Genomic DNA, 125,805 nt, shown 5'->3' with positions numbered 1-125,805 from the left:
TTTCTGTGGGAAGGGGTCGTGGGTATAAGGAGAAAGGGAGGGTTGTGGGGATACCAGAGATAGAAGAGGTTAAAGGAAAAAAGATGAGGGGCAAGAATTAAAAGGAGAAGGATCAGACACAGTAGCTCACACCTGTAATCCCAACACTTTGGGAGGCCGAGGCAGGTGAATCACTTGAGACCAGGAGTTCGAGATGAGCCTGGCAAACATGGTGAAACACCATCTCCACTAAGAATACAAAAATTAGCTAGGTGTGGTGGTGCACATCTGTAATTCCAGCTACATGGGAGGCTGAGGCATGAGAATTACTTGAAGCTGGGATATGGAGTTTGCAGTGAGCCGAGATTGCGCCACTTAACTTCAGCCTGGGCAACAGAGCAAGAGCAAGACTGTCTCAAAAAAAAAAAAAAAAAAAAAAAAAAAAAAGGAGAGGAATACCTCTTGGAAAGGTATGCACACACACACACACACCAGCTTGTGTGACTCAGGGGTAAGAAAACCTCGTCCCTTCCCCCTATTTCACCATTACTGTCATTATGTAAGGCTTTACAAAATCAGTAACTGAGTCTATAATTTTCACCTTCCCTGTAATGTCCTCTGCATCTGGAAGAGCACCTGGCACATGGATGCGCAGTCATATATGTTGAACAAATGCACAAATAATAATAGTAAGAGACCTCGTACATGATCAAAAAAAGGAATTAACTCACTGGCTGTATTCCAGGGGCTCCTCCCAGGTATTTGAATGGAGATAAAATGTCTGCTTACTTCCTATCTAAGTCATAGCCTAGAACTAGAGCTGAGAATATATTCCTCAAGCCAGCTACTAAATAGCTAGTAGAATGGTACCAAGGTGCCAACATGGACCTAGCCAGGATGTATATGAGTTTCTTCTAATGAGAGGGGGGTACTGGAGGCAGTTAAACATTGGCCTGGAGCTGCTTGCTGGGAAGCAGCGTGAAGTGTTGCTTCCAGTTGAGAATGTATATTCCATCACAGAATTCCAGTTAAAGTCAACAGATTGAATATACTCATTATGTATTTTCCTTCCTAACACTCAAACGATCATAAATGCATCAAAAGAATGTAGACTCACAAAGAGATTGGAAGAAGGGACCTTAGCAGAAAAAGATACCAAGAGATTTTGGAAAACAGTAAATGGCAGAGGAATTCATGATCTAGCAGGTGTAGGAAGATGTCACCTAAGTGTGAGCAGAGTGACAGCCTCTGAGTAGAGAGCCAGTTGCTCCAGCAGAACCTTGGAGATGCTTATGCCTTGGAGGCACCAAGCAGGCAGAGATGGGGATGAGGAACACAAAGGATTCTCCTGTCCAGGACTTTGAATCTTGAGCAAATCACACACAGACAAGTGAGAGATGAAGAGAGATTCACAGCGGTAGTGACACAATGACTGTGCCCAGTGGCATAGCTGCTGAATGGCAGCTGTGGTGGCTACATCCTGGCAAAACTAATCTGCCTCCTAACCTCTACATATCTAAGGAAAATAGAGGCAGGTTGGCCTTACTTGCTTACTGGATATTATGCCTGAGGGCATTGTACTTAATATATTTAGACCTCAGTTTCTTCACTTGTAGAAATAAGTATAAAGATATGGAAGTATATATATAAATACACATAGACCAGTGCCTGGCACCTAATACATGTTCAATAACTGTTGAACAAGAGCATCCTCAACTAGGCATTTCCCCTTTGCAAGAACCCAGCTGGACAATGGAGACTTCCATCTCTTCAGGGGATAGCTAGAAATCCATCCCATGGGGGTGGAAACAAACACGTAACATTAGTTTTTGGTCATTTCTAATCAACCAGTCCATTGTTTAACTTCCAATAACATAGCTATTTAAAAACCTCACTTTTAATTTGAAATTGGTGCCAAATAAATAAATAAATAAATAAGTTTTGCGATTCTGAAACTCTCTAGCCTCACTCTTAAGGAAACTATCATAACATTCTATCTTCAGAGATTGACTTTACATATTCTGTCATTTCCTTCATCCTGACTTTGGAAGTCTTCTTTAATGATCAAAGTCTTCACTCTTCAGGAGAGTTAAACATCATTTTCATAGGTACGATTTGTTACTAGCATATAAGAAGGGTTTTATTTTGTTCCCAACAGAGGTTACACCAGAGAAGAAATATCTAAGCTGAAACACCAGAGCAGGACATAAATTTGCTTAATGGTTTCAGGCAGTTGTTTGCAGTACAAACAACTGCAAACTCTCAGTGGCCTAAAATAATAAAAGTTTATTGCTCATTCAGGCTATATGCTCCTCACAGGCCACAGACAGGTTCTATCATCATAGTCACTCAGAGACCCTGACTAATGGCACAACGGTGATCTAAAAATGTCTCTATTAGCTGCCAGAGGGAAAGAGCGACTTAAGAAATATAAATAGTTGTAGAACTGGAAGAGACAGTTGCTTCTTAATCCCCAACAATACAAGATGAAATAGAGAGATGCTTTATACAATAAAAGCCAACTCAATCTCAGAGGCAAAATCAACTCGAGTGCTTGGTCATTACATACATTGTTAAAGCCTCTGCATGAACTAGTGTGGCATCCAGGATATTCTTTCATTTTAAAAAATGGCCAAGGGAAAAATAAATCTAGGAATACATCTCTCTGCCTTAAGCCTGATTGACTCAAGGTACCCACAATTAAGAAAAAGGAACATGTTTTTAAAAGGGCTGTGGTTATGACTGTTGGCATATATGGCTAATTAGAGTCAAAAACATAAAGGCCAGCAGAGATGTTAAGAGTTGTGATGGCAAAAAAACTATGGAGCTTAATTAGAAAACTCTGTAACTGTTCAAGTCTGAAAATGAACCTTAACTTTCTGTGAGCATAAAGCAGAGGATGTTGCTGAAGAAGAGATTATTTCCTAGTCTTCTCTGTAGATGCATCAACAAAGTATAATGGACAAAGAAGGACTTCCTAGAAGGTAATATTAAGGGCCATGGGGGAAGACAGGGAGATGGACTGGGGAAGCCCTCCCAGGAGGCCAGATCAGAATCTAATAAAAGCATTTTCCTTATTGGCTGGGTGCAGTGGCTCACACTTGTAATCCCAGCATTTTGGGAGGCTGAAGCAGTTGAAGGGATCACTTGAGGCCAGGAGTTCGAGACCAGCCAGGCCAACATGGCGAAACCCTGTCTCTACTAAAAATACAAAAAATTAGCTGGGTGTGGTGGTGTACACCTGTAGTCTCAACTACTCAGGAGGTTGAAGCATGAGAATCACTTGAATCCAGGAGGTGGAAGTTGTAGTGATCTGAGATTGCGCCACTGCACTCCAGCCTGGGTGACAGTGAGACTCGGTCTCAAACAAGCAAAAGAATTCTTTACATATAGTGTAAGAGTTCTGTAATGTCTGCCCATCAGGATTTCTGAAATGCTATGGCTCAGTGACTCATAAGTCTTCCAGGGGTCCCCTTTCTAGACAGGAGTATTTGCGGTAACTGGACTGTTCCTGTTCCACCATTGGAGTGTGTGTACCAGGGATAAGGAGGGAATGGGGCTGCAGAAAGTATGTATTTTCTGTTTATAAATTTTTGAGTCAATGGAAGCCACATCTGAACCATATGTGAAAACTTCTATGCATCTTGCCAAGTTCTTGGACTTTGACCTTGATGTCATGACTGGATGAAACTTTTATGTGGTCTCTTTGAAGAATTTTGCATATGGGAAATGGAGTTACCAAATACTAGGTGATCAGAGAAGTAGACTGTGGTATCATATTTGTGCTGTTCACCAAATGTTTCTGGATCTCTCTCTCTACTCTCCAGTCCCACAACATTCCCAATTCCCATTTTGAGAATGTGGTAGAATTGCACTTCATTATCCCTTGAAGCTAGGTGGGATTATGTGGCTAGATTTGACCAGGCTAGTGGGTTGTAAGCTGAGGCGACATTTAACTGCTCAGGTAAGGACTTTCCTAGAGCTCTTTTTCTCCACTGGCACATCAACAAAAGCCTGTTTAAAAATAGTAGTTGGTTGTCATCTAGGGTCCCTGAGTAACTACAGAGAGCAGAACCTTCTATTGACCTACAGTGGGACTGTGATGAGAGTCAATAATAAACTTATCTTATTGAGACCATTGAGATTTTGATATTGTTTGTCACTGCAGCACAACTGAGCCCATCCTGACTGATATCTGCAAGGATGGCAGATATAAGACAAATACTAGTCACTCCCTCTTCTTTCTTCCTTTGCTGTCATTTATGATCATTTTGAATTCTTTCCTAATCTGCCCAGATAGTGTCTAAGAAACTTCCTCACTCCCAGTTGATCAGAGTTGACACTCAAGATGACACTTCTTGGCCTATTGACTCAGCAAATTCTTTAGGGAAAAGAATTTGTCCTAACTGGCTGGGGCCAACCAGTATGGGTACATCTATGGGTTCCAGTTATTTTTTGATATCTCCTCTTTACCATACATGGATTTCATGATTCTGGGAGTCAGACAAGTAGATAATGCAGGACCCTATGGGATAACAAGCATGACCAATCTTCTTTGAATGCCCTAAAGCCCCATGCATAATTAGGACTCCAAAATTAGATATCAAGGGAAGTTGCACCCAGCACAGAGGTTCAACCAACATAAGAAACTGATAATGTGACAATATATACTCTCTGGGTCATTTGAGAAAACAGAGGGAGTATAGCAGGAAGCATTGAAACTAGAAAGACTTTCAGGTCAGCTTCTTCTTAGGTGTGCATGTTTCTTTCTCTGAATCTCAATTTCCTTATCTTCAAAATGGGGAGAGTAATAGCAACTACTTCACAGAGTTGTTTTGAAGACTAAAGAACCTACATAAGAGCCTGCCACGTAACAGGCATGTGGGGAATGGGATATTTAGGAGATGCTGTTGGTGCTCTGCCCAGACACCCTTCCTGTATTGGTGCACTCATAGCCTAACTGCTGTGTTGACAGCTAACAACTTGCAGCTGGCCCCTCTCCAGCAAACGGCTTTCTGCAGATGGGAGCTGCCTCACCCTGGAGGTTATGCCTCCTTCCCATAAGTAGCCCACAGCCAATGACTGACTGATAATGAGTGCTCAAAGATAAGCCTCGTTTCCTCAAGGGGACAACTCAAAGTTAGATTTTTCCTGAGACTGTCTTCCTGTTCAGCTCTTTCCCTTCCCTGTCCTGCTCTCCTTGTGCCCTTACAGGCCCTCCTGAGAAATACTCCCTCAAGAAAATCTTGTGAATTTGAATTTTGTCACGGGGATCCCCACCTAAGACAATTAATAATTGCATTATTATTATTATTAATTAATGATTTACTATTAATAGTAAATAGCAGTCTTAAGGTTATGGTGATGCCTTGAGCTGCTGAAAACTACAGAAGGCACCATTTTGAGATGATTCTAGCATAGCCACAGAGAAGCTCCCTCAACCTAAAAGCTCCCAGAAGTTCCTCCTGAGATCTGCCCTTGGAAGAGCAAGAACATTTGTGAAAGAACACAGGGCAAAGAATAAAGGGATGATGGGAAGGAGAGCTGCTGGGAATTGATCAGCTAAGGGCATTCTGGAGGGTCCTGCTGGGTGGGTACATTCCACAGAAATGGCCTTTCTCACGACATTTGTCTCAACGAGTCCATCCAAGGCTGTGAGCTGGGGACTCCCCGAGGGACTCCACCAGTGAGTAAAAGAATTGCTTCATTTCTGGATGTCCTGTTTCCCATTGGAAGGGCCAGCTCAGGCTCCCATCTCAGTGAGAGGCCACTTGGGCCAGGCTGAAACTCACTTCATTTCCTGAAGAAATGCAGTGCCTTCTCTCACTGCTAAGCCTCAAAAACTTGGCAAGTAACTGAAGACATTTGGACCATCAGATAATGCAAACTCGTAATGACCATGAAGCTCCTCTAGATGAAAGGTGAGGTTATCTCAGGCTAGGTCAGGAAAACTCATGGTCTACTAACAAAGCTCAGATTTGGGGGAGGGCAGCTGAACTATGGGTTACATGCTGGTGTCCATGTGATATGGTTGGGAAAAAGGCCAAATTGGGAGAGAGGAGGCATGACTTCTTCCAGCTTGATCACAAAGAGGTGGTGATTGGTAACGCTAAGGATGAAAACAGTGATGATGAGGATGATGATGAGGATGATGGTGGTAACTATCACCGACTGAGCCCTTATTATGTGCCAAGTACTGCACTAACTACTTTATGAATGTTCTCGTATGAAAATCTCTATCTCATAGGCATGATTAGCCCCATTCCACAGATGAAGCAATTGAGGCTGTTAACAATCCAATCACCCACAGCTAGGAAAGGGATGAAACTAGGACTTAACCGTGGTTTGTAACTGAGTTACCTCTAGTTCATTTAAACTAAGATATCTGCTTCCTCATCTGCAAAGAAAAGCACAGGCTAACAATCTGGCTTTACACTCTGGAATGATCTCTGCTCTCATCACCATGATGAAAGGAAAGTTTGGGATCAGGTGGAGAAGGAAGATGGTGTTCCGACGGAACTGTTCATTCAGAGGAAGGCAGTTGGGAAATTCTGCGGCTCCTCCCTTTGTGAGCAGTGTTATTCAGGCCTGGAAAACATCTGAGAAGTGACAGAAGCTGTTGGAGAATTCCAGGGGAGTCAGGTCACTCAACAAAAGGAGTGAGGAACAGATGACTGCAATTCTAAATTTGTCTTTTTTTCCTTAACTGGAAGCCACTAGATTTTTCCAGACAATATTTGGAAGGCTAAAATCTGATTACCCCAAATAACAGACATAAAAAGATGTTGAGATTTTACATATTCATTCAGTTGGTAAAAAGGAAAGGGAGAAATGTGAAATAATGTTTTATTTATCTGCTTCATGGAATTCTTCAGAGTTTAATGTCGTTGCCTTTAAATGTTTGAGAGTAAAAACAGGATTTGCATTGGATGGCTTTATTCTTTTTATATTCTTTTTGGATAAACTGTGTGGACCCAGTCTACCCTCTGGAATTTGAGCCTGACTCTGTGGCTCAGTTTTTCTTAGGACAACATGGGAATTAAATATGGTCTCTCACTGCCTCGGTAGAAGAATGAATTAATTGAACTTTGAAAACTACCAGGGCGAAGAATTATTGAGCTAAAAACATTTGTGTTGTTGCCAGGGACTCCACAGTCCTCTCTCCTTGCTCAACCCATGTCAAACGTGTGGGCATCTCCACCCACACCTTCCTGTCTGGGCTGAAAGGTGACAAGTGGGGAAATCTTCTCATGAAAGCTTTCCTGGAGGTGCCAGAACCCTCTGTCACCTGTGGTTCTTTGCTATACAGAACACTGGCATCCTGTTTACGTCACTGTGCCTGGAAGGAGATGCCCACACTGGGGCCAGTGCCTTAGCTGGCAGGCCTCATAGTTCACCCTCTTTACAGGTATTGCCCTTTGTGGTTCTATAGTCCTCCATCACAGGGCAGGGGGTTGCATTGGATTGAATGTTTGTTTTTACCCCAAAATTTATAAGTTGAAATCCAAACCCTCAAGGTGATAGTATTAAGAGGTGGAGCCTTTCGGAAGTGATTAGGTCATGAGGATAGATTCCTCATGAATGGGATTAGAGCCCTTATAAAAATGACCTCAGATAGTTCCTCTGCCCTCTTTCTGCCATGTGAGGATATAAGGAGAAACTCAGAAGAGGGCCCTCCCCAGAAAACACCATGCTACCACACTAAGCTCACGCTGCAAGCCTCCTCAACTGCAAGGCATCAATTTCTGTAGCTGATAAAGCACTCAGCGATAGGGTTCTCACCGCCAGAACTAAGCTGGGGATGTGGCTGAAGGAGCTCCTGCTGGTTCTTGCGATAGGTGGAGAGACTTTTTTGTGACTTCCTGTAACTTCCTCTGTTAACTGACAATTCACATCAAAGCAAATAGCCCATTGATGTCAGGAAGAGGCTGCTGGGCCTCATACATTATCGGTCAAATCAAAGATGAAGTGGGCCCTGTTTTGCTCCCATTAGATTTGTGCTCAAAGGCCTCACCATTTGAGCCTAAGGAAAGAAAGCTTTAGCCTTGCAACTTACACTCCCCTCCTAAAAATGGTCTGGTTTTGCTTGTCTCAGTATCCATGTTGGGAAGATGGACCCATAATACAGCCAGTAATGTATGGATCACTAGAAGATTACTAGCAATGCATGGATCACTAGGGGACTACTAGCGGTGCATGGATCACCAGGGGACTACTGGCAGTGCATGGATCACCAGGGGATTACTAGCAGTGCATGTATTACTAGGGGTTTATTGGCAATGCATGGATCACCAGGGGATTACTAGCAGTGCATGGATCAACAGGGGATTACTAGCAGTGCATGGATCACCAGGGGATTACTAGCAGTGCATGGATCAACAGGGGATTACTAGCAGTGCATGGATCACAAGGGAATTATTAGCAGTGTGTGGCTCACTTGGGGAATACTAGCAGTGCGCGAATTATTAGGAGTGTCAAATGGTTCACAAGTGGACTCACTGATGGGACTAAGGACAAATGAGCAGAATATTTGAACAGGAACTTTTCAGTCACATACACACACTTTTTAAAAATTAGGACCACATGCACTAAAGCCTCCTGGGTCATACACACAGGAGACATAGATGACAATGTTCATAGCAGCCCTGCTCGACATGGAAAAACACCTGGAAAAGAGCACACATCCACTGTCCAAAAAAAATGACTAAACAAAACATGACATATTTCTCATGCTATCATATTATCACACAACTGTGTAATGAACAAACCACAGTTACCTGAAACAACATGGATGGACTGAGAAACAATGTTAAATAGAAAAAGAGCAGTTCAAAAAGACTACATGTGGTATTGTGCTCTTTTTTTAAAAAAAAAGCTCAAAAATAAGCAAAGCTGGTTTGGGTATACCTATGTGGGGGGTAGAACTATTTTTTTTTAAAAAAAATCAACAGGGGAATGATAAAGACAAAATTGCAAGTAGCAGCTTCCTCCGGGGAGTAAAGCACAAGAACAAGGTAAGGGAGAAGCATGGGGTGAAAGAAGGCTCTATAGCTCTTGCACTGGGTAGTGGGCTTGTGGGCTAGTATCTCATGTGGCATAAGACCGAGACACAGGTTACAGAGGTTTGAGATGTTATGTTAAGACAGTAAGATTAGAAAATAAAAGTAAATATGTAGCCATGATGACTTACCTAGGTAAGATCATTCAAATTTCACAGTCCAAAAGCTTAGAAGCAGTCTACTTGAAACCCCTAATTTTATGTATGCCAAGACGACTTCCAAACTGCAAAGACATTTGGCCACATTCGTATGACCCTTCAGTGACTGAGTGGAGACCAGAATTCCTGGGTCATAACTCTCAGTCCACAATTACACTTTCCCTACTTACCCCTGTAAATTCTTTTTTATTTTGCCTTTTCACGCAGTGGTAATTAAAAGCAACACTTAGCGGGCCCTCACAAAAAGATGGATTAAACACCTCTGATCCAGAAGAGCAGGGAAATCACATTCCCTGAGCAAGCAAAGTCAAGTCTCTCTCTGGCTGTGTTGCCTTTGGCAGGAGTGGCTGATTTGGACCTAAGAGTATACATACTAAAGCATTAAGAAGTTTACCTTAACTCTGATTTGTGGCTATTTGCTATCTTAAAATAAAATGGCAGCTCAGATATTTACTAATTAGCATATTTTCCATAATTAAGATCTTAAAAACATTTTGAATGTGGATGGGATGCAGACGTGGCTCCAAGAGAAGAATAAAACATGTCTTTTCAAATGAAGTGTCCATTTTCAACATTTTAAGAAATTACCAACAGTGGTGAAAAAAACTGTGGTGTATCACATCTATGTACTTTACTTACTTAAAATCAAATATTTGCCTTCTTTTCCCCCAAAATAGAATAAGAGAAAACAATTCAACTAATCCAAGCCGTCTAACAGTGGGTGTCCTAGAGTGTGACACAAGAGTCTGCCACTCTTTCTGTGGGTCTCTGTTCCTGGACATATACCTTTCAGTGCATCAGAATCTCACCCTGCTGAGTGTGACCCTACTGTTGAAGAGCATGCATTTTATTTCTACAGCATCACCACTTAAGGCTTGCCCCTTACTTCCATGGTCATTATTTTGCCATTACTGGAGGAAAAACTTGCTATGTTGAACTTGTTGAGAAATGATATGTTTGTATACTATCCTTTATGAATGATTTAAGGGATTTCCATGGCCTGATAGTCATTAGAGCTATACACCAACTAGTTCCAGTTTTCTTTCTGTGAATCTGGTGAGGTTACACTTCCTTCCTTTCTTGAAGTTAGATGGAGCTGTGTGAATTGCTTTGGCCCTTGAAATATGAGCAGAAGTGAGGTACATACATTCAGGGGAAGCTGTAAGAGCCCATGTAAGATTTGTTATGTTCCTCTTCCTGCACTGGCAGCTGCAAAAGCATGGAGATGGAGCCTCCCACATACATCCTGAGTAAGGACAGCACAGAGCAGAGTCTCCCAGCCAACTGGTAACAGACATGTCACATGAATAAGAAATACACTTTGGTTGTTTTAAGGCCCTGAGATTTGGGGGCTACCCCATATTGACTGATTCATTGACTATATACCATTTTGTTCAACTTACTAACTTTAGATTGCAAGATGTAACTCCAATATATATTTAGGCTTCCTAGAAAATATTCATTTTAACATTGTAGCCATCAATTCATAAGTTTCTGCAAAAGGAACACTACTATGTAACCAACAATTAGTCTAAAATGGGAATTAAAGAAGAGGCAACAACCAAAATAAATTGAAATCCACATTTATTGATGAGAGATATATACACGAAAGTTAAAACACTTAGTGAAATATTGGATTCACAGGTTATTTCCAGTATATAAAGAATATCCAGTTATTTTACACATGAAATGTTAATCAGTCCACATTGTAAGAAAGCTTAGAAAGCTAAAGGCGAAAACAAAAGACCTCAACTACCCAAAATGTGCTTCATCAACAAGGCATTTTTCTAGTACCATATATGAGAAACAATTCAACAATTAGCTGAAGAATTTATCTTTTTGCATTCATTAGTCTTTAAACACTATGTGCTATAGATGCTCTGTGCTACATGACTTCAGACCAATGGGGATTGTGAATGTGAGGAATACAATTATTTTTATCTTTCATTCTGGACACACAAGAATTTTTAAAGAGAATCCTGCATAAAGCCCAGTTTTATTTCAGGAAGTATTCCATCCTAAGTTCGAAAGGAGTTCAAAAAGTCACATTTTCAAGGAAAAATTAGCCTGTCCACCATATCTCCTCATATGAAGAAGCCACTGCAAATTAATGTGCTTCATGCCCCCTGATGCTATTGTAGGCTTTGCCCTTCTTGGGAAAAGAGTAGGGCACTCAGGGTTCCCTATAGCAATGACTAGTTCTTCTCTGTCCTTGGGGAGGAGAAAGGGGTTACAGAAATTATAGACCTCACAGCATTGTATTTAGTGACAATTATACAGAATGTATGTTTTAGGAGGCAAGTGTATATTTGCATTAGTGAATACTATCTTCAATCATTCAAAACATGCACACAGAACATATTAGGTAGAGGAGGTCATACTCCTTCATATATGTGGGACCTGTGCTTCATCAGTTGCCCCTCTACAACCCCCTAAGCTGTACACTGACTATTCCTGTGCTTCTAGTGTTCTACGTCGTTTCACAGAGAACTGTGAAGTTTATAGCCAGAACTGTGCTTTTGTGGGGTTTCACCTGCATGTTTGTTTGCAGTTAGTTAGTCAGCAATGTTTTTCCTGTACCCTGACTCAAAAATTCAAGGGAGACAAGGCTCTTCAGAACCGTTAAGTCATGAGCATCATGAGGAGTATTTGGCAACCAGAGAGACTGACCTTTCTCTAAAGACATGATGCTAATATGCACAGGGGCAGACTAACTTTTTGTCTCTCTGAGCCCAATCCACCAAGCAAAGGAGGACTGTAGACGGATGTTCTCATTCTAAACCTACCTAAGTCTAGGTAACCAAAAGTTCCACAGTTGCATTCACCATGTATTATACAGACATGAGATGACCTTTCACTAAGAACCAGGACACACACCCAGCCCATCCCTGCTCTGAATTGTGTATTTACAAAGGTGCTGGACACACAGACTTTCAAACAATCATCAGTACAAAGGATTCACAGATAAATTCTTCACTCATATATATTCCCAAACCACATTGAGAAAGAGGAGAAATGATTCACGACTAGTTATCTAAGAAGGAAAAGAAGGGTTTGCAAAACACCGATCAACATGTCTACTGCATTTAGATGAATAGCCAAAAATAACATATACATTAAATTACAATACATCTATACACCATTTCACTGAAATTACACCTAGATCCCTACATTATAGCTACACAAAGTGCATAGGCACTGTTCTTCATGCGTGAACCAAGTGTCAGTGTGTATACACAAGAGCTTCATGCTTTGACAGCTAGCTGTACTTGAAAATAGATACAATTATTGCCAGTTGAGGGTACATCTAATCTGTTTGTTTAATGAAGAGCAGGTTCAAATATATACCAATATACTTCCTATGTAACTGACTACTTTTTAAACCATGGTAAAAATACTAGCCCTACCACCATCTTAGAAAGTGTATTTGGTGGAAGTAAAACACCTCGTCTTTGCAGTGGCTATTGTTTTACCTTTCAGGAAAGTTACATAGTCCGTTATTCACCTGAGGACAGAAACTACCTGGGCTTCTTCTTCAGTACGATTCTAAGCCCCTACTTCCAGCCCCCAGTGATACAGTATAGCCTCATAGCTGGTTCTAAAATTTTTTAAAACTTTCTTTAAAAATATGTACTCAATTCACATAACAATGTGACATTTACCACCAATTTGCTTGGCAAGAATTAACTGCAACAAATCTGTCCTGATTTCATCTCTAGCACTCATCCTCAGTCTCTGCTACTCCAAGTTTTCCTAAGCCAATTTTCACATAAACCTTCAGGAAGGTATGAAACATTCTGATCTAGAAATAATCCTACTATTAATACCTTGTCTTTGATAAAGAGAAAAGCAAAATTAGAATGCTCAGCTGGAAAAACAAGGCCTGGTGTCAAAAATTTTAAAAACCAGCACCATTTCTTGAGTTAAAAAGATGAATTATTTAGATGCATATCCTCACCAGCTAAGGGATTTGAGCAATTCCTTGTTCTTAATGGTTCATTTTGTTTATTGCATCACTAAGGACTGGGTTCTTAAATTTGTCAAATGTAACTATATAGTCAAGAAACAATTGATCGCTCTAAATTGCTGAAGAAACTTCTTGTGCTCTAATTAGTTATAATTCTACGTGTGTGGTTACATAGAAAATACTGTAAGAAAATATGTCTGCAAAATCACAGATACTAAATAGATTAATTCAGTCTACACTGAGTTCTTTATAATTTCTGAAGAATAGTTACAAACCTATAACATTATTAAAGGCTAAATTAATATTAAACATATAATATCCAGGTCTATAAATACATTTTCTAATGCTCTTTATAAATAATAGCAAACAAGCTACGGGATTTGTTTAAAAAAAATCTAAGACTGGGCTGGAGGAATTTGTGGATTTAGGGTGCAATACTGATCAGAGGGCAATATATTGTCCCTGGTAACACAGACTCTTACCAGGAAGCCAAAATATATCTGCTGGCAACAAGATCAAGTTAGATTCACAGTTTGCCAGCTCTTTCCTCAAGCTGTAGAAAACAAATAGAAAAACAATATACAAAAATCCTCAAAAAAGTAGTTTTTTTATATACAAATCTCTATAGTGACCAGATAATCTGATCTGTGTTGTGCAACATGGAGATGCAATGTTGAGGTTTTTCCAGGAGAAGGAGAAAGGGAGGGAGTTAAGGTGATTTGTAGAAAAATCTAGATGCCAAAGGATGAGTTTCTAAATGGAAGTAACTTATGGAGTATCAAACCACCAGACAGCCAACTTTCTGATGATATATCTCAGGGAATTCGCTCCATGGGTCCATGGGGGAGAAACCTCAGAGATGTGCTGGACCAACTTCCTTGGCTAGTGTGTGTATTTGCCCCCCACCAAAGGCAACAGGCTGTTTCCAGGCAAGGAAAATGGTTGCCATGAGAAGAAACAGTGCCCCAGAAGGAGTGAGTTTCCAAATGCAACATCTCCATCTCCAGGGGAGATGATGACAAGGCTAACAGTCAGTTGTCAGGTTCCAACACCCACCCAAGGATTGGGGGTGTCTCCAGAGAAACTGAGGACCTGTTGCTACCCATTCTTTAGGTCAACTGCTGACTCTACAAAGCAGTGAGATCTGTTTCAATAGCAGGTTTTATTCTCAGCACAAAAGGGCCTTGTGTAAAAACCAGAAGGACTTTGTAAAATATCAGAATGAATATTTGGCCTGGAGGTTGGGAAGTGAAGAAAGGCTGGACATAGGGAAAAACTGATCAGTAGTTACTCAGAATATTATTTAGGATAAACGAAATAGGAACTTAGGGGCATCTCTCACTTTTCTACAGGTTCTTATCTGGGCCAATGAAGAAATTGTGTTTATCTTGCTGCCCTTGCATCAGGTTTTGTGCACTAATGGAATAAAGCCAGCCAACAAACAAAACCCTATCCTTTCAGTCCTAGCTTTACATTTTGCCTCTGCAAACCTAAAGAGCTGAAGTCTTCTCTGGCAATAAAGGAGTTCACAACACAGTAAATACCAACACCATTCTATTTAGCAGAAGTTTGGACAAAGAGCAGAGGTGCCAGCCATGGGCCATTGCAGCAGTGCTGGAAAGTATAAGAGGGTGTTTAAAGATCATGGCTGGTGACATGCACCTTGTAGACCATGCATTGTATCCCATCTACCCTAGAAACTCATCAAGCCTTGAAGAGGGCAAAGATAGTCAGAAAATTCCATTCTTGTAAGTTAGAGCATCTCTTCCTGCAATGTGATGCCCATGATAAAAACAAACCAAGAGGAAAATGTGAAAATGAATTTGCGGGCTTACTTGTGAATGGATGTGCATGTCTACATGCTGGCGGAGAAGAGAAGATATTTACAAACAGTTGCCGTGATTGTGTAAGTGTTGCACCAAATTTCATAAGAGTGTTCAAGGTTATTCACCAAAGGCTCTCAAATTCCCACACTGGGTTGGCAATTAGAATTGTTGGAGAAAATTGTGTTTTTTGGGTATTCAGAGTGGGCTCTGTTGCTATACCAGGAATGATGCAAGAGCTTGAGTGAGGCTGTAGGTTCATCCAGTCCTCTCATGGTGACTCTGGAAACATTTTTTCCTGAGCCAAATCACTACTTCTATTAGGAAGGTGAGTTTAGGTAGAGAGAACTTTTATTAAAAAACATGTATTGGTGTCTCAAAACATCCAACTGTGAATGAACATGGCCACCTTCCAAGCTTGTTGTAAAACATAAAATGAATAGAGGCTTGAATTTAATTTCTCCCAAAGGGGATGAGAAAAATCTAAATTGATAATTCATTATTGTGGGCTCCTTCAACTTAAAATGTAAATAGGTCACATTTTATAGTAGGAAGCCTCTTAAGAAGGAAACAAAGCAGAGATCATAATACGTTGGGCTCACAGGGCTGGAAGGGGATTTTAATCATTTAATCCAATCCCTTCACTTTTCATATGGGAGAAAATGGGGCTTGGACACAAAATGACTTACGTAAGTCATACAGCTAAAGATGGGCAGAGTCGAAATCAAATGTTCCCTCTACCAAACCATGTTGTTTCTTATCATCTCTTTATCATTGCCTGAATTAGCTGTGTTATGCTACAAAGTTGGATATTATTTAATCAAGATTCTCTGTTATGTATTTTAAAACCAAGCCTCACACTAATTTGTGTGATGGCTTACTAAGCTGCCTGTTTGCAAAGCAGCAACAATAAGTGGAATGATAGGAAAGAAGGAAGAGGAGTAGAAAATTTGATTTTCTTTTAGGAAAAATCATAAGCACATGTTTCATGAGCAGCTGGAAACTCACTCTACACTAGGAGAACAATCTGCCTCTAGTGCCACCTGCCTGGGTTGGCACTCAGTGATCCTTCTAGGCTTAACCAGAAATTACTACAGATACTGAGACCATTTATCTTCTTTGACAACTAGACTTACAAAATTCTCACTCCAGAATTCCTTCAGGCTGTTTGCTTTAACTTAGTCTTCTATTACCTCCAGACTCTAGCATTCTTATTCAAGGAACAAGTATGATAATAACTGAAAATTTCATTTGGTCCTTTTTCTTGGCTTGGAATGAGTTCAGTTGGAGAATAAGGAAAACAAACCAGCAGCTCAGACAATTAGATAGCTCTAAGAGTTAGAGAGCAGTGAGGTCAGAAAAATCACTTCCACTAGGGTGTAACTGCTGTGCACTTTTAGTCATCAAACCAGGTGAGAGCTGATGAGACTTGTTTCTCAGGAGTCAGAACTATGGATAATTCTCTCTGAGCATTGATATACCTACTTGGATTTATTGCTGCATTCCATGGGAAAATATTGCACTGGTGGCCGAAGCCTTGATTCTGACAAAAGTAAAACACTATAAGATAACTTTTGCTATTGAGAGCAAAGGGACATGTAGTATTTGCAAAAACATGGCAGAATTGGGTTTCCTTTGGGGGACCCAATAAATGAGTTTCCCAACCACTTTATTCCAAAAGGGCTTCTTGACTAGATACATTTGCAAATGACAAATGACATATTTCTCCATGCACAAGTGGAAATGACCAGAGACTCTCTAATCAACAGGTCATTGGGATTCCTGGCATCACCTAGCAGGAATCTCCCCATGACTTGAATTTTTCCTAAGCCTTTCTCACATTCCATAAGTCTAAATCCAGCAGCTAGGCATTTTGGCACCCCTTCTTTCAGCTTCATGAATATCCAGGCTGACTAGTGGTTCGAGAGGAGAAAGAAATATTTGTCTTTTACAGGGTATGGTAACTTCCGCAGGCAGCAAAACCATAGGCTGTGTTTCTACACACTCAATAGGTAGTAAAAACTGAATCTGATAGCTCTGTGGTTCAGATGTCATAAGCTAGAGTCCTATGTTGAAGATCTGTGAGATCTAGATGATTGTCCTGATTTTCTGATGCTCTTTGTATGGGAAGCATGACCTCAAAGATCTAAGGTAAAGCATTACCTTGAAAGATAAGCCATTCTTCTCGCCCATTGGATTTGATTGATCGAATTTGAGTAAGTAATTAACTGATGATTCCACTTGGGTTTCTCAAAGGACAAGAATGAGAAAGAGAAGAATTAAAGTCTACTTAGTTGGTTTTCTCCTGAAATGATTCTGATTCCTAAAAAAAGTGAATGAGTCTATAACAAAATGGCATTGCCAAAGCCCTGATTTACAGACCTTACAGGATGCAGTGTATGTATGTTTCCGGCCTGCTGTAACTGTATATAAATATAACATTTATGCATTATCAAACAGTAACAGACTATTACAAGCATTCATATACATGTTGAACCAATTAGGTAAATCTACACATACAATTGGCAGGTTAAATGTATTCTATTCAGATAAAGTTTATTAGAGGTATACCTTGGATCCATTTGTTCTGTTTATGGCACATATGCTGGGCAAAGAAAATCCCAAATGGGCATGGCATGGGAGAAATAAATGAGGCTTAAAAAAAACCAAAAAACCAAAAAAAAAAAACAGAGGACATAGACATATGTCAACATGTCAACTCTACATACATTTTGGATTTTCAGGCTAGTCCTGAGTTCAAGAAATTGTTTATTTTTAATATGACTTATTGAATTTCCAGATAAGTATGATTTTCTAAGTATATTCTCATGAGACTTCCTGCAAACAGTAAGTCTCGAACCAGAAAAACTTGCTTTGTGAAGTTGTACACCTTGTTTCTTCCAAACACATTGTCTGCTAATATATTTACAGGCTAATAGGATAGCTAGGAAAAAGTTGAAGACAAAACACACCAGAAAGGTTTCAGGCAGAGTTTTGAGAAGACAATCCTGTGACCACTCCTTTGAGAAACATGCCCATATATACAAATCCCAAAATTGGCCTTCCATAGCAAAAAACAACAAGCTCCTAGACACTTCACCTAGAGCCTCCAACTTACCATAGAAAAGCTCTTGGGAACACCACTTAAAGAAAATCCTAAACAGTTTCACAGCTAAACCCAAGAACTGTCTCCTTAACCTACAACATTTGCCGTAAAGAATGCATTTTCTGGCCAGGCATGGTGGCTCACGCCTGTAATCCCAGCACTTTGGGAGGCCGTGGTGGGTGGATCACGAAGTCAGGAGATTGAGACCATCCTGGCTAACATGATGAAACCCATCTCTACTAAAAACACAAAAAATTAGCCCGGTGTGGTGGCATGCACCTGTAGTCCCAGCTACTTGGGAAGCTGACACAGGAGAATCGCTTGAACTAGAGAGGCAGAGGGTGCAGTGCAGTGAGCCAAGATCGTGCCACTGCACTCCAGCCTGGGCAACAGAGCAAGACTCCATCTAAAAAAAAAACAAAAATGAAAAGTTGCCTAATACTGTTCAGTAGTGATCCATATCCAAAAATAACTAAGGTTTAGGAGACAAAAACAACTGGAATCTTATGTCTCTTGTATGTTTCAAAGGTATCTGATTTAGAAGAGAGAAGTCACAAGGAGTAGATAAGAAAGGCTATTTGAGGTCCATAAGCATCCTCATCTCAGAGAATTTGGGTTCTATAAACCATGACTATCTCAGCATCCCTCTGCTGGTTTCATATAATACAGCCTACTCTCACCTATAAACAAGGTTCTACATACTTCTTAGAGTCAAATGTGCTTTATTTCTCAATGATTAAAGTCCCAAGCTTACTCCCAAACCCAGCAACGTTAGGAAAATACTGTGCATTATTCAATAAAAAAAGGATAGTAGAGACATTAAAAATTTTAGCTTGCATAACCAATCACTAAGAACTTGTTGGCTGCCTACTGCATGCAAGGCACTGTGCTACACCAATTATATTATTTATTCCTTAACACTTCACAGCCTTAAACAAGATTCCATCCATGAAGTTGTACAGAGCCATCCTTGGTTGCCACGTCATGGTTCAAGGCTGCCTGGACTCTGCCATAGGAATGTCACTTTTATAGGGTTTTGCACAGATGTTTGTTTTCTGTTCCTCTCTACTGAGAAGATGGAGGAGGAAGACTGGCTCTGCTTCCAACTGTGTCCTATAACTGGTTTTATGTGCTTTGATAGAAGATAACAAAATGCTTTCTACATATTAGATAAATAACAGTATTTTTGTTTCATCAAGAGATGACACTAAAAGAGGCACAGCCAACACAAGTGTCTTCCATGTGTGAGGACAGTAAAATGACGAGGCTTTCTAGGATGAAGACATGATGACTGAAATAATTGACAGATTAAAAATGTCTTTGTCTTTAGGAACTCAAATAATAACATTTTGGGTTAAACAAAGCAAAACATATACCAAATAATCTCACTTGATTTTACTATACCAGGTGAAGGCAAACCAAACATAAATAAATTTGAATATTTAACTCTGGTTAAACTTTATGTTGACTGTGCTCTCTTACTTTTGTCAATATGTACAGTGGTTATATATAAAATACTTTCTAATCAATTATCAAATTTAGAAAGAATTATGAAGCATAGTTTGAAATTTCAACCATTGTTCTCATAGATTACACAGGGTAAGGCAGAGACGTAATAGGTTCTTTAATCAACTGCCTTTAAGAGCATGGCTCCCTCTAAAACTCTCTTTGAAACATTTTACTTAAAGAACATATGGAAAATAAATTGTCAGAATTCCCTAAGACAGGTATTTGCTTTTAATCAGCCCATGTGCAAACTCTACTAGATATTTTAAGGGGAGTTACTTCTAGAGGCTTTTAATAGAATCTCTTGTGCATAACAAGGCAAGACATGGAGAACACTTTAAGGAATAACACACTGTGTGTTTGCTCATTATCCCAAGTCCCTGGAGTGTACCACACTGCTTTACTCATGTCCCCTGGGAAAAGAGCATCCAGGGAGAAAAGTGAAGCTGGCAAGAACATATCTTCAATTCAAACTGATTCCTCCAGCAGCATCCATTCAAATAATAATACAAGTGAGAAAATTAGACGGTTATAAAGCATTATTTGGCAAAGACACAGCACCGTGCCTGTCATCACTGACTCACAAGAGCTCCTCTAAGCCTCGGCTAACAGATTAAGTAAACATAGAAATATATGCATTTTTTTCATTTTTTTCCTTTTTAAAGAAAGCTTGTTTAAATCATCATTTACCATAGGATACGCTGGGGAGTTTATTCAAGAATTTGCTGAAACTCATATCCTTATTTCTCACGTTTCCAAGGTTCTTCCTCAACACTGCAGTCGGCTGACTTTCCATTGGCTGCCAGAGTTACCTGAAAATAATTATCATCAACATCCAGCTTACAGGCCATGAACCAGAAAAAAGCCCTGTGGGTTATGTGGAGAAGCACCAAATCCAAGATTATACGACATGACTGAAATATTAGTTTTAAATGGAGTTCTTTCCAAACTGAATTTGAGCCTGTCTTGGGTTTCAACAGTGATCTGCGAATTTTAAAAATCCATATCTGCCTTGGGAGTATCAGTGTATTAAAGCTGCTTTGCAATTTGGGGAATAACTTCTACTATGTTTTTAGTGTTGCAGGGTGTCTAACTACCCAAAGATCCATCACACAATAACACAGTCCTTAAAATATAGTGCCCACGTGCTACTCCATACAACCACAGAGGAAGAAATCCAGAACTAGGTATCTAGTTCTACTCATGCATGTGAAAGATTCAGTTGCAATGACACCAGGTAGATGGCATACATGTCTAATTTTTATATCAGAAATCATGACATTTCAGCTGTACCAAATAAGCTATCCCAGCTTTAAAGATTAAAAAGAAAAGTAGGGAGAATTAAAAATCTGAGATTGGTGACAATGTTTATCTAAATTACTTAAATGCAGACATTTAATAATCAGATATAATTACCAGACCATCTATATTATGCTTCCCTGGCTCAAAGTGAACTGAACCTTTTTGCAGAATAGGAGGTTTTCCCCTCCACTTCTAAGTAGTTTTCCTAGCTTACCTTCTGTCTGTCCTCAACGTCATGTGCAAACTTAAACCCACGACTGATATTCCACATAATGGAGAGACTGGATTTATGAAAGCATTAGAATATGAAGACACGACAAACACAGCAATGTTTGAAAGAAATCTGACTTTCTTCTTACCCAAGTGGAAGTGAAATGCATGCATCATGACCACATACAACATGCTAGGAACAGAAAACCAAGTGCCCTTCAACGAATCAAGCAAAGGAAAATAAAAACCATTCATCCAATCCCCGTTAGCCCCTCAATTTTTTTTTTTTTTTTTTTAGAAAAACAGACCATGCAGTTAGCAATGACAGCTCCACATGCAGTTATTCTGATTAATTTGAAAACTATTGTGTAACTTCAAACTACTATTACCAGGCAAGAGTTTGAATACACAGACCAACGAGACATAACAATGCTTGAAATGGTTAAAGTTTTGACCAGAGCTGCAGCAAATTTGTTTCCCTTTCAGTGAACTGTCAAGAAAGACTGCCAGGGACAGACTGTCTGCCTGGAGAAAGTTGCCTGTTCACTATGATCTTGAATGTGACTATTTGGCTCTCGGTGATGAACCACATCAATAGTGGTACAAAATTACCAATCACAGTGTGGTGCCTTTGGAAGACCAGACAGCACTTGGGGGGAAGTGTTTTTGTTTTGTTTTTTTGTTTGTAAATACTGGGGCCTATGTTTCAAAGTATCTGGGACAGCAGCTTTTTTTGGCATTTCCTTTCTTGGCCGGGCTAAAGAAAGCTAGGACTCCATTCCCCAATCCTCTCTGCTCCAACCACTTGGGTAATAGAAAAGAAAAAGAGGGTGGCATTGGCAGCAAGTGCTGACATCTCCCGTCTCAGTTTTTAAAAAGTGGGAAATAGCGAGACAGAATTAACCATAAGGAAGTTCAAAGGAATAAATAAATGTGACCCAGATATCCTCAGAAGGTGTAAATGTATCTCCATGGCTCTGGCTGCTTCCTTCCCACATCAGCGTCAACACAGTTAACTGATTTAGAGTGAGAAAAATCAACTTGCTTTACCTAGCAAAGGCTGAAGATAAAATAGCCTTCACTGAGCTGAACCCAACCATTTCATTAAAAATGTAAACAGCTGAAACAGTTGATAAACCAATAGAGCTATTTTCATCATCTTCAAGACCTGCTCAGCTTGACCACTGGTCACCTAAAGGTTAATTAACCTATGAGTTTGCAGATGGTTGGCTGACTGGCCATTTATATAGAGATTGATCCACTATCTCTATGGAATGTCCAGCAAAAACGTTATCTGAAATACAGCAAGGACTAAAGATGCTAAAAGGATGCATTCAACAAATATTTATTGAGACCCCTAAAACATGCCAGACACTATTTTAGGTGCTGGGTCACAGTAGTATAACTGGGGACAAAGCCTTACTGCTAATTAGCTTACTTCCTACTGATATGGATAATTCACATTTCCTTATAGGGCTTGAAATAGTTTGCTTTTAAAAATGAAGCAAATTGGCCAGGCACAGTGGCTCACGCCTGTAATCTCAGCAGCTTGGGAGGCCAAGGTGGGTGGATCACCCAAGATAAGGAGTTACTGACCAGAGAAACCCTGTCTCTACTGAAAATACAAAAAAAAAAAAAATCCCAGCTACTCAAGAGGCGGAGGCAGAAGAATCGCTTGAACCTGCGAGGCGGGGGTTGCCTTGAGCAGAGAGCACGCCGTTGCACTCCAGCCTGGGCAACAAGAGCGAAACTCCGTCTCAAAAACAAACAAACAAAAAGAAGCAAATTTATCCTCATGTGCTTGATGTCCTTCAAAAGCAAACGCAGGAAGTCTGAAATCTAAAGATATCTCCACGTGCACACACCTTCTTTTTCAAAAAGTGTCCTACAAAATATTAAGAAGCCTCTTGAGAAACTCCAAAAGGGCCATATGCAATTAACCACTAGGATTCTTCTCAAATATAATTATGAAATTTTTAAAAAATTGTGATGTTTTCCTCATATGGCAATAATTTGAGTTCAAGTCTTATCAACATTGTACATTCTTCTTGCTGTCCTCCAGTGCCTAATTTATGGCTTTATAGATGATAGGCATTTAATAAATACTTGATGAATAATCAAAATATAGGATCTCACAGGAATGAGACAGGGACACTCAACTAAACCTTACAAGGCACACAACAAGTACTTAAATATAATAGAACATAAAGCCATTCACAAGATTATTGACCCTTGTTGATTCAAACTAACATTTTGATGGGGAATAATCCAGCACATTCACTCAGATGTGGGAAACACCAGCTTTCCATGAGAATGCATCATATCCTTTAGGTATATCTGAATTTCTAATAGTTTGAATCATTTTCACTGAGTCAATTAATAAACTTGTGCAATTGCCTCTTGATGGATGGTTTCCCTCCCTAATTTGTTTCAGAGTCCTTGTTCACCCATGTATGTATCTTATATAGAGAGGACAAGCAAAAGTCTGTGCTAGTCTATGAGAATTCTGGACCTATGTTACAATCCAGTAAAGAGAATTGTTTCTGTGACATCCTTAGTTGCCCAGCAAGAGCCATAGTGTGTATTTGTAATGACCCAGAAGTAATAAAGGAAGAAATTAGTGATTACATGTGACCTTGTCAACAGAAGTCAAAAAGGTACCAGAGATCTCTGGCTGGGTTCAGCTTGTCCTCAGCTGCTATGTGGAATCATTTTAGAAACCAACCCCCAGAGTTGATTCTGCTCACCTGCCAGGGTTTCTCCAAGTTTGCTTTACTCTGGTCATGACACTCTGACTTTGACAATGTCAAATTAGTTACAATGAAGGCTAGACAGAACCCATCAAGCTTGAAGAATTAGCACCCAACAGCTTGGAGGAGAGCCCAGAACATCCATGCTGCAGAAAGATGGCGCAGCCAGGCAATGTCTGAGATGTAGTGTTTTTAAAAAGACATTTCTGGGTAATTGTCCTGAAGGATACCTGTTCTTTACTTGAAATTGTTTACCCACTTTTGGAGCAAGGTACTCTCAGGTCAAAATTCACCTTTCCCACAAAAATAATTAAGAAAAAGAGAGTTGTGTAAAGTTATGTGGGCACATTTTTGACCAATATGTGATATATAGCAAGGACAATACTTGTGCTAGGTACATCAGCTGGGGATTTCTCTTGATGTTTCAATTGAGGAATCAAATATTTGAAAGTCAGAAAAGCTCCAGTAACCACAAATTCTTGGGCAAAATATTCAAGATAACTGGTCAAATTAGTCAAGTGGGGTAGATGGGGGAATCCAATGGTTGTTTCACATCACATGGACAAAATAAGCAACTGATTGACTCTTTCTCTGTCAGACTTGTTGATTTCCTGCCATGTTAGACACAGAATTAGATGATCTGGGACTCACAGAAGCTTGGGTTACATGATTCTTTAGGAAAATAAATGTGACAATAATACATGCAGGGCTTTATGGTTTGTTTGTTTTTTTTTTTCTTAAGAAATCGAGCATGCACTACTATATACAGGTCTCGATATCCATGAATGGGAAATGTACCTTGCACTCATCTACTATGACAGAGTTGTGTGCAGCATAGACACATTGATTAGAGTTGCTTTCCCTATGGTTCTTCATGTCATCATAAATGGATTGAGTCTTGGTCATTTCAATATCTTCATGCACTCGATGCTGGGAGTCAATGGTATCCAGCTCAGATTTGGAGAGGTGATAGACTATCCCAGCCCCAAAAGAGTCACCCACAACATTGACTGAAGTTCTCATCCTGTCCCTGAGAACAAAGAACAGAAAAGGTTCAGTGAGGAAGCAGTATTATGTGGTAGTTGAAAGGTCAAGGTCTAGAGTCAGAGAGACATAGGGTTGAGTTCTGGCTCTACCTTTTCCCTCTGCTTGATTTGGGGCAAGTTACTTAACCTTCATGAGCCTTGACTTCCTTGTTTGTCAGTTGGAGATGATGCTTATACTTCTCTCATAGACTGTGTGAAAATTCAGTGAGATATTACATGTAAAGTGCTTGGTAAAATGTCTGGCAAATGGTAAACACCAATAACCAGTAGCAAAGGAAAAGGAGGAGGAGGAGGAGGAAAGAAAGGATTAAAGAAAAATAATGTGTCTAAATCAGAATTGGTACACAGGCTCCAGACACACCTAGCTGAGTGCAGCAACCACTCCTGATTTAAACTGTTCTGTTTCTGAAGACTCTACACTATCTCTGCTTATGTTACTTATTAGTTTTACTGGAAAAACTAACCATCTGTGAACTTTCTCATAGTAGAAAAGTCATTGTTTTTGTAAGAATGGGAACTAAGCCTTCCTTTCTCCCTGCACCCACTTCCCTCACACACAGACACAGCTGTTAGATAAGAAATCCAGCCATAATTTTCTCATTGACCAATATGTGTTATGACTGACTACTCGTCCTGAAAAAAACAAAATACTTTATCTTGCTCTATTAACCTAAAAAAAAAAATTAAGTCTTCCAGAGTGTTTCTGGAATCAGGAAATATTAAGAAAATCCTTCTCCAACTCTTGTGTTGCAAGTTTTAACTTGAAAAAAAGGATGGTTGATAACTCTCTCTCTTAGAAATTCAGTGCCAGGAAAGCTAATTAAATTCTTAAGACTAAGTTTTCTCCTCTCATCCATAAGTTCAAGTCAAATCAGTGTGAAGAATCCTTTTGGCCATGTTTACCAGATATTCAAAGTCTTAAAAGGATGCTGAAAAACTACAAAAAATGTTTAACAAAATTAAAATGAAGGAGTTTACATAAAGATGCTGCTGAGACAGTCTCAGTCCAGGACATTCTAGCTTTCAATTCAAATAATATTAGTTCTAGGCAAAGCAGAAACTTTAACTTGTTCTTGGAACAAACTCTAAATAAATTCTAGTTGCTATTATTAAATCTATTTCTTATTAGAGAATAATAAGGAAGCTGCACTAGGAAGAGTCAGGCCTGGCTCCCTTGCAAGGCCAGTTGTTTGCAAAGTATAAGCTGGTCGTCTTTCTGATTTCAACTAAGAAGAAAATGTGGGAAAAAATGTGATCAGAGCTGGAGTTTAAACTCTTGTGGGCATCTCTCCATCTGAGAATGCTCTTGCGCCTCTTCTGCTTTGGAGAATCTGCCTCAGGGTGATCGGGTCTACATCTGAATGAAGACTGGGTCTTGAGGTCTTCCACAAAATTGGGCACTTGGAATAGATGGCTAAGAAGTCCCAGTATGTGGGTTTTAGGAAGGAATACATGACAGTAGTTAAGAAAAAGCACGGACTTTAGAGGCAGCCTGATTTGGATTTGAATGCCAATTTGTCCCTTGCCTGTGTGACAACCCTGATCATACTTGATATTTGAGAGCCTTAGTTGCCTCATTCATAAAATGAATATAATAAAAATCTCCAATACAGAAGGTTGTTGTGAACATTAAATAAGGTAACAAAGTGCTTACATGCTTCTGGACATTTAATAAGAACTCAAAAAAATATTTAATCTATGATGTATGATTTTAATATTATTATAAATTGTATCAAGTCAATTCAAATATATTTGTGGCAACTTCTAGGTAGCTCCATCCAAATATGGCTAGTTAAGTTACTATCACCCCCTGAAAACATTAACCCTATTTATAGCACAATTCCTATGGCAACACTCCCAACTAACTAGCTGACCTATTTGTCCATTATATGGTTGTGGTCTACTTTGGAGCTACTCCACTATACTTTCAGTCCCTTTTGGAATGTATCCTGAGTCATATATCTGTGAAAGGAAAGTAAAAACTCCAGCCCCCAATTTACTATGTCAAATGGAAAAAAAAAAAAAGAAAAAGCCAAAAGTTAAATCATGCAAGAAACTGCCTTTCCTTCTGGTCCTAAGCAGATAGCTAATAGTTAAATATGTCCACAGGTAGCTACTCTACGTTCACCTTATCTTACGTAAAGTGCCGATTTACTGAGCACAAGACAAATACCTAATTGTCTATTCCCCTACCAGCTTCTTTTCCCTGGCAACATGTGGAATCAGTAAAATGACCAAACTCTCCCTATTTTCCCTCCAGACTGCATTGTCCTTTTAAATATGGAAGCCCTCAAAATCATCTTTGGAGAAAAGTACCGGCTACAGACTGTTTCTGTGATTCCATGTTTTTTTCTTCTGGGCATGTCTCTAACCTTGGAAAAATAAGCTTCTAAATTGATTGAGACCTGACTCAGATACTTTTTAGTTTACATATCCCATACCTTTGACCAACTGCAAAATTTCAAAGAATGCTAAGGTCTTCCAGAGCAATACTCTGAGTACCCATTGATCTCATAGCTCAGAATAATTTGCATTATTGGCAAAGAAAGAGACCAAAGATAATGGTGGTGGTGGTGGTGATAACGATGATGACAATTAAATTTATATCACACTTACTATGTGTAAGAATATTCTTTATAGGCTGGGCATGGCGGCTCATGCCTGTAATCACAGCACTTTGGGAGGCCGAGGCGGGTAGATCACCTGAGATCAGGCATTTGAGACAAGCCTGGTTAACAATACAGTACGAAAAGTACGAAATTAGCCGGGCATGATGGTGTGTGCCTATAATCCCAGATACTCGGGAGGCTAAGACGGGAGAATTGCTTGAACCTGGGAGGCAGAGGTTGCAGTGAGCCGAGATGATGCCACTACACTCCAGCCTGTGCAAGAGTGAGACTCTGCCTTTAAAAAAAAAAATATATATATATATATATATACTTTATAGATACTACCTTATTTAACCCTCACTATAACTCTGAAGAGGGATTATTATTCATATTTACTAGATGACAGAACTAAGGCCTGGATAGATTAGTGGCTTCCCAAAGTCTCACATCCTAGTAAAGTCATAAAGCAAGTGTGAATACAAGCAGTATTATTCCGGAATCCAGCATCTGCCACATGTTGAGAAGCACCCTGGAACCACACAGCCCTGGTTTTGAATCTAGCTCAGCCACTTACTAACTGTGCAATCTGGATGACTTACTGCTGTGATCTGAATGTTTGCATCCCCCAACATTCATATGATGAAACCTAATCTCCAAGGTGATTGTATCTGGAGATGGGACCATTGGGAGGTGATGAGGTCACATGGGTGAAGCCTTCATGAATGGGATCGGTGGCCTCAGAAAAGAGGCCCAACAGAGACTCGTTGGCCTTTCTACCATGTGAGGCTAGAGTGAAAAGATAGCTATCTATGAGGAAGCAGACCCTCACCAGACACAGAATCTGCCAGTGCCTTGATCTTGAACTTCCAAGCCTCCACAGAACTGTAAGAAATAAATTTTTGTTGTTTATAAGCCACCTGGTCTATAGTATTTTGTTACGCAGTCTGAATGGACTAAGACACTTGCTCAACCATAATTTTTCTCATGTAGCCAGAATAACTATTAATACTTTATAGAATTTGGGGAAGACAAATTCAGTTCCTAGCCCATAGTTGACACTCATTATGTGCTGGGTCCTACCCTTTTGGGGGATAACTTCACTCACACACACCATGTTTTGAACAAAAGCACAAAATACTATGCTAAAGGGTTAACGACTTTTCCAGTTTAACAAATCCATTTCCACTCAAGTGGTTGACATAAGTTTACAAACGACTGCTTCTTCAACCCTTGACACCAAATCCTTGCTCTCCAGAAGCAGCCACTGAAGTAGCCAAGTTTTTGGAATAGGATTTCTGAGTAAGTTTTCCCCACATTTTTTCTTTTTACCGCCACATCTCTTCCATGCCATCAGATCTCCCTGCATCTGAAAAAGAACTCTGACCAATGAAATAGCCATTAGGACAGGAATGGATACAAGACAGAGTTGTACAGGATAAAAGCAGACTGGCTGGATGCAGTGGCTCATGCCTGTAATCCCAGCACTTTGGGAGGCTGAGGTGGGTGGATTACTTGAGGTCAGAAGTGCAAGACCAGCCCGGTCTCTACTAAACCCAGTCTGTACTAAAAATACAAAAATTAGCCAGGCGTGGTGGTGCATGCCTGTAATCCCAGCTACTTGGGAGGGTGAGGCAGGAGAATCGTTTTGGCCTGGGAGGCGGAGGCTGCAGTGAGTCAAGATCGTGCCACCTCACTCCAGCCTGGGCAACAGAGCAAGACTCTGTCTCAAAAATGAATGAATGAATGAATGAATTTTTTAAAAACAATAAAAGCAGATTGATGCTTTTATTCTTTTGATGGAAAATCAAGATGCAAAGGACCCTGGACCTTGGGTGAGAACACTAACCCAGGTCTTCTGATTCCCACTTGAGGAAATCACTTTTCACCTCAGCATGAAATAGGGAATGAGGCTAATACCAGCCTCACAGGAGGTTGTATTAAGTGGAATAAGAAAAATACTAGACATGCTTTAAGTACTCATTGTAGGTTATAGGCATACATGAGCATGAAAATGTTCCTTTTCTTACACATGTTAATAGCCAAGTAGAAAGAAGAAGAAAACATCAACTCTAATACTTTGAGTTCTTTGTTAGTGAATTTATTTATTCAACAGATGTTTAATAAGCTTCTTAGAGTGTGTAAGGGCACTATGCCAATTGCCTAGGCAGCAAAAATCCTTCCTAAACTCCCTTTTCCCCAAGAACCCACGTACTGTTTATTTGTCTATCTCCTCCACTAGAGTGAGATAAATGTTCAAAAAGAAATGAGTACAGAGTGCTACAGTGTCATGTAGGTAGAACGCTATCACACTCGGGTCATAATAAAAGCTTTAAGTAGAAATATCTTGAGTTGGCCCTAAGGATAAGTCCAAGAAAATGAGCTAGAGAGAGGAAAGAAATAATATGCAGGAAATCTAAGAGGTAGGAACACTTAGATGAATTCAGGATGGCTAACAAGTATAGTGAGAGACGCAGAAAATACGAATTAACCAAATCATGTATGGCCTTATCAGTCAAGTTCAGGGGTTAGTCTTTATCCCAAGTGTAATGAAGAACCACTGAAAGAAAAGATCATGTTTGTTCCATTGTGAAGAACAAACTAAAAAAAGATAAGCCTGAAAGAGTGAAATCCAGTTAGTGAGGATATGGTGGATTTGGAAAAAGATGGATTTGAGCAAGACTCAGGAGACAGAATTACAGGACTTGAAGACTGGTTACAGGGAATAAAAAAGAGTCAAAGATTCCTCTCAGGTTTCTGGTTTGGGCAACCAGTAGACAATGTAAGCATATGTAGGGAGTATGATGAGTTGGAGTGGAAAAGATTCTGGCTTTGGTTTGGACATGTTGAGGGTGAAGCATATGACTCAGTTATGAGCAGATGCCCCAGAGATGGCTGGTAATATGGACTGACAGTCAGGAGACACATCTGAGATGCAGGTGATAATAGGATTCATCACATAGGGATGGCTGAGGATGCCACAGAGGTGATTAGTTAATCCTTGGAGAGAATGCAGAGTGAAAAAAGCAGACAGTCTAGGCTGGAACACTAAGGTCAACCAACATTTAATGAATGGGAAAGATAAGAGCCTGCAAAAGTGAAAGGAAACTAGAAGAGTTTGGCATTTCATAAGTAAATGGAAGTACGCTTCCAAAATAAGGGTGTGGCAAACAATGCTAATTATTATCTAGGGATCAGGTGAGATGAGAGTAAGAAGGTTCTTTGGGAGGCTGAGGTGGGTGGATCACGAGGTCAGGTATTTGAGACCAGCCTGGCCAGCATGGCGAAACCCCGTCTCTACTAAAAATGCAAAAAATTAGCCAGGCATGGTGGCATGCACCTGTAATCCCAGCTGCTCTGGAGGCTGAGGCGGGAGAATCGCTTCCGCCCAGGAGATGAAGGTTACAGTGAGGGCCGATAGCGCTACTGCACTCCAGCCTGGGCAACAGAGCGAGACTCCATCAAAATAGTAATAATAATAATAAAGATAAAAAAGCTATTTTGGTTTTAACAACAAAGAGGTCACTATTGGCCTGGCAAGAGCAGTTTCAATACAGAGGTAGTGATAGAAGCCAGCTTACTACAGGTGAAAAATTGAATGTGAGGTGAAGAAATGGAGACATTATGTATAATCAGTTTATTCAAGATGATTGATAAGAAAGGAAGGAGAGGAAATGGCAGATGGAAATGGAAAGGAGATCAAATTTTTAATTTAAGAGGTAGAATATTTGAACATGTTTAAATCAAAAAGAGAAGATGCTGGTGGAGAAGTAACTGAAGATACATAGAAGGGGGAATAATTGATGAAGTTAGGTTCCTAGAGAGATCAGAGAGGACGGAAATCCAGAGTGCAGATAAAGGCCATTTCCTTTGGTGGAGGGACTGTATTCCGTCAATACAGAAGGGAAGGAGTAAAAGGCAAGGTTATGAAGATAGATTTCTAAGTGAGAAGGCAGGACATTAAAGGGGTTCTGTTAAACAGAAAGCTGTTAATTTGGATTAAACTAGAATACAGAACCCTCTCATGCCAGGTTTCTCTGCCACAAGGCATTCTGGGAAGATTCCCAGGACGCCCAGCCAGGAGGTTGGTCATGGCTGCTCTACATGGGTCTTCCTTTCTGAAAATGCTGCAAGGCAGAACACCCTTGAGGCTGCCAGGGGAATGTCTGACCAACTCTGGGGAAGTTTAACTCGGGCCCAAAGCAGGACATGGGAGTTTGCGGTTCATGTGTGGAAAGTTTCTCCACAGGCAAAGAGTTTCATTTTCTCTCACAGTCATCCCTGACCACTCAGGAACCCCTGTCTTTCGTGTTGACCTCAGGAGCTTTAAGGCTTGGTAAAAAACAACTTTTAGAGTGTGTGACGCCATCTTTGGGTCTAGAGGCTGTGTGTCAGGACTGAAAGAAGGGGATGAAGATGAAAGCTGATCTTGCATTTCATGGGTTTTCTTTTTTTTTTTTTTTGAGATGAAGTCTGACTCTGTATCGCAGGTTGGAGTGCAGTGGTGTGATCTTGGCTCACTGCCACCACACCTCCCGCATCCTGGTTCAAGCAATTCTCCTGCCTTAGCCTCTGGAGTAGCTGGGATTACAGGCATGCGCCACCATGCCCAGCTAATTTTTGTATTTTTGGTAGAGACAGGGTTTCACCATGTTGGCCAGGCTGGTCTTGAACTCCTGACCTTGTGATCCACCCACCTCAGTCTCTCAAAGTGCTGGGATTACAGACGTGAGCCACTGCGCCTGGCCCATTTCGTGGGTTTTCTACAGATGACACGGCTATGCTTTAGAAGTCACCAGGAACCAAAAATGAGAGAGGGGCTTGACTGAGTTATTTCACACTGAGTCACTGGGTCTGGTTCACTGGAAGAAAAACAAGTACCAAGGTACTCTGTCTCATCTTCATCTCTCAGTCTAAATCCTCTAGCAGGGAAATGTGAAATCGTCTGGAAATCCTGGTTCACAGAGAAGAACAGGGCTGAGGGAGCTGGGTCACCCACAATTCATCTGGTGTCTTGCATTGGATTGAACCATATGAAATTGCCATTTATTTCAATATAAAAAGGTCAAATATTGGCAATTTCATATGGTTCAACTTAATATTGATAGAAACAAAACATAGCGCCTGCCTCTCAGGATGCATGGTGCCAAGAGACTGTCTTTAGGGGCAGGGTGTGGCAGAGGGGTCACTGGAGGCCCCAAACCTGAGGAAGGCTGGCACAGCTCTGGGCATTAAAGGGCTAAAGTCACATGGGGTTAGGGAAGAAAAGGAGATCCACGTAAGTAAGCATTGGCTAAGAGCGTGAAGTCCGGATTCCAGCCTGGATAACAATCCCAGCTCCAACAGAAAAGATTTCTTAGCCTGTCCTGCTCAGCTTTCTCACTGATAACATATGGAGAGTGATACTCACCTGCAAGCATGTTGAGAAGATAATAACTGTTAACATGTATTGAGTGCTTGTCAACCAAGAGGTCCTCCACCAAGGCTCTTTTATATAAAAGGCTTATATGACCCAGAAGAAGCTTCTCCTTATATTACCATTGTTAGTCCAAGTGAAAACAGGATCAGAGCATTCTCTCTTTTATTCCTCCACTACATCTTATCCATTTCTTTTTGCACCTAGCATGCTCCATTGGGATTTCTTGACCACATTACTAGACTATAAGCTCTTGAGGACTGAGACTATGTTTCATTTACTTATGGCATGGGCTGGGCAGGGGAGAATGGGGAGGCTGGTATGTGGAAGGGGCAGGACCAGGATGGATTGTGAGTTTAAGACTTGACAGCAGATTAGCTCCAGAGACACAATTGGTTTTTGTTTAGTAAAACATCTGGTTGGATATTTTGGTGGTAAAAAGTCAGAGTGCAGGCCATGATCTAAAAGGATGAGGAGAGAGGCACAGAGAGCTCAGATTACTTTACAGATGAAAAGGAGAGGGGTGTCCAGAGAGCCAGGGAAAGATTCAAAGATGGAGAACAAGGAGGCCCAGGGGGAAATTCCCAGGAGTGGGGAATACTAAAAGATTTTTTTAAAAAGGAGATGCCTAACATTACATTTTTGTTTTATTTCTGTCCTACCTGAAATTATTAACAGTGAAATAACACTTGAGATTCAACAGTAGGCGAAGGGGAGATGACTTCTTTTTCATTTTATTACTCTTTTGAACTTTGTCCTTCCCTTTTCTATGAACACGCATTTATTTTGTGATATATTAAAAATGATTTTGCTGCACAGAACTACAGCCCTGCCCCATCCCGCCTTGATCTGCAATTACGCTGCCTCAAGTCAGAGACACTTTGGCGAGAGAGGAAAGGACTTAGTGGAAAAGGGGCCACATTCCTTGGTGACGTTGATGTAGACTGGAGATAAGGTGTAAAAAAGAGAATTCAGTGGAAGTGGGAAATCAAAGCAAAAGACTAAGACAGACATAAGCCCCTAAAATCTTCAAAGAAAAGATTAATGTGGGAATTGGTTTTGTCTTCCACCAGCCACGAGTGGAGGGTAAGTCAGTCAGTTAAGTGTGTGTGTGTGTGCGCGCGTGCATACGTGTGTGTCTTAAATTTTTAAAACAGCAGAACTCGGATGAGCTCGCCTGGAACACCCAAGGATATCTAGATCATCTGGGTTTGAACCCCAAGTCAGCCAGTTAATATCCACTAAATTGGGATAAGTTACTTCTCTCTGAACCTGTTTTCTCAACTGTAAGACAGTGATAATACTATTAGCTGCTTCATAATCTGCTGTGACTTTTAAACGAGCCCATGTAAAGTGCTTAGAACAATGTCTAACACTTAAGGGACACTCACTAAGTATTAGCTATTTGCATCCTGCATCCTTTCAATCTATTTTTTTGAATGGATGCATGAACTGTCAACCGTTACTCAAAAAAAAAGTAGAGGTGCTCATATCCCCACAATCAGAAACTCCTATTTTCCTTCCCTGTCTCTAGTTCATTGCTTCTGGAAGGGAGATTCCCTGGAGATTGCACCAACGGAATCACCTGGGAACTTGTTAGAAATGCCAGTTCTCCAGCCCCACCTCAGATAAATCTCTGGGAGATTGTGGTGCATGCTCAAGTTTGAGAACGAATGCTCTATTCTCTCCAGAGAGGAATGCCAATGCGAGGAGCCTCAGAGCACTCCTAGAGGGTGGAGGCTCTTTGAGGTCTTCCTTCTAAGTGCCATCTCAACTATATTCCCCAATTAGCACATGTGAGCCCAGAAAAGATCTCAACAGCAGAGTCTTACATGAGAATTGGGCCACAGGTCCACTTGGATTTCACTTTATTTTGATTTTCCTTTTCCTACCTGTAGCCAGACCCAGTTATTTATTACCTCTTCCTGGTATTGGCTCCCATTTATCACTCCATCCTGTCTCTGTCAGAGACACTGGGGTGTCAGCAAGGTCTCTTATAAATATCTGCCAAGGGGTCCTGACACAAAGGGCTTCTTGGACCCAGGGAAAGGTTCTAGTTTTAAACAGTCCCACCCATCCGGTGCTCTGGGACTCGGCATTTTTCAGAACTCCAGAATCTTGGTTTTCACCATGACATTTACAGAGCAGCTAAGCCTGCTTGTTGAAAACCATCCAGGGCTTAAAGGGCAGTAACGAGGCTGGCTGGTCTCCAGCAGTTGGCAAACACTGTGACACATTAAATGTCACTGTAGGCTTTGTTTGGTTTTAAATGGAAAAATTGCTAGTTATGAAAGCTTACAAACCTTGGTTAAAGAGAAAGAAAATTCCCTCTTTTGTTTTTGTCTGCTTTTCCTCCACAGGCTACTTATCTAGGGAATGGCCAGTTGCACCCCATCTCATCTTAGCCCCCACCACCACTTACACACTAATGAGCACCCAACAGTCACAGAGCCCATAACCAGGAGCTAGTTTCCAGAACTCCTCTTGCTGGTGAGAAAGAATGTGTCACCATTACTAATTCAAAGCAGATCCGACCTAGCTGCAAACAGCTACACACATTTTCCCAGGATCCTCTACCCTTCCTTTTTCTTTTCCTCTTAAAAGGAATGCTCATGTTTATTTGTATACAAACATTCATCCCCAGCAGAATTCTACTCTAGGTCTTAAAACTAGAAGAGCACTCACTCAAAGGCATTGAACCTAGACTCTTGCTTCCAGCCTGATAGGTTATTGCTCCATTTAACACATAATGTAGCTGAGGCTCAGAAAGTCACTTGTCCAAGGTCCTATGGATAGTAAGTGCAGAGCTCTCAGACCCAGGGCTCCTGCCTCTTAGACTCTCTTTCCCTTCATCACACTCCTCCCTCCATTTGAGATCAGAGCCCTAGAACTGGATAACAGCTCTTCATTTGCTCCTTTCTTCCCATCTCCAGCCAAGGATAGGGTTTTCTCTTACTTGATTTCATCAATATAGTTAATCCAAATGTATCATCCTTTTTCTTTTTTTTTTTTAATTCAGCCAACTCCCTCCTGCTGACACACTTCAGCCCCGAGTTAGGACGCTCTGCTTTCCTTTGCAAGTGTAAGCATGTGAGCACTTGCATGGGGTGATCTGGGAGGACCTGTCCCTCCTATTTCATTTGCTAACATTTAGGTCAGAAGTAGGCAGGGTTTTGAATGTTTCATGAAGTGACTCGCATCCAACAGGCTTGAGAACAAATGACTGCCAAGAAGGAACAGGGCCCACAATGGCAGACCCACTGGGGCTGGAGGACTTGAATTCTAAGAGTGGCTAAGACCTTGATTGTACCCCATTTGTCCTCATTGAGTCTATTTGTTATTTTCATGCTGAGAGAAGAAAAAAATAGGTCAAAAATATTTCTCTGGTTAGCATGCAGATTCAGGTGTGTCTTAGTCTGTGCTGCTATAACAAAATACTTGAGATTGGGTAATTTGTGAAGAACAGAAATTTATTTCCTCAGAGTTCTGGAGGTTGGGAAGTCCAAGATCAAGACACTGGCATCTGGCAAGGGCCTTCTTTCTGCATGATGACATAGCAGAAGGCAGAAAGGCAAAGAGAGGGCAAGAAGGGGCTGAAATTGCCCTTTTATAATGCACCATCCCCACTCATGAGGGTGAAGCCTTCATGACGTAATCACCTTTTAAAGGTCCTACCTCTTAATATTACTACAATGGCAATTAAATGTCAACATGAGTTTTGGACTGGACAAATATTCAAACCATAGCCCAATAGGAGGCCCTAATAAGTGTGTCTTCTCCAACTTTCCCAACTCTGGGCCTCTCTGTTCCTCCTCCCCACTGCTAGAACTGCTTAGTACAAATTAGGAGGCTGTGTGGAGTTGGGTGAAGTGCCCTGACCCGGCTATACAAGTTCTGCTGTGCATCAGGTAAAACACTCAACCCTTCTGATTCCCAGTTTTCTCATCTGGAAGTACATCATAGGGCACCTTAATGATTAAATGGAGACAGATGTAAAGATATTGCAGTACCCACCAAATATCAGCCCCTTTTCCTCATTCCTGATCATATTAGTGCATTTTTTCCACTCAAAGGCATTTGTATTATAAAGGGGGGCAGCCTCTGTAATAACATTTTTTAAAAAGATGAATCTCTAATGGTGGTTTAAAGCCTTGGAAATAAGCCCAAGAAAAAAGTGAGGTGATATTGTTGCAGCAGGCAAGGGACCCTCAATGACAACACGCATTGAAAAGACTTGACAGGCAAAGAGTCAAGAGTTTAAGTAAGCAACAAGTCACAGGGAAAGCCAGCAGAACTTAAATGGCTTCCTTCATCTTTCTTCTCATGTGGGAGGACCCTAATTATCACACAGCAACTATGTGGTTAAGAGTAGCACATATTTATTGAGCTTCTACTATGTGCTCTGTCTCTAGACCACTGCCAATGTCTTCATTTCCCCTTGGTCCCCCTTCCATCCAACAGCCTACCCCATTCCTTTGTATCCTTCATCCCCTTCTCTCACAATCCTTCCCACCCATACACCACCATTGACTCTCAGCTGCCTTGTCTGAACAGATGTCATGAGAAAGGCTGTCCCTTGGGGCCAACATAGGACACAGAGAACAACCAAGCTGGCAGGTAAGGACGCCACTACCACCACCTGAGAGACTGGCAGAGATAGAGATGAGGCTATTTTGTTTGCTCTTCACCTTCCGCTAAAGGTATTTCCTGAGTGTTTTCTGATGATGAAGGAGTCAGTCAAGAAGATCCATGGCCTTCCTTGCAGCCCTCCCAAGTTGAACTGATTCTGTTCAGGGAGCCACTTCTTACTTCTGTTTTATTTTGTTTTGTTTTGTTTTCAGATGGAATTTCACTCTTGTTGCCCAGGCTGGAGTGCAATGGCACGATCTCAGCTCACCGCAACCTCCGCCTCCCAGGTTCAAGCGATTCTCCTGCCTTAGCCTCCCGAGCAGGTGGGATTACAGGCATACGCCACCACACCCGGCTAATTATTTTGCATTTTTGGTAAAGACGGGGTTTCTCCATGTTGGTCAGGCTGGCCTCGAACTCCCGAACTCAGGTGATCCGCCTGCCTAGGCCTCCCAAAGTGCTGGGCACTTCTTACTTCTAACCTAAGTCCTGTTGTCTGCACCAACAGCAGGCACATCTTATGGAGAGGTCGGGCTTCTTTTTAGCCTTCCCAGATGTCCTTCCTGCCTTCAGCCACTTGCATTTTCCTCTCTTTGGAAGGGTGGGGGTAGGAAGGAGGAACAAACTCAAGTCCACAAAATGTGGTTTCTGAGGTTGGGCACAATGGCTCATGCCTGTAATCCCAGCACTGTGGGAGGCCAAGGTGGGCTGATCACCTGAGGTCAGGAGTTTGAGTCCAGCCTGGCCAACATAGTGAAACCCTGTCTCTACAAAATACAAAAATCAGCCGAGTGTGGTGGCACATGCCTGTGGTCCCAGCTACTTAGGAGGCTAAGGCAGGAGAATTGCTTGAACCCAGGAGGCAGAGGTTGCAGTGAGCCAAGATCGTACCACTGCACTCCATCCTGGGCAACAGAGCAAGACTCCATCTGGAAAAAAAAAAAAAATGTGGTTTCTGGCTCTTAAAATCAATGCCAATAAATGTCAGAAAATTTGCTACTGGCAGGTGAGGCAGTTTGAAAAATAAGTGTGGGCACTTTGGCCTTGGGCCTCTGGGCCAGCACTTGTCACTCTGTGCCTCTGACATTGAAGACTGGCATTGCCGGAGGCCCTATCATATAACTCTAATGCTGGACAGGAGGCATCAGTGTATATCTCATAGAACATCAAAGCCCAAGTGGGCACTTAGAGGGGATCCATTGCAAACCCCTATTGGAGGACCATCTGGTTAGACTTTCCCGCCTTTGTGAATGGGCAGTGAGTTTTGTAAATGAGGAAAATGTCCTTCACTGGGAAAGGTAGCTGAACTACCATACATGGTCAAGTTCAAGTTTCTCTGCATGGCCTTTGAGGATGTCCATCTTGCTCACCTTTCACCACCCGCTGCCTCCAAGAATACCAGACCACTCGTACATCCTCACAGAGCTATAACCTCAGTGCCTCTGTGCAGGCTGGCCTTGACAGGAATGTCCTGTTCCTCCTCTCCCTACATTCACCTGAGAAACTTTTACCTATTGGTTATGATTCAGCTCAGCTACCACCTGCCTTTAGAAGCTTGAATGTGACCATAAACAAGAATTTGTTAGGCTCCAGAGACAGGCTGGCCGAGGGTCGGATATCTGTCCATTCCCAAGTCCCTTTACCTCTATAAACCTCAGTGTCCTCATCTATAAAGTGGGAATAATAACATGGAACTTTCAAGGCTGTTAAAGAGGAAGATATAAAATTCTCAGTCTAGTTCACCTAGTGAACACTCAAATTCAGTAACCATTTTCATGTTTCTTGATATTCTCCACTCTGTCCTTCCATTCTTGACTGAGATGAAGGCTTCTCTCTATCACTGTGCTTTTATATGTGTGCTATGTTTTAATCACTTTATTGAAGTGTAACTTACACACAACAAAATGTACCCATTTTAAGTGCATGGTTTGAAGAGTTTTGACAAATGTAAACACCTGTGAATACCTGTGCATACGGAACATTTCTGTCACTCCCAAAGGTTTCCTTGTGTTCCTTCCCAGTTAATCTCTATTCCCCTATACCTGGCCCTAAGAAACCACTGATCTCTTTGTTCTTTCTTTTTTTGTTGAGGCAGAGTCTCACTCTCCCCTAGGCTAGAGGGCAGTGGCACAGTCTCAGCTCACTGCAACCTCCGCCTCCCAGGTTCAAGCCATTCTCCTGCCTCAGCCTCTCGAGTAGTTGGGATTATAGGCACATGCCACCATGCCCAGCTAATTTTTTTGTATTTTTAGTAGAGATGGGGTTTCACCATGTTGGCCAGGCTGGTCTTGAATTCCTGACGTCAGATGATCCACCTCCCTCGACCTCCAAAAGTGCTGGGATTACAGGCGTGAGTCACTGCACCCAGTCCCAACTGATCTATTTCTATTGATATGTGTTACATTGTCTTTTCTTAGAGCTTCATATAAATGGAATCATACAGTACATATTTCTTTGTGTCTGGCTCTGTTCATTCAATATAATGTTCTGAGATTCTTGAATGCATCAGTAGCTGGTTCCTTATTACTGTATTTTTAACCTTGTGTCATAATCTGTCTGATTCCTCCACTAGACTGTGAGGCCTTCAAATATTTAATATTTTTCTTCTTTCGTTCTCAAATAGGTACTCAGTAAATGTGAGCGGGAAGGAGGAAGGAAGAGTGAGGGAGTTGCCATGGGGATTAGCTAAGATCTTGGTTGTAGCCTTGCTACCTGTCCATCCCTGGGAGGCAGTACTCACAATCCCAGCAGAACCCCATCCACAGGCACTTACAACAGCCAGTCCACAGCCACCAGCAGGCTGATGTCCTCTGTTGGCAAGCCCACGGCCGTCAGAATGAGGAGCATGGTGACCAGTCCGGCACTGGGGATACTGGCTGCGCCGACACTTGCCAGGGTGGCTGTGAGGCTATAAGAACAGAGAAGTCTAGGTCACGGAAATGGAAAGAATCTTAGCAAAACCAACCCTGGCAATTTTAAGCTCTAATTTTCCTGCAGCCATAAAATCCCCACACCCCAACCCCCACCCCATACTCTCCACCAAGGAATAGAGAAATCTAAAGTACTAAGACCCAGGAATTAAGGATTAAGGCCTATTTGGGTTCTGCTCAACTATGATGTAAGCTTATAAATTCATGGATTGGAGCCTTATTCCCATCATGCTATCCAATTAGTCTAATATATCACAGGGCTCAAATAAGGTAAGCGTGGCTCTAAAAGCAGGCAAGGAAATATTAAAGATAAAAACAAATCGCCCTTAATCCTCCCATGGGAACACAACTGCATTCATTTTTGCTTACGCTTTTATGTCTCTGTGAGCACCAGAGGCTTTTGGACTACGTGGCAAAGGTCTGAGAAGGCCATTGCCAAGGTTAGCATGAGAACTCAGAATAGCAAATATCCAGACCCAACTGAGTTAGACATCAGAGGAACAAATCAATAGATTCCAAATGACACTAAGTGTCAGGCGCCTGGATGCCTCACCATGGGCTGGAAAATACATTATTCAGAAGGAGGATGCCAAGAAATGATAATGAAAGAAAGGGAGGCTTTCTTTCTGAAGCGTCTCATCAGTTCTTTCCAAACAATGCCAGGGCCACACCCAGCACCATTTTGAAATTTGTCTCTGGGAGAGGGTTAATCTGGAGTTCAAGTGCCCTGTCCTGACACCAGGGAGTCTCTGTGGTCTGGCAAAGGGCAGCGACTCTTTTTCCTCTTTTCTGGATGCCATTTGTACAAAGCTGTCATATCAAAATATCATATCAAGAGTACTTTGGAAATACGGATTCCCACGTTGTTTTTGTGGGTACCAAAAGGTAAGGGGGACTGCATTCTTTGTAGTTATAAAATCCTAGAAATTTTATGAGCTGAGAGGCAGCCTCTCAAATTGTTTCAACTAAATCCGGGCCATCAGTGCGACCAAGCACAGAATCCTGGGGTCTTATCATCGGGAGGGACCTGAATATACCTAATCTTACGTTTGGGAGATTAAGGCCCCTGGAGAGCCTGTGGTTTGAGCTGTTTTTCCCATATTGCCATCCTTTGCAGGTTTAGGCCCATCCTTGCATAGACACTTCCCCTGGGTGTGATCTACAGACCCCCCAACCACACCCTTCCCCTCCCACTCCATGGTGTCAAGGCTTGGCGCACTCCAACTTCCTTGAATCTATCTGGGTCACAAGAGGTACAGTGTGGAGTGCTCAGCCATGAAAGTTCAGCAGTTGAACAACCTGAATTCAAATTCCAGCTCTGCCACTTAATAACCACATGACTACAGGCAACTTAACCTCTCTGTGCCTTGATTTCCTCGTCTGTAAAAAGGAGACAGTAATGGTATCTCTTTCATGGGGTGGTCAGAAGCTTTCAGGAGCTAATAAATTAAAATGCACTTAGAAGGGCCGGGCACATTCTGGCCCATCCCCACCCTGCCCCATCCCGCCCAGTAAATGTGAATTGTTTTTCTTGTCAAGAAATCTGGACAGGACCAGACTGCTTTGCAATGAAAACTTCCCTAAAACCCCGAGAGCTGGAAGAAGGGAATTCTCAACCATTTCCCAAACAGACAGAACACCAGGGAAGGGGAACTCCCCAAGTTCCAACGGTCTTGACCTTGACTGTTTTATTTACAGCATCAGTTGCTCTGAGTCACTCTTGCACATCCCTTTGAACTGTGGTTAACACTAACATTATCTGGTTATCTTTTGGTTGTATGAGACAAAGTCTTATAAAGATAATTCTTCCTGGAAGTTGCTTTCCCCTCTTGTCCTCCACCCTAATAATATCCTCACCCTCCAGTGGGCACAGTGTCTGTCTGTGGAATTCTAAGCCCTGCAAGAGCTCCTTAGGCAGTGATTTTCCCTGCATCCCTCACTGCTTTCTGCTTTGCCTGGTCTTCCACTCCCCTGGCTCACTTCTCTAGGATTCCTGGAAGCTGTTAAGATACTAGACACACAATATCAGAGCAGAACCTCACAGTAACCCTGCAAGGGACATATATGGTTACACCTGCTTTCACCGTGAGGAAAACATATATAGGATGGGTGGAGAAACTTAGGTCACACAGCTTGAACATGGTCTGCTGGGATTTGAACAACGGTCTACTTGATTTCAATGCCACGCTGGTCCTTGATGGCCTTGATCCCTCCCTATATTGAAAATTCTATGAATTAATAAAATGCTGAGAATTTCTAATCACTATTTTCCTATATGCAGTGAAAGGAGAGGAATGAAGAATTTACTTGGATGTGCAGCATGAAGATAGATTTGGCTATTTTCCTCCAAATAAACTGCAGGCATGAAGTATATCCATCCGTGGTGGGTGCCCCAGAGGTAGCCCTTGTGGGGGCTACAATTCAGGAGGATTGGACTGAACTCACCCAGGGGCCAGAGATTTAAATGTGTATGGTCAAACTCATCTTTTGTCAACTGAAAATGCTCAGTAGTATCACTGTTAATATAAAACAAACCCTGTGCAGATAAATTTATAGAACTTAAGCATAAATTCAATCACTCACTGGTCCATTCTCCCATCTGTAAGTTCCCATCTAATAGTGGGAACTTAATGGAAAATATGGTTACCATCAAGACCCAGAGTTGAGAGAGCAGAAATGACTTTTGCTTGGCAAAAGACTTTCTTAAGAAGCCCTTTTTGTCTTTGAGTTTTAAAGCAAGGGAGGTTAGCAGTCTTGTGATAATTGTTAGGACATAATTTTGAAAGACTTGATCTTCTGACCTGAAATATGTTTTCCATTGTCAGTAACATCATGGTACTCATGATGTCACGGCCACATTTTTCTTTAATATTCTAGGAGTGTTGTGTGTTTTATTAGACATCAATAATAATAATAGAAGCTAACATTTATTGACTGGTGCCTGGTTCATACTCATAAGAGACTATGAGCCAGGCACCATGTTCTCAGCCACCCTAGAATTTGTTATTGTTCTCATTATGCAGATGAGGAAACTGAGGCTCCCTTGTAGTACATAATTCATAGGGTGGTTGTGAAGATTTTATTATATATATAAGTTATTATTTTGCAACCCAACAGTATAATATAGTGGAGGCAGTGTGTGTAATGGTTAAAAACACAAACCCCAGAGTAAGGTGGTCTGGGTTCAAATCCCATTTCTGCCTCTTATAAACAGTGTGATCCTGGCCCAGTTACCTCATCTTACTGTGCCTCATTTTCTCCATCTGTAAAATACGGAACCCAATATCTACTTTTTAGGGCTGTTTCTAGGATCACAAGTTAAATAAATGGAAGCATATGCCAGCATTTGGAAACTTAAATTGTAGTTGTTCCTCTAGATGGCTGTATGTCATCTATTGTCTGAGCCTCTGTTTCTTTATCTAAGGTGAGATAATTTAGCAAGAGAGTCATTGGAAGACATTTCAGATGATACATTCTAGTTGATTAAATAAATGTGATTGCTATTTCATGTTTTCATATTGTGTGTGTGTATTAAACATGGTGAATTTTTCTTTCCTCTATTTGCTGAGTTGCTCAAGTGAACTCAGATGTGTATGGGATATTCACTAAATCTTCTGGAATGGTTATAAGGAGAAAGGAGAAAGCTGTGTTTTAACAAAAATGTCCTTGAGCTGGTTGAATACCTCAGAGCTAGACAGATCAAGCACAGGCTCTGAAGTGGCCATTCCATGGCAATATCAGCCCCTAGAACACAGAGAGGACATGATTAGAGGAATTTTCCAGCACTGCTACGGACACTGGGTGGTCCCTCAGTTTGGACTTTTTAAAAATCTGAGCATGTAGAGAAATCAGACCCAAATGAACACTGCCTCTTAGGAGAGATCTCCTAAAATGGCCCTAGTCCACCAAAGGCCTACCAGAGAATGGACTGTTGGATAACATGAATCAACCAGACACCAGATTATTACCAAAGTTTCTAATATAGAGGTCAACAGCGCTGCCTGGGGGAGAAACTGAAGTGGGAGAATGAGGCTAGCGCCTTAGCCTGAACCCCAAAAATATTGCCCCTTCTAATGCCCAATGGAAAAAGTCAACAAAAACACTATTCTAATGTCTGTTTTTGAGTCATAGTCAGAAAGAAGAAATGACTTGTGGTTGGAAGAGGTAAACTGTGGAATAGAAATTTGACTTGTGCCTCTGCCACCCATAACCATGAGACCTAGGTTTGTCACATAATTTCTTTGAGCCTCACATGCCTCCTCTGTAAAATGGGAATAATGACTATCCCTTCTCTTCAGGACTGCTGGGCATGTTTAAAGCAATGTATGGAAAGAGTCTGCCACCTCAGAGGAACCAAAGAGTGGAGTGATTATCATCATGGAGGATGAAAGTGTATTCCAGTGTCTACCTCATTCATTTCCTAAAATGAATCACCCAGGCCTTGGCTATTCTAATATCTGGAATTCTCTTTCTACTACAAGTACATCTGTCGCACAGAATGTGACCCACTTACTCCCTATGTTTTCTGATCACATAGAGTCTGAGAGGGGAAATAAAACTTATAAATTGTTGAGTCCAAAATTGACAAACTGCAGTGTCTTAAAGGACCAAGCTGCGGTGACAGGTGCAGCAGACCAGGCATAAGTAATAGGGTAGGCAGGGGAGACTGTAGGAAACTGAAGTGCAGCTGTCTTATAAGAGGATGAATTTCTAACCTTTTACAATATATTTCAAGGCAAACAAAGCAACACTCTGGGCTGGGAGTCCATCCATGAACTACCAACTTTTAGCCCCAAATTATGAATACCTTCCTTATTTATAGATGAGGAAATTGAGACTGAGAGTAGGGATATAACATAAGTTAGGGCAGAAATTGGCTTCTGGCTTAATTGAAGCATTTAGATGGGTTGGGAGTGATAATATTAAAATGATGATTGCAAAAAGCTTTATTTCATGCTATAATGTCAATATAACATTGAATGGGTTGAAGACCGATATTTTCAATGACTTAACCTAGAAGCAAGAAAGTGAAGTGTTAGTTTGGCTAGTAGGTGTGATCTTTTAAGTTTATGGTGAGGCAACACATTTTTAACGATCTCTTAGGAAAATGTTCTTTCTGAATTTTTAAAATGATGAATGCATTTAAATAAAAACAGCTTTAGTAAAAGAAAAACTATGTGCTATTTATTTGTAATAAAATCTTATATGTCATATTTAGGAATCTCTTCCAGTATTTTGTAATTTCTGCCGTTACCCTCTGGTGATAGAATATTGAACGGAGCATATTTTAGTGAAACAAAAATTGGATCCAGAGTCAGCTGATGTTGGCCTCAGTTACAGTCCTGTCAAATCATTACTGATGTTGGCCTTACTTACAGCCATGCTGTAGCCATGGACAAACTACCATGCCTCTTGGTGCCTGAGTTTCTTCGTCTATTAAATGGACAAGGAAATTACCCTGCCTACATCACATGATTGCTAAAAATCAAATAATATCCAATTTCTAAAGCAAGTTGACATATGCAATACAAACAGGAGGTATTAATGAGAGTCTTCTTTCTTGTCGCAATCTTTTCCTTTTGAAGGCTGCCAATAATTCCTCTTCTTTTATTACCTTCATTGTCTTCCACCAGCAGAAATGAAATTGAAGTGGCCTCTGTCACATGGAGCTAGTGTGGAGGGGAAACAGGGTAGAACAACAAGTAGTTGTTTTTGTGTTTTACCCCACCCTCCTCACCTTACAGTCACAATCTGTCCTCCATCCAGGACAACACCATTCATTTGGGCTATAAAGATGGCGGCCACCGCTTCGTAAAGGGCTGTACCATCCATGTTAATGGTTGCTCCAACAGGAAGGACGAATCTAGTCACACGTTTATCAATCCCCAGATTTTCTTCCAGGCAACGGAAGGTGACAGGTAAAGTTCCAGCACTGAGAACAAAGAGAAAGAGAGAGACAGGGTTATGTCCACTTTAGAGAAGCAGGACAATGCACAAACTGGAATGCCACTGCATCCTTAGTTTTTCTTGTTTTGTGTCAATCAAGCAAGGTGACATGTAAAAAAGCAGTATCTGGAGCCACATTAAAAACTGATGAGTTGGAGGCTGAAATTCAATCTTACTGAGATGCTAATAGGCAGCAAAATATTTTCGTTGGTTCTGGTTCTGGAGATATACTCAGAACTTGAAGATGTTTTCTTTTGACCACTGTTTCCATCTTGGATTCAATATTGAAGTGCATCTGATTGCCCATATTAATTGGGTTGCAAAAAAAAAAAAAAAAATCTATGTCAGAAAAGAATCAGCTATCAACAGTGAAATGGGATGAGGAATTTTTGGATAACCCATAATTTCATGCTAGAAATGCTGTTTCCAATAAAATGACTGAATGGATCGCATTTAGCCCCAGGAAACTGCCCTGAGCTGGGCTTGCTAATTTCCACAACAATAAACATGTGCAGCACCCTTCAGCATGAGCTGAAGCACTTCACTGGGGAACCTCACAGATAGTCCAACACCCTGATACACACTCATCAGCCAATTCTACAGTCACTTCAATGACATGGAGCAGGAAAGCATGTGTTCGATAGCAAATCAGAGACTAAATACGAAGTGACTTCACCCCCACTCCTCCCAGGCCTGGGATGTGGATTCATGACCACATGACCCAGCCTCAAAGGCCAGAATTCCTGACATGTTCATATGTCTTCAAAATCGGAAACCAATAAAAAATAAGGATTGCTAAAGGCCAGAATATTATCTCCATGTGGATAGAAGTGCATGGGAGGATGAGTGGATTTGCTGCAAAGTTTAAGTAATGTAGAAAGCAATGCAAAACACTCAAACTGCCATGGAAGTGCTTCATGGTCCATCCTCTTGATTTTTTTCTATTCAAACTTTAGCAAAGTGAATTAGAAAACCTGCAATGCAGACAACATTTGGAGGTGTTTTCTCTCTTGCACTTGCAGCTTTTGTCAAAGTTTCCTCCTTCTACTGGTCAGAATTAGTGACTAAGCTGGACATAGATCCCTGTAGAGGTCTTGGTTTCTCAGAGAGTGGGAGAAGACCATCTGCTCCAGGGAAGCTAAATGAAATGAAGATTCCAGGGCCTATCCAGAACCAATGAATCAGAAAACCTAAAACTAGGGATGCCCAGATGCGCATCTTATCAAACCACTGGCCCACAAGCTCCTAAAACAACCTCAGGAGAGCCAAATTTCTCTTACGAGAACATTCTTTGTGATTTCAAGTCAGGGGTCTGTCTCATGCCTCCTTCTTGGTCTTGGGTAGGAAGCAGAAATGTTTGTTGGGGAACATTTCATAACTAAAATCTTGCAAACCCAGGACAAAGTTGGAGCCTGGCCTCATTCGCATGCAGGAGATGCCATTAGACCTGGCTTGCTGTCTTAATGTGAAGTCAGTGTCCCTTTCTTCCTCTTACCCCACCCTTTCCTGGGCCCTTTCGAAGGGTTGCCTGGACACCAGGACTGGTCTGAGATGACTGCTCAGTTGTGGTTGGTGGCCAGGATTCTCGATTGCAAGGATTCTCAAATCTAAGGACACTTCTGGGATTGCTGGAATACATTTATATTTATTATTGCATTCATTTTTCCAAACTGTCATCAAATGGTCTTTGGACAATTAAGTAGATTGGGAAAAATGATTTTAAGTATAAAAATATCCTCTATTTCTCTACTGGACAGGCTTTCTTTGTATCTTTAAAAATCCACCCACCCAATCAAACTAGAACTTGAGAATTTTAATTTCAAGCTTTCCTATGTGGACGGGCTGACATTCTGACGTTGCTTTTTTGGCTCCTGCCTCAATGGCCATATGACAGCCTTCAAATGTTGCTAACAATAACTGTCAGATATTTGACATGCTTCTTTTGTTTTTTACATAGTAGTTTTGACAGCCTGCACTGAAGTTGGAGGGCTGAAGACAGGTCGGTCTCAGGCCACCCCCCTCCCTCTGCCCTTCCTGACACCAGCCTCTGGAACCATTGAGAAAAGTGGTTCAACTACCCTCAACATCTTTATTCTGTACAAGGGCCGAGGAGGCAGGAAAGATATTTTGTGGGCTGTTCCTGGGTTTTGCTTTTTTTTTTTTCTTCTCTGTGACCATGATGGCAAAGAAACCTTCAGTTAATTCTCGGTACATGACTCATGTCACACAGCCTTTTAAAAAAAGAAATTCCACATCCAGGCAAAAACCACATTTTAACTAAAGATTAAAACCACGTTTTTTTGTTTTTTGTTTTTTCAAATGAAATACAGGGTTGGGGAAGAAATTGGTCTAATATTTGCAGCCTTGGTTGGATAATCTGCGCATTTGTCTCTGATTTAAATACAAATTTGGGCCATGCAAATTCCCTTAAGATTCACCTTATCTTACAAAGTTACTGAAATAATGGCCTAGTCATTCAAAAGAAAATAATACTAATATTTTTGAAATAGTTGAAAGATCTAAACCATAAAGGTATTGGAAGAAAATAAAAAGTCATATTGTATTAACTTGGAGAAGCTATTCCTAAGCAAAATCTAAATTCTAAATTCTGAAGAAAAGTATTGATAGCTTTGACTAAGTACAAATTTAAAACTTCTAGAGGCAAAAAGCACAGTAACTTTTTAAGACCAATGTCAAGTGAAGAGGAGGATTATTTGCAACTTGTGACACATGAGCTAATATGCTTATACAAAAAGAGAGCTTGAAAATCCATCAGGGAGGGATGAATACCTCAACAGGAAAATGACCAAGTTCATGAACAATTCAAAAGGCAGGGGAAAGGGGAGGGGAAGGAGAAGTAAAGATATGCATATCCCATGAGATTACTTTTCACCCAGTAGGACTGGAAAGCATTAAAGTGACTGGTAATATCCAGAGCTGGTAAGTAAGCGCAGATGGGCACACCCTCAAACCCCAGTTAATGGGAACATAAAATAATAAATTTTTCTGAATAGCAATCTGGTAACGTGATTCAAAACCGTCAAAGTGCATACCATTTAACTCTGAAATTCCACTTATCCTGAGGGGATCATCATACAACCTTGCAGAGATGTATTTTCAAGGATGTTTGTCATAGCTCTGTTTACTTAAAGGTACATCACTGTGGCTAGGATGGGGTGGGGTTCGCATTGTACTATATACAGTGCATTATTATGCAGTTTAAAAACTGGTAGTACAGTCTATTGCAATAGATATAACTTTTATGATATGTTGACTAGTAAAAAAACAGCTATTTATAAAACAGCACATATATACATAGTAAGAACTTGAAAGATATATAACTAAAGACTAATTAAAAGGTTATGACCAGTTATCACTGTATGATAGAATAATTGGCAAAGCTCATTTTCTTCTTCAAAAGTATTGTATTCACTGCCTGAACTTTTTCACAATGAGCCTGCAGAAATTTTATTTTATTTTTCTTTTCTGGTTATGAGCCAGGTATGAGATAAAGTATGAGATACCAGGCTTATAACCAGAAAATAAAAATAAAATTAAACTAGGTGGGTTTTTTTTTCTTTTTCCTCTTTTTCTTCAAGTGGAGATCTGTATGGATAGAGATACTTAGTCATGGTAAATTTATAAAACCAAGAAGGAAATTTTGAAGTGTTTTCCTTCATCCACGGAAACTGGGTGCAGAATCTAGATCCTTAAGATTGTGTATATTCCAGCTTGGTCTGAAACCCCATTTTCTACTAGCACTGAATCCTCATTGATTTGTAAGGTGGAAATTTAATTTGGTTTCCCAGGCATTATTGGTCTGTTAGGTCGCTTAAGGGAAACCTGACTGCCTGCTCAGCAGCTGTGGAGCAACAGGCTCTGCTGTGTCATGGAGTGGCACCTCACTAGCAGTGCATGGGCACAGGTTCTGCAACAAGGACATGATAATGAGCTATGGATTTCAGAATTTGCTTGCCTCCCTGTTTTATGATTCAGTCTTAGTTTTGTGACCCAAGGACATATGTGCAGACATAAAATAATGACTGCAAGCTGAAAGTAAAACACTAGTCTTAAACATTCTCAATTGTAAGGCATTTCTTTCTTTCTTTCTTTCTTTCTTTCTTTTTTCTTTTTTTTCTTTTTTTTCTTTTTTTCAGTTGGAGCCTCACTTTGTCACCCAGACTAGAGTGCAGTGACGCAATCTCAGCTTACTGCAACCTCCGCCTCCTAGGTTTAAGCAATTCTCCTGCCACAGACTCCCAAATAGCTGGGACTACAGGCACTCCCCACCGCACCTGGCTAATTTTTGTATTTTTAGTAGAGACGGGGTTTCACCATGTTAGCCAGACTGGTCTTGAACTCCTGACTTCAAGTGATCCGCCTGCCAAGGCCTCCCAAAGTGCTGGGATTACAAGCGTGAGCCACTGCGCCCAGCCCAATTGTAAGGCATTTCTTATGTATTTCTTCTTGTTCATTTTTTGGGTTGTTTTTGTTAGATTCAGTCCAAGATGATAGTCCAAAAAATGATTTTTCTCTGCATATCTCTGGGGTCCTCTTTGGCTTTCTAGGCACTGGAACTAGGTAATAAAGGGGGAACTGATTCTTCATCAATGCCAAGTTAACTCTGGGGAAGAATAATCCATTAGAGGTTCATGTCGAGGTCAAAGACTTGGCTGAACTTTGTTTGTTACAAAAAGTCTCACCTAACACACCATTTACTTTGTAAAAGCTGCTGCTTCTACTTTTGAAAATTTATTTATGAAAATCTTCAAAGAGTAATATTTTGTGATAGCATTTTCCAAATCACAGGTGAAATGTTAATTGAAAAACATCCTGTTAAACTCCCTTTAGAAAACATCTAAAACTAATGCCACTAATGATGTAAGTGGCAAATTAGGCATGCAAACAAATAGCATGCATTTATCTGAAAAATTTAATGTGAGATCATATTTCCAACATAGTTGCAAACCAGCAAAAATGTTCACCAGAAGGCTCAGAAGTTCCTAGAAGGAGACAAAAATTCAAAGCATTTGCCTTTGACAAAAGATCTTAGTAATGTGTGCCAAGTGTTCTTATTGAACTTTGTGATGGAAGGGTTTTGAGAAATGAGAAATGGCAAAGAAGGCAAAAGAGTGAGCAAAGAGAAAGGTGATTTCTTTTGTTCTCTACCTGGAAGCGGTGCCCAGGGCAGTGATCCAAGCTTGGAAAATGCCAGCAAAAAAGGAGAAGGGGTTTTTCCTGGTCACTACAAAGTAAATCAAGGGGAGAAAGATGCCCCCGTGGATGATGAGGCCTATGATCACTGTTACCATGTACATCCCCAGTTGCCTAGCAACCACTTCTAAGTCCTTGATTGCAATGATCTTCCCACAGATCAGGCAGGCGATACCCAGGGGAGAGTACCTGAAAAACACAAAAGGGAAAAACAGCATTGAAGAGATCATTATGGCATTCAGAACCTGGGCCTCCTCTGTACTGCACCCTGAGGAAAACACGTGCTCTTTTGTACAAAAAAAGACTTTTGCTGAGAAAAGGTGATGAGATTCCATTGATGTTATTTTTTATTTTGGACCAACTCCCTTAATCAAAATCTGTTTTGTGGATCTGGTGGCATCTGCTCTGATAAAAGTCCAAAGGCAAATTTTGTCGCTAAGGTGAGTTCTAGGGATAAAGGAGACATGCATTACCATCTTTTAGCTTTACCATCAAGTTCAAAGTTGAGAGACTCAGGTGTGTCTCTGGGAATCTTGTTTGATTTGTGTTCCTCAGTTCCTTCCTAGAAATTTGGGAATTTGAGCTTTTTAGAAAACTATAAACTGGAATTTGTAAATTTGCATTATTTTTACCTTGGAAGATAGGGAATATATTAAAATGAGAAAGAGAAAGAAAGAACAAGGAAACCATCTGAGCCAAAATGTACATTTAGAGAAAAGTGGTTTTACGACTTCCAAGTCTGAAAGTATTTTTTCCATACTTACTCTAACAAAAATGCTAACTACTTTCATTTTGTTTTAAGCACTATGGTGAGAGCTGCACACTCATTCCCTCCCTTAATGCTTACCACAACCCGAAAATCTAGGTGTCATTATTGCTACGTGGCAAATAAAGAAACTGAAGTTAAGAAAAGCTAAATAATCAGCCCAAGATCAGGAAACCAGGAAATAAGAGAACAATTTCAGGTCTCTGAAACTCCCAACTGGGGGATTTTCCCAACCAAGACAAGCCACTTCTCTTTAGTGAACAATCACAGCTCTTTGGAGATAAGCAATTCACCATATGCCAATTTATCCTATATAAACTGATGCTATAGTTCTATCTTATTATTATTTTATAGAGAGTTTGGAAACTACTTTGGTCCACACTCTTGGGAAAGCTATTTTGTCTCTCAACCTGAATATATTCTTCCCATATTTGGTAAAATCCTTTAGTATCCAGAATGGTGTTGCTAGGGCATGAATTGGTTCAGCCTGTGACAGTTTCTGGCTGATATGAAAATATTTGTGGGAAGGTTGCTACCTTAATAAAAATTATGAACATACTTGAGAGAAAGACTATGGGGAAAATGAAGTCCCTAGATAAGGCTACCAGCAGGGGTCAGGGAGTCAGGAAAGGCTGCTGTAATTGTAAGATCTATACAGACTTGTAATTGTGCCTGGAGCAAACACTTTCCTGAATTAAAGAAAAAATGTGAAGAGTAGATGACACACATATATATGAATACTACATAAGACATGGAGCTCATCTCGCCACTTATTAGCTATTAATATGTGACCATGGTTAGTGGCTTATTCCCATTTTACAGATATGGCTGTCAAGGCTCAGAGCGGCTAACTCCAACCTCATGGAGATGCTATGGGGATTAAATTTTTGAGCATGCATGTATGTGTGCTGCAAAAAAGCCCTGTCGCATCTCTGTCAGTACCATTAATTCTCTGAGTCCTGACAAAGGAATTCCTCGTGGGTTCTGTTTTCACACATGTACCCTATGTCCGCTCATCACTCATGCTTATTAAGCCTGAGTTAGTGATGCTTTCTAGAACATCTCATGGGATACCCAATTGCAAGATGATTTTATAGCAACATATTCTCTTAAGAGGAACCTAATCTTGAAGGAACTGATTTGTAACTGACACAATTAAACATTAGCATGGCTGTTCTCTTCCCATATGAGAATCTAGCCTGAAGCTCCTACTTCTCCTTTCTGTGGGGTCCAGGCTGGTCAAGTCTGAGGACTGCTTCCCTAGACATTAGGGAGTCTGAGACAAACCTGTGCTCATGTCATTAAACCCTGGGCTCTCCCACCGTTTTATATTCTGCTGGTGTGTCCATAGTCACAACATCTCATAAATTATCAAGGTAGTCTCAGGGACCAGCACTTCGTTCACTGAGACTGTAAATAAGCAGAATGAACCCTCCTATAAAGCAAAAAAGCATTTATCTTCATAAACCAAGAGATCAGTTCTTTCCCAAGCACCAAGCACCCTTTAAAGATGTCCAGAAAAACACTACTATAAGCTGTTTTGGGTGCCATTCAATTTTCCTTCTCTCCTGGGACAAGCAATTTGTAGAATGGAGAGAAAATGCTTTCAAGGCTCTTTGCCAAAAAAAGACTAGCTATAGAGTATCCTGGAGAATGTATTTGGGCCACTGACAGTTTACCTCTGGGGCACTTAGCCAGTTGGGAAAAGCATGAGCTCCCATTGTAAATGGAGAGTGTTAGTCAAAGGCCAGAAAGTGAAGTGTCAGGGTTTATAAATACGGCAAGCAGAAGCCCTTGCTAATCCAAACACTTTGATCTCTGGGAATAGTATGAGCATTAAGTAGAAGAAGGTAAGAACCTTTGTTCTATGAAGTCTTTTAGGGCCATTACTTTCTTGTGCCTATTTTTATTTTATTTATTTATTTTTTTTATATTTTGAGACGGAGTATTACTCTGTTAGCCAGGCTGGAGCTCAGTGGCACAATCATTGCTTGCTGTAACCTCGACCTCCTGGGCTGAAGCAATCCTCCCACCTCAGCCTCCTGAGTAGCTAGCACTACAGGTGTATGCCACCATTCTCAGCTAATTTTTGTTTACTTTTATTTTTGTAGGAGGTCTCACCATTTTGCTCAGCTGGTCTCAAATTCCTAGCCTCAAGCAATCTTCCTGTCTCAGCCTCCTAGAGCACCAGGATTACAGGTGTGGCCAACCAACTGCACCCATTTTTAAAACAAACAACTTAGGCCTTCACTCTAAAACTGGGGCTTCTGGGTTCCTGGGTTTCCATATCAATGAATTACCTAATTGAAAATAACATGCCATGGAAAAGGATGGGCAAATGCCCAGCACCCAAGGCCACCACTCAAAGCTTCTGAGATGAAGCCAGCAATCAAAACCACAAACCAAAGTGCATAAAGAGGCTGAGGGCTGCATGGAGAGTTCTGAAGCCAAATAATGCCCTGTGATTGTTGGTCCAGTTTCCAAATGAGAGGGACACGGCTAGAGAGCTGGGGAGAGGGAATGGCTCCCATGCTGCTCTTAGGCTGTTCCTGTTCTCTGTTTTCAGGGCCACAGATTCATCCAGGACTGGCCTGTGGAGTCTTTTTCTTACTGCTGTATCCATTCTAGCCTCCACCTACTTTGTCTCAAAGCCCTTGCCAGCCTAAGGGTCCCACCAAGATACCCCTCGCCGGACTCCACAAACACACTCATCTACAGCAGGCAAGTTACCTAGAATTCAGTTGGTGTACGGGTGTCAGAAACCACCGCCTTCCTGTTAACAATGCGATTCCCTGGGCTTACCACACACCTATGGAGTCAGAATGTCCTGAAGCTGGCCTTGGGGCATTTATATTTTAAACAAGCTCCCCAGGTAATGCTGATCTGTTTGAAAACCAGTATTTCAAGAAACAAAAATCTTAACTGCAATTGATGAAATACAGATATTACTTGGTGACCTTTTGGAAACCATTTACCTTAGCTCCAATTTCTTCAGGATCTTTGAGGTCTTAACCCACTGGAATAATTCATTTGGGACTTACAGGCCTGGGACAGATGATGGGGCAGACACTGATGATGGGAAAGGAGGTAAGCTGAGGGACTTTCTCAGTCCTGCTGTGAAGGCCCTCTGGTGCTGTCCCACACGTTTCCAATAGCTTGTCAATAGAGCTAAACACACATTCCAAGAGTAGCTGAAAGGTGCTGTCCATGCTCAGAATGTATTACAAATCTTCATCTTTCCCAATCCATTTAGGGATAGGTGTTCCAGCTACCCAAAGAGTGATTTTTGTTCAAAGTTACCATTTGTGATTAGAACTTTTCATCAAGACAGAGTGAAAAACAGTTTGTACAGCCTCCAGGCTTATGATTAAGGGACTTCCTTTTGCAAGTAAATGAAATTCCAATCCATCAAGGTGACCTGCAGGACCCTGGAGGATCTGCCTACTGCCTACCTCTCCAACTGCACCTCCTTTTGTCCCCTTTCACCAACCACACTGCAGCTTCTCTAGACCTTTGTTCTGATCCTCAAAAGCCTTTCCCTGCCACTTCTTCCCCCTGGAACATTCTCCCCTCAGTTCTTGACTAGGTTGCTTGGCTCACTCTGCAGCTCTTCATTAAAGGTCACCTTCCCAGACAGCACCATGTGGCCTATCACTTCTACCCCCATCACTATCTCTTGCTATTGCACGGCACTTATGACTATTGGAATTAGTAATAAGTGCTACAAAGACAATCTGCTCCCATTTGCTTCCTTTTGGCTTTCCCTCTCTCCCTTCCCTAGGATGTAAGCCCCACGAGGGCCAGAACCTTTCTCTGTCTTATTCACCATTATATCACCAGTACCTAAAATCATTGCCTGCACAGAATAGAATATTTATTGAATGAAAAAAAAAATAGATGGATTGACAAAGATTGTTTGACCAAATTTTACTTAGGCTTCTGAACCTTCTTCTGGCCTCTTCTGGGCTCTTTGCTAAACCTTATAAAATCCAGTTTAGCAAAAAACTCATCTAAGTCAGGTTAGCAAGAACCTCCGTCCTCAAAATCTGATCACCCTCAAATCTGATCAGGTTCTTCATCCTCCCCCAGACGATGTCTGGTCACCCTGTGGCCTTCAGCTAGAATCCTGTGGGGTTGGTTTAGCCAAAATACTCCTTACCCCAGACCATCCACTGCCCCCACCTTGCTCCATGCCTATAAATTCCCACTTGCCCATGTTGTACTTGCAAGTGAGCCCAATCTCTCTCCCCCATTCCAAAATCCCATTGCTGTGGTCCCTGTGCTCATTGCAACGATCCTGAATAAAATCTGCCTTACTCTGCTTTAACAAGTGTCATTGAATAGTTTTTTCTTTAACAGTGTGGATGGATGGTGATTTATTGGAAGAAGGAATTGGAAGAGTAGGTAGAGATTTTACTTCTCACTTATGTTTTTATAGGGATAAGATTATGAAACATTTTGCTTTCTGTTTAAGTTTTTCAAATTTTGAAAAAAATGTTTTAAATAACCTCATAAGAAAATGAGGATATGAAAATCATACAAAAATTAAGGGGTTTTCAAGTTTCTTAAAGAATTCATGAACACAGAGATACAAAGGATATGGATTGAATTGATGATAATATTGGTAACAGCAAACAGCTATTACTATAACACTAATCCATGTAAAGTGCTTAGACAGTTCCCAGCACCAAAAAGGTACTTCATGACTGTTGGTCACAGTCTTAATTCTCACAGCAACCTATGGCATGGATTCTAGAATCATCCCATTTTACAGATCAGAATATCAGGGCTTAGAATGGGTCTAACTTGCCTAAAGTCACACAGCTTGCAATAGGAGGATCCTGGATTCAATCCAGTCTGAAGTAAAAAAGAAATTGATGTAGGTATTACTTCTGTACAGCTCCATAATACTGGGCAAGTCACCCTCTGTGCTTAGTTTTCTCATTTGGTAAATGGGTTAACAAAAGCACATATTTTTGTTCAGTACTATTGTGAAGAATAAATGAGCTAATGCATGTAAAATAATTGGAGTAATATTAAGTATTTAGCAGGAATTTGGTAAATTTAAGTTATTTAATAATAATTGTTTCCTCAGTAATAAATGGATTAGTACATGTACTGTAATTGAAATAGTACTGAGCATATAGCAAGAAGTTAGTAATTCTAATTTATAATTTAATAACAAAAACAATTATAATCTTTTCAATGTTACATTTTGCTATTATTACTATTATAACTGCTACATAGAAAAGAATACAAAAGAATTCTGAATTTTTAAGCTTTGAGGGTCAGTTAAAGAGTAGTTAACTGTTTTATCCAGAACCTTTTTACACACATCATTAGCAAATACTGATGCTGATGAGGCAGTGAAAGAATTAAAGAAATGTGTAGAATTGGCATTTCATGTCACGTGACACCGTCCTGACTATGAGCCTAGATGAAGTAACCAAACAGCTGTCAGAAATCATACTAGGGTCTTACTCCTGCCTCACAACCACTTTTAACCTCCCAAGATGATAATAAGTATTTAGGAGTTCTGGTTTCAACAAATGGGAAACTTCTTAATTCATACCACCACCCTCCATCTCTGGGGAGGAGGGAGGCTACACTTCATCCCACTGACTCATCTGATGTCCTAGAAGATTCTCTTTCCTGCAAGAGTTTAGTGGAAATCACATTGGTATGGACGTAGGAAGGACACACACATTGCCCATGCTATTGGCATCATATTACAGAAATACGGGCTGCATATTTGGAGTAAGGATGCATAATCTGCTAGAAATTCTAGGAAACGATGGAAAATCCTAATGTTTAAGCAAGAGACTTATTCTGCATTGTGTATTATGTACTAAACTCTCAACAGACTCAGATGAATCTGAAGGACTTAAAAAATACATTTTACCTCTGGGAGCAGTGGCTCACACCTGTAATCCCAGCACTTTGGGAGGCCGAGGTGGGCGGATCATAGGGTCGGGAGTTCAAGACCAGCCTGGCCAACATGGCGAAACCCTGTCTCTACTAAAGATTAAAAAAAACTAGCCAGGCATGGTGGCGTGCACCTGTAATCCCAGCTACTTGGAAGGCTGAGGCTGGAGAATCACTTGAACCCGGGAGGCGGAGGTTGCAGTGAGCTGAGATCACACCATTGCACTACAGCCTGGCGACAGGGCAAGACTTTGTCTCTCTCTCTCTCTCTGTCTCTCTGCGTCTCTCTCTGTCTCTCTCTCTCTCTCTCTCTCTCTCTCTATATATATATATATAACACCACCATATTACCAAATCTTCATATAAAAGAAATATCCAGAAATCCAGCATTGCCTGAGAAGCTGAAGGATCAGTACTATCATAAAAGAGAACATGTTATTTCACTAGCATCCTTTCTGTGTTTTAAAAGCACCGTAAAACAATGATCTGAACAAGCCAGGTCTGCTAAATATGGTTCATGAAATAGTGAGGAACATCTTCTTGATCTGAAATCTTGGAGTTTTCAGCTATCCCACTCATTCCTAAAGTTTTAGTAACAATTGACTACAGGCACACCACCATGTTTGGTTCTGTGGAGATAAAAAATAAGAACAGATTTTTGTCCTTGTGAGGTGGGGTGGGAGACAAGAAAAAGAAGAAGAGAAAAAGCAGCTGGAATTTCCATGAAAGGCACCTACAGAAAAGTGAAAAAGGATCAGAAGAGGTTTGGCAAAGAAGGTGGGTAGGCCTGGAACATACAAAGATGGGGAATAGGTAACCCAGAATTCCTGTGGAAAAGAGAACACAGGTATGACTTGGTCTAAGAGTGGTTTTATTTTTTTCTAGGCAGACATACAGGACCATCCTAGGGATCTGAAACAAATGCAAGTAAAAAGCTTTCTGTCTGATGGATATGGGACACCAAAAGTTTCCTATGATTGAAGATGACAGAGCTTCCACGATGAGAGAGTAGATCCTCGTGCTCTCCTAGGCTTCCCTAGATTTCAGAGTCACTGACTATAAACACATGTGAAATAAAGGGGAAACAATATTGTTTAGATGATTCAAACCAAAAAACCTACCTGCTTAGGTATCAAGGATTTTGATACCAATATGAACTATAGCTCTTCCTCTACCTAGCTATAATAATCTTAGGCAAGTTAATTATTAAGTTGGTGCAAAAGTAATTGTGGGTTTTGCCATTGAAAGTAATGGCAAAGGCCGGGCGCGGTGGCTCAAGTCTGTAATCCCAGCACTTTGGGAGGCCAAGACGGGCGGATCGCGAGGTCAGGAGATCGAGACCATCCTGGCTAACACGGTGAAACCCCGTCTCTACTAAAAACTACAAAAAACTAGCCGGGCAAGGTGGCGCCTGTAGTGCCAGCTGCTCGGGAGGCTGAGGCAGGAGAATGGCGTAAACTCGGGAGGCGGAGCTTGCAGTGAGCTGAGATCCGGCCACTGCACTCCAGCCTGGGCGACAGAGCGAGACTCCGTCTCAAAAAAAAAAGAAAGTAATGGCAAAAACTGCAATTCATATGTTGAATTCATATGTCCCCCAAATTCATATTGGAAACTTAATTCCCAGGGCAGTGGTGTTAAGAGGTGAACCATCTCGGAGGTGATTAGGTGATGAGGGCTCTGCCCTCTTCAATGGAATTAGTGCTCTTAATAAAAGATGCGTGAGGGAGCCTGTTTTCCCCTTCCTGTGAAGACACACACAAAGGTGCCAACTACGAGGAATAGGCCCTCAACAGATACTAAATCTGCTAGTACCTTGATCTTGAACTTGCCAGCCTCCAGAAGGGTGAGCAATAAATTCCTATTGTTTATAAATTACCCAGTCTAAGGTATTTTGTTATAACACATGGAAAGACAATGCCTGTGTAAAAGAGACCCCAGAGAGCTTTCTGAATCTCTTTTCATGCTGAGCGAAGTGGCTCATGCCTCTAATCCCAGCACTTTGGGAGGCCTAGGTGGGAAGATCACTTGAGCTCAGAAGTTTGAGATCAGCCTGGGTAATATAGTGAAACCCTCGTCTCTACAAAAAATTTTCAAAAACTAGCTGGGCATGGTAGTGTGCACCTGTAGTTCTAGCTACTTGAGGGGCTGAGGTGGAAGGATCACTTGAGCTGCAATGAGGGAAGTTGAGACTGCGGTAAAGCCATGATCATACCACTGCACTCCAGTCTGGGTGACAAAGTGAGACCCTGTCTCAATAAAATTACAATGAAATAAAATTCAAATAAAAATAAATAAATATCTTTCTAACTGTGGATACAATGAGAAGTTGGTCTGCAACTTGGAAAAAGCCCCTTATCAGACCCAACCATACTGGCACCCTGATCTTGAACTTCCAGCCTCCAGAACCATAAGAAAGAAATTTCTGTTGTTTCTAAGCCACTCAGTCTTTGGTACTTTGTTATAGCAACCCAACTAAGACAGTTACATAAAAATATACAACCCATTCTCAACTCGCTGGCCATACAAAAGAGACAGTAGGTTAGATGTGGCCCAAGGGGCATAATTTGTCTACCCTTGTTCTAGGGGAAGCTCCAAAAAAGGTATTTTCATCCCTTTCTCAAGGTCTTTCTGGAAAGACCTTGGATCAGCCTATGCCAACTTGTTCCTGCAGGGAGAGCTCCAGTATCCTCTGGGGACCCCAAGGCTTTCTCAACCCACGGCTAAGAAGAAGTAAAAACAAGGCCACTTACCACATGATCATGATCACTAACTTCATTACAATCTCATTCAAAATGTTGAAGAAATCCACCATCAGCTTGGCCTGATCTCCCATCTTCCCCATAGCGATGCCAAAAGCAATAAAAAACCCTATCAGACCTGTTGGGTGAATCACATTACACAGAAGGACAAATTACAAAGAATGTATTTTTTTCTCCTCATTCTTTACCATTCCCAAATGTATGGAGCCATGTTCTCACTGCTGGTTACCCTATGAATTAGACATTAAAAGAAAAAAGCATTATATTTCATACTGAATGTAACTTTCCCCTGGATAATTATGGATTTCTTGAACATTTTCCACATGAGCAAGTTAAACTGTAAGCAGTGTTAGGTTCAGGAAAATGTATTCATTTTCATTCCGAACTAAAAGGTGCTCTCTTCTCCCTCCCCTCACTTATGAAGTCATATGCAAGCAGATTCCATTATTACACAGATTAACGAGTAAAGGCTTGTTGGGACTTGGGGATTATCATGCAAACTTTGGAGCCAATATTGGAATAGCAGAGACCAATTAGCCAATAAATTCTTTGCTAGAGTTACATCTAGCTTGTTTTGGTATTATCCCAAATCAAAGCATGGCTGGTATGTTTCACTCTTACAAAATCCTAAATGTAAAATTATTTTTTATTACTACATACATAAAATGACAGGGAGAAAAAAATATTGAAAAATCAAAGGGAAAACAATAAGAAATCCGAAACTCCATTCTATCCAGTTTTTTAAAAATGTAATCTGTTATTTATGAATTTGTCACAATTCTTTTCATGACTGAAGTGGTTAGAATGCTTTCTTTTTTATTTTATTTGTTTTTTCAGGATCATAAACACAGAATATAGATTCACTGTCAGATTTTGCTAGTTCCTAGTCTCTCCACTCTCTTCTTCCTTCGCTTGACATTCTTGACTTGTATCTAAGTCCAGCCTCACATCAGCCTCGGGGTCAATCCTAATCCCAGGAAGGATTTAAGGAGCTTCATCTCTGCCCTCTTCATGTCAGCATCACATTGCACTAGATCTTGGACCAACTCCAATACCCAACCATGAGTCTTACTTCTGTGTTGGTTTCACCTCATCCCCTGTGCCTGAGGTCCTGGGAATCTGCCCTACACTTTAGTTCCTCCAAGGCTAGGCCTGGCTTTGCTCTTCCTACCACTCCTGTTGGTCCCTTCCATTCTCTCCCTTGGTATTTCATGCTCAGGCCTGGAGTCTCACTCTAATGCATCCAGGAACTGGAGCACACTGTGTGGCTTACAGATGTTTCCAGTAGTGCCTGGGGGCTGTCTGGATTTCTAATTGCCAATCCCCATGTGCTCCCTGACCTCTGACCCCTGATCTATTATTGCCAGTCTTAAGGTCTCAATTCTTACTACTTACATGTTCTATAAATCAATGTTGCTATGTCCTTGGCTACAGGACTTTGCTTGCCCACCTGACTTGTTCTCTGACTCTGAAGTATGAGCCATCTTCTCTTTCCTCTTCTCCTAACCTAACCTGCTCAATTTGGCAGTCCTAATTTCCAGTCCCTCCCTATTATATCCAGTTTCCTATGGTGTCCAGTTATGCCTAAAGTCTTAACCCATACTCAGTAAATTTTAGCATCATAATTTGATTCTCTTAGAAGGAAATTCCTTCTCTCTGAACGTTTGACTTTACCCTTTCCCTAGTCAACTAACCCATTAACCTCTTTACACCAAACACATATCAACCCAGATTGTCTAACTACCCTTTGCTGGATCCTTTCTATCTTCAGCAAAAAGAATCCATCACTTGCACTTGGGGTTGCTAATCCCTCACATTTAGTATCTCCTCTTTTTGCTCTCAGCTAGAAAGCTTGACAAATGACTTCACAAGTGAGTTACTGGCCTGGAAAGACAAAGGCTTAGGGAAGATTAGATCCAGAACAGAGGGAACTAGTCCTGCAGCAATGTACAAAGTCAATTTCAAGCCATTTCCAAGTCCTTCTCTCAAGCCCATGGAGAGGAGTCTGCTAGGTGGGCGGTGAGAGAGAATCAATCTGAATATTCTGGTTGAGAATAGCTCATATTACTTGGTTAATTTCATTTGAAATTAAGAAAAAAATGCCTGAGGTATCAAGGTCCCAAAGAACTGGAATAAAAAAAGCTCCATTCAGTGTCAGCAGAAACTGGCCATATCTATGAGAGAGAGGTTTTTAAAGGAAGAGTTGGAGTTGATTTAAGCAATTGGGAGAGGGTGGAGCCCAGAATTGTTTCTGGAGGTTTTTTAGGAGAGAAGTGGTTCCTTAAAGAAGTGGGAGGCAAGAACTGGGGTTGTATCCTCACTTATTGCAAGTGCTTAGTCCTCGGGACTTTCCAAAGCCAAAAAACAGAAAGACAGCAAAACTAAAAAATAAAAAAAGCCACTATCTCCACCCTCAGAAGACTGTGGAAAGAACCTTATTTCAGCCATGATTTGTAAATGGGAAGTTTCTCAACAGTCTAACTTCCCTTGGCTTTCCAGAGCCTTGACCTGCACTTGGATGGAAACCATATTCAGCTTGTAGTCTTTCTCTGTAAACACTGCCTAATTGAAATTGCTCACTGGAACGGGGGTGTTCCATCTGAACAAAACCCTCTTGGACTTGGCCGCTGGGGTTACAGAGTAGTGAGTTGTGTTGAAACTCCCCAGTAGAGCCAAAGATCCTGTGACTTCCCAGAATCCACCAAGACTCTGGAAACAACCAGGAAAGTCTTTGAATGATTCACTCCAAAGCCCTGGCCCCATTGTTCATGGCCTCAAGCTCCTCCAGAGTATGGAGAAGACTGAGGAACACTTTGACAAAAGGGGGTTGGTGTTTTAAATTATGACCCACCAGAAAGGACCACGGGGGAGTTAGGAAGGTCCTAAAAGGGACATAGATAGCTGGACAGTGAGGGAGAAGAGCTGCTCAGTGGTGCTGGGGATATTTGCAAAACCTCCATAGAGGAACTCTCCTTCCTTCTCCTCGCTCCTTCCACCTCTCACCTCCCACTGGTTGTTAAACAATGTTTATTGATCTTCCATTGCCCAGCAACCTAGTCAGCTGATCTCTTCCCTCACTCTCACTCACCCAACCTGCTTCCTACCAGGCCAAAAAAAAAAGATCCGGTTCTGCTTCTTGGTGACTCTGCAATTCTGCTCCCTCTCTCTCCTCTTTCTCTGTACCATTCTGGATGGCTAAGAAGTAGGCTTACCAAATTTGGAACAAACAAACAAACATGACACTCAATTACTTTTTGAATTTCAGGTAAGTAATGAATACATTTTTTTTAGTATTATTATGTCCCATGCAATATTTGTGACACACACTAAAAAACTATTTGCCTCTTATCGAAAATTCAAATTTATCTGGACATTCTGTATTTTATCTGACAACCCGACTAAGCAGACAAGGCCATGCGATTTTTTAGATGACAATGTGAAAGGACTACTGTCATCCAAACCTTTAGAAATTGTGCTTAGATAAATAAACATACTTCATCCATCCAGATTCACCATTTCTCCCAGGTTTTGGCCAAAAGCCACTATTTCCTGTCTAGGGGACACCATTCTAATGGTGGATGGAGGTTATGGAAGGGAGTGGACCCACTGAGTGGGAAGGGAGCAAACTGGGCAGACTAGAGCCGCTTACATGGTAAGAAACCTCTGTCCCTCATGGAGGTATTTTCTTACTGAACTCCTCAGCTCTCCACCCACTTTGAATAATGATCAGAGCTCATATGGAGAGAGCACATGGCATGTGCTACTGTGCCCTATATGCACAATCACGTTTCATCCTCACAATAATCTACTAAACAGATGTCAATCCCATTTCCATTTTACAAATGTGGCTCAGAGAAATGGAGTAACTTGCCCAGGGTCACATAACCAGTAAGTGGCCCATACTGGATCCAAACCCAGGTCTGCCCAACTGCAGAGCCCCAAAAACCTCTAGGATGGCATGCTAAGAAGGCACCAGGCTAGGAGAAAGAGCTCACTGGGATCCCAGAAAGTAAAACAAGATAATCTGTAAAGCTCCTCTGGTACCTACTCCAACACTTCACAGTCCTGGTAGCATTGCATTTGTTTGCAGACTATGAGAGCTGCGGTGGTCCAGCCTCTGCACCTAGCACAGCACCAGTATTTGGCGGCAGCTTTTAAAAAATGCTTAAGAAATGAAAGCAATGGATGTGTCACTTAACAACATAGAGAGTCAGAGAAGGTGACTTTCTAACACCACACAGAGAGTCAGGGAATGTGCCCAATGATGGTGAGCTCTCTCCTTTGTTTCCCATACCCAGCTTCTGGCTGCCCTGTCCCCTCATGGTCTCCTCTGTCCTTCCCCCTCTTCCTTAAATCGCTCAGCTCTCAGTCCCAGTGACCCTCAAATTGCTCCCCAGAGAGAGCCTCCTGCTCCACCTAGAGGACAGCTGAGTCATCAGTTTTCTGAAAAGGGAGTGCAGGAGAGCCCAGCCATAGACAGGGAAGCAGAATCCCAGACCACCAGCTGGCCTACCTAAGACATTCATCCCGTCCTTGAACTCCAAGCCCTTCTTGATAACCATCTTAGTCTCCTCCGGCACCTCAGTCACAGTCTCGTTCAACAGAGACACAACAGCGCTGGTTGCGTTGGCCTCCTCGTCTGGCGGTGGTGCAACCAGGACTTTCTTTGTCACTGTTTGAATCTAATAGAGTGAGGGAAAAAAGGCATAAAGTTGAGGTTTGGCCTATGAGGTGAAAGAAAAGCCTGGCTATTCATATATTTTAAGGTTCCCAACAGGTTAACAATAATTAAGAAATACCAAAGCAAGGTTATGAAAACTGGAGAATATTTTCTATGTCTATTTACAAAATGGTGTTTTATTATACACAGTGAGATACAATTGTCCTAATCACAGATAATTACAGAATTTTTTATTTGTGCAAATTTTGGGGTACATGAGAAATTTTTTACATGTATACAATGTGTGATGATCAAATCAGGGCATTTAAGGTGTCTATCATCTGAGTACAATGCATTTTTTAAGTACAGTCATCCAACTCTGCTATCAAACATTGAATGAATTCCTTCTATCTTTCTGTATGTTTGTACCCTTTAAGCTACTTCTCTTCATCCTTTCCTTTTCCCCCACACTCAGCCTTCCTAGCCTCTGTTATCTATTTTTCCACTTTTTTTCCATGTGTTCAAATATTTTAGCTCTCACATATAAATGAGAAATGCAATATTTGTCTTTTTGTGCCTGGCTTATTTCACCTAAGATAACAACCTCCAGTCTTATCCATGTTGCTGCAAATGACACGATTTCATAAGTATAGAATGTATAAAAATAATTTGCAAATGTACTATAAGTACTGTGGTCAATAATAGGACAGTCTTAAACTTGGGTGATAAATGTCTTCTTTCACTCCTATGATTGAAGCTCAGAAACAGTATGAAATGTCTAACTTGGATGCTCTTCCCAATTGTGAGACCTAGTTAGATGGTCCTTCCAGTTGTGATGGGCCCTGGCTCTGGTTAAGAATAGGAAGCCTTGGCAGGGGTCAGATCAGCAACTCATGATCCACCTGTTTTCCCCCCAACCTGGTCCCCACTGGATAGGTGCATCACAGGCTGCCTCAGTTTGGGCTCCTTCTAGAGCCAGGCTCGGCTGGAAATCTCCATCTGGGTACCAAGAGTGCCAGCTGCCAGCAGCCACCATGGCAGGAGCATTTGCTCATATTTCAGATCCAAATTCAAGGTGGGAAGACAGCCGCTCCTTCTGAGCAGTGATGCCAAGCCTTGCTCAATGTTCCCCAAGCATCTCTGTCAGATGACTCACAAGGAACCTCTCCCGCTATTCCTCGACATCCATGGCAGTGGTCCTATTTTTAAAGGTGCCAGGCACCCTACATGCAGAGTGCTATAAAAATCCACATCTGAGGCTAAAAAACACCACCTCCAGGGGCATTAAAATAGAACTCAATGCAGTATCCTAGAATGTCAGTGCCGGCATGTAGTAGGTAACAGATGGCTGAACCCTGAATAGATACGGAAGAAGATGCATGGGAAAGTCAAGTGACTTGTTGGACGTCATGGAGTTATGGGCAGAACTGGGACTTCAACTCAGATGACCTCATCTCCATTGAGTTATTTCCACAGCCTGTGCTGTATGTTAAGCTATGGGGATCCAATCCTACTGTGCTGGGCTCCATAGGAAGCAAAGCTGAACTGCCAGTTATCCAAAATGGAAGGGAAGGGAGGTCAGTGTTCTCTGAGGAGAGGAGAGTGCTCTCTGTTCTAGCCTGGCCACATGTACTGGTTCAGGGAGAGAGGAAGCCTAGGGCCAGCTGTGTGAGGGAAGAACAGGCAGCCCACTTCTCCCCTCAATGTGGCCCCTTCGTCTGGGCAACATTGGTGTGAAGAGTGAATGCAGGAAGGATCACAAGAGAAGCTTCCGTGAACAGCAGAGTCATGCTCCCAGGAAAGAAAAAGGGACCAAAGTCAACTGTCGACCTATCCTAAGAATGCTAAAGAAGCCTAAATTTGGTTTAAAAGAGAAATACTCATGGATCTAAATGAATGGTGGCTGTCAGGATCAGGCAGGAGGCCAGCTGCTACCTGTTTTACATCCATTACGTCTTAGGTCAACAGTAGCCCCTCAACTCAAGGGCAGCTTGCTAGTTAGTTGCTGAGGCAGGATTCAAGATGAGTTATGCTTGACTCCAGAAATCCAGATTCCAAATAGCACAGGCCAGTAGTGTAAGCTGAAGCTGAGGAGATAGGAACATTGAACACAGGCCTAGTTCTCTGCCTGAGTTCCTGATTCACAGAACCTGTTTGGTTGTACAATTTCATGTATTTGCTGTTTTAGTCTGTTTTGTGCTGCTACAACAGAATACCTAAGACTGGATAATTTATAATAAACAGAAATTTATTTTTTCACCATTCTGGAGACTGGGAAGTACACAATGAAGGTATCATCATCGGTCAAGAGCCTTCTTGCTGCATCATTACATGGAAGAAGGTAGAAAGGCAAAGAGAGGCACAAAGGAACCAAACTCATTCTTTTATAGCAGCATTAATCCCATCCATGAGAGCAGAGACCTCATGGCCTAATCACCTCCCAAAGGGTCCACTTATCAATATTGTTATAATGGCAACTAAATTTCACCATGAATTTTGGAAGGGACAGACATCCAAAGCATAGCAGGTGCCAACTCCAGCCTCCCTGACCCTAAGCCACCATCATGTCTCACTGTAAAACCTGCAAAACCATAAACTTACCTACTCAGCTTTCTTCTTGTCTACATACAATCTATAGATAAGCGTGGCTATCTATAGCCCTGTCTATATCCTTAGCTTTCCCTGGCCCACCAAGTCATGCCTGAGCTGAGCTCACCTTCCTCCAGTCTCTGTACCCCCAACACTGGCCTCACACAACCTCCTTTTTCTTCTCTGAACATTATAAGTACTTTTCAGCCTCTGCATATGTGTGCCTCTACTGAGAAGCGTCTTTCCCCAGCTCTTTGTAGGCCTAACTCATTCTGATCCCCTATCCTCTCAGCTCAAACATCTCCCCTAGTTACCACCAGCCTATCATCCTGCCTCTAGCCCTCAGAGAACACCTGTCTCAATGTTTAAGTCTCTTCTGTGTTTCCCTGATGTTTATTTTGGTCTACCTCCCTCCCCTTTAATGTAAGTGAGCTCCTTGGGGCAGGGTGCTCATCTCTCTCCTCCCCTATGGCATCCTTGTGCAAAGCAGAAAGCCTGGCAGCCTGTCCTGCTCACAAATATTGGCCGAGTGAACATACACAAATCACTGAATTTCCTGGAGGAAAAGAACCCATGTTATTTTCCTTCAGTATTTAAAGTTAAGATTTTTTAAAAACAGGTGATTCTGGGTTTAATATTGTAAGGCCATATCTTACAGCCAGTTACTCTCTTGGAAATCTCACTTTAGTTCAGAGTAAGCCCCAAATAGCAAGCAGGAGATCTCCCTGCTCACAAAGACACAGACACCTGACTTGGGCAAACCAGGCCCTGTCACTTGGGAGCAGGCAGTCTCCTCTCTGGGGGGAGCTCATCTTCCTCTTTACATCTCTGTTTCTAACTCTGGTCAGGGAGCCTCCTTCACTCAAGACAGGTTATTTTAAATCACTTCTAGCTGTACTCATGGACACAGATGTCTCTCATGCACCCTTTCTCTCTGGAAATGCCATGTCCCTTTAAAAGAATTTCCTGTCCTCAAGTCCTCTTCAGTGCCTTCCTCCCAGGCCTAAGGAATCTGTTCCCATTCTCTCCCTGAGGTGGATTCTACACCATTCTTCTTCAGGTTGTCCTAACCCTAAGGGACCTTGATCCTGAGCCTACTGGGGGACCAAGGCTCAGTCCTCATATGAATTTTGGCAAAGGAAAATTGGGGTCAGGGCCAGGATGGGGAAGGGAATGGCTCATGTCTTTATTCCAGAGTGGCAGACAGCACCTCTTGCCACGGGCAGCTGCATGCAAAGACTGCCCATCCACCATAACACTCACCGAGTGTGAGTGTGGCCAGCTCCACAAAAGTTCACTCCAAGACCAGAGCAATAGCTCCACGAGCCTGCCTGCTTCTTGGTCCTGCTTTCCTTTTTTCACAGAGCATGGCATGATCAGGCACAGAACTGAGTCCAAATCTGTCCTTCCCAGGCCCTCCCATGCTCCACTCTCCACCAGTCTACTACCAGCTCAGCCTCCTGCAGCTGCCATCCCAGAACACTCTCTCCAAAACGTTAAGAATGGACAGCACCCAATTGTGTGTCTCACTCTAAAGCAAGTCAATTCATCTTTCTGAGCAAGCTGGCTGAGGGGCAAACATGCTATACAGATGGGGCCCAGTAAGCACCTTCTCCTCCAGCTTATTTCTATTTATTTCTGCATCCAACTTCCCTGGCCTGGAGTGGTTTCCTTTAATATAGGTCCATGCTACATGTACCACTAAAATGGTATCTGAAACTAGGGAACATACCCCAACCCAGAGTAATATGGGTTCAGTAATGGTTAAGGGCTACATTTTGGAGACAGCTAGGAATACATACTTTTCTTCTAAGCTACCTGTTTCCTAAGCTCATTCTTCTGTGCTTGGAAATGGCTGAAGGAGACTGCTTGGTTTTAGCTTAGTTTCTACCCAGATTCATGGGAACTGGCGTGTATGGAATGCGTTCTAACCTAAGCAGGCCTTGGGGCTAGAAAACAGGGTAGTGGATGGTGCCTACTCAGCTAACTCAGTGGTTCCACTCAGCAGAATCACCTGTTTTCAAAAAATCTCAAGTTTAAAAAAATGTATAGGCGTGTATGCAGCAAGCAAGAGTATACATTGCTAAGGAATCTGTACCCACTACTACATACTTTTGTAGTGCCATTTTGCAACAGCCAGCAAACTCAAAATATAAAACTCCTGATAGGGCATTTTTACTTCTAGGAATTTATCCTTTAAAAATATTATGCAATCATGAAAAAAAGAAGAGATGACTTTAAAACACTGTTCAATGAAAAAGTCAAATGTAACGTTTTATGAACAATGGAGTACCATTGGGTTAAATTCTTGTTTTGTTTGTTTGTTTGTTTTGAGACAGTATGCCACTCTGTCTCCCAGGCTGGAGTGCAGTGGCTCTGTTCACTGCAACCTCTGCCTCCCAGGCTCTAGGAATTCTCTTGCCTCAGCCTCCTGAGTAGCTGGGATAACAGGCATACGCCACCACACCCAGCTAATTTTTGCATTTTTGGTAGAGATAGGGTTTCACCATGTTGACCAGGCTGGTTTTGAACTCCTAACCTCAAATGATCCCCCTGCCTCGGCCTCCCGAAATGCTGGGATTATAGGCATGAGCCACCACATCTGGCCAGGGTTGAATTCTTTTAAAGATTATGCACACTTGCATATGTGGCAAAAGAAAAATACAGGGGAGGAAACAACATTCTCAACAGAAGTAGCTCTAGAGAAGGGAAAGTAGAAGCTTCTAACTTTTACTTTATGTACTTCTATACTTTCTAAATCTTTCATAATCTGCAAGTATTACTTCCACAATTTAAAAAAATACCCAAGCTCCAGATTCATCCCTTGGAGATTCTGATTGTGTATGGTATTTGTATTTTCTTAAAAGTGCCATTGGTGGTTTGGCTTTACTGCCAAGTTTAAGAACCCCTGTGTACTCTAGAAGGTTGTGGGCAAGGCTAATAAAAATATGCCCATGGATGACTCAAAGACACATTTCCCAGCCTCATGCACAAAAAGGAAAGGAAGAGATAGATATAAGGAAAGAGAGAGAGAGAGAGAGAAAGAGAAAAGGAGGACAATCCCAGAGCAAAAAGATATGAAGTGAGCTGGGAAAAAAAAAGGAGGTTTAAAAAAGTTAAAACCAGGAGACTCCAATCCCAAGATCCTTCCCTAAACCACCTCATAGAATCCCTGGGCCTAGTCAGAGATAATTACATATTAAGAAAATTTCTACCAGAGTTGATCTGTTAAAATAGACTCTTTTTTTTTTTTTTTTTTTTTTGAGACAGAGTCTCACTCTATCGCCCAGGCTGGAGTGCAGTGGCCGGATCTCAGCTCACTGCAAGCTCTGCCTCCTGGGTTTACGCCATTCTCCTGCCTCAGCCTCCCGAGTAGCTAGGACTACAGGCACCCGCCACCATGCCAGGCTAGTTTTTTGTATTTTTTTAGTAGAGACGGGGTTTCACCGTGTTAGCCAGGATGGTCTCGATCTCCTGACCTCATGATCCGCCCATCTCGGCCTCCCAAAGTGCTGGGATTACAGGCTTGAGCCACCGCAACTGGCAAAAGAGACTCTTAAGTTATCGCCTTGATAACTTAGAGGACTGGAGAAGAGAGAACATCTGAACTCTGGATTACCTGTTGAAAGCAGGCTTGGACAAGGTTTTCAGGAAAGAGATTTCGAATAAGGTCCAGGAAGGCATCCAGGCTGGACACTTCATCATTCTTCTTCCCAGGCCCCAGCTGCTGCTTGAGCTTGGGATTCCCTGGATGGATAGCCAAGACCAGAATGACCCCCAGCACTGCGGCGATGATGGTTGTGGACATGTAATACACCATGGCTCTTGTGCCCAAGCGGCCACTAGCCTTAGCATCCAGGCCTGACAACCCTGGATTGAAAAGAAATGCAGAAGGATTAATTCTATTACATTTGTGCTAATGACCTGTGTCTACATTTCTATGACATTAGCTTCATATTACTCAAATGTGTTAATGGTTGATTAAATCCCCTACTGTAGTCTTCCCTCAGTATCAATGAGGGAATTGGTTCTGGGACTCCCAACAGATACCAAAATCTGCAGGTCCTCAAGTCCCTTGTGTAAAATGGTATAATATTTGTATATAACCTATGCACATCCTCCTGTCTACTTTAAACCACCTCTAAATTATTTACAATACCTAATACAATGTAAATGCTATGTACGTAGTTGTTATATTTTTAAACTTGCATTATTTTGTATTTTTTATTAGTTTTTTTCTCAAATATTTTCAATCCGCACATGAGGGACTCACAGATATGCAGGGCCGACTGGACTGAATATTTGGTCAATCCCATAATTTATCATTCTATTTTCCAGGGAGATTTTCAACATTTTACAGAACTGGGAGAGTTGGAGATTCTCCTGTTTAGAGTTTACAAATGGTCTGTGACAACTTTTTTGTCAGTCTGCAATAATGAGTTAAAATAAAGTTGAAGACAACCCATTTTTAATTCTGAGATTATGTTCTTTCCACTTTTTTTTTTTTCGGTCTTAACATATCCTTTCTTTTATGAAGTAATGCGATGGTGCTGGTACATGCTAGTTTTTAACTTGTTTATTTATTTATGTTTTAATGTCCTCACTTGGAAGACTAAAAAGTTAGTAGCTCTGTCCCACGCTCAAAATGTCTTTTGAATATATTACTAGTAACTGACATGGAGAGTCTGAGAATAAAGATTTCGCCCAGTCCTCTCATTTCTCCGAGGTGAAGCATGAAGATCCACGTTCCCAGCCTCATGCAGGGATTAGGGAACACCCTGTGAAGCACCCTGCCAATGGTGGGCACTTCATCTCTACCTAGGGAGGTCAGAGGAAATTCCAAGCAAATTAACAAAAACTCCAGCCCCACTGGGTTTTTTTCCAGTTGTTTCTTCAATGTGTCCACTTCCTGGTTTCAGTTCCTGCTTTTACCAGAAAGAGAGATTGAACCCCTTTTTGGGGGTCAGTCCTTTTTGCTGTGGGGGAGGAAGTTAGTGATGTGAGCTGCTCTAAATTAAGCTGACCTACATATGACCTACTTCTCTTTACAACCTAAAGTCTAATTCTAGCCAATGGGAGCTAGGTTTCCCCACCAAGTTGGCCAACGTATGATCTGTTAACAGGCCTAGAGAACATTCTATCTGGTTTAGAGAGGAGAATTCATTGTAAATGCACCCTTTCACTCAATCTAGTGCGGAATGATAAGATCCCACTAAGCCCCTAAGTGCCTGATCCTGAGTTCCAGCATTTCAGGTACTGGGGTCACTGGTCAACCAGCTGGGGCTGTCTGACAACCCAGCTCAGCCCCTGAATCTCCTGGAGTGATCAGAGCCTTGCCAGTCCAAGGGGATAACTTCTCCAGATCACTTAGCTGGCTGGTACCCAAATTTGGACCAAAGCTTGGCTTCCTGCCCTCAACTCAGAGCTTAGTCACCAAAGGGCACCAATGTATACCCTGTTTCAGCAATATTATTTGGTAAGGAGGAAAATATCAGTATAAACCCACAGAGGAGGGCCAAATTCTTTCAAATACAGTAATTAATTATTTTAGTCAAAAATAAGTGAACATGATGCCACAGATGAGGAGTACCTTTGTTCTGAAAAACTCAGAGGACTTTCATACCTAGCATTTCATTTATTTTTAATGCCAACCTCCCTCTATTCCCGATTAAAATAGTAGAAAGTTTCCTTTGCCATTTATTACCTTTATCAGTATCTGAACAAAATATAATTTAGAAAGGTGAGAAAAGTAGACATTAAAAATTAAGGCCAGGTATGGTGGCTCATGCCTATAATCCCAGCACTTTGGAGGCTGGTGGATCATGAGGTCAGGAGTTTGAGACTAGCTTGGCCAATATGGTGAAACCCTGTCTCTACTAAAAATACAAAAATTAGCCGGGCATGGTGGCACACGCCTGTAGCCCCAGCTACTCAGGAGGTTGAGGCAGGAGAATCGCTTGAACCCAGGAGGCAGAGGTTGCAGTGAGCCGAGATTGCACCACTGCACTCCAGCCTGGATAACAGAGGGAGACTCTCCATCTCAAAAAAAAAAAAAAATTAAAACCACTGGAGGTATCATCACTTGTAACATGTGGCTGTGTTTCCTTTTCCTTTTTATTTTTATTTTTTTGCTGGAGAGAAAGACAAATAGACTGCCTAATCGATGGCAAGCTTTTATTTCTTTAGGGTTGATTATCCCTATTTCAGAGACAGGAAAACCAAAGCTCTGAAGTGAAATGACATAGACGAGAACATTCCCTCAACCAAATTGAGATTCTAGTCAATCCAAAAGCTGGGGCAGGAGTATGACCCATGTCAGCCAGGCACTAGTGAGGTCATCTTACCTGTGATTAAGCTGGAGATGATTAGAGGGAGAATGAGCATTTTTAGCATCCTCATGAGAATATCCCCTGGGAAGGCTATTAACATAACCACATCAGGGTGGATGGGAGATGCCAAGCGAAGAAGCCCTCCACACACTGCTCCCAGGATGACACCTAAAAGGAAGGGGAAAACAATCTGAATTCATTTTTTGCCCTCATCAAATGACTAACTCTAGACACTTATTTCAGCAACATTGACCTTTCTCACGCTTCTGCAGTATTAGATGATGAACAAAGTGTAAAACAACATTAGATAAGTGAAGCTGATTTTGTTGACTAGCGAGAGGACTTTCTATCCCTCCAACTATTCTAAAAAAGTCAGCACCCAAAGAGTCAAGGAGAACCTTCTCAAGGCTTTATGAAAGTACACACTGGCAACTTGACTCCAACTTCTTTGAGGCTATTTGTCTACTTGGAGCCAGAAATTGTCCACAGAAATAAACCATAAGGGGCTGGGCACAGTGGCTTATGCCTATAATCCCAGGACTTTGGGAGGCCAAGGTGAGTGAATCACCTGAGGGCAGGAGTTTGACACCAGTCTGGCCAAAACAGTGAAACCCCGTCTCTACTAAAAATATAAAAATATAGCTGGGCATGGTGGCGGAAACCTGTAATCTCAGCTACTCAGGAGGCTGAGGCAGGAGAATCGCTTGAACCCGGGAGGCGGAGGTTGCAGTGAGCTGAGATGGCACCATTGCACTCCAGCCTGGGCAAAAAGAGTGAGACTCCATCTCAAAAAAAAAAAAAAGAAAGAAAGAAAAAAGAAAGAAAGAAATAACCCACAAGGACAGATATTGCTTCCTCGCCCAGCCCAAGCTTGACCACATGGCATGGCATTTAATGTGTGTCTTCTCATTGTAACTGGAGGCCAGATGAAAAGAACATTTAATTAACCAAGCTAGTGTGAATTCTATTTTTTTCTTCCTATCTATTTTCTTTGGCTTCCAATAATTTCCCCATGGCTCACTCTCAAGGCTTGTCCTTGACTCCTGTGTCCTTTTACATAGTTTTTAGATTGCTGATCTTATGGGTGCTCAAGAATGGAGTCTGAAATATTTAATTTTGGAGGAAACAATTTAGGCAGAGACGCTGGCAGGGATCTTTCACTTTACAGACTCAGATCTCAGACAAAAAATTTTAGATCTCTGCAAATGGGTGGCCAACATGAATGACTCTTGCAGAAACCACAAGTTGGGTCAGTACCACTGGCCATAACGGAGGGAGGGAGTTCCAGGAATGCAGGCTACGGTGTTAATTCCATGGATGTGGAGGGAGTAATGTGGCTGCAAGCCTGATTCTTTTTCTTCTGCAGGTGAAAATCATACTCTCCAACTTCTTCAAGTCCTGTGATGAATTAGATGTGGTTACATGGTGGGTAACCTTTGGAAAACCTAACCATGCCTGTGGTTTCTTCTTAAGTGAACTTAGCTGTGGCGAGCTTCAGTCCTGATCCTGGGCCACTGGCAACCAAGGCATCTGTCTCAAAAGAAAGGCCATGGAATAGAGGGGTTCAGGTGAGTGGGTGGGAAGGACAAGTTGTTCATTGCTTCTCTGTGTAACCTAAGTGAGAGCTGAAGAACAAGGGAGGGATTGAAAAAGGAAATGGTGTGGTTGTCATTACAAGAAACTGTATCTTTCCCCATTTTCAATAAACCCTCCTGGGAAACTTAAGACCAAGATTGTATCAATAGCCCAAGAACAACCATCACCTGGGTGAGGCCTGAAGCAGAGGAGGAGGACTTGCTAGATGGAGCTGGATCAGATTAAGGCATTGGGGCAAACATCTTCCACACTGACCTCATTAGCCAATGTGCCCAAATTACCTAAATTAATGATGTGTCTGGAGAAGCTCAGACCTTGGGAGCCATTTTAGTAGGGTTTTGTGCAATACGTGGGCTTATCTTGATGCAGGTGGTTCTCTAAACATGGTCCATGGACCACTGCTTTGGAACTGCCTAGAAGGTTTGCTAATATGTAGACTGCAGGGCCTCATTTCAGATGGCCCAAAGCAAAGTCTCCATGAGTATAGGAATCTACATGCCAACATTCTCACAAGATACTTACTTGCAAAAAATTTAAGAACTACTAGATTCCAAAGGAGAATGAATGGCTAGAGGAGGTAAGGAGGAAAACTATATCACTGAAGCCTGGGCAGACAGGGCCCTAGGCAAACCATGTGGCTTCCTTTCTGGTGGAACAGCTGGCTGCTGAGACCAGCTGCCCCACAGAGCCAGTAGAGTCCCAGAGAAGAAGAGACTGGGGGTGGGGTGGTGCAGGTACCTACCAAACACCGTCAGGGTGAGCAGGAGATTCTTCCCCAGCTTGTCACACAGACGCAGGCCCAGGTGCCGGTGCTTGGGTTCCTCCGAGCTGAGGTGACTGTCGTGCATTCGCACTTCCACCTGCTTGGGCATATTGTTGGCACTGGAACAGAAGTGAAGGCAGAGATTAGAGAGACTGGCACCTCCCCTATACAGTTTCAGGGGCTAGATGAGGAGGAACCTCTCCAGGCACAGTTGGAATCTGGAACCATCTGCAGGAAAGTAAAAGTAAGTGGGACTCAGGGTCACCTATAAGCAGGACAGTAGGACACACTGAGAACTGATGTGGATCCTCCCAGTAAAGGAAAGGAATACCACATGCAATGGTAGGGTCTTCCAAAGAGTTGCCCCCCATGGTAACTTAGGGAAGGAAGTTACCATGTTACAGAGCCTTTACTTGAGTCTTGACCAAGATTGCAAAGGCTAAAATAAATAGAGATCCAAATTCAGACTGGTCTGGCTCCAAAACCTGAGCTATTTTGTTCTTGTAACAACAGCAAAAAGGTGAGTCATACTTGAGTTACATCAACATTAAAATGTCTCCAAGCTGAAGCCTTCCCCATCCTGACATGTGAAAGTCACAAAGGTTGATCATCCAAGCTTTACTTCTTTTTTGGAAAAGATAGTTTATATAGTAAAAAAAAAAAAAAAAAAAAAAAAAATCAACCTATTGTGGCTTTTAAAAGGTCACCTACATTATCAAGACTGCTAAACTGGCCAAGAGCTAATACCACTTAGAACCTAGAAGTATGGTTTTAAGAAGTATTTTGATCACCTCCAGCTATGGTTGCAGCCAAGCCCTTTTCTGGGTAAACCCCAGGTAAGCCTAAGCCATCCTGGGAGTCTGCCCAAAGGAGCCCTTGCTGGGGTAATGGGCCTACTTCTCCGTCCTCAGCTTTGTCATTTCCCTGGCCAATAATATTCCATATGTAAGCTTGGGGATTGCCATAGGGAGGCCAGTTTTTCACTTTCATATCTTAGGACATTTTTTAGCTGCTGTTTACAATCACCATCATTTGATAAAAGAAAAAAAAAATAAGCCTTTCACACCTAGAAAGAGAGGTGTCTCTGAACAGATGACAGTGCCTTCAAGACAGGGAGGTGTTGCCCTTATCCAGATAGTCTTGTCATAGACTGGAGAAAATTTCCTTTGGAACCAACACCAAGCTGCAGACCAGTGTTTTGAAATCACTGGTTATAATGGGAATAGTGTGGGTTTTGGAGCCAGAGGGCCTTGGCTTCAAATCCTGACTCCAACTCTTGCTAGTTGTGTGGGGTGTAGAAAGAAAAGCCTGATGCCTACTTCATAAAAAATTAAACAAAAATATGTAGCATAGTACCTTTCTCCAGTGTACACAAAGAAGAGACACTTAACACCCATCGACTTCATGACAAGGATGACATTTTGTTCAGTAGGCTTACCCACTTGCCCTGCCATTCCAGCAAGATACCAAGACCTAAGCTTCCAGTCTCAGAGTTAAGACCTGGAACCCAAATACAACTACTTGCTTTTTCATAACAGGCTGCCTAATACACTCGCCACCCAAATGTTTTAAAATTAGGAATAACGTTGCATGATCAGATGAGAATATTAGTCAAAATATAAGCTTCTTAGTCTCCCCTTAATGGCCAAATTTTCTACTCATCTAGTTAATTTCTGAGGCAACTTCTGGTTTCCTGACATATGTGTGCACTAACAATCCCTCAGACCGTCTGAAAAAGAAAATAGGGTATCACTGTCCACAGCAGGTGGGTGAGGGCCTTTCTGATCAGTGAGCAACAAATACCACTTCCTCCTATCGCCAAGTGAAACAGACAGAAAATTCACTTTACAACACAGCAGGGGGAAATGATCAAAATGATCTTTTTAACATGGATAGACGATATTTCTATGTTTACAGTGGGATCTTTTTCCATTTTTAAACATGTCTCCAGCCAGTAATATGAAGCTCTAAAGCAGGAAATGTCGAACAAAGAGTGGAGGTAGTATATGTTCTGAAATGGTGAATGTATTTCCTTAGCCAGCTCTTGGCCAAACTCTCCAGTCCCCTTGAGATCATTAATCTCCTTGCCTTCTGCTTCATTTGAATCTCTCCTGCCACTGAAATGAGAATCAGGCACATGGTTGGTATTCAAGTAAAACTAGGAAGTATTTAAAGCAACCATTCTGGCAAGATCCATATGATGTAATGGAAGTGTCAGGCATCAAAACAGCCATGTCAAAGTGAAAACACACAAACATTAGGTTAGCATACACACCCAACCCGGCAACATGGTTGGATGCCTGTGCCACACATTTCTTTGTTGTACAATATTGCTGCCTCTTTAATGGTTTGTTTTTTAGGCCATAACAAAATGTTCCTGAAGTCCTGAATCAAAATAGCCACATCAAAGTGATTACATCAAAATACTGTAAACCCACAAATATTTATTGAGAGAATTTCCGTGAGTTGCCCTCTTGGAATTAAACAGATATGGAAGACTTGTAAGAGTTCTTGATGTTTGCACATAGAAAATAATTTTAAAGGTAATTCAGGGACTCATCTTGCAGCTGGAAACACAGAGAGTCCCCCAAGAACTCTTTGTAAAAATTCTGACTAATCTAAAATTTCCAACTATTCTAATTAGTCTAACTAATCACTACATCTCCCAGAACACAGAGACTGACATGGGAATTATCACGTAATATAGCATGATTATATAATGTATATAGATTATTATATAATATAGAGCTGCTTCTAAGCCTATACACCTTTAGAATAAGATGTAAGTTTTTAAAAATGTGTTCACACAAACAGCTATGTAAATGCTGATTGCAAACACACCTGGTAACAGTGACAATAACAGGGATAACTTATATTTATTGAGTGTTCTCTATGTGTCAGATACTATACTCAGTAATGGGTATGGTACAATCTTTACTCTTAAAGAGCCTTTATTCAGAGAGAAAACATAAAGCACATTGTACTGTAATTGTCTGCTTTATGTACAGGCCCTGAGCAAGCTTGCAAAGGAGTCTATGGGAAATCATAAGAACAATGCCTAACTCAGGTTCAGGGAAGAGGAAGGGATGTTCAAGAAGGGGTTCCAGAAGGGGCCAAGACCTGAGTCAGCTCTTGAAGGAAGGATTTCGTTTAAATGCCCACATTCTCCTCCAGTCTATGAACCCCAGGAGGGCAAGATTGTGATCTTTAACACCTAGTACTGAGAGCTTAATCAATGTTTGCCAACAGAAATTGAGAATTGAAAAGCAGTTCTAAAATGGCCCCTTGCTTGCCCCTGGGAATAAGGCCCTTCTGCAGACAGACCGGCAGCATGCCACTTCAGTCAGATTCTGACCATTCTTGCATTTATTCCACAAATTTCTAGTGGGCTCATATTACAGGCCCCATACTGTTGTCAATGTTAAAGATATTGCAATAAACAAAAAGAGCCCTTGATATCATGGAGTGTGCACTTTAGTGAGAGAACAAATACATAGATAAATACATTTTAAGTAGTGAGAAGTGCTGGGAGGGGTGCTGTATTAGTTCATTCTCACTCTGCTAATAAAGACATACCCGAGACTATGAAATTTACAAAGGAAAGAGGTTTAATTGATTCACAGTTCAGCATGGCTTGGGAAGCCTCAGGAAACTTACAATCATGGTGGAAGGGGAAGAAAACGTGTCCTTCTTCACATGGTGGCAGCAAGGAGAAGTGCCAAGAAAAAGGGGGAAAAGCCCCTTATAAAACCACCAGATATCGTGATAACTCACTCACTATCATGAAAACAGCACGAGGGTAACTGCCACCATGATTCAGGTATCTCCCACGGAGTCCCTTCCACAACACATGGGGATTATGGGAGCTACAATTCAAGATGAGATTTGGGTGGGAACACAGCCAAACCATATCAAGGGTGAAGGAGAAGGATACTAGTGTGTGGGGAGGCAGTGTGATTTTGTATCAAGTGTCCAGGGAAGGTGTCTATGATGAAGGGACACTTGAATAGAAACCTAGAAGAAATGAGGGGTCTCCTCAAGTATTTTATGCAATTTGTCTAGAGCTTAGCAAATAAATGGAACATACACAATTGGGAAATCTGTCTTACTACCTAGATCCCAAAGCTCCCACCCAGATGCACACCCTGGGGTCCATGTGTTTATTTTTACATGGATTCAAATGAATATGTAATAAGTAATGCTGGGTCCTATCACCATCATGAATATTATGAGGGTTTAAATGACTATCCCAGCTCCCCCTAAGAGAAACGGTTACCAGGAAGAGGTGAGTTGCATACAGGTGGAAAGCCTAAGGTCACAGCAGCCAGCAGATTTGCTCCCATGGCAATGAGCAGAAAGTGCCAAATCTGGTCTGGGAAGTCCATCGGATACACAGTAAGATGTCCAGTGTGCACACTTACCCTTTTACTAATAGTCCCTTCCTACGTCCTGTGGCTGTGCACACAGAACAAAGCAATAAAACTCAGGTGGGATTTGGGTCCACCAAATCCATTGAGGCTAATGCTCTCTGACACTGCCTGCCATCTGTGTTTCTACTTGAGTGCCTCCTGAATGGAGGAATATTAGCAATGCAATGCCTTAATGTTGGAAGTTCCAGTGTGCCAACATCTCTCGAATGGCCTCCACTGCCCAACAAAGTAAGGCCATGTGGTGGGACAGCTGTTGGAGGATAATTAAAAACTTTTAACAATGAGCCTATAATTTCCTTCAGCCTTAGCCTCTCCATTGAATTATTTAAACAGCTGTTAATTTTGCAATCACTGCCCAGTTCTTTCTCATGCAAATCCACGTGAGTCCTGTTTCAAGGCAAGCTCAGCTTATCGTGCAAATCATCCTCTGTGACTCAGAAGGGAACGTGTAATGGGGCTAACGCTAAGTTTTAAACTATTCTCAGAACCTGCTTTTCATTAGCATTCAATTTCCCTTGCTTTGCCAAGAGCCTCTAATAATAGGCTCATTAGATGTGGTGTTGGATTCAGATTTCCTGCTGCACACTTCAATGTCGCCTTAGCTGGCACCAAACTCTTTTTTCCACCTTCACTGATTCGATGAGGTGGCAACAGAACACTCCACAGGGAGCCTAAAAGCAACTGGTGTGTTTCTCCTGGAGGATGTGAGGTTTGCAATGGGCTTCACCCACCTGTCTTTCCACTGCTGACATCTAACTTCCCCTCTCTGGCCCCAGGCTTCAGGATCTGGGGAGGTACTGGGGAGACAATGATGTCCAGAAATTGCCCTACTGGAAGACATTAGGTCACCCTAGTATCAAGAACAAAAACAGTGCTCATAGCAGAGCCTCTCGCCTAAGACAGTTGTTGTATTTGGATAAGAAAGATGGAAATACCAGTGGTGTCAGCTCGAGCACCAAGAACCAGGAGGTAGAGATTTCAGCTTTGATTGTCCCACATCCAGGATTTCCCCCAGCTCCCTGAAGAATGCCACCCCTGCTGTAAAAGGGTGCTGAAACCCTAAGACTTCCTGACATTTCCAACAGCCTGCAAGTCCCTCCACCCTTCCTAGATCCTGTAAGACCTGCCTTAACTGTGTCAAAGATGCTTACCAACCAAGATGTCAGTCTCTCTCTGACAGATACTGTGTTGTCACAGATCCTGCAAATGAAACTTAAAGGGTCACAGCCTCCAAAGTCTCCTTCAGTCCCTTCTTCTATTCATTGTGTCTTCACAGTGTTCATTTGCAAAATCACAGAATTACTTTATGGTCCTGCTGGTGAGGCACTCCAGACTTCACAAACCTCTTTTCTATAGCTTCTTTCAGTCCATTTGAGGGGCTGGTTAAAGAATACAGTTTATAGCTATCCTGAATCATGATGGTATTGGGCCAGGATAGGACTGGAAGTCAGAAAGTCTGTGTTCTAATTCCAGGACTGCTGCTAAGTGGGTGTGTCAGGGGAAAAGTATGAGGATAAAATGGATGTAACATTACCTTCCGTGATCAACAGACAGTAGGGTAAACTGCTATGAGATGGTAAAAACACATTCTCAATGTAAGATATCAATAAGGTTTAAGTATCAATTTTGGCCCATTTTTATTTTTTAGGTCCCATTCTCTTAATCTATAAAATAAGAGGGTCGAATTGGAAAGTCTTTAACATTATAAAATTCTGTGATTCTCTAATTCTCCAGGGAGGGAAAAGGATAGTAATAGCATTCAGTTCCAGAGATGTGGATTCCATTCTAGGTACCCACGATGGAATAAGCCTAGAGCTGACCATGAAGACAAGTCATTTCATTTACCATGAGATAGCCCAGTAGCTACACCACAACGCTCACAGGGAAAGGCAGAGATGAGACACAAACCAACAGCAACCATAACAACAACCTTTTGCATTCCTTTTAACCTTTCTTATGTCTGCTATGGAAGCATTGTTTTCTAGGGCCAATAAAGCTGGGTTGGGATGAAATTCAGCACACAATTCAGACGTGAGCATCTTCTAATTCCTCATCCATCCTTCACCCATTCTCAGGTCTAGATTTCTAATGTGGGCAGGTCAATGCCTTGGGAACAGTCAAACAGGTAAACTGGCATTGGGACCGGCCAAGTGCTAAACTCACCACTAAGCCATTGAGAGACCACCTACATCAGGCACAGTCAACTTCTGTGGAACTGGTGAGGTGGCACTCAGAAAAGACAAGATGAGAAATCGAAGGAGAAGAGCCTCTTTTTCTATATCGCTTCCTAAGTGCAATGGCCCAAGCCAGCTAATGCCATGAATGGCAGGTATACAGCCAGTTGAGACTTCAGGTGTCTACACACAAACTGCAAAGACAAAGTAGCAGGAGACAAAGTTTTCAAGGGATGAATAAAAATTGTATTTGTTTGGCTCAGAAACAGATGTTAAAACACCAGCTCTGATGAGTAACTGTCAGAAGGCAAGTTGGTGGAATGCAATCACATAATTACATGGCCATTGATTCTTGGTTAAAATGTCCCTTTTCTGGCAGTGGCTGAGACAGGACATTTCGTCTTTTGGACTAATCATGCAACTCACTGCATCATTATAGAGCTCCGATAAGATAATATCTATGAAAGCACTGACAGAGTACCTGATATATAGTAGATACTCAATTTTAATATCCTCTCTTTGTCTGAAATCCCTCATATGATGCAAAATGACCAGTAAGAGAGTTTACTCACTGTTGAGTTTTAGTAAATCTCCTTGCCCATACATTGGTGCTTGTGCCTTTTACAAACAGAAAGTCTCAGAGGGTCCAGAGTGGGTGAGGGTCTGGGAAGATCCCACTGCCATCAGCCTCCCTAAGATGGAATGACTGAATAACCTCTCAAAGAACATCAGGAGTACAACCTTAAGGATATGGCCTCTGGACTTCTATGAAATCCTTCCCCAGGCAGAGACTTAGGCAGCTTTGACCCAACAAATTTGCTTATTTCCAGATAGACTCACCACCTCAAACAGAAATAAGACACCAAGGAACAATTAGCCTCCAGGGCCCAATGAGAGACTGGGGTGGGGTGTTTGATCATCTCAAATTGGGAACCTCTTCTAAAAATAAAGATTATGCTGTGGCTCAGGAACACACTGGCCAGCCCAGTCCCCAAAGGCCTATCAATTCTGAAGTAATGGCTACCCATCTCTGGTTCATGGAACAACACAAAAATACATGTGATAACTTCACACAACATCAACAAGATGAGGAAGATTCACATGGCATGCACTCTGGCTTTTGAACCAGGGACAACTTGGCCCCTTTCCAGATGAATAAGCCAGATTGCCTTGAAGCAAACCATCTCTGCTAGCTAAAACATCCTCCACCCACTCTCCAAACCAGCCTTCTTAGACTGACTTTTATTCCTTCCAAGTAACTCTGGGCATGACTTTCCTCAGGAGCCTTTGATGACTTGACTCCCAAGTTTGCTTTGTAGATGCAGTTTACCATGTCGCCCATGCTCTCAAGGCATTTTTCACAGTTTACTCGTATATTTTCCCCACTAGAACATAAACTCTTTGAGGACAAACTGTGTCTTATTTGACTCTGTCTCCACCATGCCTAGCATCCTCCTGGCACATAGTGTATGCTAAATTAGTGTATGTTGCATGAAGGAATGAAGGAATGGATGATTATGCTAAAAATATGTTCTTGTCACAGGTTCTTTGTGACACTCCATTATAAGAGGTAGTGGTCCAGAAGGCTAACAAATCTGAGGAGAGAAATGAGAGAAGGAAGATAAGAAATGGTTTCAAGTGGGGAAGTCCCATCCTGTAAAAAACAGGGGGGCTGGGTGCAGTGGTTCATGCCTATAATCCCAGCACTTCAGGAGGCCGAGGCGGGTAGATCACCTGAGGTCAGGAGTTTCAGACCAGCCTGGCCAACATAGCGAAACCCTGTCTCTATTAAAAATACAAAAAATTAGCTGGGCATGGTGGCAGGAGCCTGTAATCCCAGCTATTCAGGAGACTGAGGCAGCAGAATCGCTTGAACCCAGGAGGTGGAGGTTGCAGTGAGCCGAGATCACACCATTGCACTCCAGTCTGGGCAACAAGGGTGAAACTCTATCTCAAAAAAAAAAAAAAAAAGAAAGAAAGAAAGAAAAAAACAAGCAGGGAACACCTGCACTGAGAAAAACAGTGTGTAGCAGAAATGGGCAGCATCACAGCAGAGCTGATTCTTTTCTGCTGGTGGTTGTGATCCAGCTGCCCTGACCAAGGTATGGTGGTCTCAGTGCTCCCAGCACTCTTGAGGGAAGATGGAACGAGGAACCACTCTAGGTTCACCCAATAAGGCCTTTGGGGAAACTGATGAGGACCTGGGAAGATGTACTGGTCCCTGAAGAATCTCTTAGGACTCAACCACTAAGCATCAGTATCTCTAAATTGGACCCTCCAAAATGTGGTCCTACTGCCAGAAAGCACGAGTACTCATTCCCCTTCCAAGAGCCACTGGAACCCTGATCTTGAGGTTAAAAGAGCTCAAGATTTGGCCCTCAGGCCTGGGAGGTTCTTCTAGCCTCTGAAGCTTCTCAAACTGAGCCTTTCCTATCAGTCTGCCAGACAGGAGTGACTAGGATGTTCACTAAGAGGTGGTTCAATTAGCTGCAGCGCCTTTAGGCACTAGGCAGAAACTGGGTGAGGTGCTGTATACCTTAGCCGGGGTTGGGTCTTTTGATCACACTTTACGATTGCTTTTCTTCAGCGCAGCCTGTCTCTTTTTATTTCCTTCCAGACTGAGCAGTCAACCATGCAACATAGCATCAATCCCAAGCAAGAAGGCAAGTCACTATCATGACCTTGCAAATTGCAAGATTTACCATGGCAGGCATTCAAAATGCCACACAATGCTTTTGTGAAATGATTTTAAGGGCTTCCTCAAAGGTTCCCTGGAGACCTTCAAAGTCACCCACTTCTGGCTCCCAGAGACCCAAATTTTCTCCTTGAGAGAACTATCCCTTTGGATTCCACCCAAAGACCCAGATTTAAGCCAGAAACGTATGGAAAAAGCAACCCATTCACTGACACCTTAGTGTAAAGGAGATTCTCAATCTATCCCCCAAAATAGAATTATCTGGAGGAACCCCTTAATATAGGTTCCTGGACAGAACTGTATCTGGAAGCCAAACAAAAGGAGATGTTAAAACATAAATGACGTAAACTTTGCCAACTGCATACCATTGCCAGGATCAGTCTTGAAGTCAACTGTTGAAATTCTGAGGCCTCCGCAGCATTTCTTGAATGCTAGCAATTTTATTCTCCTTTTTTTCCTTTTTAATCCAGATGCTTATTTCACATGAGTGTTCAGTTTGTGGAAATTAATCACACCATTCATGTAAGATTTCTATGCTTTTTTGTCTGAGTGCTATACTTGAGTTAAAAGTAGAAAAATAGTCAAATTAAATTATCGTGTTAGAAGTAAATACATATAGCGTATCTATCTTTGGCCCTAAATGGCTGATTCATACTGGTGGATTTCCCAGCAAAAGAACAGGTACTAATTTTGCCCAAAGAACACCTTATACTTTGGGAACATGTAACCATCTCCTTCAGATGAGGCAAAACAGCAGGGCCTTAAGGTAGTCCAGGTTATAACAGAGTGACCTGACTGGCCAAAGAAGAAGTTTGTGGCCTTCATCTTCTTTTTACTCTTCTATGCCCATAACAGCAAAGAACTCATACATTTCCTTTCTTGTCTTCCATAACAGGAACCCAAGCAGGTTCTTCTTGTGTTCATCTTTCAATTGTAAACAATAACCAACATTTCATCAGTTTAACTTTCTAACAAATAAGCTAATAATAACATTTGTGTCATTTAAAAGGCATTTTTGCATTCATCAAGAGTTAATGACATTCCTGAGAGGGAAGGATTATTCTATCTTGGAAATGAAAAGACAGACGCCCCAGAAGATTCTGAAACTTGCCCAAGCTTATGAAGCTTAGAAATAGCAGAGTTAAACCTGTGCTGTGGGTCTGCAGCAAAGTTAAACCTGTGCTGTCCTTTGCCTTTGAATCCGGTGTTTTATGGGCATACTCTTTCTAGAGGTATTTGCAGAGCAATGGACATGTTAGAACTACCACCGACACCAAGGCACTAGGTAGCTACTTATGAGACTTGCATTCTAGCACGTGGAGAGAGAAGATAGAGACAGGAGGTGCTGCTAAACGAGAGAAAGGGCAAGTGAGCTCTGGGAAGCTATGGCCTTGTTGTCTGCCTTGGACAATCCATGCTGCTGATGCCATGGCCCCAGATGTACCATCATGAGAAAATGGCATCCACTCAACTGACTACTCCCTTCAGGCAACCAGGGCACACAGGAACCATCCTATTCCCACTGACTTAGCCAGCACTTGCTGCTGTGAAATAACCTCAAGGGTTCACTCCAACTCTGGTCCTTCACCAGGAAGGACTCCCCACCAGAAGGACCCTAATGTCCGGTAACTGGTAATAATAAGAATAATGATGATGACAATAATGATGACAGCTGTTAACATTTACTCAAAACTAACTTCATACCAGATATTTTTCTAAGTCTTCTTATTATGAACTTATTTAATTCTCACAATAACCTCAGGAGATAGGTACTAGTATCAGCAACTTTTACTGAAGGAATAATGAAGTCATCGAATGGTTAAGTTACTTGCTCAATGTCACAAAGGTAATAGATGGTAGAGCTAGGATTTGATCCCTGTCAGTCCTGGACTTGGAAGAACCGGTCAGCCCACTCTCCCTCCAGTCTGAGAAAACTTGTTCTTTACATTAGGCAATTTCATGCTAGCAACACACATTGAAACTGAACATTTGGCCAAAAAAGTGATTTTGCTGTCAGGGGATAAGGAGGATTCCAGAGAGAAGAAAGGTCACACGTAGTCCAAACCAGAGCCTGCTCCAAGAGCTATATGCAAAAGTCATGGAATCCTAGAATTTCTGGATTACAGAGGCTTCCTGTCCCCTCTAAGCCTCTGGACAAATGATTATCTGGTCTAGTGGCCCCAACTCTGTCTCTGGTTCACTTGTTAAAAATACAGATCTCCAAAACTTATGTCCACACAAAACACTGCACAGGGATATTTATAGCAGCTTTATTTATAATTCCCAAAACTTGGAATCAACTGAGACATCCTTCAGTAGGCAAATGGATAAACCACAGTACATACAGACAATGCAATATTATTCAGCACTGAAAAGAAGTGAACTATCTATCCACAAAAAGACATGGAGGAAAAATAAATGCATATTACTAAGTGTGAAGAAGCCAATTTGAAAAGGCTACATACTGTATGATTCCAACTATACGACATTCTGGAAAAGGCAAAACTATGGAGGGGCATGGTGATGAATAGGTGAAGCACGGAGGATTTTTTAAGGCAATAAAAATACTTTGTATGTTACTATAATAGTAAATACATGTCATCATACATTTGTCCAAACCCATGAACGTACAACACCAAGAGCCAACCCGTATGTAAACTAAGCACTCTGCATGATAATGAGGTGTCAATGTAAGTTCATTGGTTGTGATTAATGTACCACTCTGGTGGGGGATGTTGACAGTGGGGGAGGCTGCACTCGAATGTGAGCACGGATATATGGGAACTCTGTACTTTCTACTCAATTTTGCTGTAAACCTAACACTACTCTTTAAAAAACAGTATATTAAACAAAAACAAACAGAACAGAACACAAAACAGATCTCCAAGCCCCATTCCTGAATATTCCAACTCAGCACGTCTGGATGGGGCCTAGACCTCCAGACTTGTGCAAAAGCACCCAGATGACACTGTTGCAGCCAGTCCACATACCAATGTCTGGTCAATGCCTGAATAGTTGCAGTGCAGGGCAGCTTATCACTTCTACTCTAACCATCCTGCCGTTGGATAGCTTTGACTATTAAGAAGTCCTTCCGGCCGGGCGCGGTGGCTCAAGCCTGTAATCCCAGCACTTTGGGAGGCCGAGACGGGCGGATCACGAGGTCACGAGATCGAGACCATCCTGGCTAATATGGTGAAACCCCGTCTCTACTAAAAAAATACAAAAAACTAGCCACGCGCGGTGGCGGGCGCCTGTAGTCCCAGCTACTTGGGAGGCTGAGGCAGGAGAATGGCGGGAACCTGGGAGGCGGAGCTTGCAGTGAGCTGAGATCCGGCCACTGCACTCCAGCCTGGGGGACAGAGCGAGACTCCGTCTTAAAAAAAAAAAAAAAGAAGTCCTTCCTTTATGGTGAGCCTATAACTGTCTCCCTGTAGCTTCTATCCGCAGGTTATTTTTCTACCCTGTGGAGCTACCTAATAACAACAGTTACCATCAGACAATGTACTGGATGCTTTACATATGTTATTTCATTGACTCCCTATAACATTCTTACAAGATAGCTACTATTATTAGTTCTTCTTTATAGATGAAAAACTGGAGGTCAGAGAGAGGAGCACATTTGCTCCAAGTCAGGCAGTTGGTGAGTAGACGAGCTGGATGGCAACCCAGCTCAGCCTGAACAAGGTGCACACACTTAATCATGACACTTACAGAAAATGAAGCTGAATTCCTTCTCAATCTACCAACCTTTGAGGCATATGAAGTTTCTGCTCAGGGTTTTCTCTTCTCCAAATTTGTTACTATCATGGTTAAAGCACCTCAAGCTAATTACTTGCATGTGTCTCCTAGACCTGCACACAACCTTCCAGGTAAGGGCTGGCTACTTCCCCACTCCCCTAAGCTCATCAAAGACTGCCTTTCTTGCTCTCACCCTCCAGCTCATCAGATTCTACCAGAGCTGAGGCTTTAGCACTGCCTTTGAAAAACTGAAGGGCATAGGTAACTTCACAGTAGAGAAAGAAAGTCCAGGGAGTACTCGTAATGAATAGAACCATTTATTGCCTTTTTATTCTGTACCAGTGATAGGCAGAGTAATGCCTCCACAAATGTCCATGTCCTAATCCCAGAATCTGTGGATGTGTCAGATTACATGGCAAAGGGGCTCTAAGGCTGCACGTACAAAGAAGGTTGTAAATCAGCTGACCTCAAGACAGGCAGATGTGCCTGGATTCTGTAGGTGGGACCAGTGGAATCACAGGGGTTCTTATGTGTGAAAAGGGGAGGCAGGAAAGAAAGAATTGGAGGATGGCAGCATGACAAAGACACAGCCCAATGTTGCTGGCTTTAAAGATAAAGGAAAGGGCCAGGAGCCAAAGTGTGTGAGAAGCTTCTAGAAACTGGCAAAGGCAAGGAAACAGACTCCTCATCTGAGCCTCCAGAAAGGAATGCAGCCCTGCTGACACCTTGATTTTAGCCCAGTGAGACCCAACTCAGACTTCTGGCCTCCAGAACTATACGATAATAAGTTGTCTTGTTTTAAGCCTCTTGATTTGGGATCAGTTGTTACTGTAACAATGAGAAACTAATGTAGTACCAGAACTTACAGTTAAGTGTTTTCTACACTATCTCCTTTGTTTTTTACAAAAGCCTCAGCAGAAGGTGATAGACACAGAGAGTCTCCTATCCATACCCACGCCTCTGCTGCTTCTAGAAATCTGCTCAGAGAAGGAGCATGCTCAGCCAGACACCGCTTCTCAAACCTCCCTTCCTGAGATGTAGGCTGAAGTGTTCTGCTCCTCCCTTCCTCACTTCTTCCTGCCCTAGAGAAATGTAGACCAAAGTAACATCTTTCTCTCTTTAGCCGATCATGTGTTCAAAAGGTTCAGCAACACCATGCCTCTAAATGGCTTCCATCGCCCATGGAAGCATTTCAAGGCCTCCCAGAGGACTTGTGCAGTTCCTTACTTTGGTTCCTTCGAATGAGCTGCTAAATCTGTGGTTATTGAAAGAGAACTAAACATCCAGTCCCTGTTGATCCCAGCAGTCCAGTCAGCTTACTGACTGCCCAATAGCTTCTCAACTAGTTTGATCTGCTAAGTTTAAAAGTGATAAACTGAGCTATCCAGTCACCCCTGAAAGGTAATGTTCTCACCAGGAGAATTTCTTCTAGAGAGAAGAATGTGTATTCTCACTCTGGTAGCTTGTGGAGACAGACTGGTTCACAGGGCTTTGTTCACAGGGCTTTGTGCTCCCTGCAGTGGTCTCATTCCCCATCCGCACACAGCTGATCAAGTATTCACTCCCCAAACAGGTCTCTTTCGCAGCTACTCAAAAAACATAACCTTTGGCAAGGTGCAGTGAGGGGGTACAGTGGCTCACACCTGGAATCCCAGCACTTTGGGAGGTCAAGGTGGGTGGATCACCTGAGGTCAGGAGTTTGAGACCAGCCTAGTCAAAATGGTGAAACCCCATCTCTACTAAAAACAAATACAAAAAATTAGCCAGATGTGGTGGCGCATGCCTGTAATCCCAGCTACTGGGGAGGCTAAGGCAGGAGAATCACTTGAACCTGGGAGGCGGAGGCAGCAGTGAGCTGAGATGGCACCACTGCACTCCAGCCTGAGTGACAGAATGAGACTGCCTCAGAGAAAAAAAAAAAGCAAAAACCGAAAGCACAAAGAAACATAACCTTTATCTATATTGTTACACTAAAAATAACAGACGTCACAGAGTTTATTCACCTTAAGGTAAAGATTCCTTTTCTTTATTGCTAAGCTTAATAAGCAGTAATTTTAACAATGTTAATGATGAAGAGTTGGAAATTTATTCTAAAACCCTTTAATTTATAGTAACATATTGTTAATCATTTAAGTTTTTCTTTCTCTCTTTTTTTTTTTCCTTGGGACAGTGTCTTGCTCTGTTGCCCAAGCTGGAGTGCAGTGGCATGATCTCAGTTCACTACAACCTCTGCCTCCCAGGTTCAAGCAATTCCCATGCCTCAGCCTCCCAAGTAGCTGGGATGACAGGCGTGCACCACCATGCCAGCTAATTTTTTTTTTCTTTTTCTTTTTTAGTAGAGATAGGGTTTTGCCATGTTGTCCAGGCTGATCTTGAACTCCTGGCCTCAAGTAATCTACCTACCTTGGCCTCCCAAAGTGCTGGGATTACAGGTACGAGCCACTGCTCATTTAAGTTTTTCTTAAGTAAATTTCAATGCACTGTGTTTCAGTCTTACTAGTGAAAGTTACTAAAGGGTTTTGTCCACTTATAATTATGAAACCTAGATCCCTGAGTGGCAATAATCAGATAGAACTGAGAAGTGATTGTCCTTTAGATAGGCATGGATTTTCCAGTCTGCCACAGTCCCCACCATCCCTTATTGCATCCTTGCCACCAATGCCAAGTGTCAATTACTATTTATCATCAGGCTTCCACTGCTGTCTTTCTGAAAAGAGTGTTAAGAGGAAAGTAAACTGTTTCCTGATTTCATGTGCATACCTGCCTGGCTCTCATTAAGTTAGCAGCCCCCATCCCTTTTGGTTCCATCATTGTACAGATGGGAGCTTTCTTCATATGCTTAAGTAAAATCTTCAAAAAAGGAATGAAAATTTATTCACCAGGCTATAAGTAGGCAGGGAGTGATTTAACAGAGCGAATCACATTGTTGTTACTAAAGATGTCACATAATTCACGACTTTGAGCAAAGGTTCCCAGGGAACAGGTGTGAAAACAAAAGCAAGTGATGGGTCATATCACCTTCCTAAGAGCAGGCAGAGACGGTGCTTTAAGAATAATTCATGACTCACTAGCAGATTACAGGGGGTGGAGGAGGGCTTCACTGTCTTCTCTGCATGGCCCCTTATTATCAGTAGCCCCAAGATTAGAACTCTCTAGAGTAATGACTCAGTATGTGCTCAAATGCTAAGACATGACTTCAGCCTTTTCTTTACTAGTCTACTTTGCAGGGCAGGATATGGAGATTTGGTGAGTTGGACTCACAGCTTGTAGAGTCTGGCTGGAGAGCAGTTTTGTTTTGTTTTGTTTTGTTTTGTTTTGTTTTGTTTTGTTTTGCAACATCCCTTAAGACAGACATTTCGTACAATATGAAAAGTGACTGTTAGTCATTTTACAGATGAGAAAACAAAGTTAAGTAACTTTCCCATTGTCAGGTAGCTAGGAGGCTAGGAGTAGACAGGTGGGAATCACACCTTGGTCTGTCTTCATCCAAAACCAACTCCTTTTCATTACAATATGGCAGCTGCAAGAACCTGATATTTTAAGATAAGAATAACATTCTTCAATATTTCTTTATTTACAGCATCATAGACATAGCCTTCAATTGTCCAAAGTAGTTAAGAGTGTGTGCAATGATGGCAGGGAAGTGTGTGTATTGTTTTATATTGTTTTATTTTGCCACTCTCAAGCAAACTTCTTCTCCAGTCTCATCAACATACCCAGCCTCAACCTCATAGTTGCTAAATCTTCACAAATACCCATAAAACGTATTTAGTGAAAGCTATATTTCCCCCAAGATACTGGCCATATAGGCAGCTTCAGGCCAAGTTCTTTCAAACTTCAGCCATAGCAACCATAGTTGCACAACCAAGGCCAGCTGTGATGAAGTCACTGGGAACAAATTAGCAAAGGTTCCAGTACTCCTCTGGCCTGTAATCACTCCTCATCACTGGCTCTCAGACTATGTTGATGATCCAGACCCTGGGCATGGCATTTAGCTGAACTCTATAGCTGAAGAAAGTACTCAGGAAAGGATTTTTAATTTGAGATTTTCCTTTGAATAATGTGAGGGTTCATTTTTTGCAGAAAGGAAGACAGTCTATCATGAGTTACTACCAGGGTCCGCACAACAATGCAAAGCAAAATCTGATCCAGTCTCACCCGGGCGCAGTGGCTCATACCTATAATCTCAGCACTTTGGGAGGCCAAGGTGGGTGGATCACTTGAGGCCAGGAGTTCAAGACCAGTCTGAGCAACATGGTGAAACCCTGTCTCCACCAAAAACACAAAAATTAGGCAGTCTCATAACCCAGTCTTGAAAAAATTAAATAAATACAATGTTTAAAAATTAAATTTAAAAATGTTTTTAAAAATCTGATCCAGTCTCTTCGGACATCTTCCCACAGAAGATGCTAAAAAAGTTTCTTATGTGGTACAAATACACCATGGAATACTATGCAGCCATAAAAAGGAATAAAATCAGGTCCTTCAGAGGGGCATGAATTGAGCTGGAAGCCATTATCCTCATCAAACTAATGCAGGAACAGAAAACCAAACACCACACATTCTCACTTATAAGCAGGAGCTGAACAATGAGAGCACATGGACACAGGGAGGGGAACAACACACACGAGGCCTCTCAGGGGGTGGGGTGGGTGGGGGTAGAACATTAGGAAAAATAGCTAATGCATGCTGGGCTTATTAATACTTAGGTGATGGGTTGATTGGTGCAACAAACCACTATGGCACAGGTTTACCTGTGTAACAAACCTGCACATCCTGCACATGTACCCTGCAACTAAAATGAAAAATAAAATGAAAAAAAGAAGGAAAAAAGGTTTCTTGATGATCTCTATCTAGACCCCTTTGAAGGTGACCCAATCAATTCATTAATTGTATACTCTTGAATAGGTGATTTCACCCAATGGGCTTTGTTATTGATAACTGTACTGATTATACTCTCAACATTTATGGAACATACTAGTTCTGAGATAAGTGATTTCCTTTGTTTGATCCTAACAATAATTCTATAAGCAAGTAGGAGGAAGGAACAAACAGACAGAGTGCTATTATTATCCAAATTTTATAGACTAGGAACTAAGGCCACCGATGTGCCTAGAATGACGTAGTAAGCATCAGAATCACATAGCTAAACCTACATTGGCCCAACTCCAAGACTCTAGTTTGTAGGACTATGCTCAAGTAACTAGGCAGTCAATTCAAATACTCCATCCTCCGATTTTATATTTATAACTTACTAGCACTCACAGCAGAGGTCAGCAACTCATGGCTCTCCAGTTGGCCCATAAAGCCTAAAATATTTACTCTCTGGCCCTTTACAGAAAAGTTTGCTGACCCTTGGCTTAGAAGAACAGTAAACCAAATCCCAAATTTTCCATTCAGTTTACTGAGGTCTCTGTAGTACTTGGGACCAGCAGATTCCATAACATTTTTTAACTCAAGAAAAATATTTATTTGCATTGATTTATGTAAATAACCCTGAGTGATGAAAGTTAGAAACAAATTTGAGGAAAAAAAGAGCTAAAGAGTTGTAGTTGTAAAATATCCACCTCCCAAATTACTGCAGAGCTGCTGGTTAGCCAAAATGCAGGGAGGGTTTTGCCAGAATCATGAAGAATTTTATGAATGGGTCTACACTGAGTAGAGAGAAAAGTGCCCACAGGCCTCTCTGTATCCATGTTGATGGGGGATTAGAGGGGACTCCTCCTACCAACATGCAGCCAAACTGAAGACTAGCTGTTTAAACGGCTGCCAGCATGCTAAGCGAATAGAAATAGTGACACAGAGGGTAGTCAGAAAGGCAATGAGTAACTATTCATTGTTTTCAAACGTGGCGAGAGGTGTTTGGTAATCTTTGTGTAAAACAGACATCTGAGTCATCTCAGCAGCAGAGAGTTCTCATGAGTCATATAACACATGCTAGTCCCAAATCAGGTCTTTCCACCAGCTCAGGAATATTACCAACACTATCACCACACTACTCAGTATGGATCCAAAACTCAAGGAGTATCTATCTAACTACACCCACATGTTCAAATGCACCAGATGTACCATGGCATAACATAGGTATCAGTAGGTGTACTATAGACTCTACCTATAGGGTACAGTCCTTCAAGGTTGTAGAATAAACAGCTGCAAACTCCAAAATTGCCCCAGCTTGCTGTGTGAACGTGTGCATGTGCTGCCTCTTATCTGAGCCTAAGACTCATCTATAAAATGAGATGTCTGAGTTGGATGCCTCTGCCCTGCCTTCCAGCTCTATGTGTGGGTGGACGGGAAGTTCCAGTAACAGTGTAGAAACAGTCCTGGAATACACTGCTGACTTATGACTCAACATTCCTTATATTATCTAATTAGTATTATAATTACCATCAATATTATCATTGTTATTATCCTTAGTATAGCTATAGCATAAATAATAGCAATATAATAATAGCTAACATTTGTTAAGTGCTTTGCTGTGCCAGATCTCATTTGTTGAGGTCTCTAGAATATGTAGGACAAGAAGCTTGTAGTATCTGCATAGACCATGAGTTGGCAAACTACAGCCATGTGCCAAATCCAGTCTACAGCCTATTTTTATAAACAAGGTTTTATTAGAACACAGTGAAGCCTATTGTTTACCTATTGTCTATGGTTACTTTTGCACTCCAAGAGCAGAGTTGAGTAATTGCAACAGAAACCCTAAAATATTTATCTGACCCTTTACAGAAAACACTTGTTGACCCCCTTCTTTTAGACCCTACATAGCAAATCTGTTGTTTTTTGCCTCATTAGTGTCTGCTTGCTACTCTTTTGGTTCTATCCTCTTGACTTCTCAGGGCAATACCCCTTCTTACTCCCATCCCTATGGTGTGGATGGAACTGACCCATGCCCATCTCAGGACTGGTGAATCAGAATACTCCATCCTCATAACCACATAGATTTGTGGGTGATCATGTGGACCAAGTTGGTCCAGTGAGATATAGTCCTAAGACTTTGGCTAGAAAAAGTGGGAAGGAGGAGCTCTTATTTGTTGAGGTTTCTTAGCTGTTAGGATGTGTTCAGAGCTGCCAGGAGCTTATAAGGGAATGACCTGTCTTTGTTCGAGGACAAGGAGATAAGGAAAGAGAATGAGATCTAATAATAAGATTTTAGCTCCTAGATCCAGATACGCCTAAAGTTATCTCTAGACTCTTTGGTTAATAAGCTGATATATTCTTTAGTTCACTTAAGTCAGACTAAGTTAGGCTTCCATCACTTGCAACTAAAACAAAACAATCCTTTGAAATACACATAATTACTTTATCCACTAAGACACACCTGATCAAGACCACATAACTAGTAAGTGGCAGAGGCTAGGACCCAGGTCTCCACTGAGCTTTTCAAGATGAAGGGGTCAGCATCTAGAGCTCTCTAGAAGATCTGGCTAGAATCAGGAACACAGCCAACAGGTGATTTTCCTGTCTTTGAATTGCTCTCTAAAGGGCAATTCTTTGGGGATCATCCTGTTTTCTACTTATGACTGTCCCATGGTAAGACCCAGTAGAGTACTGGCTTCTCATGCAGTAATCTGGGGGAAGTTATGACCAAGAGTGATGTCATAGCCATTTGTCAGCTCTTCATTCTTGCCATTTAACTCGGAAAAATTTTTGCTGGGGAGAAACTTGACCTCCCTCTGTTGGGATATTTAGTCATTCAGCAAGAAACATGTAATCAGGGAATCTCAATGTGGTGAGCAAGATTGTGTGTTGAGACCATTCTGTGTCAAGGAGTAAGACAGGACAGATTTTGCTGAAGAAGAGATTTCACAAAATCAAACTTAACTGGAACTATCCATTCCACAGGGCATCTTCTTATATTCTACTTTGAAGGGGACAGACTCCAGAAGGAAACATGCAGTACAGGGTATGGAAACAAAATCTCTCAAGGAGATCTTTGGTTAGTGTGTGGCTCAATGTTACACCTTTATCAGCTAGAGGACCTTATCATAAGGACTGGGTCTCAGATAGGGATCCTGGCGACTCACAGGACCCTCTGTCAGGGGTCCACTGGTCTCAACACACCACATCAAATGAGAGAATGGATTCAAGCATTTTTGAATGATTTTCAACCATGAGAGTTGAGCATAAGTTGCATGGGCAGATGGATGGATGGAGGGATGGATATTGGACAGACAAAAGATTGATAAGCACAAATATATACACGTATAATTGTATACACAAAGATTACAAGTAATATTTCTGGAAAGATCACAGAATACTGCTGAGAGTGGTAGCATCTGGGGAGAACTAAGAAAATGCTATCTCAAATGAGAGGGTGACTCACAGATCACTGCATTCTCCTTAGCACTGTTTAAATGTTTTCCTATGTGCATTTATTGCTTTTTCAATGTTAGAATTAAAAATAAGAGAGAATTATCAAAAATATATTTAATGACAAAGCCCTCTTGGTTTCATCCCTCAATGACTCTAAACTTTAAATGACCAAAACCCCAATTCCTCAGGCTTTCTTGTTAAGCTTTTTCCCTTAAGGCTTTGTAATACCAGCCATGCAGACACACTGACATCAGCTCTCTGCTCATGTGTCACTTCTCTGAGCAGAGAAAAGAAGCAACGGGACCCAGCTCATGTCAGGAAAAGATGTTACACGAGACCTGTTCCTTTGGTGTCTGCCCCAACTCAGTGCCAAGCCAGAGGTGAAGAGCATAGGGTGACAGGAAGAATTCCAAAATACGGGCGACAAAGGCCTCTAGTCCATCTGGGCACAGCTGGAGCCAGGACAGGGCATCCCTGGCACAGAGATAAAAGAGTTGTCTGCAGTCTGGCCTCCAAGGAACTTGAAGTCCATGGAATGATCTGAGCTCCCTATCTGCTCTAGTATAGTCAGTGGACAACGTTTATCACTTCAAAAGAATAGGTCATGAAACAGAGCTATCCTGCACAATTCTGAATCACACACATATTCTGTAGGAAGAACCTGTGTCTTGCTTTAAAGTCTACTTCTACCCCTTTCTAGCTGTATGATCCTCAGCAACTCACTTTAGTCCCTGAGAGCTTCAGTTTCCTTATCCATACAAAGGAAGAAGATTGTAGCGTAAATTAGACAGAATCACTTCTGTTAAGTGCCAGCTACAAAGAAGCAATCGGTATTGTCCTGGTTCCCCCCTCCCCTTTGGTATCTCAGAAGTAAAGGGAATGCTTTTTAAAAGAATTTATTGATTGAAAGAGACAACAGAAAACTGTCAAAATGAACTTTCTTAGAAAACGGTGCAGACACTGAAGTGAGACCCAGCTTCTCCAGACTCTTACGTAACAAGTTACATAAGGATCATCTTATTCCCCCAGTGTGCCCTCCGGGATTATGGTGTGGAGGCTAAGGTCAAAAGGAAATTATGTAAGCATAATCCTGGAAAATTGACAAACAAAGCAGTGACCAGTTCAAGAAGCAAACCAGCAGTATGTTACTGTGAATCTCTCAGACGCCAGGAACTTATATAAAACACAGATTGAGTACCTTTGGTTGACAGTGGGGGAGGGAATTGTCAAAATAATTTTTAAATGGTATATCAATATACCAAACTCTCTGAATAGAGGCTGGAACTGCATTAGAGCAGCCTCTGGAAGGTTCAGGTTTGCCCCAAAGTGCTACATACTAACCTTTTAATTGTTGCCTCCTAGGGAGGTCCCAGGACAGAGAGGTAGAGGGGAGAAGTGGGGGTAATGAGACTCAAGACTGAGGAAAGTGAACTTGCGTTGGGACACCTTACCAACAAGTATTTAAGTATTTGCTACCTACCAATACAAATTAATGAAGGCATATTTTAGCTAGCAGCTGCACAGCAACCCTGGGGAAGAAGCATTTCTGAAATAGTCCTATTCACGAAAATGTTTGAAACCCTGTTAAAAACCTAATAAGGTATAGAGCATCAGAAGCAGCACGCAAAAAACACTCTCAACTACCTTAGCAATCAGGGCAGAGCAAGTGAAAATACCAAATTTTGCACATCAAATTGACAAAACATCTTTAAAAAGTTGACAACATCTGTGATTGCCAAGGACAGGTAAAATTAACATAGGAGTCCAAACCAGTATTGGATGTTGGGGGGAAGTTTGGCAGTTTCTATCAAAATTTAAGATATGCAATACCTTTCCACATCCCAAAATATTTTTCTTAACATCTATCTTGAGAAATGTGGATATATGTTCACAAAGATGTAGATTCTTTGCAGAAGTGTTTATAAAAGTAAAAAACTGAGTAATAACTTAAATGTCATCAATAGAGGAGTGCTTAATAAATTCTGATATATTTTGATGCAATGAAAGTATATGTACCTGCTAAAAAGAATGAACTACCATGGAAAAATATCTAAGATGTATCTAAGATGTTGAAAATTGCATGTGCATGTGTACATTTATAATGTTTGGAAAGAAATTCTGGAAAGAAAAGTTAAAAAAGGATAGTCAAGGATTACCTCTGGGAATGGATGAGGGTTTTTGAGACAGGTGTGTAAAGGGAGATTCTTATATATTTTCGTAGGGTTTTTGGTAGGCTTTTACTTTTAAAATAATGCATGTACCTGTATCATGCTGTACAATTAAAACTACTTTTGAGAAATGATGAATCAGCCATCTAAGATGTTGGGAAGAAGACAGTATTGGTTTTAATGAGAAAAAATATTCACTTTTAAAAGATGAGTCTAAGAAGCTGTCATTTATAAAGGAACTTACTGAGGATGTAATAAGCTCTGTGTGAAGATTTACCTCCAAGCTCACCCCATACAGATACTGACAAACGGTAACTTTCTGCCCAAAATGATTCTGAGGTATATGCTTGAAAATCAAAGAAGTTTGTCTAGAAGAGACCAGAGTTTATTTCTCTCAGATGTAATGTACCTCTCAAATGAGTGTTTTGTTGTTATTGTTGTTTTGCCTTTGTTCAAAAGGAGCCATAGCATAATAATTTCTAGGTATGGTACCTTTTGTTGCCTCGTGTAAGATTAGAGAAAAATGGCTGGGTGTGGTGGCTCATGCCTGCAATCCCAGTACTTTGGGAAGCCGAGGTGGAAGGATAGCTTGAGCCCTGGAGGTTGAGGCTGCAGACTCCCCTGCACTCCAGCCTGGGTGCGACAGAGTGAGACCTTGTCTCGAAAAAGTAAAATGAAACTTAAAAAGATTAGAGAAGAATGCACCAGCTCTTTTCTAAACCTTAACCCTACTCATTCAGTGACAGAGGCAATTATATCCCATTCACACTCAAGTTTATGTATCAGAAAATACTAGCCCCAAGGTGGTCTTGACCACTATATTCAACTCCTACCCAGGACATCTTTTCCAGAATAGAACACTAATGGTTCTAGAGTGGAACTGGAGTTGGCAAGTGGGACTTCTATCACTGTCCTGCTCTGATATATCGTGATGGTTCAGACAAGTCACAAAAACCACACTGGTGTGTCAGTAGTGAGACAGGAGTAATAATGTGTGGTTGCAAGAGAATAGAAGCAGTTTCACAAAACTAGCAAAAAGGAAACTTGAAATAGCAGCACAGGCTAGGGGCTGATAAAAGACCCTGAAAAACAGGACGTGGGCCAAGCTGGCTAAGGCCGACTGGACCCAGCATGGCACTGGATTTGACCTAGGTTTCACCTAGGACCTCATTATACGCTCATTAACATACCAAATCACACACCCACCAGCACCATGACAGTTCCAGAAACAACCATATTTGGTGTAAAAATGGGTGGCACCACAGTTCTGAGAAATCTTCACCTTTTTCCAGGAATCTTCATGAATATTCCACTCCTTGGTTAAAGAAACTCATAAAGTTAGAAGCCCCAAACCCCAGTGGGCATGACTTTCTTGAGTACACACACACTCCCCTTTCTTGAGTACACACACACTCCCCTTTCTTGAGTGTATACTTTTCACTTGCAATAAGTCTCCATACTTTCACTATTTGCCAGACTAGTCCTTGAATTCCTTCTCGCTCAGGTGTCAAGAGTCTGGACACCAATCAGGATAGAGGTCCCCTGGGAATTTGGGGACCTCCCTAGCCCATCGGTAGCAGGAGTATTAGCACCCCCATTTTCAAATGGAGATAATCTATTATCTATGCACCAGAATAATAATAATAGTATCTGTGCACCAGGATGTGCACAGACACACACACACAGGCACACACACACATTTTTACCCAGACACACACACACAGGCACACACACACTCACAAATCTGGTGTATTCAAAAACAGAAATTAATAATGATGTACAAGCACTGTGAAATCCCTTTAAGACTTCTGCCTAAACATCTGTTACAATGTCAGGTGATCATTTCATAGCAGATGAAATGTCTGGAACCCAAGACACGTGGCTGAGAAGTGGCCCCACTGAGAACTCAGATCCTTTTTTTCCCATCATTAAAACTTTTTTTTTTTTACATCCGAGACCTAAATATAATCAAAGTTATTAATTTGTCCATGCATTTATCCATTCAACAGATATTTACTGAGCGTCTTCTATGGGCTTGGCATTGTTCTATATGCTACAGATACAGCAGTGAATACCATAGAGGCTTACATACTGAAAGAGGGAGGTAATAACAAACAACGTCATATAGAATAAGCACTGTAAAGAACAATGAAGCAATGTACTGGTGAGTGGGATATTTAATATAAGGTGGTCAGGAGGTGACATTTAAACAGTGGCTTGAAGAAAGTTACAGTGACCATGTGGATCTTGGGGAAAAGTATTCTGAGAAGGAACAGCAAGTGCAAAGGCCTGACGCAGGAGCAAGCTTGGTATATGCTACGAATAGTAGCAAGCTCTCACTACACAGTGCATAGGTCAAATTCTGTGAGTGCATGCTTGATGGGATTATGGAACTCTCCCCCTGAAAATGCACATACAGACAAACTTTCCTTACAATTTCAGACCCCTGAAGACCTTTTCCCACAGCCCCTAGTTAAGAACCTTTGTTCTACTCCAACCAGTTGTTGCTTCTGACATGGCTCTGTGGTTCCAAAAGGCTGCCATCCCCCACAGAGTGAAAGACAAAAAGAAGGCCAACCTCCTTCTTCAGACAATGTGCTCATTCTGAATTTCGAAAAGAACGAAAAGAACGGGAGACCCTTCCTGCTTGCTTTCTCAGCTTCAAGGACTAGGAAATTATCCTGGAGCAATGAAAAGCATAATCTTCGGCCTGCTCACTCACCCTCTCTGTAACAGGAAGGGCTTCTGGAGCCCTGGGCACCTGGATTGGATCAAATTCCATCCACTCTGATTTGGAAGCGAGCTAGAGAAGCTTTTAATCTCCAGAAGGTAGTAAGAGAATTGGACCAACCAATTAGGCTTAGCAGCTCTGATTCGAACAGTGAGCACATAACTGAGAAATGTTTTTGGTTTGTCTCTAAGTGGAGTTTTGAATGCCTCAAGAGTAAAAAAAATAGTCCTTTTAAAAACAATAAATAAGCTGATTTAAGCAGCATGCTGAACCCAAGCAACCCAGTTCATGACGCTTGGCCTGTTTCATGCCAGTATCACATATGCCGCCAAAGGACTCACAGTGCTAAGACCATCACACCTCATAACTCTTGCTAAATACCAGGGTTCCAATTACAGCTCCACCGTAAAACACTTCATAAAAAGTGCAGACCTTGCTCCTGCTTTTGCAAACCCAGCCTTGCCTTCCCTCCTTTCTCTCCTGGGTTCTGCAAATGGCCTTCCAGCTCTTGGAACTTTCTGCTGAGTTCTGGGGAAACAGGTCACTTGCCTGTGATTGCACTAAGGATCACATGCTCTTTGCAGAGCAACTGCTGGGTGATTTCATTCCCTGTTCTCTGCGCAAGGCTCACTGGGCATCAATCATTGCACCATTCCGAAAGGTAGACACCTCCACTGTAAGCATCTGACTGTTGGGACTGGAGGGGGACCAGTGATGGGGACAGGCAGAAGAGGGGGAGCTGAAGGTTATCTCCCCACAGCAATCACACCAGGAAATACCCACGCAGTACATGGGGCAGAGGTTACCAGAATTAACTATAACCCCTTTACCAATCGGACTCTTTCCCTGTCTCTTAAAAAATAATAAAAAAGATATTAAAAGAAGGTAAAGAAATAGTTTTACAATATCTTTTCCAGATGAGCTAAATAATATATGTTTTGTCTACAGAAAGCTACAATGATGAATATGAAAATCACCAGTAAATCCCACTGCCAGGAAAATCTAAGTAATAGCCAATGCTTGTACCAAGAATTATTTTAAATGTTTTATATTCATTTTAACTCATTTTCTTAGTTAAACCTCACAACCTCTCTATAAAGTTGACATTGTTTTAAGACCCATTTTGCAGGTGAGAACACCAAGTCACAGAGAAATTAAGTAACTTGTTCAAGGTCTCACAATCATTAAGCATAAGAGCTGCAACCATTTTTTTTTTTATACGTTAAGTTCTGGGATCCATGTGCAGAATATGTAGGTTTGTTACATAGGTATACACGTGCCATGGTGGTTTGCTGCACCCATCAACCCATCATCTACATTAGGTATTTCTCCTAATGCTATCCCTCCCCTAGACCCATGTTCTTAATGCATCTTAGCCAGGGCTGCTTTCCATTTGAGGCATCCATTTCCATCCCAGCTCCTGCTGTTCTGGGGTCAAGCATAGAGCAGGGACTTATCCCTCCTTTAGTCTCCACAGGTTGCTCCTTCCCCTGCCAGCTGGGCAACCCTTTGTGAGCCTCCCCCAAGAATCACATACTCAAAAGAGTCACCAGCAAACCAGACAGGGAAAGAAGCTGCCTTTCACTCAACTCGGGATGTGTTGAGCATCTGGCATACCCACAGGATTGAGGAGATACAGTGACTGGGACTCAGCTCTTGACCACAAGGCATTCGCCCTAGTGGCAGAGACATGACCTATAAACAAGAGTAACTAATGACAGAAATGTAAACAGACCCCAGGCTCTTTGAGGGCAGGTTCACGTCACACACGTTGGGACTTAGAGGAAGCAGTCAATAACTGTTTGTTGAGTGACTCAAAGTGTAAGACAGTAAGATCCGCGGCTCATGGCACTTGTTATCTTCTGAAATCATAAAGAAGTCAGAAAGGGCTTTCTCAGTGAAATGGCAGTGAAGCAGAGACTCATAGAGTGGCTATGACAGACAAAACAGAGAAGGGGGCAGGGCAGGGGCATGTGTCAAGGCATGGGAGCAGGACTCCCCATGGGTACCCCACATCTTGGACACAGGATGGAAGAAGACCTCGTGCTCACAGCAGAAGTTCTGTAGGCAAGGAGCTGGGACTGGAGAGGGGACTGGAAAGATAAATAGGGTCAGATGGTGGAAGTGCTTCAGTGCCAAAGGGAGGAGTTTAGACTTTGGAAAAAGACTTCTCTGAAGATACAGATTTGAGAGTTAACTACTTTAAAAAGCTAGTAAAAGCTGAGGGAAGAAATGAGCTCTCCAACTGAGAAAACAGACAAGAAAAAAGAATTTGGGACGGATAAGAGTTTAACCTTGCAAAACAGCCACTTCCGAGGGGTATGAGGAGGAAGAGGAGTCCACAAAGGTCAGACAGAAAGGAGCCATGAAAACGAGAAGAAGCGTGAAGCAATGGTACAGGCTTCCGTAATAGCGGTGTTACTTTTGGACACTCCCATGAGTGGAGTCTCCTAGTCTGCTCTGGACAGACATGGTAACTCAATATACTCGCTGTTTTGAGTCCCTGCTCCCCAATTCCAGTGGCATTTGGACCACTTTAAACACACACACACACACACACACACACACACAAAGGATCACAAGCAGATTTCATCTCATGGGCAAAGTCCAAACCAGTGATAGTGGCTGCTGGAGCAATGTTTTGAGAAGGATCCCAAGGCTGAATCTTCACTTTAATCCAGATGCAAAGTGAATGAGTTCTATGATTAATTAGCAATATCTGCCGTGGACACAAAATTAAGAAGTGGACATATGCATGCCCATATTTGCCTTCCTTGCTTTCGATAGTTTACATTCATTTCATTTCTTAGAGATAAGCTTATTTAGAGCAGCAATCATATTTACCTCGGTGCCAGGCCCTGAGCCAGGCAGGCACTGGGAAAACAGAGATCATTGTGCTCAGCAATTTTTTAAAATAGCGATGAAGTCTTGCCATGTTGCCCAGGCTGGTCTCGAACTCCTGACCTCAAGCAATCCTCCTGCCTTGGCCTCCCAAAGAGCTGAGTTTACAGGTATGAGCCACCACACTGAGCCACACATGTTTGTTAAATGAATGCATTTGTTCCTAAGAAAAATGAGGACAAAGAAGCTGGTTGTTGTGAGCTTCAGGAATGCAGAAGTGGCAAAAGGGACCTCTTCCTCTCAAGTTAGCTTCCCATTTTGACCTTGCCTGAGGCCAAGCTCCAAGTGACAAGTCCGGGCAGCACCTGGGTTGAATTCAGGCCTTTCTTGTTCATGGAAAGTGCCCAGCCCACAGACACTATCCCCTCATTGCTCTGCAGGAGGAATTGTTACTAACGCAGCTAAAGGATTCTAGAATTCATGAGGAGAGCCTCCCCAGGAACAGGCCTGTCAACTGCTGCAATGGTCGAAGCAGTCCTGGGCCATCTGTTTTTAATGAGACATGTGGAATGCAAAAGCCAGAGGCATGATTGGCTTGCCCTCCCCTGGAGTTGGTGAAAAAACTGTCTAGAACTGGAACAGGCCAATGGACACACATTTCTTTTTTTTTTTGGACACACATTTCTAAGGGTGTCACCTCAATTATTTATTGATGAGCAAACCTAATAATTCCTCTTTGTTTCTCAACCCTCAACAGGGTGCTTGCATGTAGCAGATACTCAGTAAATGAAGCAGAAACATTAAATTTAAAGAACTCCTGACATAGACGGGGAGGAAAGCAAACAGGTGAGAAGTCATGTCCAAGAGATAGATAATGCCCTAAGCAGAGGGGAGGAAGCACATGACCAACTGATGTAGGCACACTTCAGTGCTACTAGAATTGAGAAGACAGAGGTCAGGCGTGGTGGCTCATGCCTATAATCCCAGCACTTTGGGAGGCTGAGGCAGATAGATCATCTGATGTCAGGAGTTGGAGATCAGCCTGGCCAATATGGTGAAACCCTGTCTCCACTAAAAATGCAAAAACTGGCCGGTCATGGTGGCTGACCCCTGTAATCCCCGCTACTTGGGAGGCTGAGGTGGGAGAATTGCTTGAACCCGGGAGGTGGAGGCTGCAGTGAGCCGAGATCGCACCACTGCACTCCAGCCTCGGTAACAGACTGAGACACGGTCAAGAAAGAAAGAAAGAAAAGAAGAAGAAGAAGACAGAGAAATTGATGGAATCATTGGGAACAGGTTCCCAAAGGAGAAGGATGTGTGCTGAGTTTGGAAGACTATAGGTAGACTTTCTTTTGGTTGGAAGAGGAAAGGGGAGAGGATACATCAGGCATAGGAAATAGAGAGCAAAAGCTCAGAGCAGGATGGGAATGACAAGGTTCAAAAACAGGTAGACGTAGAGGGAGGTGAATCTGGCAGCAGTAATGAACAAAACTGGAGGCAGGGATGTAGATGGGGCCACTGCGGGAGCCCAGGCAGGGAGGGAGGAGGCCTGCACTGAGGTGTGGTCAATATAGATGAGATCAAGGTAAAAACCAGGGCCAAATCGAAAGGGAGAATCACAAAAGAATCAAAGGTACAAAGGGAATCAAAGACCAACAGATCACAGAGAATAATAAATAAAAGATAGTGACAGCAGAAGTGGTGATTTTCTATGAAACCTTGGAGGCATAGATTCTTTCTGTGCCCTGCAGACCATCAAACCTTGTCCAGCCAATGCCCAGGGCCTGCAAGCCAGGAATTCTGATGTGTACATCTTATGAATCTTATGGTACTGTTTTCCTCATCTCAGCCCCACTTCCTCTGCCTTTTACTCCTTTCCCTTTATGAGAAAATAAAGAGAGGGAAGAGCTCTTCCCCTCCAGATTTTCAGTGCCTTTCGCTGCCGCCAGCCACCCAGGTATCTGAAAGTCCTACTTTCCCGTGTCAAAGATAATTATCTAGTGAATCTAGGTATATAAGAAATCAAGTGCTTACTTTTCATAGGACATCTGCATTTTAATTCTTAGATTCTTAGATTCCCAGTAGGTGTCTCCAGGGTTTCCTATTAGCTGCTATTAGCTGCATGCCTGGGAGGGGATTGAGAGGAGAACACACAGTCTTTGGGCTCAGGGGGCTTACAATTTAGTAGTTGAAAAGGCCATTCCTGTCTGTTTTGTACTTATCTTTTCCAGCTAGGAGTAGAAATCCTATATGGTTAGAGACCTATGTTTGCAGTAGTTACGAACATGGGCTCAGAGACAGAGGGACCTAGGTACCAATCCCAGCTCCACCACTTAATAGCTAAGAAACTTTGGGTGAGTTTCTTCATGTCTCTGAGCCTCAGTTTTTCTCCTCCATGAAATGAAAGCACTGTATGAGATCACCCGTACAAAGGGTGCAGTTCAGTGGCACATGGTATATATTCAATACCTATCTGCTAAGATGTGCCAGGAAATGCCAGAGGCCCACTACTGGTTTTTAGAAAGTACAGACTAAAACTCAAACAACAAGAAGACATCTCCCAGACCCTAGAGGCTGAGTGAGCTTCTGCCTTTAATTTTCTTGTTCCAATTACTTATTTACAGATGAAGAAACCTAAGCATTTTCTTATTCTGTCTTGTTTTATCTTGTAGAATATGGGGAATGGAAGATGGTGTCAACATTTATTGAGAATCTATATTAAGTCCAGCATGGAGTTAGGCATTGTCATAGATTTTGCCTCTTTTAATCCTTGCAACAACCTCAAAAGGTACAAATGTTTACCCCCATTAGGGTGAGAAGGTAAAGAAAGGCTAAGGTTGTGAATCTTGCCCAAGGTCATATAACTAACAACGTGCAGAGCTGGGATTCAAACCCAGGTCTCTCCAATCACCGTATGCTGCTCCCTAGGTCCTGGCTTGAGCCAGACCTTAACCCCAGGTACCTGGGGATCCTTCCATAAAGACACACCAAGATAAGATTTTATCTCAGCTCTTAAATTTTGGACTCTCAAAAGCTTGGCTGATGCAACAAACCCTTTGATGATTTATTCAAATACCGAAAGCTGCAGCTGCCCCATCAAGCCTGATTAGGAAGATGCCTGGGCTGAGACTGGACCTGCTCGTTGGTCTGAACCCAGATCTCCTATCAGGCACTGAAGTGTCCTCAATTCATGGCCTGGAAAATGAAATGGAAGGAGCCTTAAGATTTCATTCTTTTGACTTCCCTAAACCTTAAATATACCTTCTCTCTGAGAGAACATACTAATACTAAAACTCACCAACATTTTTACTTCCTTTTCAAGATTATCTTAAAGAGTGAACCCATCTACCCACTATCCTCATCCAATGGAATCAGCTGACCCAGTCTTTGTTGAGGAGATTAATAAAAATAATATACTAATGATAGCTAACATTCATTGAGTACTTACTCTGAGTCAGGTACTATCTTCCAATAACCCAGTGAAATACATAATACCATTAGTCCCACTTTATAAATGAGAAAACTGAGGTTTAGAGGATTAGGTAGGCTAACCATGATCAGGCAACTGATTAGTGCCAGAGACAGAATCCAAGCCAGGAACACTTTACTTACAAGCCCATGCTCTTTTCTCTGCGTGATGTTCTCCCCAGCGAACTTCCCACTCCTTCTCTGCCTCCCAAAATGACCGGAACATCTCTGCTTTCCCAGACAGCATGTCAGTTTCTCCTGGGACCATGGAGTCTGTCTGAAGAACACTCCAGACCAGAGCACTTTCCTACTGACATGGACATGTGTTCTCCCAGACATCCCACCCCACTCAGCCCTGGTCCTCAGGAGGTTTATAAGCTAAAAACAGTCTGGTTTTCAAGTAATATTTAATGACCCCATCAGATACAATATCACTGGGAGTACATCGTGTGTGCATTTAAAAGGTAAGATGGAAAACTATATATTCCCTGATCATTATTTTATTTTTATTTATTTATTTATTTTTTGAGACAGAGTCTTGCTCTGTTGCCCAGGCCAGAGTGCAGTGGCACAGTCTTGGCTCACTGCAACCTCCGTCTCCCAGGTTCAAGCGATTCTCTTGACTCCATCTCCTGAGTAGCTGGGACTACAGGTGCGTGCCACCATGCCCTGCTAATTTTTGTATTTTTAGTAGAGACGGAGTTTCACCATATTGGCCAGGCTGGTCTCAAAATCCTGACCTCATGATCCGCCCACCTTGTTCTCCCAAATTGGTGGGATTACAGGCATGAGTCACCACATCTGGCCCTGATCATAATTTTATAAAAGTTGTACACTGCATTGAGAAAAAAGTGGGCACAAAATGTTCCTAACGGCCGTCTGTGAATGATAAGATGATGGATGTGTTTTTACTTCCTTATTGCTTCTTTCTTTTATGTTTCCAACTTTCTATAGCAAAAATGAAGCCATTTTTATAATCAGAAACAAAAAGTTGCTAAACTAAGCTGATTGACCAAAAAGGAAAAAAAGTCCATATGACTCAGAGTAAAAACAAAGAACTACTTAATCTAGAAGAAACTTTGTTGGCACGTGTTCCTTTTTCCTGCTACTTACATACGATGCCCTGGTTATGAACGTCAACTGTCATCTAGTTGCACTCGGTTTTCCAGCCTGCTTCTGATGCTGAGCGAAGGATGTCAGTGTTGGGAGTGAATTACCTTAACACATCCATGGTACCTTTCCAGTCCAAGCCACAGCTTTCTGCAGAGGGAAGGTTTAATTACCAAAAGCTCTGTGACACAGTTAGCACTATTTTTGGCTGGCAAGTGGGGCAGGTTAGCTCTTTATCCATCCTTGCCTTGGCCGAGCCCCAGAGGTCACAGAGAGAGAGCAATTTTCACTGTCCCAGGGCCAAGCCCATCTTTCTAGAAGCCATTCCAATGCTGCCTCCTGAGAAAGCAGCAAGGCCCCAGCTCCCTTCTGCAAAGGAGTGGCACAGTTTCTCCTCCTGATATTCTCACCCCTGTCTAGAATTCCAAGCTGTCTCAGGGCATGCTCACTGCACCGAGAGAGATCGCTGCCCTTGTTTTGTAATATACCTTACTGGATACATTTCAGACAGTTAGGTTGAGATGGTTGGCAGTGAGCTCATGTATGGCTAAACTGTACCATGCGAGAAATCAATGTGAACTCAAGGGACTGGGAATCAAGGAGCTGGGAGGAAAGAGGGGAGGTTTGAGCAGGAAGCAAGAAATCCTATCAACATGGTGGGGAAGCACGTGCCTGGGCAGCAGAGATGGCCAATGAAAACTCTCCCAGCTGGTAGCAGTGACCACAAGAGACTTCAGTATAAAAACAATGACAATAATAGCAATAATCATTTCAAGACTGACTTTGAATTTTGATACCTTATGTCCTTGTTTTTAAGATAGGCTTTTTTAAAAAAAAAAATTTAACGTTTCTGAAATTGGGGTGCATATTATAGTCAATATCAACATTTATCTACTATGGTACGTCTCTTTTTACTTGAAAACTATTATTACACTGTGATTGCAATTTACAACTAAGGGTGACTTAGAATGGAGTGAACGTGGCTGTTTAGAAACCTTCTGATAGAGACAGATTGGGTTGGGCTGACATTCTCCTTTTCTTGTCTCTTGGATCTTAAGGTTTCCACTCCCCTAACCATTCATACAAATGCATAGAAGCAATGCCTTAGCTTCTCTTCTTCACCTAGCAGACTCCTGCTCATCCTTCCAATCTTGAATCAAATTTTGCTTCTTCCAGGAAGCCTCCTTGACCTAACTGAACAAGTCTAACTCCCCTATTGAGCCATGTGATTGATGGATGTGCATCACCCCCCACTAGACTGTACCCTTATCGAGAACAGAACTGGACTTTTTTTTCTCACTGCTAAGTCATCCACTAAGAGCACAATAGGGTTTTCAATACATTTTTGCTGCATTAAAATATGTGAGTCTCTAATAGAGAGCTCCATGACAAATGATTAATTTCCACCTCAGATGATCAAAAGTTTCTTTCAATGATCCTTGGCAAATATCCCTAATAGCAAGGGTGGACATGAGCTAGACCTTCAGAAAAGCAGAAAGTCTTGTCACTTTTCTACCATCAACAGACCATGTTGATATTTAATTAATTGCATGTTAAATAGTATTTAGTCATTTATTATTATTTGTGACTTTGCCCCACTGGCTCCTGATGACTCCTTATGCCTATTTCAATTACAAGCCTAAGCCTCCCTTGAAAGGATGTTAAGTGAATAAAGAGTATGACCATAGCACTTAGTGCAATATTAATATACATTTAAACTTTAAGGAGGGAGGATTTCAACAGACAGCACTGTTAGAATGGTACTATTGGTTAAAAATCCTATAATCCTGGCAACTACTGAGAATAGTTTCAAGCCTAGAAGAGTCCCTAGAAACCCTTGGGTCTGATCATTTTACAGATAGAGGGCAAAAACACAAATCTATTACCAAATAACAAAGGTATCCTATTAGTGGCACACTGGGACAAGAGACCTTCTGAAATAAAAAGAAAATCTTAGCTGGGTGCAGTGGCTCCTGTCTGAAATCCCAGGACTTTTGGAGGCTAAGGAGAGAGGATTGGTTGGGACCAGGAGTTTGAGACCAGCCTGGTCAATATAACAAGACCTCATCTCTCCAAACAATTTAAAAAAAAAAAAAATTAGCCAGGCATGGTGGTGCACACTTGGAGTACCCACTACCAGGAAGTCTGAAGAGGAGGGATTCCTTGAGTCCAGGAATTCCAGGCTGCAGTGGGCTATGATTACACTACTGTACGCCAGCCTATGTGACAAAGCAAGACTGTGTTTCTTTAAAAAAAAATAAAAAATAAAAAATCCTGAAATCAAAGGATCTGTGTTGGCCCACCTGTTCCAACAGGTTTCTGTTCCACCTGTTTCTTTTTGGCCCTAACCCAGTGGTTCTCAGCCAGGGGCAATTTTGTAATGTTTGGACACATTTTTGGTTGCCACTACTAGAGGAAGAGGTGCTATTAGTAAGTAGAGGCCAGGGATCATCCCCCACAACAAAGAATTATTTTGCCCCAAATGGCAATAGGGCCAAGGTCACACCAGGAGATTATACCTCACGCGTGTCTTGGAGGGTCCCACGCCCACAGAGCCTCGCTCACTGCTAGCACAGCAGTCTGAGATCCAACTGCAAGGTGGCAGTGAGGTTGGGGGAGGGGCGCCCGCCACTGCTGAAGCTTGAGTGTAAACAAAGCAGCCTGGAAGCTGGAACTGGGTGGAGCCCACCTCAGCTCAAGGAGGCCTGCCTGCCTCTGTAGACTCCACCTCTGGGGGCAGGGCATAGCCAAACAAAAGGCAGCAGAAACCTCTGCAGACTTAAATGTCCCTGTCAGACAGCTTTGAAGAGAGTAGTGGTTCTCCCAGCACAGAGTTTGAGATCTGAGAACAGACAGACTGCCTCCTCAAGTGGGTCCCTGACCCCCAAGTAGCCTTACTGGGAGGCACCCCCCAGTAGGGGCAGATCAATACCTCACATGGCTGGGTACCCCTCTGAGACAAAGCTTCCAGAGGAACAATCAGGCAGCATCATTTACTGTTCAGCAATATTCGCTGTTCTGCAGTCTCCGTTGCTGATACCCAGGCAAACAGGGTCTGGGGTGGACCTCCAGCAAATTCCAACAGACGTGCAGCTGAGGGTCCTGACTGTTAGAAGGAAAACTAACAAACAGAAAGGACATCCACACCAAAACCCCATCTGTACATCACCATGGTCAAAGCCTAAAGGTAAATAAAACCACAAAGATGGGGACAAAACAGAGCAGAAAAGCTGAAAATTCTAAAAATCAGAGCGCCTCTCTCCCACTCCAAAGGAATGCAGCTCCTCACCAGCAATGGAACAAAGCTGGACGGAGAATGACTTTGACCAGCTGAGAGAAGAAGGCTTCAGATGGTCAAACTTCTCTGAGCTAAAGGAGGAAGTTCGAACCCATTGCAAAGAAGCTAAAAACCTTGAAAAAATATGAGATGAATGGCTAACTAGAATAACCAGTGTAGAGAAGTCCTTAAATAACCTGATGGAGCTGAAAACCATGGCACAAGAACTACATGACGAATGCACAAGCTTCAGTAGCTGATTTAATCAACTGGAAGAAAGGATTTCAGTGATTGAAGATCAAATGAATGAAATGAAGCGAGAAGAGAAGTGTAGAGAAAAAAGAGTAAAAAGAACAAAGCCTCCAAGAAATATGGGACTATGTGAAAAGATCAAATCTACGTCTGATTGGTGTGCCTGAAAGTGACGGGGAGAATGGAACCAAGTTGGAAAACACTCTTCAGGATATTATCCAGGAGACCTTCCCCAACCTAGCAAGGTAGGCCAACATTCAAATTCAAGAAATACAGAGAACGTCCCAAAGATACTCCTCGAGAAGAGCAACTCCAAAACACATAATTGTCAGATTCACCAAAGTAGAAATGAAGGAAAAAATGTTAAGGGCAGCCAGAGAGAAAGGTCTGGTTACACACAAAGGGAAGCCCGTCAGACTAACAGCAGATCTCTCAGCAGAAACTCTACAAGCCAGAAGAGAGTGGGGCCAATATTCAACATTCTTAAAGAAAAGAATTTTCAATCCAGAATTTCATATCCAGCCAAACTAAGCTTCATAAGTGAAGGAGAAATAAAATCCTTTACAGACAAGCAAATGCTGAGAGATTTTGTCACCACCAGGCCTGCCCTACAAGAGCTCCTGAAGGAAGCACTAAACGTGGAAAGAAACAACTGGTACCAGCCACTGTAAAACCATGCCAAAATGTAAAGAGTATCGATGCTAGGAAGAAACTGCATCAACTAATGAGCAAAATAACCAGCTAACATCATAATGATAGGATCAGATGCACATATAACAATATTAACCTTAAATGTAAATGGGCTAAATGCTCCAATTAAAAGACACAGATGGGCAAATTGGATAAAAAGTCAAGACCCATCAGTGTGCTATATTCAGGAGACCCATCTCATGTGCAGAGACACACATAGGCTCAAAATAAAGGGATGGAGGAAGATCTGCCAAGCAAATGGAAAACAAAAAAAGGCAGGGGTTGAAATCCCAGTCTCTGATAAAACAGACTTTAAACCAACAAAGATCAAAAGAGACAAAGAAGGCCATTACATAATGGTAAAGGGATCAATTCAACAAGAAGAGCTAACTATCCTAAATATATATGCACCCAATACAGGAGCACCCAGATTCATAAAGCAAGTCCTTAGAGACCTACAAAGAGACTTAGACTCCCACACAACAATAATGGGAGACTTAACACCTCACTGTCAACATTAGACAGATCAACGAGACAGAAAGTTAAAAAGGATATCCAGGAATTGAACTCAGTTCTGCACCAAGTGGACCTAATAGACATCTACAGAACTCTCCACCCCAAATCAACAGAATACACATTCTTCTCATCACCACATCGCACTTATTCCACAATTGACTACATTATTGGAAGTAAAGCACTACACAGCAAATGTAAAAGAACAGAAATTATAACAAACTCTCAGACCACAGTGCAATCCAACTAGAACTCAGGATTAAGAAACTCACTCAAAACTCAACTACATGGAAACTGAACAATCTGCTCCTGAATGACTACTGGGTACATAATGAAATGAAGGCAGAAATAAAGATGTTCTTTGAAACCAACGAGAACAAAGATACAACATACCAGAATCTCTGGGACACATTTAAAGCAGTGTGTAGAGGTAAATTTATAGCACTAAATGCCCACAAGAGAAAGCAGGAAAGATCTAAAAATGACACCCTAACAATTAAAAGAACTAGAGAAGCAAGAGCAAACACATTCAAAAGCTAGCAGAAGGCAAGAAATAACTAAGATCAGAGCAGAAGTGAAGGAGATAGAGACACAAAAAACCCTTCAAAAAATCAATGTATCCAGGAGCTGGTTTTTTTGAAAAGAACAACAAAATTGATAGACTGCTAGCAAGACTAATAAAGAAGAAAAGAGAGAAGAATCAAATAGACACAATAAAAAATGATAAAGGGGATATCACCACTGATCCCACAGAAATACAAACTACCATCAGAGAATACTATAAACACCTCTACACAAATAAACTAGAAATTCTATAAGAAATGGATACATTCCTGGACACATACACCCTCCCAAGACTAAACCAGGAAGAAGTCTAATCCCTGAATAGACAAATAACAGGGTCTGAAATTGAGGCAATAATTAATAGCCTACCAACCATAAAAAGTCCAGGACCAGACGGATTCACAGACGAATTCTACCAGAGATACAAGGAGGAGCTGGTACCGTTCCTTCTGAAACTATTCCAATCAATAGAAAAAGAGGGAATCCTCCCTACTCACTTTATGAGGCCACCATTATCCGGATACCAAAGCCTGGTAGAGACACAACAAAAGAAGAGAATTTTAGACCAATATCCCTGATGAATTCCAATGCAAAAATCCTTAATAAAATACTGGCAAACCGAATCCAGCAGCACATCAAAAAGCTTATCCACCATGATCAAGTGGGCTTCATCCCTGGGATGCAAGGCTGGTTCAACATACACAAATCAATAAATGTAATCCAGCATATAAACAGAACCAAAGACAAAAACCACATGATTATCTCAATAGATGCAGAAAAGGCCTTTGACAAAATTCAGCATTCCTTCATGCTAAAAACTCTCAATAAATTAGGTTTTGATGGGATGTATCTCAAAATAATAAGAGCTATTTATGACAAACCCACAGCCAATATCATACTGAATGGGCAAAAACTGGAAGCATTCCCTTTGAAAACTGGCACAAGATGCCCTCCCTCACCACTCCTATTCAACATAGTGTTGGAAGTTCTGGCCAGGGCAATCAGGCAAGAGAAGGAAATAAAGGATATTCAGTTCAGAAAAAAGGAAGTCAAACTGTCCCTGTTTGCAGATGACATGACTGTATATTTAGAAAACCCCATCGTCTCAGCCCAAAACATCTTTAAGCTGATAAGTAACTTCAGCAAAGTCTCAGGATACAAAATCAATGTGCAAAAATCACAAGCATTCTTATACATCAGTAACAGACAAACAGAGAGCCAAATCATGAATGAACTCCCATTCACAATTGCTTCAAAGAGAATAAAATACCTAAGAATCCAACTTACAAGGGATGTGAAGGACCTCTTCAAGGAGAACTACAAACCACTGCTCAACAAAATAAAAGAGGACACAAACAAGTGGAAGAACATTCCATGTTCATGGATAGGAAGAATCAATATCATGAAAATGGCCATACTGCCCAAGGTAATTTATAGATTCAGTGTCATCACCATCAAGCTACCAATAACTTTCTTCACAGAATTGGGAAAAAACTACTTTAAAGTTCATATGGAACCAAAAAGGAGCCCTCATTGCCAAGACAATCCTAAGCAAAAAGAACAAAACTGGAGGCATCACGTTACCTGACTTCAAACTATACTACAAGGCTACGGTAACCAAAACAGCATGGTACTGGTACCAAAACAGATATATAGACCAATGGAACAGAACAGAGCCCTTAGAAATAATACCACACATCTACAACCATCTGATCTTTGAAAAACTTGACAAAAACAAGAAATGGGGAAAGGATTCCCTATTTAATAAATGGTGCTGGGAAAATTGGCTAGCCATATGTAGAAAGCTGAAACTGGATCCCTTCCTTACACCTTATATAAAAATTAATTCAAGATGGACTAAAGACTTAAATGTTAGACCTAAAACCATAAAAACCCTAGAAGAAAACCTAGGCAATACCATTCAGGACACAAGCATGGGCAAAGACTTCACATCTAAAATGCCAAAAGCAATTGCAACACAAGCCAAAATGACAAATGGAATCTAATTAAACTAAAGAGCTTCTGCACAGCAAAATAAACTACCATCAGAGTGAACGGGCAACCTACAGAATGGGAGAAAGTTTTTGCAATCTACTCATCTGGCAAAGGGCTAATATCCAGATCCACAAATAACTCAAACACATTTACAAGAAAAAAACAAACAACCCCATCAAAAAGTGGCCAAAGGATATGAACAGACACTTCTCAAAAGAAGATATTTATGCAGCCAACAGATACATGAAAAAATGTTCATCATCACTGGCCTTCAGAGAAATGCAAATCAAAACCACAATGAGATACCATCTCACACCAGATAGAATGGCAATCATTAAAAAGTCAGGAAACAACAGGTGCTGGAGAGGATGTGGAGAAAAAGGAACACTTTTACACTGTTGGTGGGACTGTAAACTAGTTCAACCATTGTGGAAGACTGTGTGGTGATTCCTCAAAGATGCAGAACTAGAAATACCATTTGACCCAGCCATCCCATTACTGGATATACACCCAAAGGATTATAAATCATGCTGATAAAAAGACACATGCACATGTATGTTTATTGCAGCACTATTCACAATAGCAAAGACTTGGAACCAACCCAAATGTCCATCGATGACAGACTGGATTAAGAAAATGTGGCACATATACACCATGGAATACTATGCATCCATAAAAAAGGATGAGTTCATGTCCTCTGTAGGGACATGGATGAAGCTGGAAACCGTCATTCTGAGCAAACTATCACAAGGACAAAACACCAAACACTGCATGTTCTCACTCATAGGTGAGAATTGAACAATGAGAACACTTGGACACAGGAAGGGGAACATCACGCACCGGGGCCTGTCATGGGGTGGGAGGAGAGGGGAGGGATAGCATTAGGAGATATGCCTAATGTAAATGACGAGTTCATGGGTGCAGCACACCAACATGGCACATGTATACATATGTAACAAACCTGCACATTGTGCACATGTACCCTAGAACTTAAAGTATAATTTTAAAAAAATAGGGCCAAGGTCGAGAAACCCTATCCCAACAGATGTCAGCGAGGCAGAAGGAGCCAGCCATGGGCAATTCCTCACACTTTTCACCCCCAGCCGCCCCCACACCCATCACCCAAAAACACATCTGAGACTTTGCACCACATACTGAAATATGTGCCTACTCTCACGTGGGCACAAATAGATACCAGAAGCCTGGCCCGGCCCCAACAGAAACATGACACATCTTCCACGAGCAGCAAAATCTTCCTGAATTTCCTCAACTCTAATTATACATTTTCCCATATTTTAAGTTTTCTGAAAATAGAACGTGTCTCATAATGAATGTAGTTTCCCTTATCCGTAATCTCTTATAAAATCAATGGAAACTCCTATAAATGATTACATTTATAATCAAAGAAACATGGCAGTTTAAATCATAATGTTTACACAGAAATACAAACAAACAATAGAGCATGATGTAAAAATTTGCTTGGTTTCCAAGGATAAAACACAAGGTTTCAAAGAATTTTTCCCTCGTGGCAGGCCCATTTGGCCAATGTGAATTCAAACTCTTCCACCTTGTTGGTAGAGAGACTTAAAGCATTATAGAGTTTACTCTCAGGATGAAAAAAGGCCAAAGGTAAGAGGGTCTGTGAATAAGACCAACCATGGTGAGCTCACTTTCAGAATCTTAGTATCATAGAGACCTGATCTCCCTCCTCCCAACCTTCACACCCTCCTCCTTCATCTTCACTCTGATAATCCTCTATGGCTTTTCTTCTGTGTTTTTTCCATAATTCACACCATTTCAGATGATTAGCACTTGTGAGTGTACTGGAGCTAACTGGGAAAGAAAGCATCTATAGGTCGTGCCTGCTGACTGCCTTGTTTCGCTGCATGTCTGCGCAAAATAGCAGGAAGTGGTCGATGAACCAGCTGTAGAGGGAGTGAGGCCAATTATAGATCCAGTCTTAACATCTTAGCTGGCTGGGCATGGTGGCTCACACGTGTAATCCCAGCACTTTGGGAGGCCAAGGTAGGCGGATCACTTGAGGTCAGGAGTTCGAGACCAGCTTGGTCAACATAGTGAAACCCCATCTCTACTAAAAATACAAAAATTACCTGGGCATGGTGGTGTGTGTCTGTAATCCCAGCTACTTGGGAAGCCAAAGCAGGAGAATTGCTTGATTCTCCAGGAGGCAGACGTTGTATTAAGTCAAGATCATGCCACTGCACTCCAGCCTGGGCAATAGAGCAAGACTCCATCTCATGTCAAAAAAAAAAGTCTTAGCTGACGGTCTCCTTGAACAAGTTAGGTAACTCTGTAAGCCTTGGTTTTCTCATATGTAACGCACAGCAGATGGATAACAACACTGTCTACTACAGACCTGTTTTTTCTCTTTAGTTACAAACAAAATAATTATGTGAAATACATGGTACATAGCCAACTGCCCATGAAAGCTGGTATGGCCTTCTGAGCAGGTTGTAGGATGTCTAGCAGTAATGATTTTAAAGATTCTATAGCTTTGTAATTAGCTACACTTTGAGAGTTCCTGAATGAATTGAATACCATCAAATACACCTAGACTGGGGGACCCCATGATGTTTTTTTCCAGATTCATCTTCACAAACTTATAATCAACCCATGCAATATCCCTAATTGATTTTGAACAGTGATGTTATGGGCAGGTGTGTGTTTGTTCTATAAAATTTCTGGGAATAAAATCCTTGACCTCATTGGTGTCCCCAGATGGTAGAAAGACTTAGTTGAAAATCTGCTAACGTTCCTGGGCACCTCTGACCATGCGTTATGGCACTACACTTGCTCAGGTGGCTAAGACTCAAGGCAACTCCCAGCACTCCCCTAGGATGCTGGGCAGAAGGCCCTTAGTTGCAATGTGGGCAAAAATGGGGTGCATTCCAAGACACCTTCTTTTTGTCAAGAATATAACGTATCTTTTCTCTGGGGCAGCAAAATTCAAGGATCCTTCTCAGACATTTGAAATTATTTCTGAGGGTCTAGAATATTCCTTTGCTCTTTTCGTTCAGGCTTGTCTTGAAACAGACTCAGTAGGTGAATTGACAAATGTAAAATCTCTGACAATTTAGAGAGGATATTAAGAAAAATGAAGGAAAATGAGAACAAAAGCAATCCTTATTCTTTCAAATATAAAGTCTTGATGTGAATTTTATTACATAAAAATGTAAAACTAATTTTCTGATAACATGTTATTTAAGTATTGTTATTTCTGGCAATAATTAACTTTTTACTCATTGAATTTGCTCATTTTTATGACAAGCATTGTATCTCTTATTATAAAAAAGTAAGAGCTTTTAGGCGGGGTGCAGTGGCTCACCCCTGTAATCCCAGTATGTTGGGAGGTCAAGGCAGGCGGACCACGAGGTCAGGAGATCGAGACCATCCTGACTAACATGGTGAAACCCCGTCCCTACTAAAACTACAAAAAAAAAAAAAATAGCTAGGCATGGTGGCACATGCCTGTAATCCCAGCTACTCAGGAGGCTGAGGCAGGAGAATTGCTTGAATCCAGCAGGCAGAGGTTGTAGTGAGCCGAGATTGTGCCACTGCACTCCAGCCTGGGCAACTGAACAAGACTCCCTCTCAAAAAAAAAAAAAAGGTAAGAGTTTTTAAAAGTAAATTCAAATCCATTGATTTTAGATCTCTATTAAAGGCAGAAAATCTAAATCAATGACTTATATTAGACAGGAGTGGGGCTTTGTGCAAACAAGTACATTCGGAAAACATGGGTAGCCATATGAATCAGGCTTAATCTTTCTCAAAATGGGTAAAAAGCATTAAAAATCTGTTTATGTTCATGAACTCAGTAACTTCATTTTGGGAATATGGTGCCTAGAACAATCTCTAAGTAAAATAAATGCAATACAAAGATGGTCATTTGCAGCACTCTTTATAAAATAAGAAAACTGAAAACAACCAAGTCCAATTCCTGCAAAAAGTTATGCAAATGACACCACAGCAATAGTGAACTATAACAGAGCCATTAAAAGATAGAATTCCTTACCCATATTCTCATATGGCAACCTACTGCATGTACATAAAGCTGGGCATAGTCAGGTCCTATATATTGTCCACACAACATAAGAGTGACCATTACAACAAAAACAAGGCTAGAAAAGAATTTACAATAATAATTTTATAGTATATTAAAATGGTTTAAGTTCTTTTTCTTAAAAAAGGTGGGGGAAAAGGAGGGTGCCGTGGCTCATGTCTGTAATCCCAGTGCTTTGGGAGGCCGAGGTGGGCAGATCACCAGGTAAAGAGATTGAGACCATCCTGGCCAACATGGTAAAACCCCATCTCTACTAAAAATACAAAAATTAGCTAGGTGTGGTGGCGGGCGCCTGTAGTCCCACCTATTTGGCAGGCTAAGGCAGGCGAATCCCTTGAACCAGAGAGGCGAAGGTTGCAGTGAGCCGAGATTGCGCCACTGCACTCCAACCTGGCAACAGAGCAAGATTCTGTCTCAAAAAAAAAGAGGGGAGAGTGGCAGCCTAGAAAACAGACATAAAGTACGTAACATAATCTCAAATATGTATTGATGTATGTTATGACTACAGGGGAAATACATTTCAACAGTGATTATCTCTAGTTGAAGAAATTGCAGGTGATTTTTCCCTTCTGCGTACATTTATGTTTTAATACTTCTCTGCAATGAGCACGTAGAACTTCTATGATCATAATATTAATCACCTTTTTAAAACTGAAACTATAAACAAATGAACTTGAAGGAATTCATTTTAAACAGTAAGGAGAAATACGCCAAAATGTGAACAGAATAAGTAATTTATATTATTGTAGCAAGGAAAATTATCGGGTTCTTCACAACTTTGTATTATCTACATTGCCAAGCAAACACAGAAAGCCCTTGCTCAAATCCAATTTTTCCAGACTTTCTCAATGTTTTCTGGTTTCCTGAGTAACTGCTCTTTGCAATTTCTGTTTCATTTGACTTCTTCATTTTTTTTTTTAATCATCATCTTGGACTTCCGAAAAGAGAAACTAACATGTGAAAGAATAGAGTACTGAATATTGTCCCACTTCTGGTAAGCCCTAAAGCTGCACCCAGAACCTAGTGAGCACTGAAAAATGTGTTGAGAGAATAAAGAAGTACTAATCATTTTTTTCCAATAATGGAAGAAAAGAGTAATTTGAAGGAATAAATAAATAGCAAGTAGGAGGCGGTGGTCATTGTCACACCCACACTCTATGTTGCAAGAGGAAAGAGAAATACTTAACAAGGACCCAGAGAGTAACATGGGACCAAATATCTTATGCATTTAGTACTATTAAAAAATACCTTTTTAAGGCCGGGCACGGTGGCTCAAGCCTGTAATCCCAGCACTTTGGGAGGCCGAGACGGGCGGATCACGACGTCAGGAGATCGAGACCATCCTGGTTAACACGGTGAAACCCCGTCTCTACTAAAAACTACAAAAAACTAGCCGGGCGACGTGGCGGCGCCTGTAGTCCCAGCTACTTGGGAGGCTGAGGCAGGAGAATGGCTTAAACCCGGGAGGCGGAGCTTGCAGTGAGCTGAGATCCGGCCACAGCACTCCAGCCTGGGTGACAGAGCGAGACTCCATCTCAAAAAAAAAAAAAAAAAAAAAAAAATACCTTTTTCACCACAAAAGCCAGACCTGCTAGTTTTCCCACCAAATACAGGCAGCAGTGCAATATCGCTGACACTTTTGCTTTAGACTTTTGAACCCAAGAGCTTTGACAGCAGGGTAAACTGCTTGACAATAAAATCTTAATTAAAGTCACTTGCACTTGCAAGTGGAAATACAGCTATCACACAACAGGGAAATGGCAGAGCTGGAATTCTAGAATTTTCGTTTGTGTCAATTTCTTCACAGTGATGGCTGAAGACACTAACATTAGAACCTGTAGAAAGAACATGAGGCTCAATGTAGAGGACATATCCATTAAGGACAGCATCATACATTTTTGGGTGCTTCAGTTCTTCAAGATGCAATCATGGATGATTATTTTGATTTAAAAAAAAATACAGCTTTTCCAAGTCACCACTCACCTGCTATACTGCAGAGAAAAAGCTGTCAGCTGCTTTAAAGTTTTCCTAGCCAGTGTTTCGACCTCAAAGACATCAAAAACTGTCCTATCGACTGCTGTCATTTGACGCGGGAGGCCAAGGTAACTGTTTGTTTGGATGTTGTGTAATCATGAGAGTAAAGTCGCCATCAGTATCATGTAATTAATATATTATTTAAGCAGTCATTTAAAGGGGAGTAATTGGATGTGGAAAGATAGAAATAACTCTGATTCTTCCATTAATTCATTAATTCATTCAACCTACCAAGTACTTGACTCACTGCCAGGCACTGGCACGCAGAGACCTGTGCATTTTATTCAGCATCCTAAGACGTTTCAGAAACCAATTGTTTTTCCTGAAAATCAGATTATATTTCCCAACTCTTCTTCCTTTCTCTGAGCCTCAGTGTTCCTAAGGAAGATCTCATTCACAGGAGGGAACTCACATTATTTCAGCCCCTGGGAAAAGCAAGTGTCTTTGCCAAATACCAAAATAGGCTCTCAGCAGTGTCTTACAATAACCTATTTTTCTGCCTTTTCGTTTCTCCTCCTTCTGCAAGAATGCAAACTGATTCCTCCCTTCTCATCACCCCTCACAACCCACCCTTATCCCATCCAAGATTTCTGACCTGACCATTCTCTCGGCTCCAGGAACGTGCTGGTCACGTAGTGCTGGAGTGAGCTCTGCCTTCCATCATCGTCCTGCTACACCACAGAGGAAAAGCTGTCAGGCACTTTAAAGTTTACCTACCCAGTGTTTTGATGTCAAAGACGTCACAAACTGTCCTATTGACTTTTGTCATTTCGTTCGAGATCCCAAGGTCACTGTTTGTTTGGACGTTGTGTAATTATGGGAGTTAAAGACATCATCAGAGTCATTTTTGGCCTTTGATGTCCCTTTTCTCTCCTTAGGCAAGAACCATAGCTGTTTCCTTCCCATGTTTTGTGAATTTCTACTTGGTTATTCCAGCAGCTCACGGGTAAGCCCCTGAGCCTGTTGGTAGCTCTGACACCAGATGGTCCTCCCTGGGTACCTACCTTCACTTCTCTAACACCATCCTTCCAACCCCAGTGACCATTAACCATTTCATCCCTGGAAGACTTGCTCTTTGACATGTAACCCTGACCCAGTAAGGTCATTAGTCTTTAACTTCTAAATCCCAGTGTAGAAGAAACGAGCTCATTTTAAGGCCCAGAGATGTCCCAGCTTCTGATCTTTTCTTGATGCTTAACTTCTAAATGTTCCATACCTTAATTTACTCCTGGATTTTGTGGAAAGACCTCTCTTTGTTTTCTAATTAAATGTAAAATGAAAGGTCAACCTGTTGTTTTGAGGTAGGTTTGGACTCTAGGCTCCATGTCACCTTCCATGGCTTCTATAAATCATAGCACCATTTCTCAAATGTGCCTCTCAGAACACTAATCACGTAAAATGTTCCTGCATTTTATTTATTTATTTATTTATTTATTTATTTATTTGAGAGTCTCACTCTGTTGCCCATGCTGGAGTACAAAAGTCAACCTGTTGTTTTGAGGTAGGTTTGGGCTCTAGGCTCCATATCACCTTCCATGGCTTCCATAAATCATAGCACCATTTCTCAAATGTGCCTCTCAGAACACTAATCATGTAAAATGTTCCTGCATTTATTTTTTTTATTTATTTATTTGAGAGTCTCACTCTGTTGCCCATGCTGGAGTACAGTGGTATGATCTCGGCCCACTGCAAC

General features: G+C 41.7%; 1 protein-coding gene across 2 annotated transcripts; it reads right to left on the bottom strand.

The window, feature by feature from the left end:
* Window positions 1–18,797: 18,797 nt before the first annotated feature.
* Window positions 18,798–124,802, bottom strand: SLC1A2 (solute carrier family 1 member 2). 2 transcript variants are annotated; one of them, XM_033207913.1, is made up of 11 exons: window positions 124,708–124,802; window positions 77,014–77,153; window positions 74,691–74,843; window positions 71,966–72,216; window positions 65,611–65,779; window positions 61,089–61,215; window positions 51,603–51,836; window positions 46,225–46,419; window positions 40,331–40,465; window positions 24,659–24,890; window positions 18,798–20,410 (listed from the first exon to the last, which is right to left on the bottom strand). In XM_033207913.1, the coding sequence occupies exons 1-11, from the start codon at window positions 124,713–124,715 to the stop codon at window positions 20,339–20,341; spliced, it is 1,716 nt and encodes a 571-aa protein (XP_033063804.1). In that variant the 5' UTR covers window positions 124,716–124,802; the 3' UTR covers window positions 18,798–20,338. The 2 variants fall into 2 exon arrangements, with proteins under 2 accessions (XP_033063804.1, XP_033063803.1); XM_033207912.1 differs by lacking the exon at window positions 124,708–124,802 and adding an exon at window positions 82,196–82,308.
* Between the last annotated feature and the right edge of the window lie 1,003 nt (window positions 124,803–125,805).

The sequence above is a fragment of the Trachypithecus francoisi genome, unplaced genomic scaffold (assembly GCF_009764315.1).
Source record: "Trachypithecus francoisi isolate TF-2019V2 unplaced genomic scaffold, Tfra_2.0 Lachesis_group8, whole genome shotgun sequence".
NCBI lineage: Eukaryota > Metazoa > Chordata > Mammalia > Primates > Cercopithecidae > Trachypithecus > Trachypithecus francoisi.
This window is presented reverse-complemented; position numbering and strand designations above follow the sequence as displayed.

Bases quoted from the DNA above. Each gene is read 5' to 3' on its own strand.
- SLC1A2 (XM_033207912.1), bottom strand. From the start codon at position 82,305: ATGTCTTCCAGTAGGGCAATTTCTGGACATCATTGTCTCCCCAGTACC. The intron at 77,154-82,195 runs GTGGGTGAAGCC...CTTCTGTTCCAG, and splicing joins TGTCAGCAGTGGAAAGACAG to TGCCAACAATATGCCCAAGC. The intron at 46,420-51,602 runs GTAGAGAACAAA...CTTTGTTCTCAG, and splicing joins GCCCTGGGCACCGCTTCCAG to TGCTGGAACTTTACCTGTCA.